At 55.3% G+C, this 136,922-nt stretch overlaps 10 protein-coding genes across 22 annotated transcripts in view; 5 read left to right on the top strand and 5 right to left on the bottom strand.

Annotated features, from left to right (window-relative positions):
* Positions 1-1,589, top strand: part of PANX3 (pannexin 3) — a 5,909-nt gene extending 4,320 nt beyond the window's left edge. The window contains exon 6 of the mRNA XM_082070257.1: positions 1,479-1,589. The gene's annotated coding sequence lies outside the window, so the exon portion shown is untranslated. The remainder of the gene's footprint in view (positions 1-1,478) is intronic.
* Positions 1,590-8,409: 6,820 nt separating this feature from the next.
* Positions 8,410-14,578, top strand: NRGN (neurogranin). Its single transcript, XM_082070383.1, has 3 exons — positions 8,410-8,526; positions 11,182-11,388; positions 14,438-14,578. The coding sequence occupies exons 1-2, from the start codon at positions 8,512-8,514 to the stop codon at positions 11,386-11,388; spliced, it is 222 nt and encodes a 73-aa protein (XP_081926509.1). The 5' UTR covers positions 8,410-8,511; the 3' UTR covers positions 14,438-14,578.
* A 476-nt stretch (positions 14,579-15,054) lies between these two features.
* LOC309448779 (endothelial cell-selective adhesion molecule-like) lies at positions 15,055-25,369 on the bottom strand. Of its 2 annotated transcripts, none has more exons than XM_082070526.1 (7): positions 22,500-22,557; positions 18,408-18,565; positions 17,305-17,518; positions 17,081-17,236; positions 16,725-16,847; positions 16,493-16,631; positions 15,055-15,663 (listed from the first exon to the last, which is right to left on the bottom strand). In XM_082070526.1, the coding sequence occupies exons 1-7, from the start codon at positions 22,540-22,542 to the stop codon at positions 15,336-15,338; spliced, it is 1,161 nt and encodes a 386-aa protein (XP_081926652.1). In that variant the 5' UTR covers positions 22,543-22,557; the 3' UTR covers positions 15,055-15,335. The 2 variants fall into 2 exon arrangements, with proteins under 2 accessions (XP_081926652.1, XP_081926653.1); XM_082070527.1 differs by lacking the exon at positions 22,500-22,557 and adding an exon at positions 25,257-25,369 and having other exon boundaries at positions 15,057-15,663.
* A 1,462-nt stretch (positions 25,370-26,831) lies between these two features.
* MSANTD2 (Myb/SANT DNA binding domain containing 2) lies at positions 26,832-40,175 on the bottom strand. 8 transcript variants are annotated; one of them, XM_082070309.1, is made up of 6 exons: positions 39,678-40,107; positions 35,319-35,365; positions 33,830-33,871; positions 33,025-33,283; positions 29,510-29,570; positions 26,832-28,274 (listed from the first exon to the last, which is right to left on the bottom strand). In XM_082070309.1, the coding sequence occupies exons 4-6, from the start codon at positions 33,101-33,103 to the stop codon at positions 27,449-27,451; spliced, it is 966 nt and encodes a 321-aa protein (XP_081926435.1). In that variant the 5' UTR covers positions 33,104-33,283; positions 33,830-33,871; positions 35,319-35,365; positions 39,678-40,107; the 3' UTR covers positions 26,832-27,448. The 8 variants fall into 8 exon arrangements, 6 of the variants coding, with proteins under 6 accessions (XP_081926435.1, XP_081926434.1, XP_081926438.1 ...); XM_082070308.1 differs by having other exon boundaries at positions 33,830-33,874; XM_082070312.1 differs by lacking the exon at positions 35,319-35,365 and having other exon boundaries at positions 33,830-33,874; positions 39,678-40,175.
* A 9,674-nt stretch (positions 40,176-49,849) lies between these two features.
* Positions 49,850-64,320, top strand: ROBO3 (roundabout guidance receptor 3; the record flags this gene model as incomplete). Its single annotated transcript, XM_082070414.1, has 25 exons — positions 49,850-49,979; positions 52,811-53,137; positions 53,790-53,947; positions 54,028-54,148; positions 54,230-54,368; positions 56,331-56,458; positions 56,541-56,665; positions 57,417-57,588; positions 57,676-57,884; positions 58,967-59,048; positions 59,150-59,318; positions 59,405-59,581; positions 59,975-60,089; positions 60,174-60,387; positions 60,460-60,572; positions 60,645-60,816; positions 61,214-61,399; positions 61,482-61,593; positions 61,671-61,765; positions 61,848-62,057; positions 62,127-62,277; positions 62,355-62,507; positions 63,636-63,742; positions 63,958-64,044; positions 64,115-64,320. 25 exons carry the CDS (start codon positions 49,850-49,852, stop codon positions 64,318-64,320), a joined length of 3,858 nt encoding a protein of 1,285 aa, XP_081926540.1.
* Positions 64,321-64,380: 60 nt separating this feature from the next.
* ROBO4 (roundabout guidance receptor 4) lies at positions 64,381-72,737 on the bottom strand. Of its 3 annotated transcripts, XM_082070349.1 has the most exons (20): positions 72,669-72,737; positions 72,514-72,549; positions 72,157-72,435; positions 71,943-72,081; positions 71,741-71,868; positions 70,624-70,736; positions 70,306-70,525; positions 70,105-70,226; positions 69,423-69,594; positions 69,195-69,345; positions 69,003-69,118; positions 67,962-68,114; positions 67,577-67,865; positions 66,602-67,486; positions 66,401-66,514; positions 66,150-66,269; positions 65,910-66,059; positions 65,497-65,822; positions 65,298-65,402; positions 64,381-65,216 (listed from the first exon to the last, which is right to left on the bottom strand). In XM_082070349.1, exons 1-20 carry the CDS (start codon positions 72,730-72,732, stop codon positions 65,077-65,079), a joined length of 3,822 nt encoding a protein of 1,273 aa, XP_081926475.1. In that variant the 5' UTR covers positions 72,733-72,737; the 3' UTR covers positions 64,381-65,076. The 3 variants fall into 3 exon arrangements, with proteins under 3 accessions (XP_081926475.1, XP_081926474.1, XP_081926476.1); XM_082070348.1 differs by having other exon boundaries at positions 72,157-72,549; XM_082070350.1 differs by lacking the exons at positions 69,423-69,594; positions 70,105-70,226 and having other exon boundaries at positions 72,157-72,549.
* A 2,919-nt stretch (positions 72,738-75,656) lies between these two features.
* Positions 75,657-80,708, bottom strand: HEPACAM (hepatic and glial cell adhesion molecule; the record flags this gene model as incomplete). The annotated part of the gene is made up of 7 exons (XM_082070387.1): positions 80,609-80,708; positions 77,765-78,106; positions 77,283-77,564; positions 77,096-77,189; positions 76,163-76,236; positions 76,022-76,092; positions 75,657-75,944 (listed from the first exon to the last, which is right to left on the bottom strand). Exons 1-7 carry the CDS (start codon positions 80,691-80,693, stop codon positions 75,657-75,659), a joined length of 1,236 nt encoding a protein of 411 aa, XP_081926513.1. The 5' UTR covers positions 80,694-80,708.
* A 916-nt stretch (positions 80,709-81,624) lies between these two features.
* On the top strand, positions 81,625-95,822 carry CCDC15 (coiled-coil domain containing 15). The gene is made up of 11 exons (XM_082070256.1): positions 81,625-81,704; positions 82,306-82,446; positions 83,853-83,981; positions 84,633-84,704; positions 87,035-87,127; positions 90,347-90,487; positions 91,216-91,314; positions 92,689-92,780; positions 93,924-94,103; positions 94,766-94,914; positions 95,500-95,822. Exons 2-11 carry the CDS (start codon positions 82,321-82,323, stop codon positions 95,613-95,615), a joined length of 1,197 nt encoding a protein of 398 aa, XP_081926382.1. The 5' UTR covers positions 81,625-81,704; positions 82,306-82,320; the 3' UTR covers positions 95,616-95,822.
* Positions 95,823-96,749: 927 nt separating this feature from the next.
* Positions 96,750-106,452, top strand: SLC37A2 (solute carrier family 37 member 2). 2 transcript variants are annotated; one of them, XM_082070556.1, is made up of 20 exons: positions 96,750-96,899; positions 99,274-99,355; positions 99,449-99,536; positions 99,840-99,918; positions 100,052-100,187; positions 100,565-100,641; positions 100,733-100,899; positions 101,193-101,230; positions 101,410-101,592; positions 101,723-101,813; positions 101,892-101,954; positions 102,419-102,504; positions 103,301-103,349; positions 103,607-103,680; positions 104,116-104,194; positions 104,279-104,376; positions 104,581-104,645; positions 105,369-105,417; positions 105,870-105,902; positions 106,206-106,452. In XM_082070556.1, exons 1-18 carry the CDS (start codon positions 96,841-96,843, stop codon positions 105,409-105,411), a joined length of 1,557 nt encoding a protein of 518 aa, XP_081926682.1. In that variant the 5' UTR covers positions 96,750-96,840; the 3' UTR covers positions 105,412-105,417; positions 105,870-105,902; positions 106,206-106,452. The 2 variants fall into 2 exon arrangements, with proteins under 2 accessions (XP_081926682.1, XP_081926683.1); XM_082070557.1 differs by lacking the exons at positions 105,369-105,417; positions 105,870-105,902.
* A 4,662-nt stretch (positions 106,453-111,114) lies between these two features.
* On the bottom strand, positions 111,115-114,569 carry TMEM218 (transmembrane protein 218). Of its 2 annotated transcripts, XR_014185819.1 has the most exons (4): positions 114,431-114,569; positions 114,253-114,355; positions 111,348-111,605; positions 111,115-111,246 (listed from the first exon to the last, which is right to left on the bottom strand). XR_014185819.1 is itself a non-coding variant. In XM_082070240.1 (3 exons), the coding sequence occupies exons 1-3, from the start codon at positions 114,538-114,540 to the stop codon at positions 111,471-111,473; spliced, it is 348 nt and encodes a 115-aa protein (XP_081926366.1). In that variant the 5' UTR covers positions 114,541-114,569; the 3' UTR covers positions 111,115-111,470. The 2 variants fall into 2 exon arrangements, 1 of the variants encoding a protein (XP_081926366.1); XM_082070240.1 differs by having other exon boundaries at positions 111,115-111,605.
* Positions 114,570-136,922: the final 22,353 nt, after the last annotated feature.

Below are 136,922 nucleotides of genomic sequence, written 5' to 3' on the forward strand. Positions count from 1 at the left end.
AGCTCCCCAAATCTCCCCAGGCCTCCCCTCATCCACCCAGGGCTCCCCAATTCTTCCCCAACCTTGTCTCAGCTCCCCAGTTCTCCCCAAGTCTCTCCTTGGCTCCACAAGTCTCCCCAGTTCTCCCCAGGGCTCCCCTTTTGTTCCCAATTCTCCCAGTGCTCCCCAGTTCTCCCCAGCCTCACTTCACCCCCTTGGGCTCCCCAGGACTCCCTAAATCTTCCCAGTGCTCCCCAAGTCTCTCTTGGCTCCCAAAGTCTTCCCAGGGCTCCCCAGTTCTCCCCAGTCCCTCCCCAGCCTCACCTCATCCCCCTTGGGCATCCCAGGGCTCCCCAAGTCTCTCCTGGGCTCCCCAAATCTCCCCAGTTTGGGAGGGCTCCCTAGGGTTCCCTTCAGCTTTCTGGGGCTCCCCTTGGGCATCCCAGGGATCCCCAAATCTCCCCAGGCCTCCCCTCATCCACCCAGGGCTCCCCAGTTCTTCCCCAACCTTGTCTCAGCTCCCCAGTTCTCCCCAAGTCTCTCCTTGGCTCCACAAGTCTCCCCAGTTCTCCCCAGGGCTCCCCAGTTCTCCCCAGCCTCACTTCACCCCCTTGGGCTCCTCAAGTCTCCCCAGTGCTCCCCAGGACTCCCTAAATCTCCCCGGTTCTTCCCAGGGCTCCCCAAGTCTCTCCTTGGCTCCCAAAGTCTCCCCAGTGCCCCCCAGTTCTCCCCAGTCCCTCCCCAGCCTCACTTCACCCCCTTGGGTTCCCCAGGGCCCCCCAAGTCTCTCCTTGGCTCCCCAAATCTCCTCAATTTGGGAGGGCTCCCCAGGGTTCCCCTTAGCTTTCTGGGGGTCCCTAGGACTTGCCTTGGCTCCCCAGGGATCCCCAAATCTCCCCAGGGCTCCCCAATTCTTCCCCAACCTTGTCTCAGCTCCCCAGTTCTCCCCAAGTCTCTCCTTGGCTCCACAAGTCTCCCCAGTTCTCCCCAGGGCTCCCCTTTCGTTCCCAATGCTCCCCAGTTCTCCCAGGACTCCCTAAATCTCCCCGGTTCTCCCCAGGGCTCCCTAAGTCTCTCCTTGGCTCCCCAAACCTCCCCAGTTCTCCCTAGCGCAGATTTTAACATCTGCACCGTCTGAGGGTCCTCGGGCAGGAATTTTGGGGATGAAACAGGAAAAACCCTGCAGAAAAACGTGTGTCGGAGCAGCCGCCACTGGTTGGAACTGGGAGGAACTGGGTGCGCGTGACGCCGCGGCGGCTCCGGCTAATTTTAGAGGCGTGAAAAAGCTTTTCCACCGCGGATTTGCTGGATCCTGCAGCTCTTCCCGCGTCCCCGCTCGCTCACACGTCGCCTCCGGGCTCCCCGGCTCGTGGAGGAGCCAAAAAGCAGCAGTTTTACCCCAAAATATAAGCGCCGAGCAGCCCCCAAAGCCCCCAGGCAGGGAGTGAAGCAACTCCCTTGTAAATCCACATTATTCAAGATTCTGCTTTAATTTACAGCGTCCTCCGGTTCTGCTCGAGCAAACGGAGCACGGAGCTGAGGGAGCGGCGAGATTTAAGGGAAATCACGGAATTTCGGTACAAATTTTGATTAAAATCAGTCTAATAACATCATGGGGGTTTTGGGGAAGGTTTGTGGGTGCGGAGAGAGAATTGGTGGTGTCGCGGTTAAACTGGTTTGCGGACTCCCAGCGTCTCATGTGATGAGGTGCCGGGAACCATGAGTTATATAAAAAAATGTATAAAAAATCAAATAAACCCCAAGACGGTGGAGCTGAGGCTAAAAAAAGAGCTGGGGAGGAGGGAGCCCAGGGGAGGCGCCTCCTGGTTTATGTAAAACATAATTTGGGGCTGCAAAGCGCCCCAAATGGGTCTGGGGGGGTTGCCAAGGATATTAAAGTGACACTGGGGCTGGTCAGAGGGCCCTGAAATGGGGCTCTGGGGGTCCTAATGGTCCCGAAGTGACACTGGGGGGGTCAAAGGACGCCAAAGTGGGATTTGGGAGGGGAAAAAGGGTGTCAAAAAAGGGTTTGGAGGGTCCTAAGGGCTCCAAAATGGGGCTCTGGGTGTCATAAGGGCCCCAAAGCAAGACCAGGGGGTTTCAAGTGTTCCTGAAATGGGGTTTGGCGGGCTCCTGATGGCTGCAAAGTGACACTGGGGGGCTGCTAATGGCCCCAAAATGAGGCTCAGGGGGGTCCCAATGGCCCCAAAGTGACACTGGGGGGAGTCAAAGGATCCCAAAGTGGGGTTCAAGGGGGAAAATGGGCATCACAATGAGGGTTTGGGGGGTCCTAAGGGCTCCAAAATGGGGCTCTGGGGGTCCCAAGGGACCCAAAGCAACACCAGGGGGGTTCAAATGGCCCCAAAATGGGTCTCAGGGGGGTCCTAGTGGCCGCAAAGTGACTCTGGGGGGCTGCCAGTGACCCCAAAACCAGGTGGGGTCCCAATGGCCCCAAGGTGACACTGAGGGACCCCAAAGTGGGGTTCCGGGGGAGAAAAGGGTGTCAAAAAAGGATTTGGGGGGCCTAAGGGCTCCCAAATGGGGCTCTGGGGGTATCAAGGGTCCCAAAGCAAGACTGGGGGGTGGGTTCAAATGGCCTCACAGTGGGTCTTAGGGGGGTCCCAATGGCCCCAAAGTGACACTGGGGAGGCGGTCAAAGGGCCCCACATGCCAGGCCCCGCCCCCGCACCGAGACCCCGCCCATGGGGCGTGCCCAGCGTCTGGGGGTGTGGCCAGCACGCATGGATGTGCCCGGCACGGGGGCGTGGTCAGCACCGGGGGCGTGGCCTGGGCACGCCCTTAGCTGTTGCCAAGCAACAGCTTCCTCAGCACAGTCAGAGACGCCGGCGCGGCCTGCTTGGGTCGGAGCGGGGAAAAGGCCGGGGATGGGGCTGGGGACGCGGGGCCCAGGGAAGGGCGTGCGGGCCGGGGTGTGGGGAGCCCGGGGAGACCAGGGAGACCCGGGGGGGACGAGGGAGAACCGGGGGGCGGGCTGGGCCGCTGCTGCACATGCGCAGCTCGAGGTGGCCACGCGGGCGGGGGGGGGGCGCCCCCTAGCGGCAGCGCTGCCTCCCACCGTTCAACCCCCGTATCCCTGAACCACCGTGTTCGAGTCCCGGCGCCGCCCGGTTTGGGGTGCGCGTCGCGGCTGACCCCAACCGTGCTGCTGCAGGGAGCCGGGGAGAGGCGGCCATGTCCGTCCCCTTCTCCAGCATCAACGTGCAGCTGCCTGACGGCTTCGAGAACCTGTTGGAGGGGCTGGTACTGGAGGTGCTGCGGGCGCAGCCCAAGGACGTGGTGGGTTTTGCTGCTCAGCACTTCCAGAGGCTGCTGGAGCAGAGAGAGGGTGAGTGGGGGGCGTGCCACATCTACCCCTCATGCACAGCCCCAGGGTATTAAGCCTCCCTGTGTGTGCCCATCGTCAGGGTGTTAGACCTACCCCATGTGTTCATCAGTGGGGCATCAGGTCTGCCCGTGCACCCATTATTCAGGGTGTCAAACCTACCCCATCACCAGGGTGCCAGGTCTACCCCATGTACCCATCCCAAAGGAGCCAGGTCTGCCCACATGCCCATACCTGGGGTGCCAGGTCTATCACACATGCCCAGCCCCAGGGTTTCAAGCTTGCCTGTATGTGCCCATCCCCTTGGCGTCAGGCCTGCCCATGTGCCTGTTATTCAGGGTGTCAGTTCTACCCTGTGTGCCCATCCCAGGAGCATCAGACCTGCTGTCTGTGCCCATCCCCAGAGCGTTAGACCTACCCCATGTGCCCATCACCAGGGTGTCAGGGCTGCCCCAGGTGTCCATCACTGGGGTGTCAGACCTTTTGTGTGTGACCATCCCTGGGGCATCAGGTCTACCCCATGTGCCCATCAGCAGGGTGTCAGACCTGCCTGTGCACCTGTTATTCAGGGTGTCAAACTTACCCCATGTGCCCATCCTCGGGGTGCCAGGTCTATCCCACATGGGGTGCCAGGTCTATCTCACATACACATTCCTGGGGTGCCAGGTCTACCCCATGTGCCCATCCCCCGGGGTGCCAGGTCTACCACATACACTTATTCCTGAGGTGCCAGGTCTACCCCCCCCCACCCCGCCTCCTGGGGTGCCAAGTCTATCCCTTATGCCCATTCCTGGAGTGCCAGGTCTACCTTGTGTGCCCATCCCCAGGGTATCCGACCTACCCCATATGCCCATCCCTGGGTTGACAGGTCTACAACACATGCCCTAAACTGCACCCCCAGATCCTTTACCCCAAATCCTTCACCGTAAACTTTGCACCCCCAAACCCTTCTCCTCGAAATTCTGTCCCCCAAATGTGTCACTGCCCCACACTCCACACCCCTAAATCCCACACCCCCAGATCCTGCACCCCAAACCCTACACCCCAGAGCCCTGCACCCCCAAACCCTGCCCTACCAAACACTGCACCCCAAATCCTGCACGCCAGGATCCTGTACCCCAATAACCCCACACCCCAAAATCCTGCACCCTCAGATCTTGAACCCACAGATCCTTCCCCCAACACCCTCCACCCCTAAAACCCCTACCCCTCAAATCCTCCACCCTGAAACCCTTTACCCCAAAACCCTTTACCCCAAATATGTGCCCATCCCCATGGCCTCAAGTCTCCTCCATTCCCAGCCAGCTTGGCCGACCCGGCGCAGGAGGACGAAGGTCTCATCCAGCCCCCTCTCCAGGTACGATGTCCCTCCTTGTCCCCCCTTGTCCCCTCTGTCCCCCCGGAGAAATCGGGGTCCCTGGGGCCCAGGAGGGAAGCGGCCTCGCCCCCGTTGTCACGGTAAGGGCTGCCCGCACCCAAAACGAGGCTTTTTGAGCCCAAAACAAAGCTTTTTGAGCCCAAACCAGCACCAACACACCATGATTCCTCCCCAAAACATCCTCCTTGTGATGCAGCAGAGATGAGTGCATCCCTAAAAACCCCCCTATTGGGGACACCCCCCTGGGGAGCCGACCCCAGTGCTCGCCCCAAATCCCGATTTGGCCCAATTTTGCAACATCTCGACCCAAAACGAGGTGCCATGGTTCAAAAAAAAGACCCCAAAAAACCTTCATTTCCCCTCCGGGCTCTTGTCCTTCTCTTGGGGGGTGGATGAGCTTTTTTTAATGAGAATATTTCTTAACGAGGTCCCTGCCGTTATTAGCGACTCCCACCTGAGATTCCTCCCTGAAACCAAAGCCGGGTTTAGGAGCTGGGCCGAGCTCAAGATGGTAATTTTAAGCTCTATATTTAGGCCTCCGCATTCCCGCAGGTCGGCAAAACATTTAATAGCAGCGAGGTGACATTGTCCCCCCGCCATGAGATTTGGGGACCGCGGGTGGGTCCCCAAATCCCATTCCAACCCATTACATTTGTATTTTAAGGGGGGGGGAAGCCCAAGCTCAGCCTAATTTCCGCCCCCCCCCCAATTCCTGTTTGTACCATATGCGCTCGCCCACGGCACAGGGGGAAAAACAGGAAGGAAAAACGGGGGGAAAAGATGAAAATAATACTAATAAGAAATCTGGCGTGACCCCCCCGGCGCCGGCTGCTTTGCCAGCCGCCCCGGGCCCCTTTCCAGCGCCACATTTGGGTGGTTTTCCAAGGATTTTCGTCAGGTTTTAAAGCATCTTTTACCACCTCGGCGCCACCGTCTCCAACGCTTGGCGGGACAGTTCGCGCCACCCGCGGCGGCCCCAAAACCATCCAAATGATCCGAATTTAGGGGCTGCTGGAAAAGCGTCGCCCCAATATTTCCTCCCCAGGGGGGATATTTTTTCAGATGAAGGAATGGTTTAAAAAAATCAGGATCTGGAACGGGCTCAAAAGCGCCGTTAATGATTAGAAATGTTCTGGCATTTCGTGTCCCTCCTCCGCAGCCGCAGCCGCCGGCTCTGCCAGGGCCGGGGCCGCTTTTGGGGACAAAAACAGGGTGGCGACCGCTTTGCCTTTGAAACTGCTCCAAAACGCCCCGATTTTGTGTATTTTTAGGGGTTTACTGGTATTTTGCGTGTTATTTTTGGGGTGAATTTTGCCGGATCTTTGCACAAATCACCCCAAAACATCCCGTTGTCCTTCAATAGGGAGTGATGGAGCTGGAGGGTCTAAATTAGGGAAAAGGGTTGTTTTTCCATCTACACATCCCGGGGGAACAGGGGACGGGTCTGGGGACAGGGATGGGGACTGGTGGGACAGGGACAAGGGTGATGACGGGGACAGTGACAGGATGGGGACAGAGATGATGGGGCTGAAGTTGTGGATGGGGACAGGGATGGGGACAAGGATGGGACAGAGGTCAGGGTTGGGGACAGGGATGGGGACAAGGCTGGGGACAGAAATGATGGCACTGAGGTCAGGGATGGGGACAGGGACAAGGCTGGGGACAGAAGTGATGGGGTTGTGGGTGGAGATGGGGACAAGGGTGGGGACCAGGATGATGGGGTTGAGGTCAGGGGTGGGGACAGAGATGGGGACAAGGATGGGGTTGAGGTCAGAATGGGGACAGGGACAAGGATGGGGACAGAGATGATGGGGCTGAGGTCAGGGTTGGGGACAGGGATGGGGACAAGGCTGGGGACAGAGGTGATGGGGTTGTGGGTGGAGATGGGGACAAGGGTGGGGACCAGGATGATGGGGCTGAAGTTGGGGATGGGGACAGGGATGGGGACAGGGATGGGGACAGAGATGGGGACAGGAATGGAGACAGAGATGATGGCGCTGAGGTCAGGGATGGGGACAGGGTCGGGGTCAGAGGTGATGATGGGGCTGAAGTTTGGGATTGGGTGAGGGGACTGGGGACAGGGACGATGGTGGTGACAGGGCTGGTGACAGGACCGGTGGCACCAGTGGGGACAGTGCCAGTGCCAGGAGTGGGGACAGTGACATCCACGGGACAGTGACATTAATGGTGACATTGCCAGTGATGGCAGAGAGGACGGCCGGTGCCACCAGCCCCTGCGCGGGTCACAACGCGGTGACAATCCCGCGGGGAGGAGACATGGTGGCATTTCTGGAGCCCATGGGCGACTCTGCGGTTGCTTAGCAACCCCCAAACGGGAGGCGAGTGAGGGGGACGGGGGGAGTCCCCCCGCTCCAATGTGTCCCCTGTGTCCCCGCTGTCACCTCGGGGGCCTGGGAAACACCCCGAGTTTGGGAGGGGTGGGATGCTCCTGAGAGCGGGGAGGGGACCCCAAAAGTGGAGCCCCCCCTCTGTTTTTGGGGACGTGCTGCTGTGGTCACCCATCCTCATCTTCCTCATCCTCACCTTCTTCCTCATCCTCATCCTCCTCATGTTCATCCCCATCCTCATCCTCTTCATCCCCATCTTTAGCCACATCTTCATCCTCACCCACCTCATCTTCCTCCTCACCCTCATCCCCATCCTCATCCTCATCCTCATCCTCTTCATCCCCATCTTTATCCTCATCTTCATCCTCCTCATCATCTTCATCCCTGTCCCCATCCTCTTCATCCTCACCTCATCCTCATCTTAATCGTCCTCATCTTCATCCTCCTCATCATCTTCATCCTCATCCTCACCATCCTCATCATACCCCTCCTCATCCTCATCTTCATGCCCTTCTTCAGCCCCCACCCCCATCCTCATCCTCACCATCCTCATCATCATCATCCTCACCTTCCTCATCATCACCAGCCTCATCTTTATCTTCCTCATCCCACCCTCATCCTCATCCTCATCCTCATCCTCATCTTCATCTATCTTATGATCCTCATCCTCATCCTCATCTTCATCTACCTTATCATCTTCATCCTCATCATCTTCATCCCTGTCTCCATCCTCTTCATCCCCATCCTCACCCTCACCTCATCCTCATCATCCTCATCCTCCTCATCATCATCCTTATCATCTTCATCCCTGTCCTCATCCTCTTCATCCTCACCTCATCCTCATCTTAATCGTCCTCATCTTCATCCTCCTCATCCTCACCATCTTCATCCCTGTCTCCATCCTCTTCATCCCCATCCTCACCCTCACCTGATCCTCATCCTCCTCATTCCTCATCCTCCTCATCATCCTCATCCTCATAATCTTCATCCTCATCCTCATTCTCCTCATCTTCATCCTCACCATCCTCTTCACCATCTTCATCCTCCTCACCATCTTCATCCTCATCCTTTACCACGCTCATCACCTTCATCCTCCTCCTCACCCTCATCCTCCTCCAGGACCAACCCCCTAAACCAGATCAAAACCAGATCACACATTTCCCCCCCAAAAACACCCATCACCCCTTAAAAACAACAACCAACCAACAATCCGCAAATTCAACCACTTCAAGCCTCGCAGGAAAACTGACGGAGGCACCAAATAAAAGCCCTAAAAAAGGACCAAAAAATAAAAAAGAGGCGGGGGGGGGGGGGGGGGGGAAGAGCCCCGTGAGCTGATAGGCTGGCCGGGCGCAGCGCCTTACGTAGGCGAGCGCTGGGACCGGCTCAACTTGCCACCCGCGCCGGGAGAGCAGCCGGTGCCACCGGAGCCGCCGAGGCCACCGCCGCCCGCCGCCTGCGCCATGGACTGCTGCAACGTGCGTGAGCCGCGGGCTGCCCGCGGGGCGACCCGCTGGGGGCCGGGTGATGGGGGGGCGGGGGGGTGGTGATGCGGCGCCCAACTCTGCGTCTCCCCCGAATTCACACCCCCCGTCCCGCTCGGGAAAGTGCCCCCGGCCCCAAAGACGGGGCTCCGCTTTGATTCGCCTTCTATCCCGCTTCTATTCCCCTTCTATCCCGCTTCTATTCCCCTTCTATCCCGCTTCTATTCCCCTTCTATCCCGCTTTTATCCTGCTTTTATTCACCTTTTATCGCGCTTTTATTCACCTTTTCTCGCGCTTTTATTCGCCTTTTATCGCGCTTTTATTCGCCTCTTATCCCCCTTTCATTCCGCTTTTATTCATCTTTTATTCCGCGTTTATTCCTCTTTTATTCCCCTTTCATTCCCCTTTTTCCCCCCCTCCACCCCCCTGGCGACTCTCACATGTTGCTCCTGGATAAAAGGCCAAATCGAGGTGAAACCCCCCAAAATCCTCCCCACAACCACTCTGGGGAGCTGGTCCCACACACTTTCCCCCCATTTTTCCCTTTTCCTCCTCTTTTTTCCCCCCATTTATTCCCCTTTTTCCCCCCTTTTACTCCCCTTTCCCCCCTTTTACTCCCCTTTCCCCCCATTTATTCCCCTTTCCCCCCTTTTATTCCCCTTTCCCCCCCTCCCCAGCTGGCAGCACAGAGCAAATATATAGGATTTCCCCCCTAAACATAAAGATTCCCCCCCCCTAATTAAAATCTCTCCCCCTGATTTTAGGGTATATACCTAAATATACCATTTCCCCCCCCAATATAGCATTTCTCCCTTTGCATGCAGGATTTCTCCTTTGAATATAGAATTTTGCCCCCCCGTATATAACATTTCCCCCTCTGAATAGAGTATTTCCCTCCTATAGGATTTCACCTATATATACACATTTCCCCCCATGGATATAGGATTTCCCACCATGGATATAGAATTTTTCCCCTTGGCTACAGGATTTCTCCCCCAAATTTAATTCCCCCCCATATATAAGATTTCACCCCCTGGATATACCATTTGTCCCCTGGATATAGAATCAATCCCTCCCATATATTTTCTCCCTTGAATATAGGATTTATCCCTTGGATATAGTTTTCCCCCCATCCACACATAGGATTTTTCCCCTGCATATAGGATTTTTCCCTTGGATATAGTTTTCCCCCATCCACATATAGGATTTTTCCACTGCATATAGAATTTTCACCCTCTATATATAGGATTTCCTCCCTTCTGGGTATAGGATTTCTCCTCTGTATATAGCATTTCTCAACTGGATATAAGATTCCTGCCCTGGATATAAGATTCCTGCCCTGGATATAGGATTTCTGCCCTGGATATAGGATTTCCTCCCTCCATATATAGGATTTCCACCCTCCATATAGGATTTCCAGCCCCGCCGATAACATTTCCACCGCGACCGCATCATTTTCCACCCTGGACCCGTCACTTAAGCTGCCGCCGTTCACCTTCTATTAAACACCTGAGGAACTTCACAGAGCCCCCAAATGGGACGATTCCAAATCACCCTCCCCCCCCAAAACCCCAAACCCCCCATAAATCTAATGTAAATCACTCGGGGGGGGGGGCGGGGGGGAAGGGGGGTGATGCAAACGATGGACTTAACCCCATTTTATTTGATTTGATCCCCATTTTTGCCCCCTTGATCTCAGCGTCCGCTCCGATGGGTGCGGGAGGAGTGAGCTGCAGTGATTTCTATTTGGCGCTTGGAACCCCCCCCCCCAAAAACAACATTCGCCCCATGATTTAAGTCATTAGATACGCTCCTCAACCTGCCCCACTGCTAAAAATGTGGGTTATGCGCTAAAAAATGTGGGTTGTGCACTAAAAATGTGGGTTCTTTGCTAAAAATACGGGGGATTTTGCTAATAAGGGGGTTTTGCTAATAAGGGGGTTTTGCTAATAAGGAGGCAGTTGATAAAATGCTGGGGGGTTGTGCTAGAAATGAAGGTTTTCTGCTTAAAATTAGGGTTCTTTACTACAAGTTTGGGGTCTTTTCCTAAAAGTTAGGGGGGGTTGCTTAAAATTAGGGGGGTTTTGGCTAAAAATTTGGGCTCTTGGCTAAAAATTAGGGTGTTTTTCCAGTCTCTTGGTGGATTTGCAACCAAAGGTGATGCGGGGGGAAGATGCTCAGCCCTAAATTGTGGCCGTGCCTCAGTTTCCCCTGTTACATCCCGGGAAATTCAGGATGGGAAAATGGGTGAAAACATCCCCCAAGGAGCATAAAAACCCTAAAAACTTTTAGGAAAGAAGCCAAATTTTTAGCAGAAAAACCTTCATTTCTAGCACAATTTTATCAACTGCCCCCTTATTAGCAAAACCCCCCTATTAGCAAAAACCCCTTATTAGCAAACCCCCCTTATTAGCAAAACCCCTATATTTTTAGCAAAGAACCCACATTTTTAGTGCATAACCCACATTTTTAGTGCCGAGGGTAATAGAGGAGCTTATTTGATGACTTAAATTGTGGGGGGAATGTTGTTTATTGGGGGGGTTCTAACCCGCAAGGACAAATCACTGCAGCTCACTCCCCACTTCCCGCACCCACCGCAGCTTGAGAAACGTGCTATTTGGGTTAAAACCCCCCCATATTTTGGGCAGGAGGGAGCGTGCACGAAGCTGGACGAGGACATCCTGGACATCCCCCTGGACGACCCCGACGCCAACGCGGCCGCCGCCAAAATCCAAGCGAGTTTTCGGGGCCACATGACCCGTAAGAAGATCAAAGGGGGGGAGATCGACCGAAAACCCAAGGACGCCGAATGCGCCAACAGCACCCGCGGCGGCGACCTCCGCAACGGCGATTAGGTACCCCCCCCCCCAATTTCCCATCGTCCTGCCCCAAAATTAGGCTGTTTTTCAACACCAAACGTCCTTCCCCGGGCGGAAAATTGGGTTTTTTATTCCCAAGAGGCCCCCGCTTGGCCTAATTTTTTGGGAGTAGCGATGCTGGGAAGGCTCAGCCCTAGATTTGAAATCGAATTTCTCCCTTAGCAACACCACCCCGAACGCCTCGCCTCAGCACATGCTATTTTTAAAAGCCTGTGTCACAGTCTCCTGGCAGGAAAAGGTAACATTTTTAAGGAAGAAAAAGGGGGAAAAAGGGAAATAAAGAGCCCATGGAGACGAGGCTGCAGGGGGGTGTGTGTCCTGTGTCCCCTGAGCTGGGCTGGGGATGAGGTGGCTGGTGTGATTGGGATGGACTGGGGAGACAGTGGGAGTGTAGTGGGGAAACTGGGGATATGGTGGGGATGAATGGGGGATGAACTGGGGATATAGTGGGGATAAACTGGGGATACAGTGGGGATGTAGTGGGGATAAATGGGGATGAATGAGGGATAAACTGGAGATGAATGGGGGATAAACTGGGGATACAGTGGGGATGAACTGGGGGATAAACTGGGGATGAACTGGGGATACAGTGGGGATGAACTGGGGGATAAACGGGATGAACTGGGGACACAGTAGGAGTGTAGTGGGGATGAACTGGGGGATAAACTGGGGATGAATGGGGGATGAACTGGGGATAAACTGGGGATACACTAGGGATGAACTGGGGGATAAACTGGGGATGAATGGGGGATGAACTGGGGATACAGTGGGGATGAACTGGGGATACAGTGGGGATGAACTGGGGGATAAATGGGATGAACTGGGGAGACAGTAGGAGTGTAGTGGGGATGAACTGGGGGATAAACTGGGGATAAACTGGGGATGAATTTGGGATAAACTGGGGATACACTAGGGATGAACTGGGGGATAAACTGGGGATGAATGGTGGATAAACTGGGGATGAATGGGGAATTAAACTGGGGATGTAGTGGGGATAAACTGGGGAGACAGTGGGGATGAATGGGGATAAACTGGGGATGAACTGGGGAGACAGTGGGAGTGTAGTGGGAATGAACTGGGTTTTAGTGAGGATGAACTGGGGATGAACTGGGAACACAATGGGGATGAACTGGGGATGCAGTGGGGGACTAACTGGGGATGAACTGGGGATGTACTGGGGATGAATGGGGGATAAACTGGGGATGAACTAGGGAGACAGTGGGGGTGTAGTGGGGATAAACCGGGGCTGCAGTGGGGCTGAACTGGGGAGGCAGTGTGGGTGAACTGGGGATATAGTGGGGAGGAACTGGGGCTGAACTGGGGCTGTACTGGGGCTGCTGTGGGGCTGAACTGGGGCTGCAGTGGGGAAGCAGCTGCCAAGCGCAGGGGCTGTGCAGCTCCTCGGGGCCACGTGCCTTCTTAGGGCCACTTCATTAGGGTCACCTCGTTAGGGTCACCTTGTTAGGGCCACTTCATTAGGGTCACCTCGTTAGGGTCACCTCGTTAGGGTCACCTCGTTAGGGTCACCTCGTTAGGGACACGTTGTTAGGTGGGCTGAGCGGGCACACATGGGGTGCAGGGTGCTCTTCTGGGATGGGTGCAGCAGGCTGCAGGGTGCAGCAGGGTGCAGCAGGGTGCAGGCAGCAGCGGGGTGCAGAGTGCAGCGGGGTGCAGCAGGGTGCAGGGTGCAGCAGGGTGCAGCAGGGTGCAGGGTGCAGCAGGGTGCAGGGTGCAGCGGGGTGCAGCAGGGTGCAGCAGGGTGCAGGGTGCAGCAGGGTGCAGCGGGGTGCAGCAGGGTGTGGGCGGGCTGCAAGTAGGTCACGGGCAGGGTGCAGAGAGGGTGCAGCTGCAGGAGCGGGGCGTGGGCAGGGTGTAAAGAGGGCAGGGGGGGCAGGGTGCAGGCGGGGGGGGGATGGGGTGCATACAGGGTGCAGGACACAGGAGCAGGGCGCAGGGTGCAGGAGCAGGGTGCAGATGGGGCATAGAGAGGTTGTGGGACGCAGCAGCAGGCACAGGAGCAGCGTGCAGGCAGCGTGCAGGCAGCGTGCAGGGCACAGGCTGCAAGCAGACACGGGCAGGGTGCAGGAACAGGGCTCAGGGTGCAGGTAGGGCACAGTGCAGGCAGGTGCAGGAACAGGACACAGTATGCAGACAGGGCACAGGGTGCAGACGGTGCAGGAACAGGGCTCAGGGTGCAGGAACAGGGCTCAGGGTGCAGGGCATAGGCAGGCTGCAAGTGCGGGTGTGCACAAGCAGGGTGCAGGCAGGACACAGGGCACAGGTAGGGTGCAGGCAGGGCACTGAGTGCAGGTGCAGACAGGAGCAGGCAGGGCACTGGGTGCAGGTAAAAGGGCTCAGGGTGCAGGTACAGAATGCAGGTGCAGGCTCAGGATGCAGGTGCAGGTACGGGGTTCAGGTACAGGGCACTGGGTGCAGGTGCAGACTCGGGGTGCAGGCTCAGGACACTGGGTGCAGGTACAGGGCACTGAGTGCAGGTACCGGCTGCAGGTACAGGGCACAGGGTGCAGGTACAGGCTGCAGGTACGGGGTGCAGGTACAGGGCACTGGGTGCAGATTCAGGGTGCAGGTGCAGGGCACTGGGTGCAGATTCAGGGTGCAGGTGCAGGCTCAGGGTGCAGGTGCAGGGCACTGGGTGCAGGTACAGGGCTCAGGGCACTGGGTGCAGATTCAGGGTGCAGGTACAGGGCGCTGGGTGCAGGTGCAGGCTCAGGATGCAGGTGCAGGTACAGGGTGCAGGTGCAGGCTTAGGATGCGGGTGCAGGCTCAGGGCAATGGGTGCAGGTACAGGGTGCAGGTGCAGGTGCAGGCTCAGGGTGCAGGTGCAGATTCAGGGCACTGGGTGCAGATTCAGGGTGCAGGTGCAGGCTCAGGGTGCAGGTGCAGGGCGCTGGGTGCAGGTACAGGGTGCAGGTGCAGGCTCAGGGCACCGGGTGCAGGTACAGGGTGCAGGCTCAGGGCACTGGGTGCAGACTCCGGCAGCACTGACGCTTCTCTCCCCCCGCAGGTCCCTCCCGCCGCCGCCCAGTCCCCCCCGCCGCCCGCAGAGGCCCCGGAGCCGCCGCTTCGCCCCCCCAGCCCCGCATGTGCCCCCCGGGGCCACCCCCGCCTGCCCCCCCCCACCCCGGACCCCCCGAATAAACAGAGCTGTTGTGACATCACCCGGCCACTGTGACATCACACAGCCGCTGTGACGTCACATGGCCACTATGGCATCACACGGCCGCTGTGACATCACACAGAGGGACTTGGGGCCCCCCCAAACCCCCCAACTCTGAAAACGAGCAATGACTGGCCAATATGGCAACCTCCTCCTTGCCCCGTTAACTCTGAAACCTACTGATGACTGGCCAATATGGCAACCTCCTCCTCGCCCCGTTAACTCTGAAACCTACTGATGACTGGCCAGAGGTGGAAACCTCCTCCCGCTCTGTTAACTCGGAAAACTGGCGATCACTGACCAGAAGCAGAAAGCCCCTCCCCGCCCTGTTAACTCTGAAACCTAATGATGACCGGCCGCAGACGGAAACCTCCCCACAAATTCACTCAAAACCAGAGGGCCGGGCAGCGCCGTTTTTAATCAGAAAAAAACCCCTAAAAAAAGCGTTGTGTCCCGTCCCCCCTGCCCCTTCCCCCCCGCTTTTAATTCTTTTTTATTAAAAATCCCCCATTTCGACCGATATATATATAAAAAAGAAAACAAAAAGAAGCGCCCCCCAGGCGGGGCCATTTTTGGGGTGTTCTATTTACAAGACTTGCCCCCCCCAAACCGCACCCCCATTAAACGCCTCCCACCGAGTCCAGTTTTTTAACACAAAGTAACCCGAAAAGGGAAGAAAACACCCCAGAAAATGGGGGAGGATGGGGGTGGTGGGTATGGGCACCCCCCTTTTTTTTGGGGGGGGTCACACCAAGGAGCCGGCTCGGCTTTGCGCCGGCACCATGACGGGGACGGCACCCGCCCGGGTCAAACCGGAGTGGGGCACCGAACCTGGGGGGGCGACGGGGTCCTGGTGACGTCGGGGGGTCCCATTGAGGGCGGGTGGGGAGCGGGCGGGGGGGCGTCCCCCTGGGCGGGGTCCCCCCCGGTAGCTGCCGGTGTCGGAGGGGGGGGTGACAGCGTAGTGTCCCCCCCGGGGGCCGGCGATGGACGACAAGGTGCTGGTTTTGGAGATGGTGTCGGCCGCCGGGCGTCGCGCCCAGGTCGGGGTTTTGGGGGCCACAGCATCTTCCCTGCGGAGAGGGGGGGTCAGAGACAAACCCCATGTCCCCCCCACCATGTCCCCAAACTCCAGGGCTGTGCAGAGCCCCAGATGGGGAGGCAAGAGGAAAAGGAGGGGAAATAGAGGTGGAAAATGCTCTTGTTAACTCTGAAACCTAATGATGGCTGGCTAGAGATGTGTCTCCTCCCTGTCTGTTAACTCTGAAAAGTGGCAATAATGGGCCAGAGGTGGAAACCTCCTCCTCCTCATTAACTCTGAAACCTAATGATGACTACATATAGACAGAAACGTTCTCCTCCCTCCTGTTAACTCTAAAACCTACTGATGACCAACCAGAGATGGAAACCTCTCCCTCTGTTAACTGGGAAAACTGGCGATCACTGGCCAGAAGCAGAACCCTCCTCCCTGCCCTGTTAACTCTGAAACCTAATGACAACTACATACAGACAGAAACCTCCTTCCCCCGTCCTGTTAACTCTGAAACCTACTGATGACAGGCCAGAGATGGTCCCTCCTCCCACTCTGTTAACTCGGAAAACTAGCAATCACTGGCCAGAAGCAGAAACCTCCTCCCTGCCCTGTTAACTCTGAAAGCTAATGATGACTACATACAGACAGAAACGTCCTTCCCCCCATCCTGTTAACTCTGAAACCTACTGATGACCACACAGCGATAGAAACCTCTCCCTCTGTTAACCTGGAAAACTAGCGATCACTGGCCAGAAGCAGAACCCTCCTCCCCATCCTGTTAACTCTGAAACCTAATGACAACTACATACAGTCAGAAACGTCCTCCCTGCCTCCCGTTAACTCTGAACCCAACGATGACAATTCCTCACTTGATCTCATTGGCCACGTCCTCCTGCCCGTCCCGTTTCTTCCTCCGGTAGCCAACGACCCGCCGGGCGAAGAAGACGACGGTGGCCAGAGCGCCCAGGGAGCCCAACACGGCGCCGGCGATGACGGCTTTGGCGCTGGCTGCCGGACAGAGACACCGGCAGGTTTTGCGTCCGCGGGGACACCGTGGGGACACGGCAGGGACTGTCCCCAACCCCGCAGACACGTACTCACTTGTGTGCACCTCCAGCGCGACGCTGCACTCGGCCGAGCCCGCCCGGTTCTCAGCCACACAGACATAAAGTCCCGACATCTCCAGGGACAGGTTGGTCAGCTTGAGGGTGCCCTTGGCCCGGTCTGTGACGGGGGGGACACAAATTGGGGTGTTGTGTCCCCTGCAGTGTCCCCACAATGTCCCCACGCAGGGCTAAGGTGACATTATTCCCTGATATTCCATGCCTGCTCGTGCAGGACGGAGCCCAAAGCGTCCCCTGGGATTTTTTGTCCCTCCTGAGATATTTTGTCCCCGCCTCGGGATTTTTATGTCCCCTCCCGGATTGCTTTGTCCCCCCCGTGTGGTGACACCTTACCCTGGGCGGGGGGGAAGAAAACCTGCGGGATGGGGGCCGTGCGCTGCCACTGGTACCCGGGCGATGGTTTCCCCTTCTCCGAGGAGCAGCTCAAGGTGACGTTGGCTCCCACAGCTGGGCTGCCGTGCAGGTGACAGGTGGGGACAGCCGGTGGCACTGTGGGAACCAGCCTTAGTCCCCACACGGGGGTGACAACGAAGCGGGGGGGACCGGCGGGGCCTTACCCAGGACGGTGAGGTTGATGACGGCGACGTTCTTGCCGGTGCTGGTGGCCTCGTCCACCACGTTGACGGTGCACATGTATTGTCCCGAGTCCCCTTCGCGGGTGACGTTGATGACCAGGGAGATGTTGTGGCTGAGGACGGGGTGCAGGAAGCCCACACGGGGCTTCAGCTCCGTCTCCTCCACCTTCACTGTCCCGTCCAGGTAGGTCAGGACCTGCTCAGGGTGGGGACAACGCGCGTGGGGTCACCTCTGGGAGGGGGAACCCCAAGAGTCCCACCAAGAATCTCCCCCTTGTGGGCATCATGAACATCTCCCCATCGTGGGCACCACAAACATCTCATCATGGGCACCACAAACATCTTTCCATTGTGGGCACCGTGACCATGTCCCCATCACGGGCACTGTGAGCATCCTCCTACCAAGGGCACATCCCCATCTTGGGTATCTTCCCATGGTGGGCACCACAAGCACCTCCCCATTGCAGGCACCGCAGGCAGGACCTCATGGTGGGCATCTCCACATCACCATCACCATAAGCATCTCTCCCATCATGTGCATATCCCCATCATGGGTATCACCTCATGGTAGGCACCACAAGTTTCACCCCATCATAGGTGCCACCTTATGGTGGGCACCATGAGCTTCACCCCATCATAGGTGCCACCTCACGGTGGGCACCACGGGCTTCACCCCATCATAGGTGCCACCCCATGGTGGGCATCATGAGCTTCACGCCATCATAGGTGCCACCTCATGGTGGGCACCATGAGCTTCACCCCATTATAGGTGCCACCCCATGGTGGGCACCACGAGCTTCACCCCATCATAGGTGCCACCTCGTGGTGGGCACCATGAGCTTCACCCCATCATAGGTGCCACCTCACGGTGGGCACCACGAGCTTCACCCCATCATAGGTGCCACCTCGTGGTGGGCACCATGAGCTTCACCCCATCATAGGTGCCACCTCACGGTGGGCACCACGAGCTTCACCCCATCATAGGTGCCACCTCGTGGTGGGCACCACGAGCTTCACCCCATCATAGGTGCCACCTCGTGGTGGGCACCACGAGCGTCCCGCCACCACGGCCACCTGTCCCCCACCTGGAAGGGGTCGGCATCGTCCTTGTCCAGCAGCCAGGTGACATATGGCTTCTTCTGCGAGCGGCTGGTGTACCAGGCGGGCAGCACCGCCCGCTGCCCCTCCACCGAGAACACCGAGCCCGTCCCCACGTGCACCTCCAGCACGGCCGACGTGACACCTGACAACAGGACAGGACACAACCCCGGGTGACATTTTTCCAGAAAAAGACACCAAAATTTGGAAAAGCCCCAGTGAAATCCCACCGGTCATCGCCAGGAGGACGTTTCTGCTCCATCCCCACCATGAGGACGCGGGACCACGTTGTCCCCTCCTGTCCCCGTTTCCCAGGATGAGAAAATCTCCAGCCAAAAAAATCCACCCCCTGGTTACCCATGTGCACCCATGAGTGCTCCCAGTTATCCCAGGATCCCCATTTTGTGATAAACTGCAAATATCCCACCCCAAATATCCCACCCTAAATATCCCATCCCGAATATGCTGCCACAAAACCCCACCTTGAATATTCCACCCTGAATATCCTGCTCCAAATATCTCATCCCAAATATCCCACCCTGAATATCCCATCCCGAACATCTCACCCCGAATATCTCATCTCAAATATCACACCCCAAATATACCACCCCAAATATACCACCCCAAATATCCCATCCTGAATATCCCACCCCAAATATCCCACCCTGAATATTCCACCCCAAATATCCCATCCCGAATATACCACCCTAAATATCCCATCCTGATCATCCCACCCCAAATATCTCATCCTGAATATCCTGCGCCAAATATCCTGCCCCAAATACTCCACCTTGAATATCTCATCCTGAATATCCCACCCCGAGTACTGCAACTCGAATATCCCATCCTAAATATCCTGCCCCAAATGCCATGCCAAATATCCCACCCCAAACACCCCACTCTAAATATCCCATCCCGTACACCCCACCCCAAATATCTCATCCCGAATATCACACCCCAAATACACCACCCTAAATATCCCATCCTGAATATCCCACCCCCAATATTCCACCCCAAATATCCATTCCCGAATATTCCACCCCAAATATATCACCCTAAATATCCCACCTCGAATATCCCATCCTAAACATCTCACCCCAAATATCTCATCCCGAATATCACACCCCAAATATACCACCCTAAATATCCCATCCTGAATATCCCACTCCAAATATTCCACCCTAAATACCCCACCCCAAATATCCCATCCTGAATATCCCACCCCGAATATTCCACCCCATATATCGCATCCCAAATTTTCCACCCTGAATACTCCACCCCAAATATCTCATCCCAAATATCCCACCCCAAATGTCCCACCCTGAATATTCCACCCCAAATATCCCATCCCGAATAACCACCCTAAATATCCCATCCCGAATATGCTGCCACAAATATCACACCCCAAATATCCCATCCTGAATATCACACCCTGAATATTCCACCCTAAATACCCCACCCCAAATATCCATTCCCAAATATTTCACCCCAAATGTCCCACCCCAAATACCTCATCCCAAATATCCCACCCCGAATAGCCCATCCCGAATATACCACCCTAAATATCCCATCCTGAATACGCTGCCATGAATATCCCGCCTTGAATATTCCACCCTGAATATCCCACCCCAAATATCTCATCCTGAATATCCTGCCCCAAATCTCATCCCAAATATCCCACCCCAAACATCCCACTCTAAATATCCCATCCCGAACATCCCACCCCGAATATCTCATCCCGAATATCACACCCCAAATATACCACCCCAAATATCCCATCCTGAATATCCCACCCCAAATATCTCGTCCCAAACATCCCACCCCAAATATACCACCCTAAATATCCCATCCTGAACATTTCCACCCCAAATATCGCATCCCGAATATTCCACCCCAAATATCCTACCCCAAATGTCCCACCCCAAATATCTCATCCCAAATATCCTATCCCGAATATACCACCCTAAATAGCCCATCCCGAACATGTCGCCATGAATATCCTGCCTTGTATATTCCACCCCAAATATTCCACCCTGAATATCCCTCCCCAAATAACATCCCACTCTAAACATTCCATCCCGATCATCCCACTCCGAATATCTCATCCCGAATATCACACCCCAAATATCCCACCCCAAATATCCCATCCTGAATATCCCACCCTAAATACCCCACCCCAAATACCCCATCCTGTATACTCCACCCCAAATATCTCATCCCAAATATCCCACCCCAAATATCCCACCCCAAATATCTCATCCCAAATATCCCATCCCGAACATCCCACCCCGAATCCCGCATCCCTTCATCCCCCCCCCCACCCCCCCTCGGGTACCACCACCCGGACAAGGATGCTCGGCAGATTATTCCCCGGCTTTGCTCGTTAAAGCTCAGCCGGAAAATTAATCGGCTCAGGGTTTAGGCCGGGTTTATTTCTCCCCGGGGGGGACGCAGCTCCCGCATCCCGCCCGCTCGGTCCCCGCATCCCATCGATCGCGTCCCCGGCTGCCCCCGCCACGCTCGGGATGGGGCGGGGGGACCACGCCGCTGCCCCCCCCCCCCCCCAAAACAGAGGATTTGGGGAGAAACCAAAGGATTTTGCCTCTTCCTTATGAACTCAGAGCTTTCATTTGCTTCCTTCAGGGCAAACAAAGCACTGCGGGGGGGGTATTTTTAGCCTCTTTCTTGCGCATCCGTTCGTCAACCCCCCCGCCCCAGTTTTCCGGACGGAGCCTTGGAGCTCCGGGCAGGAAACTCTGCTGGGGCTGATAAACCTTCCCAGGAATTAACAACAAAAAGGAAACACATCAAACTTCCCTTCCCTGGGGTAAAAAACGAGGAGGAATCAGCCCCGGCCTGGCGAGGATGCTCAAAAATAACTCAAGCGGCCTAAGAACATAAACCCTTAAGTCCTTGGGGGGGGGGGGGGGGGAATAAAACGCTACGGGGTGATGGAGACGGCGGCGAGGAGCGAATTGATTTATATTATTAGTCTTATTAATGAGGTGGAGCTGAATAAAAGATGGAGCGGGGATTAGCGGGGATTATAGCGGAATTATAGGGCGTTGTGAAGAGAATTATGCGGCGTTGTCAAGAGAATTATGCGTTGGATTGTGGCAAATTTGGATCGGGTGCGAGAGAATAAATGGCGTTTGTGATTTCTAGAATATATATATGTAATAAAATATAATATATGTAATAATAGGTTGTATATATTCTATAATAACTATACCAATATTCATAAAGAGTATGTGCTGGTATCATGGCCCTACTGGTTTGATAAGGGTAGTTGTAATAGCGAGGATGTGATAGTGATAATGATGTTAATAATTCTAATAATAATGTTAATAATTCTAATGATAATGGGAATAACAATGTTAATGATGATGTTAATAATGTTAATGATTATGTTAATAATAATAATCATCGTTATTAATTAATTAATGATGCAGATGGCATCAGATGGTGCTGCAGCTGAACTTCCGGGCATCCCCACCAGCCACATGAATTCATTGTTTCTCAGCCCAGCATCATTTTGGGGCAAAATACATAAAGAAGTGACAGGAAAAGGGCGCTGGAGGGGAAATGGAGGCTCCGGAGGGGAAAAATGCTCCGGAACCGGCCGGGGATTTCCCAAGGGAGCCCAAAACCAGCGCCATGACACCTTGTTAACTCTGAAACCTAATGACGACCTAATGGCGCCCTGACTCTGTGATCCCTAAACCAGATCGCGGCTCCATCACCCCCGTGGCGACGGATCCGGAGGATGCTCATTTCCTAAAAAACCTCCTTTTTCTGGCAGAATTCACCCCAAGATCAAAATGTCGACCAATTCCGAGCCTAAAAAGAGGCGGCAAAACCCGGCGCTGGAGCGGCGGGACCGAACCCTTTGGCATCGGCTCCGGCTTTGGCCACCTCGGCGCTTCAAATCCTCTAATGCTTTAACCAGATCGAAAAAATTAAGCCGCTCCCAGTGCTCATACGTGGATGGGGAGGGGGGGACAGGACACACGGGGCCTCCCAGCTGCTATTTGGGCTGAAAAACCTGGATTTTAGTCCAGCTGCCTCAAGCAAAGCACCTGCCCGGGTGTTTTCCATGCGCTTCAGCCCATCTGTCCACATTGAGGGGAAGAAACACCTTTCCATCTACCTAGAAAACACCTTTATTTTTACCTATAAAACACATTTATTTTAACCTTTCGAAACACCTTTAAACCTTTTCCCCGCTATAAAAATTAAATTCACCTTTTAATTATTTTCCCCTATGGAAATAACTTTAAATCCAACATCGATATGAATCCCCGTGTTAATGCATCGTCCTTATCTAAAATCACAGCGTTTCACCCCAATAAAGCTGTTTGCTGGCTCAATGCTCAGCCCGAACCCCCCAAAACCAGGGGGAAAAGAAGAAGAGCCTATAGGGTATTAACCCTATAGGGAATTAACAGCTGGAGGGTTCGATGACCCCGCGCGTTGGGATTAAGGCGCCGGATTCATGTGAAACCAAGACCCGAATTAAATCCCAAGAGCCCACGCTGAGGGTTTAAGCTCCGCAGGGGGAATTTGACCACAAAAATTATTAAGAAATAGATAAAATGACCATTAAAAAGCTCGGAAAAAGGTCGAGGAGCAGCTTGGCCATGAGACGCAACCACCCGGGTACGGTTTTGTTAATTGTTTTAATTGTTTTGGGGGTATTTTTTTCCCTTATTTCTATTTATAACGGGGCGGATCGGAGGCGCCCGTTGGGAAAATCCAGGGCGGCTTTTCCCACGACCCCAGGCTGGGGGGTCAGAAAGCGCCGGAGCCTCCAGAGAGACCAAATTTGGGAAGGAAACATGGAAAAGAAATCAAATCATGATAACGCGGGGACGTGACTTCGGCCCCGATGGAAACGGCGGCGCCGGGGACGCCGGGCGCTGGGTTCCGCTCCCGTATGGAGCCCATAGGGTGGGGATGGGACTTCTGGAGGCAAAATGAAGGAAAACCAGCTATTTGGGGCGCAAAATTCTCTCTTTGCTGCATTTTGGGGCTTTAAAGTCTCTTCTTGCTGCATTTTTGGGCTTAAAAGTCTCATTTTGCTGCATTTTTGGGGCTCAAAAATCTCTTCCAGCTGCTTCTTTGGGGCTCAAAAGTCTCTTTTTGCTGCATTTTGGAGCTTAAAAATACCTTTTTACTGCATTTTTTAGGCTCAAAAGTCTCTATTTGCTGCATTTTTGGGCTCAAAAATCTCTTCTAGCTGCTTTTTTGGGGCTCAAAAGTCTTTTCGCAGCATTTTTAGGCTCCAAAATCTCTTCAAGCTGCTTTTTGGGGGCTCAAAATTCTCCTTTTCCTGCATTTTTAGGCTCAAAAATCTCTTCTTGCTGCATTTTTGGGGCTCAAAATTCTCCTTTTCCTGCATTTTTAGGCTCAAAAATCTCTTCTTGCTGCATTTTTGGGCTTGAAATTCTCTTCTAGCTGCTTTTTGGGGGCTCAAAAGTCTCTTTTTCCGGCATTTTTAGGCTCAAAAATCTCTTCTTGCTGCATTTTGGGGCTCTCGGTCCCTCCAGCACCCCATCCCGGGTGTGATGGTTTTGGGGACCCATCGCACATGAACGACGTTGGGATGCGGGGAAGGGAGAACCCGCCGTGTTAAGGATGAACCGACCCCCACGGTTTGTTTAAAAATGATTAGCAATTAATTATTATCACGGGAGGATAAAAAGAATCCCTTCAAGGAGCAGAGCGGAGCGGGACCCACACCCATGCGGAGGAAACGCGGCCGCTATTGCTATTGTGGTTTTGGGGCCGTTTCCTTTCCCCAAAGGGACGTTTGTCCTTCGCAGCCACGGTGCCATTTCCCCCCCCACCCCCAAAATTTAATCAGAATTAATTTGGAAATTAAGGGGGAAAAAGCCAATTGATAGAGGGGGTTGAGGCGCATCACCCTCGTTAAGTTTTTATCATGGGAAACATAAAAAGAAAAGGTTATTGGATGGTTTTTGCCTGTGCAGGGAGGTGGGTACCAGGGTTGTGTCCCCCCCCAACACGGGGGGTTTCAGTTTGGGGGCAGCTCCAAGTGGCTTTTCCCCACATTTCCCTCTCTCCGAGCGCCCCAAAGAGGGGACGGGGGTGGGACTGGGGCCCCCCCGGGCTCCCCTTTAAAGGTCCCCAGGGTCCTGCCCGGTGTCCCTCCCGTAGTCCCGGGTCCAACCCGGTGTCCCCCGGTACCGCTGGGTCCCTCCGGGTGTCCCCCCCTCACCCCCGTGTCCTACCCGGTGGTCCCCCCTGTACTCCCGAGTCCCTCCGGGTGTCCCCCCATATCCTGCCCGCTCTCCCCAGTATCCCCGTATCCTGCCCGGTGCCCCCCCGGTACCGCTGGCTCCCTCCGGGTGTCCCCCCTGGCACCCCCGGGTCCTGCCCGGTGCTCCCGTGTCTCGCCCGGTGACCCCCCTGTACTCCCGAGTCCCCCCGGGTGTGTCACCCGTGTCTCCCCCGGTGCCCCCCCCTACCCCCGTGTCCTACCCGGTGACACCCCGGTATCCCCGTGTCCTGCCCGGTGCCCCCCCGGTACCGCTGGCTCCCTCCGGGTGTCCCCCCGGTACCCCCGTGTCCTGCCCCGTGCTCCCGTGTCCCGCTCGGTGACCCCCTCGGTACTCCCGAGTCCCCCCGGGTGTGTCCCCCGTGTCCTGCCCGCTACTCCCATGTCCCTCCGGATGCCACCCCCGCACCCCCGTGTCCTACCCGGTGACCCCCCGGTACTCCCGAGTCCCTCCGGGTGTCCCCCCCGTGTCCCGCCCGCTGTCCCCGGTACCGCTGGGTCCCCCGGGTGTCCCCCGCCCGCGGTCCCCGCTCACCCAGCAGCGCCGCCGCCGCCAGCGCTGCCCCCAGCGCGCCCATGGCCGGAGCCGCCGCAGCAGGTGCCGGGGGGGGAACGGGGACCGGGGGGGGCCGCCCGCAGGTGGGGGCGTGGCCTAGGAGGGGCGTGGCCAAAGACGGGGCGGGGTTTCCGAGGGGGCGTGGCATCGCCGAGGGGTGCGGCCTGTCCCCATTTCGGGGGTCCCAGCCCCGGGCACTGGCCCCCCCGGCCACACAGCAACGGAGCTCCGATGATTAATTAACGATTTGGGGTTATTAGCAAAAAAAATAGTTGGGGTTATGAGTTATTATGAGGTTATTAATTATTTGAGATTATTATGAATTATTTGAGGTTATTAAATATTTGGGGTTATTATGAATTAATTACTCGGCGTTATTATTATTTGGGGTTATTATCAAGTATTTGGGGTTCTTATTAATGACTCAGGCTTATTATTAATTATTTGGGGTTATTATGAATTAATTACTTGGGGTTATTATTATTTGGAGTTATTAACTATTTGGGGTTATTATTATTTGGGGTTATTATTATTTGGCGCTATTACTAATTATTTGGGGTTACGATTAATTATTTGGGGTTGTTATTAATTGTTTGGGGTTGTTATTAATTACTTGGGGCTATTATTATTTGGGTCTTTATTAATTATTTGGTATAATTATTATTTGGTTTATTATGAATTATTTTTGCCTATTATTAACTATTTGGCATTACTATTAATTACTTGGGGTTACTATTAATTACTATAGTTACTATTTAACTACTTGGGGTTACTATTTAATTACTTGGGCTTATTATTACTTGGGGTTATTAATTATTTGGGGTTGTTATTGTTTGGGGTTGTTATTAATTACTTAGGGCTATTATTATTTGGGTCATTATTAATGAATTATTTGGTATAATTATTAATTATTAGGGTTATTATGAATTATCTTTTGCTATGATTAATTATTTGGGGTTATGATTAATAATGTGGGGTTGTTACGAATTATTTGGGGTTATTATTATTTGGGGCTACTATTAATTAATGATGATAATGCAGGCAAGGGGGCACAATGGGACACCCCAATGTCACCCCCCAAACCCTCCCCTGCAACCCACATTAAACCTTCCAATAAAAACACCCCAAAAAGGCCAATTTTGCCCGGGGGGTCGCGGATTTTCGGGCGTCCCGGGTGAACCGGCCCCGTCCTCGGCCCAACCCCGGCGGGGATTAAACGCGGAGGAGGAGGAAGAATTAATCCCTGCCCTCAGTTTCCCCTGTAAATCCCGCCCGGATGCGGCTCCGGGGGCATCGACCCCCCCCGGCGTCCCCAATTTTGGGGCAACTTACCCAATTTTAGGGCAACTTACCCAACTTCAGGGCGACATTTCAAGCGCTGGAGCTTCGCTTCAATCTCTTTCCAACCATTTCAGGCGCCTCTGAGCGGTGATAAAGTTAAAATTTTAAATTCAAATAAAAATCGTAAAAAATGTGGAAATCCCCCCCCCCCTAAAATTCAGCCTTTTTAAGGGGGGGAAAGACATTTTCTGCAGCCCCTCCGCGTTCGTTTGATTTTATTAGGACCGACACATTCATCGTATGTCACAACTTCACCGATCGATGAGCTTGGGAATCATCAAAATAGAACCAATGGGAAGCGCCGGCGCGCGAGATAATGGGGTTTTATATAATAACGCGGCTGAAAAAGGCATTAAATGTGTGTGTGTGTGTCCCCCGTGTCCCCTCCCGACCCCCCCGTTGTCACAGCTTGGATTGTTGGACAAAAAATCATAAGAAAAAACACTCGACGGGTGGCAAAACCAAGTTCGAAATTATATACAAGGGTATCGAAGGGCGGCTTTAAAAACAGTCTCCGTGATTTGGGGTCGAACTCGCCCTTTTCTATTGCTTATTAATTCAGATCCGTGAGAACACTGAACGAGATGCGGTAAAAACGAGACGCCGTGGAGTTAAAAACCAACAAAATAAACGGGGTTTTCTGTGTTTCGTATGAAAACGCCACGTGGAATGTACCAACAGTTGCTCCCCGGGGGGGGAATCAGGTGGAAAAACACCCCACGCGCCTCTTTTCCACGCGGAAACGAGGGGTTTTTTGGGGGTGAAAAGTCCGATTTGAATCCGCAAGATGGATAATAACGCAAAATAAAAGGGCGCAAAGCCCCGAATCCTTAGGAATTGTTAAATTTCAAGGGGTACCCGATGGCTTTTTCCAGGCACTCGACCAACGAGCCGGCGGAAAGAAAATCCCTCTCGACCTCCACGAATTTGATGTAGATGGATTTGGGCGAGACGCCGGGCTCCACCAGGCAGTTTTGGGATAAAAAGGCGTTGATCCCCACCCAGTCCTTGCTGAAGGTTTTAGCGCTGGCCTGGAAATGCAAAAACAGGCACTGCTGGAGGGTCCGGCCCTCGGCGATGCCGAGGTAACAATAGACGATCCGCGCCGTTTGCAGCGGCGACGGCATCTCGGCCTCGCCGGGGGTCTCGGCGTCGATTTGGGGCTCGGCGAGCGGCGCGGGGGGTTTATCGGGACACTCCTCGTAGCCGATGGCGTATAACCCGGGGCTTTTGGGGATGCCGCCCGGTAATAAATACTGCACCACGTTCCCCCCGCTGGGTTTGGAGTGGGCGATGGGGATCCAGTCGATCTCCATGTGCAGCTCGAGGCAGCGCGCCTCGCTGATGGTGATCTCCAGGAACTTGTAATAAACGTTCTTCCAGTTCATCTTCTGCACCCGCGTCATGATGACGCGGCCCTCGGGTTTCTCCGAGTTGAAATACTCGCGCAGGCGCTTGCCCAGAGGGACCTGGGAGCTGATCTCGGCGTAGTGGTAGCGGATGTCGTCCTTCCAGCGCGTGTTGTAGCCGATGCCGAAAATGGCCAGTTTGTTGGAGAGGTGGAGGCGGGAGAAATCCGTCCAGCTCTGGAACTGCTCCCACTTGAGCTGCACCGACTCCAGGATCCGCACGATGTTCTGCATCGCGTCGCGTCGCCTGCGGGTGTGAAACGACACAGATGTTTAGGGGAGAAAAGGAGAAAAGCGCCGGTCAAGATCCACATGATGTTCTGCGTCACGTTGCGTTTCCTGTGAATTACGAAACCCCAAACTTTTAAAATAGGAGAAAAGCATAAGTCAGCAAGATTTGCATGAAGTTCTGCATCACGTTGTGATTCCAGCGAATTACAAAACCCCAAAATTTTAAAATAGGAGAAAAGCATCAGTCAACAAATTCTGCGTCGCATCGTTGTGACCCCCAGGAACATCATTTGGTCCTGACTGTTGGGGACATGGTGTCCCAGTCCTTTGTGACACTGAGCACGATCATTTGGTCCTGGGTGGGGGGACACAGTGTCTCAGTCCTTTGTGACCCACAGCACCAGCTTTTGGTCCTGAGTTGGGGACAATGTCCCAGCCCTTTGTGACACCCAGAAACATCCTCCGGTCCCGAGCTGGGGACACGATGTCCCAGCCCTTCAAGACCCCCAGGTGCATTGTTTGCTTTTGAGTGGGGGGGACACAGTGTCCCAGCCTTTTGTGACACCCAGGATTATCCTTTAGTCCTGAATATTGGCGACACGGTGTCCCAGCCCTTTGTGGCCCCCAGGAGCATCATTTGGTTCTGGGTGGGGGGGACACAGTGTCCCAGCCCTTGATAACCCCAAGAAATGTCCTGAGAAGTGGGGACAGGGTGTCCCTGCCCTTCATGACTCCCAGAGCATCATTTGGTCCTGAGTAGGGGGCGGACATGGTCTCCCAGCCCATTGTGACCCCCAGAATCATCCTTTGGTCCTGAGTGGGGGGGGACACTGTGTCCCAGCCCTTCGTGACCCCCAGAAACATCGTCTGGTCCTGAGTTGGGGACACAACGTCCCACCCCATTGTGACCCCTGGGATCATCCTTTGGTCCTGAGTGGGGGCTACACAGTGTCCCAGCCCTTCATGACCCCGAGGAATGTCCTGAGAGGTGGGGACAGGGTGTCCCAGCCCCTCATGACTCCCAGAGCATCATTTGGTCCTGAGTGGGGGGAAGGGGAGACAAAGTGGGGGTGGGCAAAGGTGATGAAGCCAAGAAGAGATGAGAACTGGGAAGATTTTCCGATGCTTTTGAGCTAACCGGAAATCATCGAGCGGATTCAGCTGCACAATAATTTATTATTATAATCAGAATTTGCAAATATCACCCCCAGGGAAACACATTCCAGCAGAAAATACTCAGAAGTGACTTACTGTGTGTCTTCAGACGACTCCTGTTTGATCTTTAATGTTCTTTTTGTGGGGGGCATTTCATCTGAAAGGTAAAATTAATTATTGAAATAACGGCTGAAAAAATAGGAATATATTAATATATTTCTCCCTTCTTCCCCAAACTGCTCAGATCAACGTGTTTTTTATCACAAACGTGGTACCTTGGTCCACTGGACAAAGTTCAATAAAGCCACAGGCAACGAGCAAACCTCCACATTAATTTATTGACTCTTATGACCCCACTGGTTTGGGTTGGAATCCTGCAACATGAGCTGCTTTGGGTTTTATTTAATTTAGCATGTAATTAATTTATTAGGTTGGTGCAAACGTAATTGTGGTTTTTGCATTGTTGGAATGTGGTGTTTGATTTTGGATACATTGTGAAATAAGTGTGATTACATTAGACATCATTTTAATCATTTTAATTAGACATCAACGAGGCGTTTGGTGCAGGAACTGCTAACGAAGGTGGTTCGTTAACTTGCAGCAGTGGGTCAAGACGTTTCATAAAGCAGACGGGAGCCATGAAGATGAGGAGCGGCCGTTGGAAGGTGACAACGACCAGTTGGGAGCAGCATCGACGCTGATCCTCTTCCAACCACACGAGGAGTTGCCCAAGAACTCAACGTTGACCGGAACCCAACGCTGACCACAACTCGATATTGACACGAACTCAACGTTGACCAGAATCCACTGTCGACCCCAACCCAACGCTGACCAGAACCCAACATCAACCCCAACCCAATGCTGACCCCAACCCAATGTCGACCAGAACCCAGCATCGACCAGAACTCAACGTTGACCAGAACCCAGCGTTAACCAGATCTCAATGTCGACCCCAACTCAACGTTGACCATATCTCAATGTCAACCCCAACCCAACGCTGACCCCAACCGAATGCTGACCAGAACCCAATGTGGACCCCAACTCAACGTAGACCAGAACCCAGCATCAACTCCAACCCAATGTTGACCGGGTCTCAATGTCGACCCCAACACAACGTTGATCAGAACCCAAGGTGGACCCCAACCCAATGCAGACCCAAATCCATCATTGACCCCAACTCAACGTTGACTGGAATCCAACATCGACCCCAACCCAATGCTGACCAGAACCCAATGCTGACCAGAGCTCAGCATCAACCCCAACCCAACGCTGACCCCAACCCAATGTAGACCAGAACCCAGCGTCGACCCCAACCCAACGTTGACCCCAACCCCAGCCCCACCAACTGCCAGGCCAACGTGGACACCAACTCAATGTAGACCAGAACCCAGCGTCGACCCCAACCCAACGTTGACCATAACTCAATGTCAACCCCAACCCAGTGGTGACCAGAACTCAATGTCAACCCCAACCCAACGCTGATCCCAACCGAACGCTGACCAGAACCCAACGTGGACCCCAGCCCAACGTAGACCAGAACCCAGCATCGACGCCAACCCAACGTTGACCAGAACCCAATGTTGACCCCAACCCAACGTTGACCAGAACCCAACGTGGACCCCAACCCAACGTTGACCAGAACCCAACGTGGACCCCAACTCAATGTAGACCAGAACCCAGTGTCGGCCCTAACTCAACATTGACCAGAACCCAGCATCGGCCCCAACCTAATGTTGACCAGAACTCAATGTTGACCCCAACCCAACATTAACCAGAACCCAACGTGGACACCAACTCAATGTAGACCAGAACCCAACATCAATCCCAACCCAACGTTGACCAGAACCCAGCGCTGACCAGAACTCAACATTGACCCCAACACAATGGTGACTGTTCTGTGTTCTACGGTTCTTCAGCATTTAAAGTAAACTAGAAAGGTGAAAAAGCTCGAGAAGTGGGGACCAAAAATCAAAAAACCCCATAATTTTGAAGCGTTGTCTTCTCTTCCACACAACAACAGGAACCATTTCTCCATTGGATTGTGACATGCGATGAAAAATGGATTTTATATGACAACCAGCTCCGCGGTTGTACCAAGAAGAACCTCCAAAGTGCTTCCCAAACCAAACAGGCACCAAAGAAAGGTCATGGTCACAACTGACGCTTCCAAAGTTGAACAAATTGCGGAATATTCAGCAGATTCACCTGAGCTCTCACCAACCTAATGATTCTAATGACTTAAAATTCACGGTCTGAAACCGCAATGACTTTTGCGCCAACCTAATAAAAAAGTGGAAGGAGAGACAGGGAATGTGTCGCCTCCTCCTCCTCCGCCACTTCCAGGCCTTCTTTCCTCCTGCTCGGCTCCTAAACACAAATCCTGCTCCTAAAACACTTTGGGAACCACAGTCGTTGACGTCATCACTCTCTAGAACTACCTGAAGGGAAGTTCTAACCAGGTGGGGATTGGTCTCTTCTCCCAGGCAGTCAGCAATAGGACAAGGGGGCATGGGCTTCAACTCTGCCAGGGGAAATTTAGGCTGGATATTAATTTAGGCTGGATATTAGAAAGAAATTCCAGGTTCCAGTATAAGTTGGGAAATGACCTATTAGAGAGCAGCGTAGGGGAAAGGGACCTGGGGGTCCTGGGGACAGCAGGGTGACCATGAGCCAGCACTGGGCCCTGGTGGCCAGGAAGCCAATGGGACCTGGGGTGGGTTAGAAGGGGGTGGTCAGTAGGTCAGAGAGGTTCTCCTGCCCCTCTGCTCTGCCCTGGGGAGACCACACCTGGAATCTTGTGTCCAGCTGTGGCCCCTCAGTTCCAGCAGGACAGGGAACTGCTGCAGAGAGTCCAGCGCAGCCACCAAGATGCTGGAGGGAGTGGAGCATCTCCCGTGTGAGGAAAGGCTGAGGGAGCTGGGGCTCTGGAGCTGGACAAGAGGACACTGAGGGGGGACTCATTCCTGGGGATCAAGATGGAAAGGGGGAGTGTCAGGAGGATGGAGCCAGGCTCTTCTGGTGACAACCAGGGACAGGACAAGGGGCAATGGGTGCAAACTGGAACACAGGAGGTTCCACTGAAAGAGGAGAAGAAACTTGTTGGGGTGAGGGTGGCAGAGCCTGGCCCAGGCTGCCCAGGGGGGTTGTGGAGTCTCCTTCTGTGCAGACATTCCAACCCGCCTGGACACCTTCCTGTGTAACCTCATCTGGGTGTTCCTGCTCCATGGGGGGATTGACCTGGATGAGCTTTCCAGGGCCCTTCCAACCCCTGACATTCTGTGATTCTGTGAAATTCTGTGCAGAGAGTGGTCAGGATTGGAATGGCTGCCCAGGGAGGTGCTGGACTCGCCGGCCCTGGAGGTTTGTAAACTGAGATTGGCCATGGCACTTAGTGCCGTGATCTAGTCAATGGACTGGAGCTGGACCAAGGGTTGGACTGGATTATCTCTGAGGTCTTTTCCAACCCAGTCCAGTCTGCGATTCTGTGATGTGACGAAGCGGGGAATTTATTTCCCTTTTCTCCCCCTTCTTGAGTGTGTTCTGTCCGAAACGTGAAACTTGGCGCTGGGGGAGAGGTTAAAACGAGACGCGCGGAAATGGGAATATCTTACCCAATTCCTGCTCGCCTGTCTGGTAGCAGTGAAGGTCCTGGCTGTGGTTGCCCCAATCCTCCTGCGAATATTCCTCCATGGTGCTGCCGTCCGACTCCAGCTCCTGGTACAAGCCGCTGCTGTTGATGAGGACGGGCTGGCAGGGCTGGGAGTCCCACCCCCCCTGCCCAAAAACCTGCTCCAGCTGCTCGAACGTGTAGCTGCTTTTCCGCTTCCCCACGCCGTGCTCTTTCACCCGGCTGTAGCACCTGCGGAGGGTCTGCGATAATTAGAAAGACGAGCAAATTAATCAAGCGGCGACGTGCCGGAAGAGCATAAATTCACTTGCAGACAGTTACGCGGAGTTGTGGTTTAATTTGCTTTTACTGGGGGGTGTTTGCCCCACGTGATGCTCCCGAATTAAGAAGCATCGTCTGTATCGCTCATTCCCGATTTAGCGTTAACGTCTACGCGCAGCGACAGGTTCACGTTGAACCGGGGCGATCGATTCTCTTAAAAAATAGAAAAGAATAACGATAAAAAAATAAATCCCCGGATTTGCAATGTAACGGAGGGAAAAATATAATCAAAATGAAGATCAAAATCAAAATATAATGCCGAGAGATCAGAGATACCAACCAGCCAAGAAAACGCACACCTGCTCCGAGGAGGGGAAAGCAGAGCCGGTGAAGCGGGGAGGAGAAAGAAAGGGAAAAATAAAAGAGAAAAGGAATTCCCCAAAGCAAAGAGGGTCCAACCTTCCTCACTCCGCTAAGAGGTATAAAATGGACACGCCTAAGCTAGGAAATATATATATATTACTTACATATTTTGCTTTCCTTACTAACTCACTCTGTCTCTTGTGAAGCTGCTGAAATTTAAAAGAGGGCAAATCAATAATGCTCCAAATTCCCCCGATTTCCACATCAAGCATTAAGTATGAAACAATAGGAAGTGGGGCTGGCTAATAAGGGGTTCAAAAAGGCCAAAAAATCCTGCAAAAAGGGGAAGAAATGGGTTTAATTTGGGGGTTTTTTACGGCGTCCCGAGCCGTATCAGCCAACGACTTCAATCCGTGTTTTCCACCCTGATCCCGAGCGACAACTTTATGTGCATCACTCCATAGGGTTTTAATTCCATCGTCACTCTACTTGGGCAAATAACCACGTGCCCCAGTTTTGCTGGATTTTGGGGTTGGGAAAAATGCCAGAAAACATATTTTTTAATATTAAATTGATTAAATTGCTCAGGTTGTGGCTTGAATAGCAAAACTGCTTCAAAGTGGAATTGATTTGGGAATAACCGGTCCTGTCATTGACTTTTAGAGAAGGACCGGAATGGGTTTTCAAGGACATGTAATTGCAAAAAACGCTGGGTTTTCCCCCAAAAAAGAACCTTGACACCTCCAGAAAGCTCAGACCTCCCGAATTTCTCCTCCTAAAGCGCTTTAACAGTGGCAGCGGGAAAGGGATCAATTTCTATCAGTACCCTCACGATATTCAGAGCCCTGGGGGTAAAACCACTGAGCAGCGAGTCGGTTTTATCCCGATGTCACATGAACATTAATTTTGGTTTTTAAAATGACACATAAACACACAATTAAATTCACCTTTTCGCTCTAATTTCTCTTCTTTCAGCTCAAATCTCACCAACCAAATTCCCATTTCACCCCCAGACTCTCCCTAAACATCCACCCAAGTCCAACTTTTGACAAACCTAAATCCCCAAAGCTCAGTTCTTACACCCGCCCCGGTTTCAAAATCAGACCTAACCACACATTTTGAGCCTTTAACTGATTTTAGTCGCTAAATAAACCATTTCCAGCACATTTAACCATAAAAAATAAGTATCAATACTCTTGGGAACACTCGACATCCACAGCCACTCAAGTTATTTTGAGCAAACGGCTCTTCCTACCGATGGGTTTATTAAATATCCCACACTGGGTTGTAGCATAGAAGTAATTAATTACTTCATTCCGGCTGCAAATTGGTTTATTTTACCTCGAAAAGGATTTAGCGTCGAGTCAACGGAGGCTGGTAGAGGAATTAAGGGGAGCAACACGGAAAGGAGGCAAAAAGGAGCAATATTCTGATTTCTCATTATTCTTGTGAGTCAAGAGTCATTGCTTAGATGCTTCCAGAGCTGGTCGCATCTTCTAGCAATAAATAACTGGAAATTTGGGGGGGGGATAATTGAAAATGTGGTGCTTTCAAAGTAGCCGGGGGCTACTTGGTCTTGTTTTTGCTGGAAAAATGAAGATTTCCCACCAAGATTGAAGATTGAGGGTGTTTTGTTGGTTAATCTTTACGCACCTCCTCTATTCCTCCCGGGGTCCAGCTCAACTCCTGCTCCGCGGTTCCTAAAGTGCACATACACAGATTGGTACAGATAGACACAAAACACGGGGAGATTTAGGGCAAGATATTCAAGAGCGAGACGAGATGGGGCAAAAATCAACCAAAATCAACCAAAACCAACCAAAACCAAAGGTTTTCGGAGGCCGGAGCGGTTGTAGATGGGAACCAAAGGTCTCTTGATACAACCACTTGAAGAAACCAAGTCGGAAGACGCAGGTAAAGGCCGTCAAGGCAGATAAGCAAATATTCTTAAGTTAATTACTGATAGAACCTAACAACAAAAAATACAGCGGATTTTCCACCGCTGCCCATTTCTAAATCGCAATTAAACGTATTTTATAAAAAATAAGCCCATCCTGGGGCCCGAGGTCTCAAAGCATCAAGAAAAAATGACTACGAGTGAAACACCAAAGTTGGTTCCAACTCCAATTTCCATTAGGTCAAGGGTTGGAAACCGATCAAATTGTGGGTGAAATCCAATCCCTGGTGTAGTTTTTAATCCCTTCCGTGTGGGTTTTTGTGCCCATGTTCCCTCCGAGTGTTTAATTTGTCTTTAAAGTGTTTCTGTTGTAAAGGCTCCAGTAGAGAGGGGATGAGTTTGGGACCCGCCATCCTGGTTAAATCCTTCCTTGCGAACACATTTAGGAAACAAGAGGATGAAAAGCACGCACGCTTTAGTAAGTGAATATTTAAGGCGCCGTAGGGATGGTTGGAATATACGACTAAAGGCGTGAGGATTGAGGATGCGACGGGATGAGCATCGGGAGCACGAAACCGCTTTTCCGGGAACTAAAAAGGGAAAAAATCGCGACATTTCAACCCCAAATCAAACTCCAGCAACCACGGAGCCTCTTTCCCAGGGAAGAAACAGGGAAAAGCTGCTGGAATAATTAAGGGTGAATCCCGAAATTTGAAATAGATGCTTCCAGAGCCGCTCGTGTGCGGAAAAGCGCCCGCGGATGGGAAGAGACGATGAAAACCTGTTCCAATTAGGAGGGGACGTTTCTACGCGATACGACCTGCAAACATTCCGCCTTCGGAGCCGGTTTTTGCCTTTCTGGCTCGTTTCTAACTCGCTCGTCAAGATTTGGCGGAGTCCCGGGAAGGCGGAAACCCCGTATCGAGTCCTTATCTCAAAACGTGGTTATAAAGTCGAACCCGACCCGTTTTAAGTGCGATTTACATCAGCAAATCCACCCTCGACGGGCATTAAATCTAAGTATCCTATAAAAGCAGGGAAATCAGGATGTTCGATGGGTACGTGATGTGTGGTTTCTTTCCAACGTGACCGGTTTGGGGGCAAAGTTGCACTCAAGTCGTCCTCAAAACCCTCGGTCTGGCCCCAAACCAGCCACGACTCCATCTAAAAGCATCATCTGAACCCCAAAAAGCCATTTCTGGGCTGCTTTAACACATGAATTTCTCCTCACAACCTGCAGAGCGCCCCCGAAACATTAATAGTTGTAGAACCCGCGGCCAAACTCGCACCGTGACCTGAAACCACCGGATGAAGATGAACCTCAAGTAATTTCTCCATCATGCATCAAACTTCCACAGAAGAAGAGATTTAAGTGAGGAAAAGACATCGTAAGAAACTAAAACAGGCGGAGGAAGAGGAGTTGATTTGCTTTTGACCATCTGCTTTCAGGGATGAAGGCTGTTCTCATTAACAGCGTGAGTCTCTCGCTTAATCCCGAGCATCTTCAATACCACAGAATCCCTTATTTCACCTATTTTTGGAATATACACCTGGAAAATCCCAGCCCGGTTGGGATTTATCGGCATTTTAAGTGGCTGCACAAGCAACCCGGTCATGAAAAGGGAAAATGAAAACCACAGAACGCTTGGAATCATTCATTTGCCGTCCAAGCTTCGTTCAGGTTTATAAACTGAAACCCCGCGGCGATTCCCGCCCCATCCAAATAAAAAGGAAAAGCAGACGCGCCGGGCGGTTGTTCCCAACCCGGACACCGGACCCAGCTCTGTCCTCTTCCCCCAAAATGATTCAACTGGGAAAAAAATCCCTATTTAAAAAGAGGAGATGAAGGGCTGGGACACCGTGTCCCCAACTCAGGACCAGAGGATGTTTCTGGGTGTCATGAAGGGCTGGGACACCAAGTCCCCAACGCTCAGGACCAAATGATGCTCTGGGAGTCATGAGGGGCTGGGACACCCTGTCCCCACCTCTCAGGACATTTCTTGGGCTCATCAAGGGCTGGGACACCGTGCCGCCAACACTAAGGACCAAAGGATAATCCTGGGTGTCACAAAAGGCTGGGACACTGTGTCCCCACCACTCAAAACCAAATGATGCTCCTGGGGGTTTTGAAGGGCTGGGACACCGTGTCCCCAACTCAGGACCAGAGGATGTTTCTGGGGTCACAAATTGCTGGGACACCATGTCCCCCCATCTCAGGACCAAAATATGATTCTGGGTGTCACAAAAGGCTGGGACACTGTGTTCCCCCCCCAACTCAGGACCAAATGATGCTCCTGGGGGTCACAAAGGGCTGGGACACTGTGTTCCCCCCCCAACTCAGGACCAAAGGATGATCCTGGGGGTCACAATGGGCTGGGATGTTGTATCCCCAACTCAGGACCAGACGATGTTTCTGGGGGTCACGAAGGGCTGGGACACCGTGTCCCCGACTCTCAGGACCAAATGATGCTCTGGGAGTCATGAGGGGCTGGGACACTCTGTCCCGACCTCTCAGGACATTTCTTGGGGTCATCAAGGGCTGGGACACCATGTCCCCCCCACCCAGAACCATATGATGCTCCTGGGTGTCACAAAGGGCTGGGACACCATGTCCCCAACACTCAGGACCAAATAATGTCCCTGGGGATCACAACGGGCTGGGACACTGTGTCCCCAGCTCTCAGGACCAAATGATGCTGCTAGGGGTCACGAGGGGCTGGGACATTGGGTGGCCCCCAACTCAGGACCAAATGATGCTCCTGGGGCTCACAAAGGGCTGGGACACCATGTCACCAACTCAGGATCAAAAGCTGGTGCTGTGGGTCACAAAGGGCTGAGACACTGTGTCCCCCTCACCCATGACCAAATGATCATGTTCAGTGTCACAAAGGGCTGGGACACCATGTCCCCAACTCTCAGGACCAAATGATGCTCCTGGGGCTCACAAAGGTCTGGGACACAGTGTCCTGCCCAACTCATGACCAAATAACATTCCTCGGGGTCATGAAGGGCTGGGACACCGTGTCCCCCCTCTCAGGACCAAAGGATTGATTCTGGGGGTCACAACGGGCTGGGAGACCGTGTCCCCCCACTCAGGACCAAAGGATGCTCTGGGAGTCATGAAGGGCAGGGACACCCTGTCCCCACTTCTCAGGACATTTCTTGGGGTTATCAACGGCTGGGACACCGTGCCGCCCCCACCCAGAACCAAATGATGCTCCTGGGGACCACAAAGGGCTGGGACACCATGTCACCAACATTCAGGACCAAAGGATAATCCTGGGTGTCACAAAAGGCTGGGACACTGTGTCCCCCCAACTCAAAACCAAACGATGCACCTGGGGGTCTTGAAGGGCTGGGACATCGTGTCCCCAACTCAAGACCAAATGATGCTCTGGGGGTCACGAGGGGCTGGGTCATTGTGTCGCCCCCACCCAGGACCAAATGATGCTCCTGGGGGTCACAACAGGCTGGGATGCTGTGTCCCCAAATCAGGACCAAATAATGCTCTGGGGGTCACAAAGAGCTGGGACACCATGCCCTCCTGACTCAGAACCAGAGGATAAGGGTCACAAAGAGCTGGGACACTCTGTCCCCACCACTCGGGACCAAACGATGCTCTAGGGGTCATGAGGGGCTGAGACACCGTGTCCCCTGCACACAGGACCAAATGATGCTCCTGGGGGTCATGAAATGCTGGAACATTGTCCCCAGCACTCAGGACCAAATCATGTTTCTGGGTGTCACAAAAGGCTGGAACACTCTGTCTCCCCCACTCAAAACCAAATGATGCTCCTGGGGGTGACAAAGGGCTGGGACACCATGTCCCCCCCACCCAGGACCAAATGATGCTCCTGGGGGTCACAAAGGGCTGGGACACCATGTCCCCAAACTCAGGATCAGAAGATGCCGCCCCAGCCCCCCCCAGGCCAGGAGAACCGAGCAGCCGAACCCAAAAGTCTCAGCACCCAAAACGCTGAATCCCCAGCACCCAAGAGCTGCCCGGTGGGTGCTGCGGGGACCCGGGACCCCCGGGGCGCCCCGAACCCGGGGGCTGAGCCCAGCGGACACCCCCCCTCCCCGGGGACCCGCCGCCGCCCCCCTCCCCGCGGTACCTTGATGCGCTCCCGGCACTGCGAGGGGGTTCGCTCGTAGCCCAGCTCGGCCAGGGCCCGGGACACCCGCTCGTACATGGCGGGCCCGGGGGCTTTGCTGCCGAACACGGTCCCGGCTCCTTCCAGCTGCTGGTACCGCGCCTCCACCAGCCGCTCGTTGCCCCACACCGCGATCAGCGCGTTGGTCTCCGCCGGAGTCCACGACATGCCCCGGCAAGCGGCGGCGGCGGCGGCCGCGGCGGCACCGCCCGGGGAGAACGACACGGAGGGGGAGGCCCCGCCGCGGCCCCCGGCCCCCAGCCCGGCCCCTCCGGCCGCCGGCCCCGGGCCCAGCGGGGACGCGCCGCTGGGGGTGGAGGGGTCGGACAGGCTGGGGTTGCCGTCGCTCAGCGCTCCCGGCGAGCCCGGCGACAGCACCTCCATCTTGGGGATCTTGAGCGGCGGCTCAGGCGCCGGGAGCTGCGAGGAGCCGCAGGACGCCGCCATATTGGAGCTGCCGGAGCGAGCGGGCGGAAGTGACGAGACGCCCCCCCTCCTCAGGGCGGGAGGGATTTCCGGCAGCCCCCGGGCGGGGGGAGATGCGGTGGGACCGAGGGGGCGCGGTCAAGGAGGGGGCGTGGTTTGCTTTTGAAGGGGGCGTGGTCATGGGTGCAGGGGGGGCGTGGCACGCCGCAGAGGGCGTGGTCATGTGAGGGGTGGGAGAGCCAAGGGGGCGTGGTCGCGTGGAAAGGGGGTGTGGTCAATATATGGGCGGTGCTTGGGGAAGGGGCGTGGCCAAAGCGACGGGGGGCGGGATTTGGCGCTTAGGGTGAGGCAGTGGGCGTGGCTAATGGAGTGGGCGTGGCTCACGGACCCCCAAAACCCAGGGCCGAGCACCCCCAAATATCGGGGCTGAGCCCCCCAAACCCTGGGGCTGAGCATCCCAGACATCGGGGCTGAGCCCCCCAAACGTCGGGGCTGAGCCTGCCAAATATCGGGGCTGAACCCCCCAAACTCCGGGGCTGAGCACCCCAAAGACCGGGGAGGAGCCCCCCCAAATATCGGGGCGAAGTCCCCCCAAATATCGTGGCTGAGTGCCCCAAACATCAGGGAGGTGTTCCCCCAAATACGGGGCCTGAGCCCCCTCAAACTCCGGGCCTGTTTCCCCCCCAAATATCAGGGTTGAGCCCCCCTATCTCGGGCCTGAGCACCCCAAATATCGGGGCTGAGACCACCCAAACCCTGGGACTGAGCCCCCTAAACCTCAGGCCTGATTGCCCCAGGTATCAGGTCTGAGCCCCCTCAAACATCGGGGCTGTGCCCCCAAAACATCGGGGCTGAGCCCCCACAAACCCTGGGGCTTAGCCCCCCCAAACCTCAGGGCTGATCACCCCAAACATCGGGGCTGAGCCCCCACAAACCCTGGGGCTTAGCCCCCCCAAACCTCAGGGCTGATCACCCCAAACATCGGGGCTGAGCCCGCCAAATACCAGGTCTGAGCCCCCCCATACACTAAGCCCGACCCCCCCTTTTCGGGGTGCCCCTTTCCCGCTGCCCCCTCCGGTGTCACCGGTGTCACCCGTGTCCCCACGTGTGCACCGAACCCGCCACCCCCGAGCTCCTAATTAACGGGACTGGGACCAGAGGTGGCCCTTGATTGATGAGCTCGGGGCGGGGGGGGCAACTAATTAAGGGGAGGGGGCGGCGGGGGGGCCCAGCCCCCCCCCAGCTGCGCCCCAGCTCTTCGTTAGGCCGAGCCTAACAAGCGGCGGGACTTAATCCGGCTGGACCCCCCCCAAAAATACCCCCCCCCCACCCAAGCGGGACGGTTTTGGGGTCCCCCCCTGATTGGAATCACCCACCTGGGCTTGTTAATTAAACGCTTTAATTAGGGCTGTGTTGGTTAAACAAGTTGGGGGGGGAGCAATCAGGGGGTGTAATTATCCCTGGCTAATTACGGGATTAGGGGCTGGCGGTGGCGCGAGGCGGCGGGGACGACATTGACGGGGGGCGCGGGGACATCGGGCTCTTTGTCACCGGCTGCCTGTCCGCAGGGGGGTGTCCCCAATGCCACCTCTGCAGTGTGTCCCCAAAGGGCTGTCCCCAAGGGAGTGTCCCCAAGGGATTGTCCCCAGTGCCACCCCTGTGACATGTCCCCAAAGGGGTGTCCCCGCTGCTGGAGTATTCCCAAGGGGGTGTCCCCAATGCCACCCCTGTGACATGTCCCCAAAGGGGGACCTGCTGCCATCATGTTCCCATAGGGATGTCCCCAATGCCTGCTCTGTGACATGTCCCCAAAAGGGTGTACCTCCTGCCACCGTGTCCCCAAAGGGGTGTCCCCAATGCCAGATATGCAGTGTGTCCCCAAAGGATGTCCCCACTGTCACCCCTGTGACATGTCCCCGAAGGGATGTCCCTGCTGCCACCATGTCCCCAGTGCCACCTCTGTAGTGTGTCCCAAATGGGGTGTCCCTGCTGCCAGCCCTGTGACATGTCCCCAAATGGATATACCCGCTGCCACCATGTTCCGATAGGGATATCTCCAATGCCAGCTCTGTGACATGTCCCCAAAGGGGTATACACGCTGCCACCATGTCCCCAAAGGGATGTCCCCAATGCCAGATCTGCAGTGTGTCCCCAATGGAGTGTCCCTGCTGCCACCCCTGTAGCGTGTCCCCAAAGGGATATACCCGCTGTCACTATGTCCCCATAGGATGCCCCCAATGCCAGCTCTGCAGTGTGTCCCCTGTGACATGTCCCCAAAGGGATATAGCCGCTGCCACCGTGTCCCCAAAGGGATGTCCCCGCCACTACTGTGTCCCCAAAGGGATGTCCCCGCCGCTACGGTGTCCCCAAAGGGATGTCCCCGCCGCTGGAGTGTACCCAAAGCGGTGTCCTCACTGCCATTGTCCCCAAAGCCAGCCACGTGTCCCCACGGCTCGTCACCCATGTCCCCAAGCCCTGGGGGGGCCACCAGCCCCTTCCCCCTTCTCCCCGCTCCCCCCGGACGGCAACGCCCCCACCCAGGACCTAATCAAGCCCCAATTAAGGGGGCTCGCGGAAGGCGGGGAGGGATGCAAATGAGGTGAGCGGTTAATTAGGGATTGAAAAATTCATTATTCCTGCAGAGCAGCTGATTGCGATGCAGCCCCGCGTCCCCATTAGGGCCATTTGCTCGTGACACGGTGACGGGGGGGCCGTGGGTGCTCCCGCAAAGTGACAAAGGCTTCCGAGAGGCATTGGCGTGGCGAGTTGTGTCCGTTCTCAGCCTCCCAATGAGCTCTGGCCTTGCTGGGGGGACCATCTGCGCAACGAGTTGTGTCTGTTCTCAGTCCGGACTCATCTGCGCAACGAGTTGTGTCTGTTCTCAGTCTAGATTCATCTGTGCAACGAGTTGTGTCTGTTCTCAGTCCGGACTCATCTCTGCAACGAGTTGTGTCTATTTTCAGTCTAGATTCATCTGCGCAACGAGTTGTGTCTGTTCTCAGTCCAGACTCATCTGTGCAACGAGTTGTGGCCGTTCTCAGCCTCCCCATCGCTTCATCACTGAGCTGCGGCTTTTCTGGGGGGTTTTATCTGTGTGATGAGTTGTGTCTGTTCTCAGCTGTGATCATGCCGGTCATTGAATGGTGTCTGTTCTCAGCCGGGCTCATCCATGTGACAAACTGTGGCCGTTCTCAGCCAGGATCACCCGTGTAACGAGTTGTGCCCGTTCTCAGCTGGTATCACCCTGGGCATTGAATTGTTTCCATTCTCAGCCACACATGCAATGAGCTGTGTCTGTTCTCAGCCAGGATCACCCATGCAACGAGTTATGGCCGTTCTCAACCTCCCCATCACTTCATCACTGAGATGTGGCCTTTCTGGGCTGTTTATCTGTGTAATGAGTTGTGTCTGTTCTCAGCTGCAACCACGCTGGACACTGAATTGTTTCCATTCTCAGCCACCCATGCAATGAGTTGTGCCCGTTCTCAGCCGTGGATCACCTATACAATGAGTTCTGTCTGTTCTCAGCCGGGCTCATCCATGTGATGAGTTGTGTCTGTTCTCAGCCGCGATCACCCCGGTCATTGAATGGTGTCTGTTCTCAGCCAGGACTCATCCACGTAACAAACTGTGGGTGTTCTCAGCTGGGATCACCCATGCAATGAGTTCTGTCTGTTCTCAGCCGGGATCACCCATGCAAAGAGTTGTGACCGTTCTCAGCCTCCCCATTGCTTCATCACTGAGATGTGGCCTTTCTGGGCGGTTTATCTGTGTAACAAGTTGTGCCCATTCTCAGCTGGTATCACCCTGGGCATTGAATTGTTCCATTCTCAGCCACCCATGCAACGAGTTGTATTTGTTCTCAGCCATGGAAAACCCGTGCAATGAGTTGTGTCTGTTCTCAGCCTTCCCATCACTTCATCGCTGAGATGTGGCCTTTCTGGACGGTTTATCTGTGTAATGAGTTGTGCCCATTCTCAGCTGGGATCACCCTGGGCATTGAATTGTTTCCATTCTCAGCCACCCATGCAATGAGTTCTGTCTGTTCTCAGCCGGGCTTTTCCATGCAACGAGTTGTGGCCGTTCTCAGCCTCCCCATCGCTTCATCACTGAGCTGTGGCCTTTCTGGGCGGTTTATCTGTGCGATGAGTTGTGTCTGTTCTCTGCTGCGAACACCCTGGGCATTGAATGGTGTCTGTTCTCAGCCGGGCTCATCCACGTAACAAACTGTGGCCGTTCTCAGCCGGGATCACCCGTGTAACGAGTTGTGCGCGTTCTCAGCCGGGATCACTCTGGGCATTGACTTGTGGCTGTTCTCAGCCACCCATGCAATGAGTTGTGTCTGTCCTCAGCTCCCCAAGGACGCACGGACGGCAGGACAAACAGCTCGGTGCAGTTTTGGGGAAACACTCCCCAACGCTCCCCCCCTCCCACCTTGCTTGGGCCAACCTCCCGATCCAATCAAGATAATTAATAATTACCCCAAAAGCTAGGCGGCTGAATCAGTCAGTATAGCCGAGTGTTTACCGCAATTTACCGAGCTGTTCATAATTAACCTCCCGTCTCCAAAACCCGCTGCCAAGAAGAAGTATCAAGTTATTAACAGCCACGGCGGCTAATTAAAACCAAATATCTAATTATCCCAAGATGTGACCATGAGCGGGAAACAGCGGTGATGGATGAAAAGATGCTCCGAGTGCTCCGAGGATGCAGGATGCCCCCGGTACCCAGCAGCATCCTCCCAGTCCCAGCTGCATAGAAAGGGGGGGACACAGGCGGGTGAATTCGGCGGGGGGACATCGTCCCGCCCCTGCCTTTGTCTCCCTTTCAAAGCCAATATCCCGGCCCCAGATGGGTTAATACATAATGCAGACAAGCAAGTAATTGCTTTGCCTTTGTCAGGCGTCAGCGCCGGGTCCCCGGCCCTCTGATCCCCCATTAGCTGCCATGCAAACAAGCCTTCCACCCAATTAAGCCCAGCTTTGATAGACCCTTTCCCAATGATGCGCTGGGCCCAAACTAGAGATTCGCACATGAGCCACTACCTGTTAAACCCGGATTCGGGTTCCTCCGGGGCCGAGCATCCCTGGCCTCTCGGCGGGACGCAGCTGCCGAGCTCTGCCCGGCTTCCCCCGGCCCCGGGCTGATAAATGAGCTGCACAAACTCGCGATTAAAGAGCTAAAAATGGGATGTTAATATACCCCGAGTCGCCTGGCTTGAGAACACATGGGTTTCCCGAAGCCGGCGGTAATGAGGCGGGTTGGGACACCCTGCGATGGAACCTCGGGCCCCCCCGGGGCTCCTGCAGCTGCCAGGCGGGGGGACGGACAGACTGACACCCGGCCCGCCCGGCACCCCCGGGTCACCCCCTAAAGAGTCGCAATCTGCTCAGCTCGAGCGTCTCATGTTGTCCCCTAAAGCATCTGAGTGTCATCACTAAAGTGTCCCGGTGAAATCCCCTAAAGCATCCCAGTTTGTGTCCCTGCAGCATCCCAGTATCATCCCCTAAAGCACCCCAGTATCACCCCATGAAGCATCCCAGTATCATCCCTAAAGCATCCCAGTATCACCCCATGAAGCACCTCAGAATAATCCCCTAAAGCATCCCAGTGTCATTCCCTAAACAACCCAGTATGCTCCCTTAAAGCATCCCAGTATCATCCCCCACAACATCCCAGTATCACCCCTTAAAGCATCCTCGTATTATCCCCTAAAGCATCCCAGTTTGTGTGCCTGTAGCATCCCAGTATCATCCTTTGAAGCAACCTAGTATCATCCCATAAAACATCCCAGAATAATCCCCTAAAGCATCCCAGTATCATACCCTAAAGATTCCAGTATGCTCCACAAAAACATCCCAGTATAATCCCCTAAAGCATCTTGGCCTTTCTTAAATCTTCCCTATATCACCCCTAAATAATTCCAGTATCACCAGCAAAGCTTTGCAGTATCATCCCCTAAAGCTTCCCAGTATCATCCCATGAGGAATCCCAGTATCACCCTCTAAATCTTCCCAGTATCATTCCTTAAAGCATCCCAGTTTGTGTTCCTTCAGCATCTCACTATAATCCCTTGAAGCATCCCAGAATAATCCCCTAAAGCATCCCAGTGTCATACCCTGAAGATCCCAGTATGCACAAAAACATCCCAGTATCACCCCCTAAAGCTTCTCAGTATCATCCCCTAAAGCATTCCAATGTCACCCCATAAAGCTTCCAGGTGTCACCCCCTAAAGCTTCCCAGTGTCATACCCTGAAGATCCCAGTATACTCCACAAAAACCTGCCAGTATAACACCCTAAAGCTTCCCAGTATCACTCAATAAAGCTTCCCAGTATCATCCCCACAACATCCCAGGACCACCCTCTAAAGCATCTCAGCCTTTCCTTAAATCTTCCCAGTATCACCCCCTAAAGCATCCCAGTGTCATACCCTAAAGATCCCAGTATGCTCCACAAAAACAGCCCAGTATCACATCCTAAAACTTCCCATAGAGCATCGCAGTATCATCCCCTAAAGCGTCCCAGTATCACGCCATGAAACATTCCACTATCACCCCCTAAAGCTTCCCAGTATCATCCCCCACAACATCCCAGTATCATCCCATAAAACATCTCAGCCTTTCCTTAAATCTTCCCGCTATCACCTCATAAGCATTCCAGTATCACCCCGTATAGCTTCCCAGTATCATCCCCTAAAGCTTCCCATTATCATCCCATGAAGAATCCCAGTATCACCCTCTAAAGCTTCCCAGTATCATTCCCTAAAGCATCCCAGTTTGTGTTCCTGCAGCATCTCACTATCATCCCTTGAAGCATCCCAGAATAATCCCCTAAAGAATCCCATTGTCATACCCTGAAGATCCCAGTATGCACAAAAACATCCCAGTATCACCCCCTAAAGCTTCCCAGTATCATTCCCTAAAGCATCCCAGTGTCATACCCTAAAGCATCTCAGCCTTTCCTTAAATCTTTCCAGTATCACCCCCTAAAGCATCCCAGTGTCATACCCTGAAGATCCCAGTATGCTCCACAAAAACATCCCAGTATCACTCCCTAAAGCTTCTCAGTATCATCCCCTAAAGCTTCCCGGTATCACTCCATAAAGCTTCCCAGTATCATCCCCACAACATCCCAGTACCACCCTCTAAAGCATCTCAGCCTTTCCTTAAATCTTCCCAGTATCACCCCCTAAAGCATTCCAGTGTCATACCCTAAAGATCCCAGTATGCTCCACAAAAACATACCAGTAACACCCCCTAAAGCTTCCCAGTATCACCCCCTAAAGATTCCAGTATGCTCCACAAAAACATCCCAGTATAACCCCATAAAGCATCTCAGCCTTTCCTTAAATCTTCCCACTATCACCTCATAAGCATTCCAGTATCACCCCGTGTAGCTTCCCAGTATCATCCCCTAAAGCTTCCCAGTATCACCCCATAAAACATCCCAGTGTCACACCCTAAAGCTTCCCAGTATCACCGCATGAAACGTCCCAGTATCACCCCATAAAGCATCCCATTATCACCCCATGAAACGTCCCAGTATCTCCCCATGAAACATCCCAGTATCATCTCCTAAAGTTTCCCAGTGTCACACCCTAAAGATCCCAGTATGCTCCACATAAACATCCCAGTATCACCCCATGATGCATCCCAGTATCACCCCCCTTTTCCCCTCCTCCCCCCTCCACAACCTCTATAAATATTCAAAAAGCCGCATTTTCTGGCAAACCGGGGGCTCCCGGGGGGTATGTTAATAGTAACGGGGCTGGAGGGATTTAACCCCCCCGGCACCAGCACTGGGGGGGGGTCCCGGCCGCTCATTTGCCCAAACAAATATCTCGTCGCTCGTCATTACCGCCAGCTCCTTTGTGCCTCAGTTTCCCCACCCAGCGATGCCGCAGAATAAGGAGGTGATGAGAATAAGGAGGAATAATTGGAATAATTAGAATAATGAAGTAGAGTGGAAGCCCCCCCCTCCCCACCCCAAAATTTCGGGGGGTGTTTTTTGGGCAAAGCCTGCGCAAACAGTCGTTAATCGCTGAATAAAAGGGCAATTAAATGCCCCGGCAGCGGTAATAAATCTGCGGACAAGGAGGCGATGCCCCCGCGCGCGTTGTTTGCGCAGCTGATTAACGGGGATGAATTTCGGGGCGGGGGGGGCATTATCCGTCGGGATGAGGCGGCTCCTTTGTCTCCTTTCCCCATCCCAAAGCATCTCAGAGGAGATATTGGTGCCGGATATTCCGGCATCACCTCCACTTCCCTCCCTTGAGGATTCTTCAGATAATAGTTGGATAAACCTGTTATTCGATGGATAATTTATTTCTCTCTTTATTTCTTTTCTTTTTTAATCCTGCTGGGGAATCCTCCTGCCCCAGCAGGAGAAACGGAAAAGCTTTGTGGTCTTATTAAATTAATATTTATTTACTTTTGCCATGCCCGGCAATGAGAGGGAGGGATGGATGAATAATGCATCGTACCCAAGACCCCCGGAGTGGAGATTCGGCGTAGCCGGCAGTGCTGGGATCCGGCACATTGGGTGGGATCCGGCGCATTGGGTGGGATCCGGTGCATTGGGTGGGATCCGGACAGCCCCAGGGATGCAGGTGAAGCTGAGCGTTCCAAATGTGCGCCGAGGGCCAGATGTGCGGCCAACGCAGCCCCGGATTGGGGGGAACACGCTGGTGTGAGATCTCCAGGTGTGTGCCCAGATGTGCGATCACCCATATCATATTAGCACGTCCAGATGTGCGCTGGTGTGAACCAGATGTGCACGTAAGCATCCCTGTGCATTCAGGGGTGACCCCCGGGATGCTTCCAGCTGTTGCCCCCAATGCACATGCATCTCCAGCCTGCCCAGATGTGCTTTTCCGTTGCACTAGATGTGCACATAAAGTACGTCTCCTTCTCCAGCTGTTCCCCAATACCTCCCAGATGTTCGCACTCCCACACCAGAGGTGCATGTTCACACCCCTCCAGATGTGAAAAGCCACACATACCAGTCCCACTATCCAGATGAGCACCCTTCACCCCATTCTGCCCCTCGCACCCCGATGTGCACACAGATGTTAAACCCCTCTCCCAAGGTGACGGGGCGCATTGCTTCACATATCAACCCCTCCTCATTAATTAAGCGGCTAATTGCTAATTAGGAATTCAGGAGACATCTCGCAGAGGTTCCCACTTTTCCCCCCGCTTCCCGTGTTGGCCGCGCCCCCCCCCGCCTTTCCCCTCCTCCGGACCCGGAGGCGGCGCCGCGGGCTGAGCCGAGCTCAGCTGAGCCGTGCTGGGCTGAGCCGAGCTCAGCCGCGCTGTGTCCGGATCGTGCTGAGCCGAGCCGAGCCAAGCCGAGCTCAGCCGTGCTGAGTCGTGCTGGGTCGGGTCGTGCAGAGCCGAGCCGAGCCGGGCTCAGTCGTGCCGAGCCTTTCCGTGCTGAGCAGAGCCGAGCCGAGTCTAGCCGTGTCTTTCTGGGTCGCACTCTGCTGAGCCGAGCCGTTCTGGGTCGGACCTTGCTGAGCCGAGCCGTGCCACTCTGGCTCAGACCGTACTGAGCCGAGCCCAGCTGAGCTCAGCCGAGCCGAACCAAGTCGAGCCGAGCTGGGTCGGATCGTGGTGAGCTGAGCCTAACCAAACCCAGCCGTGCCGAGCCGCTCTGGGTCAGGCCGTGCTGAGCCGAGCTGAGCCGAGCTTAACCAAGCCCAGGATGCTGCGGTACCTGCTGAAGACGCTGCTGCAGATGAACCTGTTCGCCGACTCGCTGGGGACCGAGGGCTCCAACTCCTCCCAGCTCCTGCTCAGCACCAACCAAACCATCGGGCTCCCCCTCGGCAACGGTACGTGGCCCCTTGTCCCTCTGTCCCATTGTCCCGCAGTCCCCCTGTCCCGCTGTCCTGCTGTCCCCCGGTCCCGGTGTCCTGCTATCTCGGGATCCCGGTGTCCCAGTGTCCCGCCGTCCCCCCGTCCCACTCTCCCTGTGTCCCGGTGTCCGCCTGTCACGCTGTCCTGGTGTCCCTGGGTCCCACTGTCGCCCTGTTCCCTGGTCCCGCTGTCCCCGAGTCCTCTAGTCCTGGGACCCACCTGTCCCAGGGTCCCCCTGTCCCAGTGTCCCCGATCCTGGTCCTGCAGCCCCGATCTGGGGACCGACCCCCCGCGGACGGGTTCCAGGTCCCCAAATCGTCCCCATATCCCCACAGTAGGAGCTGCCCCGTGTCCCCAGTCTGGGACCAAGCCGGTGTCCCCCAATCAACACTGTGTCCCTCACTCTGGGACCAGCTCTGTGTCCCCAAACCCACCCTCAGAGCAGTGATCTCGTGTTCCGAAATAGTCTCCAGGACTAGCCCTGTGTCCTCAAATTGGGAGCGACCCTCTGTCCTCAAACCAGCCCCTAGACCCCAAACCCGGACTGACCCAATGTCCTCAAACCAACACTGTGTCCCCAAACCAACTCTGTGTCCCCAAGTCCATCCCCAGACCCTCAACCGGAACCAATCCTGTGTCCCTAAACCAACTTCACGTCCCCAAACCAGATCCCAGACGCCGAGCCGCGACAAACTTGGTGCTCCCAAATCAGCCCTAGTGTCCCTAAACTGACCCCATGTCCCCAAAAAATCCTTGTGTCCCCAAACCAACCCCCTGACCCTGAGCTGGGAGAGAACCTGTGTCCCCAAACCAGCTGTGTGTCCCCAAACCAACCCTGTGTCCCTAAACCAACTCCGTGCCCCCAAGCCAGGAAGGAGCAGGGGGACAGAGAGGGACAGCCGGGGCCAACTAGGGTGGTGGTGGATGTCATCTCAATTTTAAGCCCTTTTTGAGCTTTTCCCCCTCTCTTTGGCTCTGAGTGACTGATCGGGGCGGGAGGGTCCCCAAACCCCCGTGGGCACAGGATGGGGCTTGGCCTGACCCCCCGCTTGTCCCAATTAGCCACCGGGCTCAGCTGTGGCCCCCTTGCCCCCCCCGCTTTTGTCACCCCCCCCGCTGCTGCCCCATGGGGTACCCGGTACCCCGCAGCATCCCTCCCCGTCCCCATGGCAGCCGCATCCCGTCGCCATGGCAACGCATCCCGCCCACCCAGGGCGTCCCAAATCTCACCTCACCCCCCGCTTAATGCTCGAGTGTGCAAAGGGGGACACACACATGCGTGGGGTCACTCTCCCAGTGACAGCAGTGACACTCGGTGACCACAGCCTGAACTGCACTGGGGACACTGGGCTGTGACAGCCGGACCCGGCCAGTTAGATCGCAGCGTTAATGAGTATTAATTATTAATGAGTATTAATTATACCCATGCCCTAGCAGCAGGGATTTTCCTGGAACAGCCCCACAGACCCAATATGGGTTTTTTGTGTGATTTTTTCTTTTTTATTATTATTTTTTTTAAACTTAAAATGAAGGAGTTACCAGCTCTGCTACAGAAAATCATCACTTGCAGGTGATGGAAAAAAATCCCATTTTTTGGGGGAATTCAGCCCCAAGTCCATTTCCCCTGTGATGCCCAGTTAGAAACTGGGTGGAAAAGGGGCGTTACTGGGAGTTGAGTTCCGTTGTTCCCCTGGCCTGTGTCCGAGGTGTGACACCCACTCAGTCCTGCTGCCACCCCCTCAGCACATGCCCTGTGGGGGGGGAAACGCTGGGCTGAGACCTGGTCATACTTCATCTCACCTCCTGGGGGGACGGTGTGGAGATACATCAAAATGAGATATGGCCACACTTCATCTCACCTCCTGGTGGGGGTTGATATATCAGGCTGAAACCTGGTCACACTTCATCTCATCTCCTGGTCATCTCACCTCTGGAGGGGAAAAACATTGAGCTGAGACCTGGCCACACTTCATCTCACCTCCTGGTGAGGGTTGATATATCAGGCTGAGACGTGGTCACACTTCATCTCACCTCCTGGGGGGAAAAAACCACTGGACTGAGACCTGGCCACACTTCATCTCACCTTCTGAGGGGTTGTGTCACACCAAGCTGAGACCTGGCAACACTTCATCTCACCTTCTGGTCATCTCACCTCCTGGGGGGGAAGAACACTGGGCTGAGACCTGACCACACTTCATCTCACCTCCTGCTGGGGGATACACCACACTGAGACCTGGCCACGCTTTGTCTCCCCTCCTGGTCATCTCACCTCCTGGGTGTGGGGAATTACACTGGGCTGAGACCTGGTCACACTTCATCTCACCTCCTGGTGGGGGTTGATATATCAGGCTAAGACCTGGCGACACTTCATCTCACCTCCTGGTCATCTCACCTCCTGGGGGGGGAAAACATTGGGCTGAGACCTGGCCACACGTCATCTCACCTCCTGGGGGGTTGTGTCACACCAAGCTGAGACCTGGCCACGCTTTGTCTCTCCTCCTGGTCATCTCATCTCCTGGGTGTGGGGAATTACATTGGGCTGAGACCGCCTGATGGTGGTCACACTTCATATCACCTTCTTGGGGGTTTGTGTGGAGATACTTCAGGCTGAGACCTGGCCACACTTCATCACACCTCCTGGTTATCTCACTTCCTGGGGGGAAAATCATCAGGCTGAGACCTGGCCACACTTCAGCTCATCTCCTGGTCACCCAAGAAACCCGACAGACGATGCTCACACCCCCAAAACCCCTCATCCCCACCTCCCTGGGTGACAGTGGGGACGTCCCCCGATTTTTCCCCCCAGGCTCCCACCCCCAGCTGGAGGACACCCCCCCCCGCATCGTCCAGCACCCCACGGACCTCCTGGTCTCCAAGGGGGACCCGGCCACCCTGATCTGCCGAGCCGAAGGGCGCCCGGCGCCGGCCGTCGAGTGGTACCGGGACGGGGAGCGGGTGGAGACGGACCGTGAGGACCCCCGTTCGCACCGCACGCTCCTCCCGGGGGGGTCCCTGTTCTTCCTGCGCACCCTCCCCGCCCGCCGCGGGAAGCCCGACGAGGGGGTCTACGTCTGCGTGGCCAGGAACTACCTGGGGGAGGCCACCAGCAGGAACGCGTCCCTGGAAGTGGCCAGTGAGTGTCCCCTGGGAGGAACATTGCGGGTGACAGGGGTTTGGGGAGGGGGGTGGATTTTTAGGGCGTTACGGCGTTAGAGCCAAGGGTGGTGGGGGGGGTGAGGGGTGCGGGGCTGGTGCTGGGGAGTGGAAAGAAGTGAAAATGGGTGAAAATAGATGAAAAGGGTTGAAAAGAGGTGAAAACGATCGAAAAGAAATGGAAATAACCGGGAATAACTGAACATGAAAATACGTGAATGTGAGTGAAAATACTTGGAGGTAAACGAAAAGAAGGGGGAAATAAGGGAAAAGAAGTGAAAATAGGTTAAAAAGTGAAAACAGTTGAAAATAATGGAAAAGAAGTGAAAAGAAACGAGAATATCTGAAAATTAAGGGAGGAATATAAGTGAAAATAGTTGAAGGTAAATGAAAAGAAGTCAAAAGAAGGGAAAATAGATGAAAATAAATAAAAAGAAATGAAAAGAATTGAAAAGAAATGAAAATGAGAGTAAAGAAATGAAAATAACGAAACATATCACAGCCCAAGGGGCAGGGAAACTGAGGCAGGGCCGGGGAAACTGAGGCAAGGCCAGGGAAACTGAGGCAGGGCTGGGGAAACTGAGGCAGGGCTGGGGAAACTGAGGCAGGGCTGAGTCCCGTGTCCCCCCCAGTGCTGCGGGACGATTTCCGGCAGCCCCCCGGGGACGTGGTGGTGGCCGCGGGCGAACCCGCCGTCCTGGAGTGCGTCCCCCCCCGCGGCCACCCCGAGCCCAGCGTCTCCTGGAAGAAGGACGGCACCCGGCTCAGCGACAAGGACAAGCGCCTGACGGTGAGAAAAGGGGGTTTTCCCCCCAAATAGGTGTTTTTTGGGGAGGTCAGAGTCCCCCCGTTGAGCCGTGCTCCCGGCAGATCCGCGGTGGGAAGCTGATGGTGACCAGCGCCCGCAAGAGTGACGCCGGTGTCTACGTCTGCGTGGCCACCAATGTGGTGGGCGAGCGGGACAGCGAGCCGGCCGAGCTGGTGGTGTTTGGTGCGTTGGGATGGGGGTGTCACTTTGGGGGTGGTTTTGGGGGAACACGGCGTCCCGGCAGGACTGACGAGCTCCCCGCAGAGCGGCCGGTGTTCGGCAAGAGGCCGCAGAACCAGGCGGTGCTGGTGGAGGGGACGGCGGAGTTTCCCTGCGAGGCGCTGGGGGACCCGCGGCCGGTGGCGCGGTGGCGCAAGGAGGAGGGGGAGATGCCACCGGGAAGGTAAGGCGGGGTGAGGGGCTGGGGGGGCTGCGGTGCAGCCAGGGGCATTGCCACATGCTGGCCTTGCATGCTCAGAGCATCATGCATCCCTGTTGCATCCTGTGCCACCGTGGCAGCGAGTATCCCCATCGCATCCTGTATCCTGCGTCCCCATTGCATCCCGCATCCCTGTTGCATCACATCCCACATCCCTGTTGCGTCCGGCATCCCTATGGCAGTGAGTATCCCCAATCGCATCCCACATCCTCACTGCATCCTGCATCCCCATCACATCTTTAATCCCCGTCACATCCTGCATCTTCATCCCATCCTGTGTCCTCAGCCTCATCCTGCATCCCCATTGCATCCTGTATCCTTATCACATCCTGCATCCACGCCACATCCCGCATCCCCATCACAACCTGCATCTTCACCGCATCCTGGATTGTTGTAGCATCCTGCGTCCACTGCATGTTGCATCCCCCTCAAATCCTGCATCCCCCTCACATCACATCCCGCATCCCCATCACAACACATCCTGCATCCCTATTGCAATCCAACATCCCTATGGCAGTGAGAATCCCCATTGCATCCCGCCTCCTCACTGGATCCTGCATCCTCATCACACCCCACGTCCCCATCACATCCTGCACCCCCGTCACATCGCATCCCTGTTGAATCCTGCATCCCTATGGCAGCAAGTATCCCAAATCACATCCTGCATCCCCATTGCATCCTGCATTGCCATCACATCCTGCATCTTCACCGCATCCTGTATCTCTGTAGCATCCTGCATCCCCATGACATCCCGCATCCCCATAACATTACATCACGCATCGCTGTTGCATCCAACATCCCTATGGCAGCAAGAATCCCCATCGCATCCTGCATCCTCACTACATCCCACATCCCCGTTGCATACTGTATCCCCATCACATCCTGCATCTTCATTGGATCCTGTATCCCCATCACATCCCACATTCCCTTCAAATCCTGCATCCCCATCACATCCTGCATCTTCATCGCATCCTGGATCCTCAGCCACATCCCGCATCCCCATGGCAGCAAGTATCCCCTCGCATCTCACATTGCTATCACATCCCGCATCTTCACCACATCCCTGTAGCATCCTGTATCCTCATGGCATTGAATATCTCCACTGCAGTCCCATCACGTCCCACATCCATTTGCATCCTGCATTCTAATGGCAGTGAGTATCCCCATCACATCCTGCATCCCCATCACATCACGTCCTGCATCATTACGGCATCTCACATCCCCTCACATCCCACATCACTGTCATATCCCGCATCACCACCGTATCCTGCATCACCATCACATTCTGCGTCCCTATCACATCCCACATCCCCATCATATCCCATGTTCCTGTCACATTCCGCATCTCCATCACATTGCATCCCACATCCCTGTTGCATCCTGCATCCCCCTGACATTGGGTATCCTCATCACATCCCCCATCCCCGTCACATCCTGTTTCCTCACCGTATCCTTCATCCCCATCACATCCTGCACCCTCACTGCATCCTCATTGTATCCCACATCCCCATCACATCGCATCTCTCATCCCTGTCGCATTGCAAATCCCCATCGCATCCCACATCCCCATCACGTTCTGCATCCTCACTTCATCCCACATCCTCATCGCATCCCGCATCCCTATAGCATTCCACAATCTCACCGCATCCTGCATCCCTGTCACATCCCAAATCCTCATCACATCACATCCTGCATCCTCACTGCATCCCGCATCCCTGTTGCAGCACATCCCACACGGCCATCACATCCCGCAACCTCGCTGCATCCCGCATCCCCATCACATCCCGCATCTCCATCGCATCACATCCTGCACTCCTGTCACATCCTGCACCCTCGCCACATCCCACATCCCACGGCACCCTGCGCCCTCCCGGTGCCCCGGCACCCTGCCGGCACCGTGGCCTGGTGGGGTCCCCATGTCCCCAGGTGGGAGGTGCTGCCTGACAACACGCTGCGGATCCGGCGGCTGCAGGTGGAGGACGAGGGCACCTACACCTGCATGGCCGACAACAGCGTGGGCAGGGCGGAGGCGTCCGGCACCCTCACGGTGCATGGTAAGGGGGATCCCCGAGGGAGCACCCATGGGTGCTGGCAGAGCAGCTGGATGAGCCTTTTTCTCTCCCCGTGCCATGGCAGTGCCGCCACAGCTTGTCACCAGCCCCCGCGACCAGACTGTCAACCCCGGGCAGAGTGTGACCTTCCAGTGCCAGAGCAAGGGCAACCCGCCGCCCGCTGTCTTCTGGCAGAAGGAGGGCAGCCAGGTGTGTCCCCAGCCCTGTGTCCCTCCCTGTTACTGTCCTTGTCCACATCCTCATCCTCATTCCTGTCCTCATCCTCATCATCTTCATCCTCATCCCATCCCCATCCCATCCCCCATCTTCATCCTTATCCCCATCCTCATCCTCATCCTCATCCTCATCCTCATCCTCATAATCCTCATCCTCATCCTTATCTTCATCCTCATCCCCTTCCAATCCTCTTCCTCATCCCAGTCCAGCTCCATCTTCATCCTCATCCTCATTCCCGTCCTCATCCTCATCCTTATTGTCCTCATCCTCATGCCCATTGTCACCATCCTCATCCTCATCCTTATTTTCATCCTCATCCCATGCCCATCCTCATCCCCATCCTCATACTCATCCACATCCCCATCCCCATCCTCATCCTCATCCTCATCCTCATAATCCTCATCCTCATCCTTATCTTCATCCTCATCCCATTCCAATCCTCTTCCTCATCCCAGCCCAGCCCCATCTTCATCTTCATCCTCATCCTCATTCCCGTCCTCATCCTCATCCTCATCCTTATTGTCCTCATCCTCATCCCCATTGTCCCCATCCTCATCCTCATCCTTATTTTCATCCTCATCCTTATTTTCATCCTCATCCCCTTCCCATCCACATCCCCATCCTCATACTCATCCCCATCCCCATCCTCATCCTCATCCTCATCCTCATCCTCATCCTCATCCTCATCCTCATCCTCACCCTCATCCTCACCCTATCCCCCCAGACGCTGCTGTTCCCGGCCCAGCCCCCTCACGCCACGGCCCGTGTTTCGGTGAGCCCGGCTGGCGCCATCACCATCACCGCCGTGCAGCCCAGTGACGCTGGCCACTACCTGTGCCAGGCCATCAGCGTGGCCGGCAGCGTCCTGGCCAGGGCGCGCCTGCAGGTGACAGGGGGTAAGTCCCACGCCGGCAGAACACGGGTGCGCTCGGTGCACGAGTGACACCCAGAAATCCTGTCCTTCCCCCCACTTTTCACCGTAGCGCTGGTTGAGCACCCACCGCTGGCATCCCCGGGTCCCGCTAACCGCACGGTGCTGCTGGTGGGTGCCACGGTGTGGTTGCCGTGCCGGGTCGGGGGTGGTGACCCCCCAGCCAGCGTGGGGTGGCTGAAGGACGGGAGTGCCCTGGTGGGTGCCCAGCCCCGTGCCAGCCTGCTGGAGAACGGCACCCTGCAGATCACCGGGCTCCGGGTGAGCCGGCACCCACCCCTGGGGCACCCGTGGGTGGCACTGCAGGATGGGGGGCCTGGGGGTCGGGATGCTCAGGGTGCAAAGGGAGATGGGTGCTCAGGAAAGTGGGTGCAATGGGTGGTGGGAGCTCAGGTGGGTGGATGCTCAGGTGGGTGGGCGCAAGTGGTGGTGGGTGCAAAGGGTGGTGGGTGCTCAGAGTGATGGTTGCAAGGGGTGGTGGGTGCAAAGGGTGGTGGGTGCTCAGAGTGATGGGTGCAAGGGTTGGTGGGTGTGATGGGTGGTGGGTGCTCAGAGTGATGGGTGCAAGGGTTGGTGGGTGTGATGGGTGGTGGGTGCTCAGAGTGATGGTTGCAAGGGGTGGTGGGTGCAAAGGGTGGTGGGTGCTCAGAGTGATGGTTGCAAGGGGTGGTGGGTGCAAAGGGTGGTGGGTGCTCAGAGTGATGGGTGCAAGGGTTGGTGGGTGTGATGGGTGGTGGGTGCTAAAGGAGGTGGGTGCTCAGGGTGGTGAGTACTCAGGGTGATGGTTACAAGGGGTGGTGGGTGCTCACAGTTGTGGGTATCATGGGAGGCGGGTGTGATGGGTGGTGGGTGTGATGGGTGGTAGGTGCTCAGGGTGATGGTTGCAAGGGGTTGTGGGTGCTCACAGTTGTGGGTATAATGGGAGGTGGGCGTCAGGGGTGATGGGTGCTAAAGTGGTGGGAGCTCAGGGTGATGGGTGCTCAGATTGGTGGATGCAACGGGTGAGTATTTGGGGTGGTGGGTGCAAAGTGTGCTGGGTGCCCAGGGTAGTGGGTGCTCAGAATGGTGGGTGCTCAGGTGGTGGGTGCAAGGGTTGGTGGGTACAGAGGTTGGTGGGTGCTAAAGGAGATGGGTGCTCAGGTGGTGGGTGCAAAAGGAGGTGGGTGTGATGGGTGGTGGGTACTTGGGGTGTTGGGCACAAAGGGTGCTGGGTGCCCAGGAAAGTGGGTGCAAGGGCTGGTGGGTGCTCAGGTGGTGGGTGCTGAAGGTGATGGGTGCTTAGGGTGGTGGGTGTTGAGGTGACAGGTGCTCAGGGTGATGGGGCAGGAGCTCTCCCCCCGCAGGTGACCGACTCTGGGCACTACGAGTGTGTGGCCACCAGCTCGGTGGGCGAGACGCGCTGGGGCGGCTCCCTGGAGGTGCAAGGTGGGTGACAGGGACATCACCGTGCTGGGGACGTCACTGCGCCAGGGACACCGTGGCACTGGGGACGAAGCCACCCTACATCTCCCTGCATCTCCCCACAGAGGAAGGATCCAACCTCTCCCCGCCACCCCCCCAGTCCAGTGTCCTCCCCAGGCCGCCCTCCACCCCTGTGGTCACAAATGTCACCCAGACCAGTGTCACCTTGAGCTGGCAAGGGAACGAGGACAGCAATGGCACCCATGTCACCTCCTACATCGTGGAGGCTTTTAGGTATCTCACAAGTGTCTTCTCTGGCTGCAAGGGTGACGTGGTGTCTCAGTGCCACCCCCTCATTGGTCACTCCTGTCCCCCAACAGCCAGGCGGCGGGTGGCCCGTGGCAGACAGTGGCAACTGACGTGGAGGGTGACAGCCACACGGTGAGCGGCCTTGTCCCCGACACCATCTACCTCTTCTTGGTGCGGGCGGTCAACGCTCACGGGCTCAGCGACCCCAGCGGCACCTCGGAGCCCGTGCGCACCCAAGGTGAGACCTGGTGGGGACACTGGTGGAGGTGGCCATGGACCTACCACCCATGGGTCTATCTCTGCTTGGGGACAATGATGAAGGTGCCAGGGCACCCAGCACCCTTGGGTGCATCCCCACTTAGTGATGCTGATGGAGGTGCCCTGGCACCCATCACCCTTGGGTGCATCTCTGTTTGGTGATGTTGATGGAGGTGCCCATGGACCCAGCACCTTTGGGTACATCCCCACTTGGTGACACCAGTGGAGGTTCTCAAGGACCCACCACCCTTGGGTGCTTCCCTGCTTTGTGACATTGATGGAGGTTCCCAAGGACCCACCACCCTTGGGTGCATCCCCACCCAACGATGCCAACAGAGGTGCCCATGTCCCCACCCCTCTCTCCTGTCTCCAGCAGCCCCCAGCCCCACGTCACTGGGGCCGGACCCCCAGGAGGTGCAGCGAGACCTGGCACGAGTGGCCGTGCACCTCCAGGAGCCCGTGGTGTTGCCAACGGGTGCTGTCCGCCTCTCCTGGACCGTGAGTGCTGCCCCACACTGCACCACCGCCACCGGGCACCCAGCGCCGAGCGTCCCTCCACCCCACGTCCCCTCGTGTCTCCAGGTGGAGCGGCCACCGCCCTTCCTCCAGGGCTACCGGGTGCTGTTCCGGCGGCGCGGCGGGCGCTGGGAGGAGGCGCGGGCGGTGCCGGGGGAGCGGGGGCTCCTGCTCACCCACCTGCGCCGCGGCCAGGACTACGAGGTCAAGGTCAGGCCCTTCTTCCAGCAGCTCTACGGCCCCGACAGCGCCGTGTGCGCCCTGCGCACCCCCGAGGCGGGTGAGTGCAGGGACGGAGGGGACGGTGGGAGTGTCACCTGGAGATGACACGGCATGCATGTCCCCCCGGTAGTCCCCAGTGCCCCACCACGAGCTGTCAGCGTGGCCAGGAACGGCACCAGCGTCCGCATCTCGTGGCAGCCGCCGCCGCCAGCGGAGCAGAACGGCGTCATCCGCGACTACCAGGTAAGGGCGGGTGGCACGGCAGGTCCCCTCTGTCTCCCATGTCACTGTGTCCCCATCATGTCCTCACTCCAGATCTGGTGCCTGGGCAATGAGAGCCGCTTCCACATCAACCAGAGTGTGGAAGGGACGGTCCTGGCGACGGTGCTGCGGGGTCTGGTCCCCGGTGTCCCTTACCGCGCCGAGGTCGCTGCCGCCACCAGTGCTGGCGTGGGCGCCCGCAGTGTCCCCATCCCCATCCACATCGGTGAGTGTCCCCATGAGGGTCACCATAGTTGGGGGTGGCAGGGGTGAAACCACAGTGTCCTCATCTGCATCGGTGAGTCCCATGTCACTGTGTTGGGGGTGCAAGGGTGACCCCACAGTGTCCCAATTCCCATCCACATCAGTGAGTCCATCATCACTGTGGTTGAGGGGTGGCCTTGCAGTGTCCCCATCCCTTGTCACCATGGTTGGGGGTGGCACAGTTGAGTACACAGTGTCCCCATCTGCATCCACATCGGTGAGTCCCTTGTCACCACAGGTGGGGGTGTCAGGGGTGACCCCGCAGTGTCCCCATCCACATCGCTGATCCCCTGGTCACCATGGTTGGGGGGTGGCAGGAGCGACAGGGACGGCTCCTCATCACCCCACGTCGCTTGCAGCCCCCCCGGTCGAGCGTGACATGGGGACAGCAGGTGGCACCAGCGTGGCCGAGCGCGTGGCAGCAGTGGCGCGGCAGCCGGCCTTCATCGCCGGCGTGGGCGGCGCGTGCTGGGTCATCCTCGCCGCCTTGGCCGCCTGGCTCTACGGCCGCCGCCGCAGGAAGAAGGAGCTGAGCCACTTTGCCGGTACGGGGGGGTGGGTGTCACCCCGGGGACACCCCCACCCTGGCACCCAGCACCCCCCTGCACCCCCCACCTCTCCCCACAGCCTCCTTCGCCTACACGCCCGCTGGAAAGCAGATGGGCACCGCGGGGTGCCGGCGCGGCCCCTCGCCCTCGCCTCTTTCTGCAGTCGCCTTCCCAGCACGTGGCAGCCCCAGGTAACCCCCTCTGGACCCCCAAACCCCCTGGAACCCCAACGCCTTCCCCCATCACCCCGTCACCTCTCTCCTCGCAGGGCGGCCGCCGGCGGGGGTCACCCGTGGCTGGCGGACACGTGGCGCGGTGGCGGCACGGCCGGTGCCTTGGGGACCACCGAGCGATACTACAATGGTGAGGGGGTCACCACGGGGGTTGGGGGGGGGATTAGGGGGGGATCACAGCAGGCACTGATGGCACGAGTTGTGTTCCGCAGCTGCCGGCATCACCCGGTACATCGCCCAGATGGAGCAGTTTGGCGCGGGGGCTGGCGAGGGGCCGGTGTACAGCACCGTGGAGGGGGTTGGTGAGGAGCTCCGCACCTTCCACCGGCCCTTCTCCCAGCATGGGACTCCTTACATCGGGGGAGGACCCCAGCCCATTGATACCCCGGCCCCCCAGACTCCCTGCGGCCGAGCCGAGCATGGTAGGGATGGGTTGGGGGAACATGGGTGCCAGTGGCGCTGTCCCCTCCCTGCATCACTCCTTGCTGCAGGGGCCAACGGGAAGACGCGGGGACACCCAGTGAACCCCCCCGTGGTGACCTGGACGGAGCTGCTGCCCCCGCCGCCCTCGGCCAGTGAGCTCAGCCACTGCGCCCAGGAGGAGGAGGAGGAGGAGGATGAAGAGGAAGATGCAGCCGGAGGGTGAGTAGGGAGGGTTGGGGGAGGGGGACACAGGGTGTGCTGGTCCCAGCGTCCACCCCGTGGCCCCCACCCTGCAGGTTGGGGACAGAGGAGTGGTACCCCAGTGAGAACGTCCCCTGTGTCACCATCGCATCTTCACCCACCTCCTCCACCGCCACGCTGACGCCGTCACCCCACACCGCCGAGGATGTCCCCAACCTGCGTGACCTCCAGAGCCCCCGCCTGCCCCGGTAGGAGAGGGACCTCGCTTGGTCCTTGTGTCATCAGGGTCTGGATGTCCCATCAGGGTCTGGGTGTCCCATAAGGGTCCAGATGTCCCATCAGGGCCCAGATGTCCCATCAGAGTCTGGATAATCCACCACAGTCCAGGTGTCCCATCACGAATGAGCCACGTTGTCACAGTGTCACCTTGCCATGCCATTGTGGTCCAGCTGTGTCATTGGGCTCCAGATGTCTCATAGGGGTCTGGATGCCCCATTGGGCTCCAGATGTCCCACTATGGTCCAGATGTCCCATCACAAGCCACCTTGTCACTATCTGGCCCTGCAGTGCCACCATGTTCCAGCCACGTCATTGGGGTCTGGATGTCCCACCACAATCCAGTCACGTTGTTACTATCCTGCACTGCTGTGCCATCGTGGTCCGGCTGTGTCATTGGGGTCCAGATGTCCCATCAGGGTCTGGATGTCCCTTCATGACCCATCCATGAAGATGTGCACTGGCCATGTTGTGACATCCAGCTGTGGCCTCATGAACATGCTGGGACATTGCCATCCAGCTGTGCAGTCATGGCCCAGCACCCCACCACCTGATGGTGCTGTTGCAATCCAGCTGTGTCAGTGTGACCCTGGCACATCACTGCAACACAGCTGTGGTAACAGATGACAGCTGTACCACTGCAATCCAGCTGTGCAGTGGCAATCCAGCTGTAAGGTGATGCAGCTGTTTATCCACGAGGCAACTGTGCATCCACAAACCAGCTGTGCTACGACCCAGCGGAGTGTCAATGACCCAGCTGTGCACCCATAATACAGCTGTGATTTGATCCAGCTGTGTTGCAATCCAGCTGAGCACCCACGACCCATGTCTGCAGATAATAACCAGCTGTGCCATGATCCAGCAGTGCCACAAGTCATCTGACCATTCACATTCCAGATGTGTTACCACAATCCAGCTGTGCAATACTGCAGCAGTGCAGTTGTGCCACGACCACACACCAGTCTGTCAATATCCAGCTGTGCCTCGGTCATCCAGCTGTGTTCATCCTCCCCAGCAGTGGTTTTACATACATCCAGATGTGTGTGTGCATAGCTGTGCTGCTGTTATCCAGCTGTGCTTCTCCCGTTGTTCTTTACCAGGCCCTCCCGCCACGGCACCAGCACCCCACCACGGGCACCCAGCACCCCACCGAGTCCTGATGCTACCGAGGGCCACCAGCCCCGACCCCGCTGCCCCGCCGGCACAGGTGAGCCATGAGGGGACATTTTGGGGGGTGTCACCGATCGGTGGGGCTGACGCTGCTGTCACTACCAGGGAAAACCCGCAGGGAGACCCCGAAAAGTCACCCGAAAGCCAAATGCAGGAACTACCGCCGGGAAAAGCAGCAGGGAGGTGAGTGGGGGACACGGGGGGATTTGGGGGATCTGGGGGGGTTCAATCCTGTCCCCTCTCTCTCCACAGACCTGCCGCCACCACCACTGCCACCGCCAGGTGACACCCCCGGCCCCTCGCCAGAGCACAAGGTCGCCCATCGCCCTCCCCGTGGCGGTAAGCCGGGCTCACCGGGGTCTGAGGGGGGTGTCACTGGTGAACCCCAACCTTGTCCCCTCCCCTGCAGACGAGGTTGTCCCCTACAAAGCCCCCTGCATGCCCCGGGGACACGCGTCTGGCAGCTGCTCCACCACGGGCAGCGTCTCGTCCCGCGGCTCCACCAGCTCCCGCGGCCACGGCTCGGGGCGCAGCCGGACACGGGGGGACCGCGGTAAAGGGACCGGCCACTGTCACCGTCCCCCGTGTCCCTGCCCAGCGCAGGAGAAGCGATGAAGCAGAGGACGAGTCAGTGGCGTGGTTGGGGACATAGGGATGGGGACACGGTGGGGACGGGGGGGATGCTCTTTAATTTCTGAGTGACACCATGGAAATAGGGTGACATGGAGCCAACGCCTCGTGGGTGACAGCACGAGGCGGGGACACGGGTGCTTGCGGGGGGGACAAGGACAGTCAGGATAGACAAGGATGCTTACAGAGTGATGAAGAACCTGGGCACAAGGACAGCTGGGAGGGATGAGGACGCTGGGGAGGGACAAGGATGCTCAGGAGGGATGAGGACCCTGGGGACAAGGACAACTGGGGGGAGGAGGATGCTCAAGAGGGATGAGGACCCTGGGGACAAGGATGCTCAGGAGGGACGAAGACGCTCAAAGGGGAAACAATGACATTAGGGAAGGACAAGGTGGCTTGGGAGGGATGAGGACACTTGAGGGGGCCAAGGGTGGTCGAGGTGGGACAAGGACACTGAGGAAGGACGTGGATGGTTGGGAAGGATGGGGACAAAAGAAATGAGAATGGTCAGTGGGGATGAGGACAGTGATGGGGACAATGGACAAGGACACTTTGGGTGGATAACGGATGGTTGGGGGATGTTGAGGAAGGACGGGGACACCTGACGAGGGTGAGGACACTTGGGAGGAGGTGGACTCTGGGGAGGGCTGAGGACACTTGGGGACAACATCCATCCTGGTGCCACCCACCCTCCATGGGTGGCCTTTTCGAGCAGAAAGCCCCTTTTTGGGCAACCACTTAATAAAACTGCATTTTAGCTGAGCTGAGGCAACTGTGGCCTTGTCGCGTCCTCCCCCTTGGGGACATCCATGCTCCTGTCCCTTCTGTCCCCTGCTCTCCACCTGCCCTGGCCCAGGGGCTGCCACTCCCGTGTCCACCTGGGAAGGAAAGGGGACATTTTCCAGTGCCCCGCAATGGGTGACACCCCCAGCGCCCGTCACCTCTGCGTCAGGGCTCACCGTGCCGCGGGACCCCCAGCGCTGTCCCCCACTCCCAGGTGGGGATGGGGACGCTAGGTGAGAAGACTCTTTCCAAGGGTGACGGTGATGGTGGTGGTGAGGGACCTGCCGGGAGTTGGTGGCATCACCACGGTGTCACGATGGGGCCACATCCCAGTGGGAGGTGACGATGTTTGGGGTCTGGGGACACGTGGCTCACCCCTGTAACCACCATCGATGTCCCCGAGGCCAAAGCCGAGGCCATCGACGGCCACGGCCAGGGCGCGGGCGAAGCTGGCGTCCAGGAGGAAGGAGCCGTCGCAGGAGCTCACCAGGCTGCAGCGGGCGCTGGCAAAGTTGTCCTCGGACACCGACCCCCACCCGTTCAGCAGGGACCCCCCTGGCGAACCCCGCGTCACTGGCCGCTCTTCCTCTTCCTCCTCGTCCTCCTCATCCTCCTCACCCAGCTCGGAGGCTGGTGGCCCGTAGATGTAGCCATAGGTGTGCAGCGGTGAGAAGGACCGCGGCGTGGTGGGCACCAGGGGGCTGCAGGGGACACAGTGTGGACAGAGCTGGCACCGGGGGACACTACCAGTGTGGGAGTGTCCCAGGGGCAGGTGGTGTCCTGGTCACCTGGGGCAGGTGGTGTCCTGGTCCATCTCCAGGTCCTCGGCCACCTGCTGCGGTGTGAGGACACCATCGCTGAGCGCTGGTGAGAGGCGCCCGGTGACAGGGGACATGTCCCTTGGGTGCTCGGTGGGTGGGGACATGTCTTTGGAATACCTGGTGGCCAGGAACATGTCCTTTCGGTCCCTGGTCACCAGTGATACGTCTCTGCGGTACCTGGTGACCAGGGACCTGTCTTTGGGGTACCTGTTGGCCAAGAACATGTCCCTCCGGTGACCAGTGACTGGTGACATCTCCTGAGGGTGCCCGGTGGCTGGAGATGTGTCCTTGGGAGGCCTGGTGGCTGGTGACATGTCCCTTGCGTACCTGGTGATGAGGAACACGTCTCTTGGGGCTTTTGGTCACCAGTGATGCGGTCCAAGGGGCAGCTGTTGTCCAGGGACACAGCTCTGGTGTCCTTGGGGTACCTGGTGACCATGGACACGCGCTTGGGGTACCTGTTGGCCAAGAATGTTTCCCTCCGGTGACCAGTGACTGGGGACATGTCCCTGGGGTGCCTGGTGTCTGGGGACGTGTCCTTCACAGTGGACGGTGGCTTGTCCTTTGGGTACCTGGTGGCCAGAAATGTGTACCGTGAGTGCCTGGTAACTGGTGATGGGTCCCTGGGGCAGTCGGTGGCCAAGGACATGTTTGAGTACCTGGTGGCCAGGAATGTGTCACTGCGGTGTCTGGTGGCTGGGGACTTCTCCTTGGGGAGCCTGGTGACTGGGGACATGTCCCTTGGGTTCCCACTGGCTGGGGACATGTTCCTCTGGTGCTTGGCCACTGGTGATGGGTCCCTGTGGTTCCTGGTGGCTGGGGACATGTCCCTCTGGTGCTTGGTCACTGGTGATGGGTCCCTGTGGTTCCTGGTGGCTGGGGACATGTCCCTGGGGTACCTGCTCCCCAGGAAATTGTCCCTGCAGTGGCCAGGGACCTGGGACATCTCCTCGGGGTGCCTGGTGGCCGAGGTCGTGTCCCTCTGGTGCCTGGTGGCTGATGGTGGCTCCTTGGGGTGCCTGGTGGCCAGGAACGTGTCCTTGGGATGCTCAGTGACCAGGGACTTGTCCCTTGGGTGCCTGGTGACAGGTGACACATTCCTGGTGCTCTCAGTGACTGGGGACATGTCCCTGGGGCGCTGAGTGGCTGGAGACGTGTCCCTGGGGATCCTGGTGACTGAGGACACGTCCTTGGGTCTCTTGGTAGTTGGGGACATGTCCCTGGGGATGCCAGTGACCAAGGACACATCTTTGGGGCACCTGGTGACCGGGGACATGTCCCTGGGGATCCCAGTGACTGGGGACATGTCCTTGGGGTTCCTGGTGACCGGGGACATGTCCCTGGGGATCCCAGTGACTGGGGACATGTCCTTGGGGTTCCTGGTGACCGGGGATGTCTCTCTGGAGATCCCAGTGACCGAGGACACATCCTTGGGATACCTGGTGACTGGGGACATGTCCCTGGGGCTCCTGGTGGCAGGGGACACATCCTTGGGGCACCTGGTCATGGGGGACATGTCCCTGTGGCACACGGTGGCCGCACACCTGTGGGTGGAGGGGACACGCTGGCTTTTCTAGTTCTATCAAGGTGGGGGAACCCATCCGTGTCCCCAGGGTGGGGACACCCAGACTCACCGTGTCACCGGTGGGTGCCAAGCTTGAGGTGGCGCTGGGGGTGTCACCAGTGACCCGGTGACACCAGAGGCCAGCGAGGCGCTGCCCCTCCGTGGTTTTGGGGAGCTGAAGACTGGCAGCTGCCGCGGGTCCCCTCCGGCCACCACGGCGGTGGCGGTGTCACCATTGTGTCCCCTTCTCTGAGGCCACCCAGTCACCAGCCCCAAATCTGTCCCCCACTCACCTCCGCTGCCGGTGACAGGGACATGGCCACTGGTGAGTAGCGGGGTGCTGTGCACTTGGTGCAGCTCTGCATGGTGGGGGACACAGAGCCATGAGCCACCTCCTGTGTTCCCTCCATGTCCCCTGTGACTCCTCCATGTCCCCTCATGTCCCCCAGACCCACCTGGCTTGCAGATGCATTCCCAGGGTGCGGGGCTGGGGGTGCTGGGGGTCGTGCGCACCCCGGGATGTCCCCCTGTGTCCCCAGGGGGTGGCAGGTTCCCCCCCCGGATTGGGGGTGTGGGGGGCCCGATGCTCGGCGGCTCCAGGGACAGGGCTGGAGGGGCGAGAGGGGGCACCCATGGGTGCTGACCTGAGTGTCCCTTGTCCCCTTCATTCCCCAGGGCCCTGACACCTGTAGAGAAGGTCTCACAACAATGGGGGCACCCGAGGGGGTCCCATGGCTTGGGGGGGAGGGGGGGCCATGGCGTTGGTAGGGGGTCACATGGATCTAGGGGGGGATCCCACAGCACTGGGGGGGTTCCCTGACTCTGAGAGGGGTCCTATGGCTCTGGGGAGGGTCCCATGGATTTGTGGGGGGGGGTCCCATGGCTGTGGAGGGGTTTCCATGACTCTGGGGGGCCTCCCATGGCACTGGGTGGGGGTCCCATGGTTCTGAGGGTGTCTCATAGCTCTGGGGGGGTTCCACAGCACTTGATGGGGGTCCCATGGCTCTGGGGGTGGGTCCCAACCCCCAAGGGGCTCACTGGAGGGGTGGGGGTCCCATGGAGCTGGTGGGGGTCCTGTGGCACTGGGTGGGGGGGTCCCATGGCTCTAGGGGAGTTCCACAGCACTTAATGGGGGTCTTATGGTTCTGGGGGGGTCCCAGCCCTCCAGGGGCTCATTGGAGGGGTGGGGGTCACTGGGGGTGGTCCCATGGCACTGGGGGGGTTCCTATGGCACTGGGTGGGGGTACCATGGATCTGGCCGGAGGTCCCATGATTCTGAGGGGGTTCCATAACTCTGGGGGGATCCCACAGCACTTGGTGGGGGGTCTTATGGCTTTGGGGGGGTCCCAGCTCCCCAGGGGCTCATTGGAGGGGTGGGGGTCACTGGGAGGGGGTCCCATGGCACTGGGGGGGATCCCATGTCTCTGAGAGGGTCCCATGGCATTGAGGGGGGAGTTCTATGACTTGGGGGAGTCCCAGCCCCTCAAGGGTCTCACTGGAGGGGTGGGGGTCCAGGAGGCGGCTGCTGAGGCTGCTGCTGCTGCTGAGGTTGGGGGGGGCACATCCAGGTTTCCAGGGGCCACTGAGCCACGGCGAGTCACCAGCCACCAGCCTGCGGGGCCAGAGGTGTCATCAGGGTGTCCCACCCCTGTGACACCCCCTGTGTCCCCCCCTGCCCCGGCGCTGACCTGCGGTGAGCTGCGGCGTCCCGGCTGGCCCGGCGCTGGCACAGGAGGAGGAGGATGGCGAGCAAGGCCACCCAGAGCAATGAGCCGGTGGCCGCGATGACAACAGGCTGCCGCAGCACCCGGACCACTCCGGTGCTCCCCGCCGTCACCCCTGCAAGGTGCCACCAGCGTCACCCCTGTGCCACCACCTCAGCCCCGCTGCACCCCACCTTGTCCCCTGTGCCCTACCGAGGACACTGCAGGTGGCATTGCTGGGGACACCCAGCCCCGCGCCGTTGAATGCTGCCACCCGGACGCAGAATTGGGCCCCAGGGGTTGTGGGAAGGGTCTCCAGGCGGTGGGTGCCTCCGTCCACAGTCCTGTTGGTGGGGCGCTGCCAGCCCTCCCCCACCGACCAGACCTGGGGGCACCGAGAAGATGGAAACCCCCAGGTGAGTCCTCTTGATGGACCCTCGTTGGTGGATCCCAACAGGATTGACCCCCTTGGATGGACCCCTTAGATGAGTCCCCTGACTGACCCTCATTGATGGATCCCTCTTGGATGGATGGACCCATTTGGATCAACACCCCTGGGATGGACCCTCATTGACGGCCCCCCTTAGATGGATCCCCTTGATAGACCCACATTGATGAATCCCAACATAATTGACCTCCCTTGGATGGGTCCTCTTAGATGAATCCTCTTGATGGACCCCCATTGATGGATCCCTCTTGGATGACCCCCTTGGATAGATCTCCTTGGGTTAGATCCATTTGGATGACCCGCTTCCTTAGACTGACCCCTTGGATGGATCCCCCTGGGTGGATTCCCCCCTTAGATGGATCTCCTGGGATGGATGTCCACTTTGGTTGGCCCCACCTTGGCTGGATCCCTCTTGGCCAGAGCATCCTCATCCCCACCATCCCAAACCTGGTAGCCCTGGATGATGCCGTTGTGGGTCTCACCAGGAGGTGGCTCCCAGCTCACGACCACGGTGCCGTTCCCCGTCTCTGCCTGGCCCACAGTGACGCGCTGGGGTGCCGCGCTCGGCACTGCCGGGACAACCACACTGAAACACCTGGGACCCCCAACCGACCCCACCTACCCATCCATCCCTCATTCCCAACACACCTTCTTCAGGTATCCAGAGGTGCCTGGTGTTGCTGTCCAAGCCCTGGGTCCCACCTGAGTAGGGTCTGACCTTGAACTCATACTTGTGTCCCCTACGGAGGGTGGGGATGGTGGCACTGAGCTCCCTCCCCACGTCCTGCTGGAACCAGGGGGTGATGGTTGGGTGTAGGCAGCGGTACAGCACCACATAACCCTCTGGAGCCGGTGCTGGCACCAGCATCTGGAGATGATGGGAAGGGTTACCAGATGGGATGGGACACGGGGGTGGAGCTCCAGCCTCATCCCCATGTCACATCCCACCCTTCCGGCGGGGACAACCTGCCAGCGGAGGCGGACGGCGGCGGCGGGCAGCGTGGTGCCGTTGTCCAGGTGGAGCCGCACAGCCAGGAGGTCTCGTGGGGCAGCGTCCCGTCGGCCGGGTGGTGGCCGCTCTGTGGGGCAAAGGGAGGGTGACAGCAGGAGGAAGGTCCCTGGGCACCTGCCCAGAACCCACCTCAGATACCCATCCCTGGAGACCCTGATATCTCCCTGGATGGACCCACTCAGATGGACCACTTGGATGTACCCCCCTTAGATGACCTCCTTGGATGGACCTCCCTTGGATGGCCCCCCATGGATGGACTTTCCTTGAATGACCCCTTTGGATGGACCCCTCTTGGATGGACCTGTCTTGGTTGGACCTTCCCTTGCACACCCCTTGGATGACCTCTTTGGTTGGACCTCTCTTGTTTGGACCTCCCTCGGACAGACCTCCCTTGGTTGCACATCCCTTGGACACCCCTTGGATGACCTCCTTGCCTGAACCTCTCTTAGATGGATCTCCCCTTGGGTGACATCTTTGGATGGACTTCTCTTCGATGGGCCCCCATGGCTAGACCTCACTTGCTGGGCCTCCCTTGGACCTCCCTTGGATGACCTCCCTGGATGGACCTCTTGGTTGGACCACCCCTTGGGCGACCCTCTTGGATGGACCTCCCTTGGATGAACCTCCTTTGGTTGGACATCCCTTGAACACCCCTTGGATACCCCTTGGATAACCTCCTTGGTTGGACCTCCCTTGGGTGACCTTCTTGGATGGACCTTTCTTGGATGGAACTTCCTTGGTTGGACCTCCCTTGGACCTCCACGGATGATCTCTTTGGATGACCTCCCTTGGCTGGACCTCTCTTGTTTGGACACCCCTTGGATGACCTCCTGGGCTGAACCTCCCTTGGATGGTTCTCCCTTTTCGTGACCTCCTTGGATGGACCCCTCTTGGTTGGATGTCCCTTGGTTTGACCTCCCTTGGACACCCCTTGGATAACCTCCTTGGTTGGAACCCCCTTGGATGAACTCCTTGGATGACCCCCACAAGATGGCCCCATTTAGATCCCCTCACATGGCCCCCTAGATGACCCCGGGTGACAGTGGTGGCCGCGGATGTCCCCTCACTGACCCTCCACGCGCAGGCGGGCGGTGGCGGCGGCGCTGCCCAGCTGGCTCTGTGCCGTGCACACGTAGGTGCCGCCGTCGGCCAGCGTCACCGCGAAGAGGCGCAACGTGTGCTTCTGGTCCACCTCGTGCCTGCGGGCATCACCAGCTCATGGTCCCCCGTCCCCACCCCGGGGAGGTGACACCCCCACCCTGCCACCACCCACCTGCCCCATGGGAGGTCCCCGCGCTCCTTGTGCCACTGCACCCGTGGCGCTGGGTCCCCTTGCGCGTCGCAGCCCAGCTCCACCGTGTCGCCGGCCGCTGCCACCACGTCACTCGGGCGCCGCACGATGGTCGGCTTCTCTGTGGGGTGACATGGAGGAGGTGCCACCGAGGCCACACAAGGTGTCCCCCACCCGTGGGTGACGCTTGGCTTACCCAGGACAGCGACGCGGGCGCCCCGGCTCTCCCTCTCGCCCGCCGCGTTGGCTGCCACGCAGACGTAGAGCCCGGAGTCGCTGCGCCGCGCCGGCGTCACCCGCAGCTTCCCCTCGGTCACCACGTACCGCCCGCCGCTCACGTCCAGGGTCACCCCGTCCTTCTTCCAGGTGACACGGGGCTCGGGGTGCCCGGAGGGGGGGACGCAATCCAGCTCCAGGGCTTGTCCCGCCGTGGCCACCAAGTCCCCCGGCTGCAGGCGGAAATTGTCCCGCAGCGCTGCGGCCGGAGGGGACGCCGTGGGTTGGGGGGGGACGGTGGATTTTTTGGGGCCCCCCACCCACATCCTGTCCTTACCCGCTGCAGGTTGGGGTGTCTCGGGGAAGTGGCAGCCTGTGGGTGACACAGAGGCCGATGGGTGCGCTGAGTGCGGGCTCAGCCCAGCTGGGGCAGATTTTGGGGGAATATCGGGGGAATTGGGGGAGTTCTGCGCCCCCCGGGGCCGCACTCACCTCCCCGGTGCAGCCCGGCCAGGCAGAGCCCCAGGGCCAGCGCCGCCGCCCAGCCGCCCGCCATGCCCATCCCTGTCCCCCCAAATCCCCGTCACCCCCGGCGGCACCGGGGCCGGATCCCACTCCGGATAGGGGGGGACAATAGCCGGACGCGGGGGCCGGGAAGTGACGGGGCGGCGGGAGGGGACGGACGGACGGACAAACAGCTCAGCTGGGCTGTGGCAGTGGGAGCGCCCAGTGGCACCAGCAGCACCCGCAGTCTGGGGACACCGGTGGTTAATGAATTTAATTAGTCAGAAGAAATTCCCCCCCTGTATTCAGAGGAAGAAAAGTCAAGAAACGAGCTTTTGAGCGGAACCGTCAGTAGGGACAAGAGTGAACGGTCCAGGTTCTCCCAAGCTCTGCAAGCTTAAATTTGTTACTTTGGGGACACCGGTGATTAATGAATTTAATTAATCAGAAGAAATTCCACCCCGTCCCACCCCCTCTACACTCAGAGGAAGAAATGAGCTCTTAGCTGGGGCCATCAGTAGGGACCAGAGTGAACACTCCAGGTTCTCGCAAGCTTAAATTCATGTGTCAGCAGGTGCGTCGAGCCCACCCGTCCTCAGCCACCACCCACCCCTTGTGTGTCCCCCCTGCACCCCGGGGTTGTCACCCTGTCCCACAAAGTCACCCCTGGGTGCCACCGCGGGCTGGGCAGTAGTTTAGTTTATTGGTTAGTAGCGCCCCAGCACCCCAGGGTGCCCCGGGACCAGGTTTGCACCCTAAACCTGTTTCCCGGGAAGACCTGGGAGGGGGGCGGTGGCGCGTGCCCCAAAACGGGGGATTTTCACAGAAAATCCAGGCGCGGGGAGGGGGAGCAGCGGCGGGGGGCCGTGCACACACGGGGCGCGGGGTCCTCGCTCGGCACGGCCCCCGCGCGCTTGTGCACGCTCCGTGTCGTGGTTGCACACTTGGTGCAAGCTCTTTTCACCTGTTCCATGCATGCAGCTTCCGCGTGCTCCACGCACACTTGCTGCAAGTGCTGCATGCACACTTCCTTTGCACGTGCTTTGCATGCTCACTGCATGCTCTCTTGGCATGCTCCATGCATGCCCCTGCATGCCTCTCCTCACACTCTTTGCACGCTCGCTGCACACTCCATGAACACTCACTGTGTGTGCTCCACGCCCACTTTCTGCAAGTGCTGCATGCACGCTCTCTCCTCACACTCTTTGCACGCTTGCTGCATGCTCTGTGCACGCTCTCTCTGCATATTGCATGCATGCACTCTCCTCACACTCTTTGCACGCTCGCTGCACACTCGGTGAACACTCACTCTGCGTGCTCCATGCCCACTCTCTGCAAACGCTGCATGCACGCTCTCTCCTCACTCTTTGCACACTCGCTGCATGCTCTGTGCACACTCTCTGCAAACACTGCGTGCACACTCTCTCCTCATGCTCTTTGCGCGCTTGCTGCACACTCCATGCACGCTCTCTCTGCATATTGCATGCATGCTCTCTTCTCACACCCTTTGCACGCTTGCTGCGTGCTCTGCGCACACCCTCGGCAAGCACTGCACACACAGTCTCTCTTGCACACCGTGCGTGCACCCTCTTTGCACACTGCATGCGTGCTCTCACTGCACACTCTGCACACACTCATTCACACCCTCTTGCACTATGTCTGCATGCCCTGTGCACGTGCCCTTGCACACCGGGTGCACGCTCTGCCTGCAAGCTCCATGCACACTCCCTCCACTCTCTCTGCACACGCTGTGTGACACATCTGCACACGCTGCGTCCACTCTCTCTGCACGTTGTGCACGCAATCGCTGACGTGATCTGTACGTACCCCGTGTGCTCCGTGCACGCTGCCCTTGCACCCGACGTGTGCACTGTCCGCATGCTCCGTGCACGCTGTCTCCACACACTGTGTGCATGCTCTCTGCACGCTCTGTACATGCCCTTTTGCACGCTCCGTGCATGCTGTCTCTGCATGCTGTGTGCGCACTCTCTCAGCGTGCTGCACGCATGCTTTCTCTGCATGCCCCATGCATCTTGCTCTGCACACTGCATGCACACTCTCTTTGCATGCTCTGTGCATGCCCTCTTGCAAACTCCATGCATGCCCTCTCTGCACGCTGCATGCACGCTCTGCATGCTCTGTGCATGCCCTCTAGCACACTCCATGCATGCTCTCTTGCACACTCTGCTCACTCTCTCTGCATGCTCCACGTGTGCCCTCTTGCACGCTCTGTGCATGCTCTGCACACCGTGTGCACGCTCTGCATGCTCCATACGTGACCCCGCTGCGCACCACATGCACGCTCTCCCTGCGCGCTCTGCACGTGCCTTCTTGCAAACTCAGCGCCTGCTCCCTCTGTACACTCTGCACGCTCCGTGTGTGCCCTCTTGCACGCTCTGTGCATGCTCTGCACGCTGTGCGTGCGCTCTTGCGTGCTCTCTCTGTGCACCGCATGCTTGTTTGCTCTGTGCATCCTTCTGGCACACTCCATGCACGCCCTCTCTGCACACTGCATGCAAGCTCTGCGTGCTCCGCGCATGCTCTCTTGCACACTCTCTCTGCACGCTCCATGCGTGCTCTCTCGCACGCTCTGTGCATGCTCTGCACACTGTGTGTGCGTTCTCACGTGCTCTCTCTGTGCACTGTGTTATTGCTTGCTCTGTGCGTGCCCTTTTGCACGCTCTCCCCTCACACCGCATGCACGCTCTGTCCCGCGTGCTCCCTGCACACGTGTGTGCTTTCCGCGTGCTCCCTGCACACGCGTGTGCTTTCCGCGTGCTCCCTGCACGCTTGTCCCGGCCAGCAAGCCACCAAAGCGACGCCCCGGGCAGGCGGGGGACGGAAGAGGGGAGCTCCGGGTGGGATCAATAGCAAATTAGTGACTTTACACCCAGCAAAACGCCGGCTGGAGGCAGCAGCGGGGCCGTGCGTGTCCCCACCCGCTCGCCACCGCCCGAGCGCGCACATGTCCCCGGCTCAGGCGCTGATCTCCACGGCGTTGGCCTCCTCCTGCTCGCGGATGACGTGCACGCCGGCAGTCCGCAGCAGCCGCGGGGCACCGCGGGAGCGCGCCGGCGACCCCGGCGGCGACCTGTGCGTCCGCGTGGAGGCGGGCGAGCGCGCCGGCGAGCGATGGTAGCGGCGAGTCGCGCGCCCCACGGGGCCCGGGGAGCGACCGGCCGCTGGCACCGGGGAGCTGGTGTAACCCGGTTCAACCGCGCCGCGGGGTTCAGCCGGCGAATCCTCCTCCGCCTCCGGCGAATCCTGCCAAAAGCCAAGGGTAGACGAGCGTGCGAGAGCCGGCACCGCGGCACGGAGCCGGCGCGCTCCCGGCCACTCACCTTGTCCTTGAGGATGTACAAGGCCACCGGGTTCTTCCGCTCGTGGTCGCCGCTGCGTGTGATGCCCTCGGCTGTGGGGAGACGAGGTGTTGCTCACCGCGCGCTCCCCAACGCGCCGCTGCGCCGGCGCTGGGCACTCACCGTCGTGCTTCAGGCGCTCCTCGTCCTGCTCGGCGTAGTCGGAAGCTGGTTGCAGCTCCGCTTGTCGCTTCTCCCTGGGGAGGGGACAGTGGATGGGGCAGAAGCGGCACCGCGGGATGGGGAACGGCCCATGGGGCAGCTGGGGAAGGGCTCGGTGGGGCGGGGATGGGATGGGATGGGATGGGATGGGGTGAAATAAGATGAAGAGGTAGGACAAGACTGGATAGGATGAGTTGGGATTGGGATTGGGATTGGACAAGGTGGGAAGGGATGGGATGGGATGGGATGGGATGGGATGGGATGGGATGGGATGGGATGGGATGGGAAAAGATGTGTTGAGATGATGAAACAGGATGGGACAAGATGGGACAGGATGGGATGAGATGGTTGGGTCAAGGCAGGATGAGATGGGAGGGGTTGGGATGAGATTATATGAGGCAACATGATGAGATGTGGCAAGATGTGACAAGATGTGACGGGATGGGATGGGATGGGATGGGATGGGACAAGATGAGGTGAGATGATGTGGGATGGGATGGGATGGGATGGGATGGGATGGGATGGGATGGGATGGGATGGGATGGGATGGGATGGGATGATAAGAGGAGGTGGGATGAGATGAGATGGGATGGGACAGATGGGTGAAGGCAGGATGGGGTGGGGTGGGGTGGGGATGGGATGGGATGAGATGAGACCGGATGGATGGGAATGGGACAAGATGGGGCAGGATGAGCTGAGATTGAGATGAGATTATGAGATGAGGCAAGAGAGGACAAGACAAGATAAGACGGGATGTGATGAAGTGTGGTGTGATTGGGTGTCCAGGACAAGATGAAATGATGGGAGAAGATAAGATGGGACAGGACGGGATGGGACAATATGGGACAGGAGAAGAGGAACCCCCTTTGGCTCCCATATCACCCCTGGCCGTACTTCTTGGAGGGTTTCCAGCAGGCACAAACTGTCACCAGGGTGACGAGGAGGAAGATGCCGCCCGTGGAGAGGATGATGTAGAGGGAGCTCCGGCCTGGGGGAGATGAATGAGGGGGGACAACCCCCCAAAAGATTTTAGGTGGGAGCATCTACAAGGGGTCGCAGGAGGGGGTGATGGGTGGCTCACGGTAGACGGTGAGCTTCACGGGGACGCTGCGGCCGTGGCTGATGGGGTTCTCCACCAGGCAGCTGTAGACGTCGTCGTCGGCCATGAGGACGCGGGTGATGGTGAGGATCTTCTGGTCGGGGGAGAGGAGCAGGCGGGAGTCGTTGCTCAGCGGTCGCCCGTCCTTCAGCCACGTGTAGGTGGGTTTGGTGCCGTTCTCATGCGAACAGTTGAGGGTGAAGAACTCGCTGAGCTCCAGCACCGTCGAGGAGGCCACCAGCACTTGCGGCTTCGAGATGGGGACTGTGGGCAAGCAACCAGGGTGACGCTGTGTCTTGGGGGACGGACGGACCCAAGGGACAGGAAGGGGGACATCAAAACCCCACCAGAGATGTAGCTTGGTTGCATGAACCCCCAAACCCACCTCCCGGTTGGAGAAAGGCCACCCAAAAAGATGTCCCATGGAGAACCCAACCTCCACTGGATGCCCTTCTTGCGCTTACTGTCCACGGTGAGGTTGATGGTCTTCTCGCCGGTGAAGGTGTCGTCAGTGATGGACACCTCCACCTCGTACGCGCCTTCGTCGCTCAGCTGCAGGGGGCTGATGAGCAGTGAGCCGTTCTCCAGCACCCGGATGCGGTCGCGGTAATCGGGCCGCAAGTTGCCGATGATCTCGGTGCCGATGGACTGGACGACGGTGACGGGTTTGTCCCGCTTCAGCTGCCACTTGACCACCGGCTTGTCGGTGCTGGCGCTGGCGTAGCGCACCGAGAGCAGCGCCGCCTTCCCCGCCGTGCCGCGCACCAGCGGCGTGGGGCTGGTGATGTTCACCCCCGCCAGGAGACCTTGGGGTGGGGGGACAGACGGTGGGGACACCGAGAAACATGGGGAAGCCCCTCCCGGAGCTGGGGTGAGCGCCCCCAAAATGCTTTGGTGGGCCTGGGGTGGATAACCCTTGTTTGTGTGAACATTCGCAAAGATGCGTCACCCTGAAAAGTGCGGGGGGTGGAAGCGCTTGTGCACGTGGGTCAGTGGGATGGTGTGCAAAGAATGCACCCCAAAAAATGCATGTGTCACCCCGAAAATTGCATAGGAGTGGGAGAGCTGCAACCATCAAGCAGGTTGATGCAACCCTTTGCAAAACGCATGCATTGCCCTCAAAATTGCATTGGGGGATGGAGCGCTCTTGCAGCCAGGTTGATGCAACCCTTTGCAAAATGCACATATCACCCCAAAAATGTAGGGGGTTGAGTTTCTGCACCTGGTTCAATGCAATGCGTTGCAAAAAATGCATGTGTCACCCCCAAATTGCACTGAGGGAACGCACTTGCAGCTGGTTCAGTGCAATGCTTTGCAACAAATGCACGTGTCACCCCAAAAATTGCATGGGGGGTGAGAGTGCTCCTGCAGCCAGGTTGATGCAATGCTTTGCAAAATGCACATGTCACCCCCAAAAGTGTGGGGGGTTGAGTTTCTGCACCTGGGTCAATGCAATGTGTTGCAAAAAGTGCACGTGTCACCCCCAAATTGCATCGGGGGAGGGAGTGTCCTTGCAGCCACGTTAGGCAATGGTTTGCAGAAATGCATGCGTGATCCTGCAACTTGCATTGGAATCGGGGAGAGCTTGTGCAGCCAGGGTGATGCAACCCTTTGCAAAGATGCATTGCCCTGGAAAGTGCATGGGGCAATGCGATGGTTTGCAAGAATGCATGTATCACCCCCAAAAATTGCATCAGGGAGGGAGTGTCCTTGCAGTCAGGTTATTGCAACCTTGTGCAAAATGCACGCAACGCCCCCAAATTGCACCGGGGGGGAGAGAGCTCTTGCAGCCAGGTTGATGCGATGGTTTGCAAGAATGTTTGCAATGCCCCCAAAACTGCATTAGGGGAGGGAACGCTCTTGCAGCTGGTTCAATGCAAGGGTTTGCAATAAATGCATGTGTCACCCCAAAAATTGCACTGAGGGAACACGCAGCTGGTTCAATGCAATGCTTTGCACAAATGTATGTGTCGCCCCAAAAATTGCATTGCGGTTTGGGAGTGCTCTTGCAGCCAGGTTGATGCAACCCTTTGCAAAGATGCATTGCCCTGAAAAGTGCATGGGGCAATGCGGTGGTTTGCAAGAATGCATGTGTCACCCCAAAAATTACATAAGGGAGGGAACGTTCTTGCAGCAGGTTCAGTGCAATGCTTTGCAACAAATGCATGTGTCACCCCCAAAAATCCATTGGGGTTTGGGTGCCCTCCCGTTGCTGGGTGGGTGCAAACACGCTGCAAAAACACCCACGTTCCCCCCAAAATGTGCGTGGAGGGGGGAAACAGGAGCTTTGCTGCAGCCGTGTTGACGCGACCTGTTGCAAAATGGACGTATCCCCCCCCAAAATGGATTTTGCACCCCCTTGGATGCTCCAGCCCCCCCCAATTATATCATGGGGGCGGGTGCACACACCGAACAAACCTCATATTGAAAAGAAAAGAGAGGGGGGGGAAGTGGGAAATGGAAGAAAAAGGCTTTAAACAGCCCGAAAAGTCATGGGACCTATTGGTATTCAGCGTCCGTCCGTCCGTCCTCCCGGCGCCGCTCGGTCCTGACAGCACCCCCCCCCGAAATTTTAAGGGACCCCCAAGGGGAAAACCCACCCACGGGGTGGAAAAGCGGCTTTAACGCATCCGTGCACCCCCAAATTGCTGCTTTTTAACCATTTTCTTCCCATTTTTAACCCAATTGTAATATTTTTCTCCGCTTCGGGTGATAAATTTGGGGCGTAAATCGCTGTTTCTTTGGGGGAAAAAGCACAGTGGCATTTTTGGGGTGCCCAGGGGGTATTTTGGGGTGCGAATCAAAGGCGGTGATGTGCGAACGCATTCGCTTGGCACCCCCAGGGAAACGGGGCAGGTTTTGGGGTCAAACTTGGGGAAAACGGTGCAAAATTGTCGTGGGTGTTTTAGCCAGAATGGGGCAGTTTGGGGTTCGTCGAGCACCAAAAATTGCGGATTTAGGGCAAAAATATGACGGACATAACTGGGGGTGCAGCAGGACGGGAGTAAATGGGGGGGGAAACGGGGTCATTGGGGAAGCTGAATGATGGGGAAGAGAGTAGTTTGAGGATAAAATATAAGTAAAAATGGGGGGGGAAAAGCGTGGGGGGGTCAGGGCCGGATCCCCCCTGTCGGAAAGTGTTTTTTTCCTAGTTTTAAATCCCAATTTCCCCCCAATTTTCCCGCTTCCGCCGAGTGGGAAGCAGCATCCCCCAAGCCCTCCCCTCCCAGAGCATCCTCTGCTTCGCTACCCCCCGAAAAGGGTGGGAAAATGGGGGAAAAGAGAGGCAAATTGGGCAAATGACCCACCTGCGTGCAGCGCCAGGAGCCAGGCCAGCGGCAGCGGGCGGGGGCGAGCGCGGGGCCCCCCCGGGGCGGCCTCTGCTCCCCACATCTCGGGCGCCTTCGCCCCCCGATTCCTGCGCCTCCCGCTCCGGGCACGTCCCGTCGCGCTCCCGACCTGGCCCGGCGCCCGCCTCATTTATTTTCTGCTTTTTCTCCGGTTTTTGTTTTGTTCTTTCCCTTTCAATAGGGCCCTGTGTGCTCTGGCCTCCCCGCCGGCCTCGCGCTGACATGTATTTGGGGCAAAAAAACCCCGATTTGTGATTTTTCCCCCTTCTCCGAGCCCCCGTTTCCAGGTTTTCCCCGTTGCAGGAAGACGCTCGAGCGTGGGGGTCACTCTCCCCACTCTCTCCGTGGACAATCCCGCAGGGTTTAGGGCCCCGTTAAATCATTATTTTCAGTTTTCAGGGGGCATTTTGCAAAGCTGACCCCCCCCAAATAAGCTTGTTTTGTTTTCCAGGCCGTGTCCGGGCGTCGTTCCAGCTCCGCTGCCAATTAGCGCCGGTTCCCGGGGACACGGGGCAGGACGCCCGGAGCCGCGTCCCCCCCGGCACTCAGACCAGTGAGTCCCCCCCAACGCCCCCCAGGAGGCGCTGAAACGGGGTCATGGCCAATGAGCATCCTGCCTTTGGGAAGAGTTTTTGGGGGTGCTTTGGGGGGTGTTTTTGAGGAGGATTCACAGAATTGCGTTCTTATAACAAGCAGATATTTTGGGGGGGTTAGGGGGGATACTCCAGGGATATTTTGGGGGTGTTAGTCTGTTTCAGGAGGTGCTCTGGAGGCGGTTCAGGGGGCTGTTTCGGGGGTGTTTTGGGGGGGACACAGCGCAGTCATCGCCCCCCCCAACTCTCTTGGCCACCCGAGCGGGACTCGAACCCTCAACCCTAGGAGCGTGAGTGGGCGGGGCCGGGAGGGGCGGGAACGAGCTGGGGGCGGGGCCAGTGGGGCGGGGAGATGGGTGGGGAGATGGGCGGAGCCTGGCGGGGCGGCCACGTGGGCGGGGCCAGAGAGGCGGAAGTGGCGCCGGGATTCAAAGCGGCGGTTGAGGCGGAGGCGGCGGTTGGTGGGTGTGGGGGGGACACGAGGGATGGGGGGACCAGGGGCTATGGCGGGGGGAGCGGGGTCCAGGTATTGGGGTGGCCCATGGGTGGGGAGGGTGCAGGGTTTGGGGGTCCAGGGATTTGGGGGGGAATGGGACAGGGTTGGGGGGGCCCAGGGTGTCAATGGGGGGGCGGGGGAGGTAGGGATTGGGGGGGTCAGGGGGTGAATGGGGGGAGCAGGGTTTGGGGTGGACATGGGCAGGGATTGGGGGGGTCAGGGGGTGAGTGTTTTGGGGGGCCCATGGTGGGAAGGGGGAGCAGGGGGTGAATGGGGGGGCATGGATTGGGGGGGCCCATGGGGAAGGGGTGGGGTCTCAGGGTTTGGGGGTTGGATGGGGGTATCCATGGGTTGGGGGGGGGGGGCAGGGGGTGAATGGGGGTTGCAGGCTTTGGGGGCGCCCAGGGGTGAGGATAGTGGGGGGCACCCAGAGAGATGGGGGGTCTGGTGGGGATCTGGGGGTGCACAGGGGTCCCCAATCAGTTTGGGGGGGTTGCAGAGCTTTGGGGTAACTGGCCTGTGGGGGGTGCCTGCGGGAGTCCCACTCACCCTCTGTCCCTCCCCAGGACTGACCCCCCGCGATGCCGCCCCGGGGACCCCCGACCCGGCCGAGTTTTGGGGCGCTGGCCCAGAGAACCCCCCAAGTGGCCCCCGTGGGCGTCTGGGTGGAGAGCGGCCCGGGGGGGGCGCAGGAGATCAGACCCTTCGTGAGTGTCCCCCCGTGTCCCCCCGTGTCCCCCCGTGTCCCCCCGTGTCCCCCCGTGTCCCCCAGTGTCCCCCACCCTGCGGGAGCCACCGAGAGCTTCATCTCCCTTGGGGAGCAGCTGGAATCACTTATTTGAGGAATAATAATGGATTTGAATGATTTTGGGGGAGGGGGGGGGGTGGTGTGTGAAAGACACTGTGGTGTCCTATTTAAACCAAACCCATGTCGATTGGTCAAATAATCCCCCCCAAATAAATAATCCCCCCCAAATAAATAATCCCCCAAATAAATAATTTGTCATATAATTCCTGAAATAATTTGTCAATCCGTCAAATAATCCCCCACATAAATAAATAATCCCCCAAAGAAATAATCTGTCAAATAATTCCTGAAATAATCCGTCAAATAAATTAAATAATCCGACAAATAATTCACCGAATAGATAATTTATCAAATAATTCACTGAATAGATCATCCGTCAAATCAATAATTCCTCAAATAATTCGCCAGATAATTTGCCAGGTAGATAATTCGTCAAATAAGCTGTCAGTAGATAATTTGTCAAGTAAATAATTCCTCAAATAATCCCAAATCTCTCAAGCAACCTGCATTATTTTAGGTAAACCACCTCAGTTTAAACATCAGAGACCCCAACCAGCGCCGTTACTTAATAATTCCCACTCTCAGCTTTTATCTTAAGCTGGACCTATGGATTTTCAACACTTCCAAATGCTCTTTATCGATGCCCATCTCGGGGGTTTCCGCTCCGGGGGTTATTCTAAGAGGACTAAAAGTTCATTAAATATCGGCTGATGAGTTCAGGCCCCTGCAATTAACACGTTACCCTTTGGAGATGATTCATTTCCGTGTCGGAATTTAAGCCTGGAAAGGTTGAGATGATTTCTGGGAATGAATCGTTTCCAAATTTTAGGGTGGGGGGGACTGAAGATTCCCCGGGTGCTCCAACTTTGGGGCTATCGGAGCTTCTTTATGCACATTAAATAATATTAACGATATTAAAATATATACGTTAGCGCTACATCGCAATTGCTAACGAGGCGGCCGCAGGGAGCCGAGCATCTTGTGCAGCTCCGACTACGTTTTGGGGTTAAACAGGCGGATTTCTCCCCATTTTTGTGACACCCCCGGTGGTTCCGCGCTCGATTTTCAGATTTACCCCTCTCCCCGTCCCTTCAAACGCTGGTTTTTCATCCTTCCGGATGCGGGTTTGGGATATTTGAGCATCTCATGAGAGCCGGTGCTGAGATTTGCCCTTTTCTTTCTGTTCGCATTGCGAGAAGCTTCGAATCATTTGATACACGTTGTGTTCGCTCGGGGTGGGAAGGGGAGACGCTGTGATGCCGCCGTATAATGAAATTGATGTAAAATGGGTCTTTTCCATGGCAGGAATCGGCGCTGGAGGTGCAGGAGGAGCTGGACGAGCATTTTCGGGCGCGAGCGGCCGAGCTGAGTCGATTCCAGCACAACGTGAGGCGGCGGCTGCGGAGGAAACAGCAGCAGAAATCCCGCCGGGCGGTGAGAAAATCCCTGGGAAACGGCATAAAACGGGGCAAAAAAAAGGTTAATAAATAAAAACAGAGGGGAGATTCGCCAGAAACTTGTGGAGCGAGACGGGAATGCTGCAAAATGTCACCAGCTTCAAAATGTCACCGGCTCCAAAATGTCACCGGCTCCGGCCACCCTGGGGTGTCCATCACTTTCCGGGGCTCAGAATGGGTATGTTGTCGCTGTCGCTCCAACCCTGAGGCATTTTTGGGGTGCACAAGTGTTTTTTGTGGGGTGCAAATCAAAGCCGGTGATGTTCAAACCCCCCCGGCTTTGCTCGACGCCCTCGGCTGGGGTTGGTTTTGCAGCCAAACGTGGGTAAAATGGTGCGGAATTGGGATTTTCCAGAGTGGCCAGAGCAGTTTGGGGTTTGTTGAATGCCAACATTTGTGGATTTAGGACAAAAAGTGCTGGAGGCAACTGGGGTTGCAGCGGGATGGACCTAAAACAGGATGAGAAATTGGTTTATTTGGGGAAGCTGGCGAAGAGAATAGTTTGGGGATGTAAAAATGGGGAAGATAAAGGAGAAAAGCTGGGGGCCCAGGGCTGGATCTGCAGACCCGCCTGGCTGCGGAAAAGCATTTCTGCTGGTTTTTAGACCCAAATTTCGCCCCTGTGAAGGAACCGGGACCGTCCCAGAGCTGCGCAGCACCGACGGGTCACGCCGAGCGCAACGAGCAGCAAAGCGCCCAGGTGAGCTGCAATTCTTACTTCTGTTTTTTTACAGCACATCCACAGAATCACAGACTGGACTGGGTTGGAAAAGCCCTCAGAGATCATCCAGTCCAACCCTTGGTCCAGCTCCAGTCCATTGACTAGATCATGGCACTAAGTGCCATGGCCAATCTCAGTTTACAAACCTCCAGGGCCGGTGAGTCCAGCACCTCCCTGGGCAGCCATTCCAATCCTGACCACTCTCTCTGCACAGAATTGCTTTCTCATCTCCAGCCTCAATTTCCCCTGGCAGAGTTGAAGCCCATGGCCCCTTGTCCTATTGCTGATGCCTGGGAGAAGAGCCCAATCCCCCCCTGGCTAGAACTGCCCTTCAGGTAGTTCTAGAGAGTGCTGAGCTCAGCTCTGAGCCTCCTCTTCTCCAGACTAAACAAGCCCAGCTCCCTCAGCCTCTCCCCATAGGGCTTGTGTTCCAGTCCCTTCCCCAGTCTTGTTGCTCTTCTCTGGACCCGCTCCAGCACTTCAATCTCTTTCCTGCCCGGAGGGGCCCAGAACTGAACACAACACTCCAGGTGTGGCCTCCCCAATGCAGAGCACAGGGGAAGGGTCACTGCCCTTGTCCTGCTGACCACGCTCTCTTGGATACAGGACAGGACACCATTGCCCTTCTTGGCCACCTGGGCACACTGGTGGCTCATGTTGAGCTTCCTGTCCCTAGTATTTTAAATTCATTCCAATACTTAGCAAAGCATCACCTTACATTGTTAACCTGAGTATTGTCGCTCTTTTTAGAGCTTTAAAACAAATAGTCGGTGTCTTCTCCGAGGGTTTGAACTCACAGGGACTTTTCGGTGTGTCATGCAGCAGCACTGGCACTAGATGGTGCCACCTCCCTGCAGCTTGTCCCCTGCACACCTGCGATGGCAACAATCTTGGAAAAACCCGCCTTAGGCTCGGTTTTAAATGTATTTTATTAATAGTGTTTACAGGGGAGTGGGAATTTTGCCCTTGGGGCTCAGAATCGCACTGGGTGGGACCATCGGGGATTTGTGGCGTCTCAATGATTTAGGAGGGGATGAGCTGGAAGCAAATAGCTTTCTTGGGTTGGGATTTGGGTTTAGTTTCGATTTTAATGGGGATTTGTGGCATCACAATGATTTAGGGGGGGGATGAGCTGGAAGCAAATAGCTTTTTTGGGTTGGGATTTGGGTTTAGTCTGGGTTTTAAAGGGGATTTGTGGCATCTCAATGAATTAGGAGGGGATGAGTTAGAAGCAAATCGCTTTCTCGGGTGGGGATTTGGGTTTAGTCTGGGTTTTAATGGGGATTTGTGGCGTCTCGATTTAGGAGGGGATGAGTTGGAAGCAAATCGCTTTCTTGGGTCAGGATTTGGGTTTAGTCTGGGTTTTAACGGGGATTTGTGGCGTCTCAATGATTTAGGAGGGGATGAGCTGGAAGCAAATTGCCTCCTCGGGTCGGGATTTGGGTTTAGTCTGGGTTTTAATGGGGATTTGTGGCATCTCAATGATTTAGGAGGGGATGAGCTGGAAGCAAATCGCTTCCTTGGGTCGGGATTTGGGTTTAGTCTGGGTTTTAACGGGGATTTGTGGCATCTCAATGATTTAGGAGGGGATGAGCTGGAAGCAAATCGCTTTCTTGGGTTGGGATTTGGGTTTAGTCTGGGTTTTAATGGGGATTTGTGACATCTCAATGATTTAGGAGGGGATGAGCTAGAAGCAAATAGCTTTCTCGGGTCAGGATTTGGGTTTAGTCTCAGTTTTAACGGGGATTTGTGGCATCTCAATGATTTAGGAGGGGATGAGTTGGAAGCAAATCGCTTTCTTGGGTTGGGATTTGGGTTTAGTCTGGGTTTTAATGGGGATTTGTGGCATCTCAATGATTTAGGAGGGGATGAGCTAGAAGCAAATAGCTTTCTCGGGTCGGGATTTGGGTTTAGTCTCAGTTTTAACAGGGATTTGTGGCATCTCAATGATTTAGGAGGGGATGAGCTGGAAGCAAATCACTTTCTCGGGTGGGGATTTGGGTTTAGTCTGGGTTTTAATGGGGATTTGTGGCATCTCAATGATTTAGGAGGGGATGAGCTGGAAGCAAATCACTTTCTCGGGTGGGGATTTGGGTTTAGTCTGGGTTTTAATGGGGATTTGTGGCATCTCAATGATTGAGGAGGGGATAAGCTAGAAGCAAATAGCTTTCTCGGGTCAGGATTTGGGTTTAGTCTGGGTTTTAACGGGGATTTGTGGCGTCTCAATGATTTAGGAGGGGATGAGCTGGAAGTAAATGACTTTCTCAGGTCTGGATTTGGGTTTAGTTTCGGTTCTAACCTTTTCCCAGCCCAGCGAATCCGTGTGGCAGGTTCGGCACAAACTGGCGTCCCGTAAAACCACGTCTACCCCTGAGCTCCCCGGCGGCGTCTGGAGGCGAGAGGTGAGTCTGAAGCGGCTTAAAACAAATTACGTGGCAAATTGGTGACGGTTTGGCTGGAATTAGCAAATCCCAAGCCTAATTCAGTGGGTTTGTCCAGCAGGAGTGAAGCAAACCGGGCTCTCGGTGGTGGAACTGGGTGGCCCGAGGGTTCTGTTCTTAGAAGGGCGAAGTGGGTGGAAAACATCTCCGTATGAGAGATGAACAAGGAAACAAGAACTCAAACAATCCTTTTTACAGGCTGAGATCATGATCTGGGTGTCTGGGCGGAATGTGATGATCAACCCTCACCTTACGTGCTTCTCTTTCTTAAAAACACCTCTTCCCTTTGCATCAATCCCGTGTTTGTGCGGGCGACAGACCTGGCGGGTTTTCCTCACCCTGCTCGAGACGTTTTGGCACAAGAACTATTCACACCGCAATGATTGGCGCTGGAATCGCCGGCGTGGGGATTTTTGGCGTGGGAATCGTTGGCGTGCAGCCGCTTTCCTCCCAGTGCAGGAGCCGCCTGAGGGTCACAGAATCACAGAATCCCAGAGTGTGAGGGGTTGAAGGGCCCTGGAAAGCTCATCCAGGTCAATCCCCCCATGGAGCAGGAACACCCAGATGAGGTTACACAGGAAGGTGTCCAGGCGGGTTGGAATGTCTGCACAGAAGGAGACTCCACAACCCCCCTGGGCAGCCTGGGCCAGGCTCTGCCACCCTCACCCCAACAAGTTTCTTCTCCTCTTTCAGTGGAACCTCCTGTGTTCCAGTTTGTTTGGGGGAAGAGAACAAGGGAGTGACCCCCGAGCTGCCTCAAAATGGCGGCACCAGAATCACCTCAGGGCTCAAAATGGCGGCACCAGAATCACCTCAGGGCTCAAAATGGTGGCACCAGGGGAACCAGTTTTGGGGTTTTTTTTGCTTCAATGCAAGACTCTACACTTGCCCTTGTTATACTTCAGAGTAGAGGGACAGGAGAACCTCTCTGACCTACTGACCACCCCCTTCTAACCCACCCCAGGTCCCATTGGCTTCCTGGCCACAAGGGCCCAGTGCTGGCTCATGGTCAATCCCAAGTGTTTCACCTTTTGTCCCCGAGCATTTCAACGACTTGGGCCGCTCCTGTTGTCCAGAGCAGCTTTTTGTCACCGCTCTTTCTGCGCCAAGATTTTCCTTACACCGACATCGTCCCTCCCTGAGGACACCGACCTGCTATTTTACTTTATTCCTCCTGCCCGTCTCGCAATTCTGCATTCCCATCTCGGGTTCACCAAAGGTGAAGCAGATCTTGCCTGCCTGTTATCTAGAAAATATAACATATTTTTCATTTAAGAGCTGGTCTGGCTCTTCCTCCTCTGTTTGGTTTCGGTTCGAGGAACAAGAGTTACAAAACCAGTGTAATTACGGGCTGGAAAAACCTTGTTACCCGTTTCGGACACTAAACACACCTTTTGTTTAAGTGTCCGGAGTGCTCGGGAGGACGGAGTGATTCATGACTTGGCTATGATTATCATTATTATTAATTATTATTGATTAAAGCCCGGCGTGGATAATCCAGCGGGCCGCGTGGGAGTCCTGTTCGTCATCCCAAGAAACGAAGGGAGGATCTTTAACAGGCACTTTATTCTGGGGGGGGTATATTGATTTATGGTTTTACTCTGCTTCCATGCTCCAGGATAAAGGGGGGAAAAAGAAGCCCTGATATTAATCTGAATTTATGTCTCTGGGTGAAGGTTTCCATGTTTTTTCCCATCGTCCAGGCTGGTAATTAAATCATCTGGCAGAGTTCTTACCGATTTTTGTGCAGCGAACCCCTGAGCTTGAATCCGTGTGGAGTTTTTAATCAGGATCACACTTCCCATGTAATAGTTCCATCTAACAGGTGTTTTTTTCCACAAATGCTGAGTTAGGCCGCATCGAAAGCTCAGTTAAACTCGACCTGGCTGTTCTGCTCTTCCTCGAGGCCTCTTCTATGGTAGGAAACATTCAAACCAGCGGGACACAAGTTGCTCGTGACTCATCGCTGCTGCTCCTTATCTCCATTTCTAGCACTTCCCAGATGCTTTGCAAGGTGATTTCTTCTTGTTTTGCCCAAAATTGAGGCTTAAACTTTATTCTTCTCCCCTCCTTATCTAGAGCCAGACCCCTTTTCTCAGCGCTGGATTTTGGGGATGGAGGTCGCTGCTCAATCCATCGTTTTACTTACGGCTTTGGCTTCTCTGACCTTGGTTGAAAGTCTGTGTTCCCCGCTGGACAATCCCTTGACCAAAATCATCGCCCCCTCTCTCCCACGTTTCTTTTCAGGTCCAAACCGTTCCCAGAGTTCCTCCCCTGCTTTCCCAAGCAGATACCCAGCTGCTAATTGCGTTCCTCCCGTAACTGGGTCGACAGTAATTCCGGTGCCTACCAAATCATTTAACATTCACCAACCCCGGCCTTATCCTGCGTCCTTCACCAGAACCAGAACCCGCGGTTAAACCTCCTTGGAACCCGCACAACTATTGATTTTCAGCACCAAAGCAGCCGTGTTTCAGTTCCGGATTGGCGCCAGTTTCAGTTCCGGATGGGCGCCCGTTTTGATTCCGGATGGGCGCCCGTTTTGATTCCGGACGGGCGCCCGTTTCAGTTCTGGATGGGCGCCTGTTTCAGTTCCGGACGGGCGCCCGTTTTGATTCCAGATTTGCCCCTGTTTGAATTCCAGATTTGCTCCTGTTTCAGTTCCGGATGGGCGCCCGTTTCAGTTCCGGATTGACACCCATGTCAGTTCCGGATGGGCTCCCGTTTTGGTTCCGGATTTGCTCCCGTTTTGGTTCCGGATTTGCTCCCGTTTTGGTTCCGGATTTGCTCCCGTTTGAATTCCGGATTTGCTCCCGTTTCAGTTCCGGATTGACATCCATGTCAGTTCCAGATGGGCGCCCATTTCAGTTCCGAATTGGCGCCCATTTCGATTCCGAATTGGCGCCCGTTTCGATTCTGAATTGGCGCCTGTTTCGATTCTGAATTGGCGCCCGTTTCGATTCCGGATTTGCTCCCGTTTCAATTCCGGATGGGCGCCCGTTTGAATTCCGGATGGGCGCCCGTTTGAATTCCGGATGGGCGCCCGTTTGAATTCCAGATTTGCTCCTGTTTCAATTCCGTATTGGTGCCTCTTTCAATTCCAGATTTACACCCATTTCAATTCCCACTTTACACCCATTTCAATTCCCACTTTACACCCGTCTCCTCGTTTCTCCACAGGACCCCGGCTCTCGCCAAGCGGCCGCGGCACCGGTGGAAGAGCCGAGCGAGGCTCCGCCCATCGTGGGACATCACGATCTGCCGGCCGAGCCGCCGGCCCCGCAAGACGACGACTTCTACATCAAAATAGAATTTAAAAAAGTGAGATTAATACGGGTTGGTTGGTCTTAAGAGGTTCGAATTGTTTGATTCGGATTTATTTCTGCAGAGACACTGAGGCTGCTGGGGGAGAAGAGTTTTTCCCTCGGGCCTCGTTCACTCTGAAGCCTACTGTTGGCAAAACTTGAGAGCGGTGGATTTGCATCAGAGGAACAAGTGGGTGTCACGATTCCTGTGTCACCAGCAGCGACCTGATGTATTTATCGGTTCCTCTTTTGTTTTCAGACTTTCCTTAAGCACCTGAGGTGTTGAAATGTTTCGTCCTCATTACCCGAATTACTTAACAAATACTTTAGGCCCGACCTCACCCGGTGATTAGTCCAGCTCGGAGCAGAAATACTGGCTTGGCAAAACCTGAGCGGAGGGTAAAGGGCTGAGGTTTTGTGGGACGTCAGCTGTCGAATTCTGGTTTTAGTCAGATTATTGTATCTTTATACAGATTGTTGTATTTTTATCCATATTATCATTGTCTTTCTTGCACGTTGCGAAGTTCCGAATGGGTGTTTGGAGACGGGGAGGTGCGAATCTGAATTTAATCCCTGGAGGAGGGTTCTGGTTTAGTTTATCTGTAGACAAAGCTTTATCACTCAGGCTCATCTATGGAGATGTCACACGTGTCTCCAGGCAACTTACACCCCAAAAAATGATTATTTTGCTGAGAAATTTGACCGTGAGGATGCTGATGCGGCTCTTTTTTGATGATTTCCCAGGATTTGCGCTCTCCCGAGTCTCCCCGGAGGCTGCGCCCCCGTTCCCGAGCTCCCCCCGTCCTCTGGGCCGGCGCAGACCAAGAGGAAACCAAGAAGCAGGTTCGTCCACAGAGCCACATCTGCATGTTTTTCTCCTCCTTTTCAGGCGTCGATTGCGGGGGATGAGAAAAGAAACCTCAAGAGCAGCTTTTATGTGTGAAAACCCGAGAGGTTTGTATGTTGGGCAGCGTTTGGTCACTCAGCTCTTGGGTGAACCTATTGGTTTGATGTTATTTTTTCAGCAAAATCAGAATAATGTTGGAGGTTGGAGGAGAAACCGGCTTCGTTCTTTTTGCGCGGCCAAACAAAGGAGTCGGTTGCTGGAGAGAATCTGCCAAAAAATGCTTAAAAGGCAAAAAAGAACAGACCCCCAGTTTGTCTTGTTTGGGTACCAGGCTGGGGATGTAAAGGTTTCTGTGGTATCAGATCACAGAACCCCAGAGTGTGAGGGGTTGGAAGGGCCCTGGAAAGCTCATCCAGGTCAATCCCCCATGGAGCAGGAACACCCAGATGAGGTTACACAGGAAGGTGTCCAGGCGGGTTGGAATGTCTGCACAGAAGGAGACTCCACAACCCCCCTGGGCAGCCTGGGCCAGGCTCTGCCACCCTCACCCCAACAAGTTGCTTCTCCTCTTTCAGTGGAACCTCCTGTGTTCCAGTTTGCACCCATTGCCCCTTGTCCTGTCACTGGTTGTCACCAGAAGAGCCTGGCTCCATCCTCCTGACACTCCCCCTTTCCATCTTGATCCCCAGCAATGAGTCCCCCCTCAGTGTCCTCTTGTCCAGCTCCAGAGCCCCAGCTCCCTCAGCCTTTCCTCACACGGGAGATGCTCCACTCCCTTCAGCATCTTGGTGGCTGCGCTGGACTCTCTGCAGCAGTTCCCTGTCCTGCTGGAACTGAGGGGCCACAGCTGGACACAATATTCCAGGTGTGGTCTCCCCAGGGCAGAGCAGAGGGGCAGGAGAACCTCTCTGACCTACTGACCACCCCCTTCTAACCCACCCCAGGTCCCATTGGCTTCCTGGCCACAAGGGCCCAGTGCTGGCTCATGGTCACCCTGCTGTCCCCAGGACCCCCAGGTCCCTTTCCCCTACGCTGCTCTCTAATAGGTCATTCCCCAACTTACACTGGAACCTGGGGTTGTTCCTGCCCAGATTCAAGACTCTACACTTGCCCTTGTTCTATTTCATTAAATGTTTCCCCGCCCAGCTCTCCAGCCTGTCCAGGTCTCTGATGGCAGCACAGCTTCCAGTGTCACCCACTCCTCCCAGCTTGGTGTCACCAGCAAACATTCTGTGATTCTGTGAGATGTCCGGGTCCCATCTCTCCAGCTTCTCGGTCCTGGCCACACGCACAAGGAGACGTTGGAGGGTCCCAGAAATGAATTATTGATCCCAAACGTCCTTCGCAAAGGTTTCTTGTCTTTCCCGCAGCGTCAGAACAAGTTCCTGAGGTCCCGGCGCCTCTTCATGGAGCTGGAGCGCCAGCAAGTGAAGGAGCAGCAGCGGCAGCAGAGAATCGCCCGGTGGGTACCACGGGGCACGGCCACTCCGTGGTGTCACCTCTGCTGTCACCGGGAAGCTCTTGTGCATTCGTTTGGTGTTAATTGGGCCACAGTAATTTGCAAAGCAAAAGCCCAAATGCTTTGGGAAAAGTGTCCACCTTGATACAGGGAAAAAACCAACATGATGGGGGCTCTGTCCCCTTGGGGCAGGTTAAAAAACCCACTTGATCAAATTGCCAAAATTTGTTGGAAGAAGCTCCGCGATACGAATGTGGCTTGTAAAGCCTGACCTAGCTCCTGGGTTTATTTTAGTACCCGATCTGGGCTGGGATTCGAGTGGTCGTCGAGTCCTCGGCACTTCTCATCTCAGTTCCGAGCCCCCCGGCTTTAGAAACTTTGGGGTGAGATCGCATAATTTTCCTTAAACTGATCTTATCTCCGGGGTTCTTAATATCAGACTCTCACAGCTATAAATGTCGATAGCGTCATAAAATACTTCTAAGCAAGACTTGGCTTAATCAGCTTTGCCCTTTTAGGGCTTTGTTAAGGAGGAGCTCTGCTTGGTCTAAAATAACAAGACGTCGCTCTGACCGTCTCGGCTCTGCAGCCGGCGGGCCTGGTTTTGTAATTATTGAGTGTAAAGCCTTAAGTTGGCCTTGGCTTTAGTTTCTATAGCAGAAGATTTATGGTGGGGGAGTTAAGGCTCCATTACCACTTCATTTAAGAAACATTTCTGGAGTTTAGGACTTGCAAGTTTTTGCTTCAGCGCTTTCCTTCTGGACATAAAGATCTGACCCCCCAAACAGAGAAACGTCTGAAATGTCTCATTCAATTCCACGTTCTCCCCTTGGCTCCTGCCCAGCCTTGATTTTTATCTTCTTTATGCCTTTTTTTGGCAGCAATCGACCTGTAAAATGGTCTCGCATTTGGTGCTCATCAGCGGGGATCAAACGGCAGATGTGTCGCTTTAAAAAAGCCTCCTCGTTGTTGCTTGTTGAGGGGAACGTGATTTGGCTTTTCTGTGATTTATCCAGCTCAGATTCCACCCTAAGGGCTGGAGGTGGAGGAAATAAAGGGAAAGCTGGTTAAAAACACCTTATTTTGGAGTAGTCGTGGGATCCGTGGAGCTCTGCGCTCCTTCTCGCAGCGTCTGTGTGTCCGCAGGATCAAGGGCACCAAGGAGACGCAGCGTTGGGCGGCCGAGCGGAGGATGCGGGAGGCGGCGGAGCAGCGAGAGCCCTCCCCGGGGGAGCAGGGACCCTGCGAAACCCTCGCGCAGCTGAACCTGGAGGAGAGGAGAGCGAGGAAGGCGAAGGAAAAGCAGCGAAACAAGGAGCGCAAAAGGTACGGCCGGGCCTCCCCACTGCCGAGGTTTTGATTGCGGGGTGACGATAAACCATGGCACATGTATTGTTAACCCCCTCTCCCCCCTTCCCACTGCGGACAGGCGATCGGGAGGGAAAGGAGGACAGAGAGAAGAGAGTTGGAGAAATTAAATGTGTTTTACTAATAAAAATAGGGAAACTAATACAAAATATACAAAACCAACCTTGAAAAGCCCAGCAACTGCAGAGCCGGCACCCGAAGTCCTGGACTGGACTCTGCAGCCAACCGGAGCTGGATTCAGTCTGTCACTGGCCTCAGGTCGCAGGGATGACTCGCAAGGTCCTCTCCTAATGTTGCCATAAGGAAAAGGGACGAGATCCTCGTGATCTCCCACTTTTATATGAGTTATCATGTGAATGGGATGTTACACTCAGTTGGTCAGTTTTTGGTCACCTGTTTCTCGTTGCCCCTCTCGTGGGATGTGCATCCGCTCTTATCAATAACCTCGCACTCCATTGCTATGGCTACCAAAACATGTATTTGGCTTTCAGGAAAATGCAGCTAATAAGAATGTTTTAGCTGACGTGCAAATTCACTACTAGAGAAACTCTTTAATAAAACCAGGACGCCCGCTCGGAGCCGGGTTTTACAAGCCCAGGTGAATGTTTTATCCCCCGCAGGTACGTCGAGGCTCTGAGAGCCCAAACGAGGGAGAAGATCCAGCTCCACAACATCCACCTGCCCCCGCTGTGCTCCTGCGGGGCCGATTTCTGGGATTCCCACCCGGATACGTGCGCCAACAACTGCGTTTTCTACAAAAACCACCAAGGTAGGAGGTTTTATCTTAAAACCTGGTTCTGTGATCATCCAGGGAGAAACCAGACCTGGCTAAACCTTGCCTTGGTCCTAGGCTGCTGCGTAAGGATGTTCCTACAAATATACCCCGAGTCGGGTGCTCTGGTGCTTATTTCTAACCCATCCTCTGGCCCTTTGGGGACGTTGGTTGCATCCTCAGCAAAGCACCAGCCTCTAGAATGTGCTCAAAATGTCATAAATCATAAGGAAAACACTGCAAAACAGGCACAGAAAAACCTTAAACGCTCAACCTTCTGGCGGGAGGATGCGGGAAGGTGATGGAAATGGTCTTCGTTAGGGGACGGAGCGCTCTGGTCTTGGGTACAGCTGGAGAAATATCTGGTTGGCAACAGGGAATTGTCCTCTAGGGATAAAAGAAATAGAGAAATTAGGGTTTTATAAAAATTTGGGGCTTTTCTGCCGTGGCTCACGTGCTGCTTCGTAATCAGGAGTGTACAGAAAGCCACTTTTTTATGGTAAAGGGCTAAAACTGAGCCCGATTTCAGGCTTTAAGTGACGTTTTAGTCTCAACGCCTCTTTCCTGTCGTTCCGTGCTCAGCTTACGGCCGCGCTCTCCGCTCCGTCGCCTCATCCTGCGCCGCCGACACCACCGGCCCCTCGGCCCGGCTGCCGGCGCTGGCCGCGCTCTGCGCCCGCCCCGGGCCGCGGCCGTGACACCCGTGACACCCGTGACACCCGCGACACCCGTGTCCCCTCCGCTGCATTTCGGCATCAAGAGCGGAGCTGCGGGGCCGCACCTTTGCTTTCCCACTCCTCCTCGTGCTCAGGTCCAAGCTGCGTCTCTCCTGTTTTGCTCCGCGGGGCGAAGGGTGATTTACTTGAATTTTGGCTGCGGAATAAACTGTTTTTTTTTAAGGACGAGTTACCCCAGCTGGAGTGTGAAATTGGGAGAAACAAGGTGAATATTTCCAGGGAAAAAGGCCACGGGTGGCGTAACGTGTTCCCGCACGGAGGTTGCGCCACAACCCGCTGTTAATATTTCCAGCTCTCCAATATTAACCGCGGCAGGAAGGACGCGCAGCCGAGCGGCACCGTCCCGCGTCCCACCCTGCGCGTCCTTTGGTGAACAAACCCCCGACCCCGGTCCAGAGGTGGCGGGGACACTCCGACCCGGGGATGCTCCTCCGGTCCCCCTGGACAATCATTCACCGCTGCATCCGCATTGATTAACCGCCGTTTGCGTCAGGGGAAGACGCCGCGGATCTAATCAAGGGCGGTGAGGTGGATTTATGGGCACGATCCAGCCAGGGAGGTTTTGGACTGAGCTGGGGCAGCAAAATGCTGAAGCTGTAAATGCATTTTTTAAATGTTTTTTCAACTGATTTTAGGGTGTGGTGGCTGAGGACGCGTGTGGCATCGGGGAGTCCCCAAGTCCTTGTTCATGGGGTCCCCAAGTCCTTGTTCATGACACAGGGACCCCCCAGTTTCCACCTTTCGGAAGGGGCTGGTCTGGGGAATGATGGTTCAATAAAGTCGTTGCTGCGCCTCAATATCATCTGTAAATTGGATCCTTTGGATAGTGGGGGGGATGAAACCCGTGCGAAGAGAGCGGGACCCCCCAAATCCCTGCGAATAAACCCCAAAACAGGGCTTGGGTGGTTTGGCCAAAATCAAGGTGCCTGGAGCGGGAGGCAGGGGTGATGAGCAATGAAGCGGAAAAGTAAAATCAGCGTTTTCCGCTGGAATAAAACGGCGTCTGGGGAAAAAAAAACTGGAGTCCCCGGGGCTTCTGCGTCCTCCCCAACTTCGCTTTTCCCTCCTCGGGGCCGGAGTTCGGGTGGATTTCGAGGCCGGGCCGGGGCGGGCTCGGGGGCGGGAGCGGCGGCCCCGGGGGCGGTGAAAAGCGGCGGAGGGACCGGGAGCGGCTCCGTGCGCGGCCATGAGGGCAGCGCTGGCCCCCGGGGTCCGGCTGCTCCGAGCGCTGCCCCGGGACAGCCGGTGAGCGGGGAACCGGGACCGGGACCGGGATGGGGAGCGGCCCTGGAGCAGGAAGCGGCACCGGGGGAGGGACCGGGACCGGGAGGAGGATCGGCCCCGGGATGGGGGGAGTCGGCATGGGGACCAACACTGGAACGGGGACAGGGACTGGGATAGGGACCAACACTGGAACGGGGACTGGGACCGGGATAGGGACTGGGACCTGGGTAGGGATAGACACTGGAATGGGGACTGGGACCGGGATAGGGACTGGTACTGGGATAGGGACTGGGACAGGGACAGACACTGGAACGGGGACCAACACTGGGATGGGGACTGAGACTGGCACTGGGAAAGAGACTGGGATAAGCACCAACACTGGAACGGGGACCAACAGTGGAACAGGGAATGGTACTGGGCTAGAGACTGGGATGGGGACAGGGATAGGGACAGATGCTGGAAGGGGGACTGGGATAGGGACTGGGACCAGGATGGGGGCTGGGATAGGGACAGACACTGGAACCGGGACCAACACTGGGATGACAACTGGAACCGGCACTGGGAAGGGGACCAGGACAGGGACCAGCACCGGGATGGGGACTGGGATAGGGACCAACACTGGGATGGGGACTGGGATAGGGACCAGCACCGGGATGGGGACTGGGATAGGGACCAACACTGGGATGGGGACTGGGACTGGAATAGGGACCAACACTGGAACTGGGGACCAACACTGGGATGGGGACTGGGACTGGGATAGGGACCAACATTGGAATAAGGACTGGTGCTGGGATGGGGACTGGCACCAGGATGGGGACCCAGATAGGGACAGTCACTGGAACAGGGACTGGTGCTGGGATAGGGACCAGGACCGGCACCGGAATGGGGACCGGAATAGGGACAGTCACTGGAATGGGGACTGGGACTGGGATGGGGACAGACACTGGGACCAGGACCAGTATGGGGACTGGGACCAGCACCGGGGACCAGCCCTGGAGCAGGAACTGGCACCGGGATAGGGACTGGGACCAGCACAGGGCTGGGGACAGGCCCTGGACCAGGGACCGGCACTGGACTGGGGGGTCACTCGGCGACCAGCGCCAGCATGGGGACCGGAGGAGTGGGACCGGCACTGGACTGAGGGTCACTTTTCCGGGGACCTGCACTGACATTGGGATGGGGACCAGCATCGGGATGGGAGCTGGCACTGGGATGGGGACAGATGCTGGAACTGGTACTGGGATGGGAACAGGCACTGGGACCAGCACCAGGATGGGGAGCGGCCCTGGACCAGGGGGGTCACTCTGTTGGGGTCCGGCACCGAACTGGGGACCGGAGGACTGGGACTGGCACTGGACGTGGGGTCACTCGTTTGGGGACCCACACTGGGCCCAGGACCAGCATGGGGATGGGAACTGGCACTGGGACAGGGACCGGTCCTGGACCAGACGTCACTCACCCGGGGACCATCATCGCCCCTCGATCGGTCCCTCCGCCTGTTCCGGGCCCTCCAAACTCGGTGGGACGCGTCCAGCACAGACATCCTGCCGGGTCCTTCCGTTTTGGCGCCGTGACGAGCCCGCTGGCGGTTTAATTGAATTTGATATGTTTATTTTTTGGAAGCCTGTTACCAAACACACCCCCACCCTTTGCCATCAGCTGCGATTTTCCCTCCCAGAACACACGGGGTAAAAAAACCCCACAAGCCCCAAGTTTCTCTTCCCCTTCCTCTCCTCTCGGCTCAGCCCTGCAGTGATTTTTTGGGGGTGTTGGTTTATTTTCTGGGGGCCGAGCAGCAATTTAGCAGCTACGGAGCCGCCCGGATTTGCAGCGCGTGTGTGATTTCTGCAGTTTCATGCAGAAGTGAAACCGCCGAGAGGAGCGGGACGGGCTAAAACTGCAGAAATAAAGCTTTTGTTATGTTTTTCCTCAACTCATGACCGCTTGCGGTGCCACAGCCGCTCCCGGCTGCTGTAAAACCCTCCGCAAAACCACCCGAAACGCAGGACAGGCCCCTCGGAGACGCTCATCCCGCTCCAGGGGTGTTGGGTCCGATTTGGGATTTATCCATCCCCATTTTTCCCTGATTTTCCCCCATTTTCCTTCACTGAAGGCAAAGGATGAAGTCACTCACGTCATCCCCATCTTCCGCTTGTATTTTTTTAATCCCGTCTCATCTTTAATTAGCGCCGGGAGCGACGCTGACTCACCCGCAGCCTCACGCTGTTTCCACCCCGTGGTTTGAGGAGGGGGAACCCTCGGGATTAAGCTCGGCTCATCTCTTTTAACCACATCCTCAGCTGTTTTAGGGGGCGACCGGTCCCTGGGGGTCACCCCATGGGGTCCCTGTCCCCATCCCTGTCCCTGTATCAACTCCTCTCGCTTTATCCCGCAGGTATCGGGGGCTGACGCTGGTGCTGACATTCCTCTGCTACACCAGCTACCACCTCTCCCGAAAACCCATCAGCATCGTCAAGGTTCGTCCCCACCCCGCCCAACCCTGGCGGGAGGTGACATGGGGATGGGGGGGACCCTGAAAAGCCCGTTTCACCCCTTTTCTCCCCGCACAGAGCCAGCTGCACCCCAACTGCTCGGCGTTGGGCCCCAACCCTCGCAACAACTCCAACAGCAGCGCGTGGTGCAGCTGGGCACCCTTCGGTAAGGCTGAGCCCCCCGTGTCACCCCAAAAATCACCCTCACGCCGGCCGACATGGGCTCCCCCCCCACCCTCAGGCGGCCGGTGGTTTTGGCAGCTCGTTAGGCACCCAGAGGTAATTAAGCATCTGGGCCAAAGGGCAGCAGCGGGTGGTGAAATCAGGGCCGGGGCTCAACGCCGGTGACACCCGAGAGCCCCCTACACTGCGGGGAGAAGAGTTTTGGGGACAAGGACGAGCCGGTGGCCACGGGAGGTGACACAAGACATGGGCCAAGCCAACGTGTCCCTAATTACTTCTTTTCCAGATGGGGACAACTACAAGGAGCTTTTCGGGGCGCTGGATAACGCCTTCCTGGTGGCTTATGCCATCGGGATGTTCATCAGGTACTTACGGCCCTTCCCTCCGCGCACCAGTTTGCACCAGTGTGCCAGGAAACTGGTTTTAATTGGGCTGGGGTCACCGGGATCGTTGGTGGCATCACCTGTGACAGCTCCTGTCCTGCTGTTCCCTCCGCAGCGGCATTTTTGGGGAGCGGCTCCCCCTGCGCTACTACCTGTCGGGGGGGATGGTGCTGAGCGGGCTCTTCACCGCGCTCTTCGGCCTCGGCTACTTCTGGAACATCCACGTCCTCTGGTACTTCATCGTCATGCAGGTGCGGCCACGCTGGAGGACGGCCCGGATTTTACCTCATCCTCATGGCTTTTTGGTGTTTTTTGGGGATGGGGGTGGCCCAGTTTCCAAGTGGGAGGACATCGGGCATTCCCACTCCCCGCAAAACCCGGCCGCGCGTGCCGTGGGCGCCGAAACCACCGGCACGCCCGGCTCGCCGACCAGGGCGGCTGGTTTGGCAACACCAGCCGCTCCCAGTTCAGCCACCGCAATGGCGCAAATGGCTCTGGGATTGCCCCAGTGGGGAAAAAAACCCCAAAACGAGCGCTTTCTCAACACCTTTGGGATTTTTGAGCAGGGGCCGTGCTCTGGGGATGATGTCGGTGCTCACCGGCTGGTGCTGCCGTTGTCTCTCACCAGGTGTGCAACGGGCTGGCGCAGACGACGGGCTGGCCCGCGGTCGTGGCGTGCGTCGGGAACTGGTTCGGGAAGGGAAAGTGAGTGTTTCTCCGGCGTGTCCCCCCTCATCCTTGTCCCTCTTGGTGATGCCGACCCCGGTGATGCCGACCCCGGCTCTGTCCCCGCCAGGAGAGGTTTGATCATGGGCGTCTGGAACTCGCACACCTCCGTCGGCAACATCTTAGGGTCGCTCATTGCCGGCGTCTGGGTTTCCTCCGCCTGGGGCTTGTCCTTCATTGTGCCCGGCATCATCATTGCCGCCGTGGGCGTCCTCTGCTTCTTCTTCCTCGTGGAGTGTGAGTGGCGCAATGCGCATGACGCGGAGATCGGCAGGATTTTTCACCTTGCCAAGCATTTTGGGCAACCCCAAGGACTTATTTCCCTAAGCGGGGATGCTCAGCATCCTTTGGGGGCCGCTCGCTCCTCCTGGGCTATTTTTCTCTAAAACATTTGGGATTTTCACAGGGTTTTCGCTCCTGGGTACCCAGAGCCACAGCCCAGCCCCGGGGGGTTCCCAGCCCCACGTTTCTGCTGGAGGGAGAGCGGGCGGCGCGGGGCTGGTCTCACGGGGTGTCCTTTGTCCCCGTAGATCCCGAGGACGTCGGCTGCAGTCCCCCCCTGCATCACGTGAGTTCCAATCGATTCCAGCTCGTCCCGCTCAGTTTATGGCCAAACAACTGGGGCGTGAAGTCGTAACGTCAGAAATCAGAGCGACGTTGTGTTATCGTGGAGGGTGCTCGTCGCGACTCTGGCTCACGTCCTGGCAGCCACAAGAGCAACATCTCCTGCGTTCACTTTGTTTTTAGGCGGCATCCGAGGAGGAAGACGCTGGAGGAGCCACCACCACCGCCAAGGACCCTGAAGGCGTCACGTCCAACGAGGGGCCGCTGAGCAGCTCGGGCCGGAGCAGCACCGACCGCTCCGACAGCCCCAAGGAGCCGGGCGAGGAGCCCGAAGCCATCAGCTTCCTCGGGGCGCTCCGGATACCCGTGAGTTGCGGGACGCGTGGTGACGGGGATGGAGGAACGAGCAAAGTCAGGGCAGCTCGTCTCATCAACCGGGCGGAAAATGGGGGTAAAACCCCACCATCCAGGCTGCTCTGATGTGTTCTCCTGGCAGGGTGTGGTGGAGTTCTCCCTCTGCCTGCTCTTCGCCAAGCTGGTGAGCTACACCTTCCTCTACTGGCTGCCCCTCTACATCGTCAACGTTGGTGAGGATTTTGGGGACAATATGACGGGAGCGAGCCCGGCAAGGGGAGCGTCTCCTCACCTCGCTCCTCTCCCTGCAGCTCATTTTGGTGCCAAGAAAGCCGGGGACCTGTCGACCCTCTTTGACGTCGGTGGCATTTTAGGTTTGTCACATACCAGGGTGGAGGGGCTGGATCGGGGATGATTTGGGGACAATTGTCGCTTTGATAGAAAGTCCCCTTCACATGTAACACCGTCTCTTTCCCCAGAGCACCCCAGTGGGGTTTAGTAGTTGTTCATAGTCCTCAGCAGGCAGCAAACACCCCTTGCTTTTATTTTGCCATCCAGGTGAGCATTGCGACACCTTTCCTTGGGTCTCGCTTGCTCGGGTTCTCCTTTTTATTTAGAGAAATAATATATTTTGCAAGTGTGGAGGAGACCAGAGCTGCACACAGGTGCGGGGAACCATCTGCAGGGAGAAATCAAACCTCTTCCCACTGATGTTTTTGTGTTTAACCTTGGGGGCATCTTGTGCAGAAGTTGGGGGACGAATGAGCCTCGCAGTGCAGCATCCTGTTGGGTTTTGGGCAAAGTCGGCGTGACTGACACCCGCGACTCCTTCTTGCAGGGGGGATCTTCGCCGGCCTCATCTCCGACTACACCGGCGGCAGAGCCACCACGTGCTGTGTGATGCTGGTCATCGCCGCTCCCATGGTGCGTTGTCACATGGGGGGAAAAAGAAAACAACCCAGTCACGAGGGTTCCGCTCGTCCGGCTCCTTTGAGTCACGGCCGCCTTCCTCTGCCCCGCGCCGGTCACGAGACGGGAGCCGGGATCGATCCACGTGCCCGTGTTTCCAGGGCTCACGTCCTGATCTTGGGGCTGGGAGGGCATCGTATAGTCCTTGATAGCTGAAAAAATATTTTAAAGGTGTATTTTTCCTCCCTCCTGCCATAACCCCGCTCGGTCTTAAAGCCTTGGGGGTCCCACTGGGCTGGTCCAGCTTTCGTCTCTTTGCTTTGCATCCCAAAATCCTCATGCTTGGCCAGGACGTCCTTCCCGAACACCTGCATGGAGCTCGTTTGGCTTTGCTGCCGCAAAAGCCGTGGCTAATTAGCTGTAATCCAAGCCTGGCTGGCTCTGCGTCGTGAGCCGCCCCCCTCCAAAGAAGCTGAGAGGCCGCGTCATGTCCCCCGATAGCGCCGTTAGGGCGAATTACCGTCTGGCTCCAGCCGGTGGGGCGGTGCAGGAGCCCCGTGGGGCTGTGCATTGCGGCAGCACCTCTGTTTGCCGGCTGCCGGGGGCTGGATCTGGCACCAGATGGGACACGGAGTTAAGGGCGCGCTCGGCTCCCCGTCCCCTCTCCTCTTCAAATGCCGCGCAGAGGTGTCGGCAGAGCTCGGCGCTGGTTATAATATGGGTCTCCGCCTTCGCTGTCCTACCGCGAGGAAAACGCTTGGGAAAACAGCTGGAATAGCCACAGCTGGCTGATCGTGTGTCTCTTTTCCAGCTGTTCCTGTATAACCACGTTGGCCAGAACGGCATCGGCACGTCGATAGGTAAGGAGCTCTGCGGCGCCGCCGGCTGCCGTCACCCCCGGGGCGATGGGAGATGCTGGGGACTCACCCGCCTTTATTTCTCCGCTTGAGTCGGGTCCCCAGTCCCAGATTTGGGAGAGGGATGAGCCTTTGCTGGGTGGGATCCGAGGGAAAACGAAGACAGATGCGCAGGACAGCGACATCCACGTGTGTGCCAAGGGCGATGGACCCAGTGTCCTGCACTTAAAGACTTAAATCTCTGCCCTGGTTCCTCACAGCGATGCTGATTGTCTGTGGCGCGCTGGTTAATGGGCCCTACGCTCTCATCACCACGGCGGTTTCGGCAGATTTGGTAAGAACCGCACCCCGCAACCCTTGTCCCAGCCGCCTCGCGCACCCACGGGCTGCTCCCTCTATCCCAGGGGGATGTTTTTCTGGGATTTTGGCATTTTAGTTCTGTTTTCCAACACCTCTGAAGCCAAGCGGAGAAGGGCAGGGCTGTCACACAGTCCGCACCTTAACCACGGCTTTGTTTCATACCGCTTTATCACCCTGGCCGCGTGAGTCTGCTTCGGCCCTGCTGCATCACACAATCAGAGCGGAAAAATTTGCTGGGAATACCCTGGGATTGCTTGGTGATCCCAGATTTACCATAATTTGCCTGCAGGCCGTGTCTGGGTTTGTTTTTCCTCTCCACGGCTGGATCAAACACATGGAAATTGCCCGGGGTGCGAGCAGCCTCACAGATCCCAACGCCACTTTTCCTCCTCACATTTGGCTTTTACAGGGAACGCACGAGTCTCTCAAAGGAAACGCCAAAGCCCTTTCTACCGTCACGGCCATCATCGACGGCACGGGATCCATAGGTACGGACAGGGGGGGATGCCAAGCGCTGATTTCCCCCGGTGCTCGGCCACGGCATCCCTGAACGTCCCCGTGTCCCCTCGCAGGCGCGGCGCTGGGGCCGCTGCTGGCGGGAATCATCTCCCCCACGGGCTGGAATAACGTTTTCTACATGCTGATCGCGGCCGATGTCTCGGCTTGTCTGGTAGGTCCCTCCCTGGCAGGAGGCGATTTGCTCCCCGGGTTATTTGTTTGAGCCGCCCGCTCGGCTTTTCCTTCACGTGCGTTTTAGCTCAACCGATTTTCCCTACAAAATGCCTTAAAATACCTCTCCCGGCGATGGAAATGCCCACGCTGGCGGCGGCAGAGCCGTCGGTCCCGCGGCGATCCCCCACCTTTCCTCTTGCAGCTCCTGGCTCGCGTGGTGGTCAAAGAGGTGCGGGGCTGGTGCGGCTCCATGGCGAGGAAGAGAGGGTACGTATGGCCCGCCCAGAGCGGCCTCCGGTCCCGCCGTGCCGAAACACAGAATCACACAGAATCACAGACTGGACTGGGTTGGAAAAGCCCTCAGAGCTCATCCAGTCCAACCCTCGGTCCAGCTCCAGTCCATTGACAGATCATGGCACTAAGTGCCATGGCCAATCTCAGTTTACAAACCTCCAGGACCGGCGAGTCCAGCACCTCCCTGGGCAGCCATTCCAATCCTGACCACTCTCTCTGCACAGAATTGCTTTCTCATCTCCAGCCTCAATTTCCCCTGGCAGAGTTGAAGCCCATGGCCCCTTGTCCTATTGCTGATGCCTGGGAGAAGAGCCCAATCCCCCCCTGGCTAGAACTGCCCTTCAGGTGGTTCTAGAGAGTGCTGAGCTCAGCTCTAAGCCTCCTCTTCTCCAGACTGAACAAGCCCAGCTCCCTCAGCCTCTCCCCATAGGGCTTGTGTTCCAGTCCCTTCCCCAGTCTTGTTGCTCTTCTCTGGACCCGCTCCAGCACTTCAATCTCTTTCCTGAGCTGAGGAGGGGGCACACGGTCACTGTCGCTGCGGCGTGCCGGCGCGGGCACCACGTTGGGTTTCGCGAGGTGCCTGCGCGATGTCTCGCTCCCGCGGGCATTTTCAGCTCCATCGCGGGGGTTTTTAGCCATGCCAACCTCACAAAGCGCTCTCTGTGTTCTAAACGCGCCGTCCTTGTGTCTTTGTAGCTCTAGCGTGCAGCTCACAGAGTCAGTGCTGGATGGGAAGTAGCTCGGTGTGAGTATCGCTGCTCGAGCCTCGAGGATTAGATGCAGACACAAGGCCTGATCCAGCCCGATTTTGAGTTGCGCTTGGCAGGCTCAGCCTAGAAACTGCCGCTCTGCTGATAATTTAAGGGCTGAGATCAATATTGGGAATCAGAGGATCAAATTGTGATGGCCAGGGAAGAGTGTGGATGGGCGGCCCAGACGCCCGATTAGCAAAACATTGATTAATGCACTTGAAATTTATAGGCCGAATTGCCCACCCGTGCTAATGAGTGTGATTACAGAGTGCAGCCTCGCTAATCAAATCCTTGGCCAAATCACTGCAGCGAGGGTGTCAGTAATCTCCGAATCGGCACCAGCCTGGCCCTGATTGCCACCAAAGCGCTGTGGCGAGCACCAAGGGGAAGGGGACACCACCGTGAACCCCGCGAACGTTTAGTCCTTTATGTCTTGTGTTTGCAGGTGAAAAACCAATAGTCTGGGCCTCGCGCTGCGGTAAGTGCGGCCCAAACCGGTGAAGGGCTGCCGGGCTCCGCTCTCCCGCGCCGGGGCTGGTTGGGGAGCACGTTGTCTCCTGCGCAGCTTGCGGAGAGGAGGCGCAAACACTGCTGGGTGTTTTTGGGGCTGTTTCGGCTTTGGCCGGTGACAAAATGGTGGCTGGATCAACTCCTCGCGCCTGCTTCTCCTCCGGGCTCGCGGTGCGGATTGCGTGGCAGAGCTGGGTTTATTTTCCATCTTTCTGGCAGCACCGTCACCGATCCCATCAGCCGCCGCGCTCACCCGCTTCTCTCCCCGCAGGTACAAGGAGTTTTGATGTTCCCCCGCGAGCCCGGGGGGCCCGGAGGGAGGAGAGAGGCCGGGACACGCCGGGAGCGCGTCCGGGAGCGCGATGGTCTCGGCAGCGCTGCGACACGGCCCCGCTGGCTCATTCCGCCGCCGTGGGCTCGTTTGGAGGCGAGGAGCAGCCCGAGGCCCCCGGCTGGCCGGTTTTCTGGGACCATTCTTCACTGTTGGCTGCTTTATTAATAAAAATGTGCAAAATCTGTGTTGCCGCTCCGTGCGCGTTCCTGGTGGCGCTCGGCCGGGTCTGTGTGAGCTCAGGGGTGGTGATCGCGCCCGTCTTCACGCTTTTCTCCACGTGGAGCCTGTATTTCGCCTGTATACCGCTCGGTATTTCAGGAGAATGGTGCCAAATCACTTCAAGCGTTGCCTTGACAAAGCTCCGCTACAGGGAGAACATCCCTGGGCTTTGAACCGAGCTCAAATCAAGCTGGGTTTGCACCTCAGCTCATCCCGCTGCGAAAAAAAACAACCAAAGAAAACAAACCGGCGCTTTTTCTGATTATTCTGCCTCCTGATTTGTACCATTGAGCCCCAAAAGAGGCACCCGTGGCCACACATCAGCCCCCGTTCTAAGACAAACAGCTGCTCGCACGCCACGGCTGTTCTCAGAGAGCAGCTGACGGTCCTCGTTAGACACCGCTTAATTAGGAGGAGCCCAGGAGCCCCTGGGAGGTTAAACCGGTGCCCCCTGGGCAGAGGTGGGTCACTGGGCCAGCTGTGCAGCCAGCTGTGCACCCATGGGGGAACCTCCTGAATTTGGGGGTGCACAGGTTGCTCAGGGCGCAGGATGGAGCCCAGGGCTGCGTTCGCGCCCGGTATAAATCTGAATTTTAATTGACTTAACCTCAGATCTGAACCTGAGGAGAAAACATCTGGGCCTGATGTGATTTTATTAAGTGCTGATCTCATCAGCGAAGGGCAAAAAAATTCAACCCCAAAAAATCCCACAAGCGCTGACACACGCAGACGTTTATTGCACAAGCAAGTTGACTTTGTGGGTTATTTTTTGCCCCTTTCTTCCTCTTTTTTTCCACCAAGCTCCTGTTCTTTCAGCTGCTCGCGGTTTTTTCCAGGACAAATTTAGGCCTGGGTTGTGTCCTGCTTGTGTTTGGAAAGTCTGAGTAGCTTTGGCCGTGCTGCTGGGAGCGAGGAGAAAGGGTCTGACTGCGACTTAGAGACTGAGGGGTGGGCAGGAGCGATCCCCTGGCTTTGCCCCCGAAAGGATTTGAAACGGAGCGAGGATTTAAAATGGAATATTCCCAGTGCTCAACCCTCCCAGGGGCATTTCCCGGCTCCCACAGAGTCCCCGGTTGGTTTCCTATAGGCGACCGCACCGCGGTGACGCCGCTGCGGGTATCTCCGTGAACGCCGCGGCTTTGCCGCAACGACGAAGAGGCGGCCGGTGCACGGTCCGTAATTACCAATGCGAGGAGGTGAAGGCTGAAGGGCTTTTTAATTAGCAGCCAAAGGCAAAGGCAGGATGTGACAGCGGGGAAGCTGAAGTCAGCAAAGTCAAGGTGGAAATAAGAGGCCGGTTTTTACCGGGGTGGGTAATTAAGCGCCGGCACGAGGCGTGAGGAATTGCCGTCTTTCGAGGGCCTTAAATCACGGAGAGGAGACACTTTGTGCTCTCTCGGTCCCGCTCCGGCTGCATGGGCTGGAATCCCAGTGCAGGAACGTTCCTCATGAGCCCGGTGGGGATTTTTGGGGGGAAAAAAGGGCTTTTTTCCCACCTGACCTAAAATCGGCTGGGCCGCCCTCCTCCTGGCGTGCGCTGTGTCTTGTGCAAGCATCCCGTTGCATTTCTTTCACCGGGACTTATCAAGATCTTCCACCCGCACGGGGATGGCTCCTCGGGAGACAAACACCCGGCGCTCCCACCCTGCGAGAGAAAAAGATGATTATTTGCAAAATTTGGGGAAAAAAGCCGGGCCCGAGCGGCGCCCCTTGGCCGTAGCAGCTCCCGACACTTCCACCGGCGACTGAGAAATCGGGATTTAAGCCAAACTCGCCCTCCTGCTCCACATTGATTGCAAACAAAATAATCAGGGTGGCAGACGGGGGCGGATGCGCCAGCCAGAGGTTGTCGCCAGGAGCCGGGGGTTTGGGTGGGGGACGGCAGCAAAAAGTAATCCCCATTTGGGGCCGGTTGGAAAGCAGCTCGTGCTCATACCGATTGCTTGACACGGTCTTTCCTTTCCCCAAAATAAACAGGAACCGTCTGGAAAGCCCCTGAGCGGGGAGGAGAATCGCCCAGAATAAATAAATAGCCGGCGAGAGCCCGGGTTGAGTTCAGCCAGCCGGTCGTTTCCCGCTGCCGAGGATGGAGCTTGAAATGTCTTGGGCGGCGGGGGCGGGGAGAGAGCCAAAAATCCCAATTAATGGGAAAAACAATCCCAATTAATGCGATGAAATGGTCTCCTTGTGCGAGAGCCACAAAACACCCCCCGCACGATGAGCGATTTGAGTTGCAAACCTATTGAGGAGACGCAGAAATCTTGGGTTCGTTTACGGCGCAGAACCGGAAGAAGCTTCAACATTCCTGCTTTTCGGGTTGTTTTTTAGCGCCCCAGCTGCTTTTGCCGTGGTTTCCCCATTCACTGGGCTCCTGTTTGAGCGTGGGGAATAAAGACACGGCAAGAGCAGCTCCGTGTTCATCAGCATTATTAAGGCGATGAATTAAATATGAATTTTGTTTCAGGCTCGACTTCAAAACCACCGGGAGACCCGAGGCGCTCGTGTCGCATAAACGCTCGGCGTGTTCCTTAACGCGCCGCCTCGGCTCCCTTGGACATTGGTGTCGGGATAGGGAGGGATCGGGCGTTTATGGCGCTCGAAAAGCAGATTACGCCTCACCCCGGCCTTTTTTTGAGATGTACTTACATGTTTTTAGCCGACCGAGTCAGGGCTCCTGGGCACCGGGGCATTTTCTGCAGGCGAAGCATCGTCTCTGAGGCCTTATTAATATTTCATGTCCTGACAGCGATATTTTGTGACTGACAGGCTGGAAGAAGCCGGACGGTTCTTTTATTTACTAGGAGAAAATGAAGAAAAACAGCTCTAAAATGTGGAAAATAGAAGAAAGGAACATCACTCACCTCCCGCGGCACCGGTGGGACCTCTCGGGCTCCTTCCTGGCTCCCAAACCATCACACAACGCTCCGGGTCACCGAGATGCTTTTCTCCTGCGAAGAATTTAAAAGCCTCGTGAGGTTGGACGCATGAAAATAACCGAGGGGCGGCCGAGGCAGCACAAAGCCGTCATTATTGCTGGTTTAGCGCGGACGCTCATCCACGGCGGCCGACAGGCAGGATGCTGAGCTGTGGGCCCCCAAGTTTCCATGAAAAAATAGGGAGAAAAATGGGATTTGACCCCATCACTGCTGCTAAATAACATTAAAAAGTGGGTTTTTTTCCCCTCAAGAAGTCAACTACCGGCTTCAGCCAGTGATCCAAGGGGAAGTCGTGCTTGACCAACCTCATTGGCTTTGCTGAGGACATAACAAGATGGATGGATGATGGCAGAGCGGTGGACGTGATCCACCTTGACTTGAGTGAGGCATTTGACACAGTCTGCACAGCATCCTCACAGCTGAACTGAGGGAGTGCGGGCTGGATGAGCGGGGAGTGAGGTGACTGCGAACTGGCTGAAGGGAAGAAGCCAGAGAGTCGTGGGCAATGGGCAGAGTCAGTTGATCCTGTATCCAGTGCAGAGCCTCAGGGGGCAGTGCTGGGCCGCTGTTATTCAATATATTCATCAGTGATTTGGACGAGGGAACAGAGTGACCGTCAGCAAGTTTGCTGGTGACACCAAGCTGGGAGGAGTGGGTGACACTGGAAGCTGTGCTGCCATCAGAGACCTGGACAGGCTGGAGAGCTGGGCGGGGAAACATTTAATGAAATAGAACAAGGGCAAGTGTAGAGTCTTGAATCTGGGCAGGAACAACCCCAGGTTCCAGTGTAAGTTGGGGAATGACCTATTAGAGAGCAGCGTAGGGGAAAGGGACCTGGGGGTCCTGGGGACAGCAGGGTGACCATGAGCCAGCACTGGGCCCTTGTGGCCAGGAAGCCAATGGTACCTGGGGTGGGTTAGAAGGGGGTGGTCAGTAGGTCAGAGAGGTTCTCCTGCCCCTCTGCTCTGCCCTGGGGAGACCACACCTGGAATCTTGTGTCCAGCTGTGGCCCCTCAGTTCCAGCAGGACAGGGAACTGCTGCAGAGAGTCCAGCGCAGCCACCAAGATGCTGCAGGGAGTGGAGCATCTCCCGTGTGAGGAAAGGCTGAGGGAGCTGGGGCTCTGGAGCTGGACAAGAGGAGACTGAGGGGGGACTCATTCCTGGGGATCAAGATGGAAAGGGGGAGTGTCAGGAGGATGGAGCCAGGCTCTTCTGGTGACAACCAGGGACAGGACAAGGGGCAATGGGTGCAAACTGGAACACAGGAGGTTCCACTGAAAGAGGAGAAGAAACTTGTTGGGGTGAGGGTGGCAGAGCCTGGCCCAGGCTGCCCAGGGGGTTGTGGAGTCTCCTTCTGTGCAGACATTCCAACCCGCCTGGACACCTTCCTGTGTAACCTCATCTGGGTGTTCCTGCTCCATGGGGGGATTGACCTGGATGAGCTTTCCAGGGCCCTTCAACCCCTCACACTCTTGAGATTCTGTGATATTTTGATATTTTGGGGTAGGAGAAACCATGAGCCTTGGGTCACCCCAGGGTGACAACTCGAGGTCCTGCTGCACATGGGAGACACTCAGGGTGTCCTGGAAAAGCGAGAAGGTTTTTCTGTTCAGAAAACTGACTTTCCTCCATGTCTTTATGAGGGAAAGATTTTAATTTGTGCATTTTGGAGAATAAATAAAGACGGAGCTGGGGGTTTCTCAGAGAGTTTTATTAAAGTGAAAAAGGAACGATAAGAAAACTTGTGGATTATGATAAACAAACCATCTCAGCTCAGTCCGATTCACTGAATCGAGTACAAAGCGCACGGGTTTTATCTCTCCTGCAAAAGAGGAAAGAAGAGGGAGGTTAAAGCACCTTTACAGGCGAGGAAGCCGCTTGCGCTCCGTCCAAACTTCGCTTTTAAAGGCAAAAACGCGGCACCGGGTGAAGCGACACACTCCAGGTTGGAACAAATCGCCGCCTTTGCCTCCAGAGCAGGCTCCTGGTTTCCATTCCTGCCTTCTGGCCATGAAATGAAGATGCAATCAGGTGGGGACGGCTGCGCTATCTGCCGCGGAGCGGCTTGGCGAACACCGGCTCCATGAGGTGGTAAATCAGCAGCAGGAACAGGCAGCCGAGGAGAACCAGGCTCATCACGGCCAGGAGGACGAAGCGGCCGATGAAGAAGGTGTCCACGATCTGCAAGAGAAAAGAAACACATGCTTTGCAGGCTGGAGGGAGCACACGACGCCCTGGAAATGAGGATTGTCCCAGATCGGCCCAGCAGGAAAAGCTTTGGGGTTCTCCTGGATTTGGTCCCCTCGCTTCCCATGACATGGGTGTGCGGCTAATGCTTGCAAGAAGAATCGCTTTGCCCTGCAAAATGCCGCTAATGTGGAGGAGAAGAGCAGCACTGGGACAAAAGCCCCACAGCGGCTGCAAGGACTGCGCACATTCCTCCCTTTTAGAAGCAAAACGGGGTGGGGGGAATTAAAAAAATATATATGGCAGCAATGCAAGACACAAGGAGGAGAAGGTCGGTTACAAAATGATCCTCTTGGCTCCCGAGACGACCCCGGCGCTCGGTTTTATAAACCACATTAGCACACGCTCGGCCCCGGCGCTGCCGCAGGAAGAGTCTCTGGTGAGCGCCGCGCCGGCTCCTTCCGCACGCTTCCCTTTTTAATTAGCCAATTAGCAGAGTTTCGGCGCGGAAAGCCCAGGTCATGTATTATTGATAGGCAGGGCAGGGCCAGTCCGATTGACGATCCGAAAAAAAGAAGAATAAAATAAAATAAGCTTTAAATTTCTGTTGGCCTCCCAGGCGCCTACGCGCTGCTCCTCACCTCGCTCCCAACCTTGAGGTGCCACGTAAGGCAGGGAAAATAAGAAGTACAAGGATGTTTAGGAGGGATTTACACAGATCAAGGTCTAGCAGAGCGATAATTAATGTGCATTAATAATAGAACAGAGGAAAAGGCACCTAAACTGCCACAAAACTTCGTGGGTTCAAAGCTCAAAGAGCTCTGGTTTCCCAGAGGTGGTGGCGATGGCGTGTGACCCGAAATTGGGGAGACCCCGCACCTGGTAGCACAGAGCTGCCTGAAAATAGAGATGTTAGACAACCGAGAAAAGAGCTGAAGAGCGGTTACTGAGCTTTAAAATAGAAAACAGAGCTGGGGGAAAGCGAAACGCTGCAGAGTTGAGGAAGATGGCGGGAGTGGAGCCAGGACTGGCTGAGCGAGGGAGACGCTGCTGCTCAGAGGGATAAAGGCCCCACAGCGATTAATGGATGGAGCTCCGGGGGGTGGGAGAACGGGAGCTGAACCCCCTGGGTCGTGGATAATGGTGGGGAAATACAGGAAAGGTCCATCCCCAGGGACTCAGCGCAGCCATTGCGGGACATTCCTGAGGTAAAAGTCCAACCTCGGGACCTCGAGGTGGCATTTGGGGCTCATCCCTGAGGTAAAGTCCCACATCTGGGTCACATCCCTGAGGGAAACGTCCATCCCCAGGGGCTTGGGGAGGCATTTGGGGCTCAATCCTGAGGGAAAAAGCCCATCCCTGGGTCACATCCTGAGGTAAATGCCCATCCCTGGGGCCTCGGGGCAGCATTTGGGACCCTTCCCTGAGGTAAAGGGCACAACCCCATGAACCTGGGGTGGCATTTGGGGCCAAATCCTGAGGTAAAGACCCATCCCTGGGGCCTCGGGGCAGCATTTGGGACCCATCCCTGAGGCAAAGGCACATCCTTGGGGACTCGGGGTAGCACCTGGGGCCATTCCTGAGGTAAAAGTCCATCCCCAGTGCCTCGGGGCACCCATGGGGTCACCAAATGTGGCGGCTGCACAACTGCTGAGCTCTGGAGCTGCCAATGCGGCAGTGACGGCTCTTCAGCACCTTCTGTATCCCCTGTCCCTGTGTCCCCTGTCTGGGGGATCCAGAGCAGCTCACGGCCATGGCTGGAGCCGACCGGGCACCCATGGGGTCCCAACAAACCCCCTGGACCCCTTCCTGTGTAACCTCATCTGGGTGTTCCTGCTCCGGGGGGATTGCACTGGATGAGCTTTCCAGGGCCCTTCCAACCCCTCACATATATTCTGGGATTGTGTGACTGTGTTGGCTTCTGGCGTTTGCTTTTGGCATCTTGTTTGGTTGCAGTTCTGAATTAACGTTGGTTTAAGCTTATTATTTGCTTGGAGAAATTTCAGGGTGGCTCCACGACAAGGACCTTCCCCCCAAAGCCTCTGAGCATCCAGGGGCCGATCCCTGATGTAAATGCCCATCCCTGGGGTCTCGGGGCGGCATTTTGGGGCCAAATCCTGAGATAAAGGGCCCAACCCTGGGGCATCCGGGCACACACGAGGCCCAAACTTGAGTTAATTGCCCATCCCTGGGACCTCAGGGTGACATTTGGGGCCCAATCCTGAGTTAAATGCCCATCCCTGGGACCTCAGGGTGACATTTGGGGCCCAATCCTGAGTTAAATGTCCATCCCTGGGACCTCAGGGTGACATCTGGGGCCCAATCCTGAGTTAATATCCATCCCTGGGACCTCAGGGTGACATCTGGGGCCCAATCCTGATGTAAAGGGCCCAAACCTGAGTTAAATGCCCATCCCTGGGACCTCAAGGTGACATTTGGGGCCCAAACCTGAGCTAAATGCCCATCCCTGGGGGCTCAGGGTGACATTTGGGGCCCAATCCTGAGTTAAATGCCCATCCCCAGGACTTTGGGGCGGCATTTGGGGCTCATCCCCGAGTTAACGGGCCCATCCCCGGGCCCTTCCCCGCGGTCCCGTCCCGCCGCGCCCGGGCCTGCCTGGCCAAGCCGCCCCCGGCCTCACCTCCTCGGCGGCAGCCGCGGCCGGTCGCTCGTCCTCCCGGGGGAAGAGCAGCAGCGCGGCGCTGAGCGCGGCGGCTCCCAGCGCCACCGGCACCACGGCCAACCTGCGGGAGGGGAGCGGGGCGGGCTCAGCACCAGACCCGGCCTCAACCCTCCTTCCTCCCACCCCCGGTGCTCACCGGGCCCGGCCGGCAGCGCGGAGCAGCCCCAGGCAGAGCAGCAGCGCCAGGCCCCAGAGCAGCTGCAGCACCAGCACCCCCGGCCCGACTCCCAGCGCCGTGCCCGCCATGCTGCCCCCCTGCCCTGCCGCTTCCCCCTAGCAACCGCAACGCGCCGCGGCGGCACAGCCAATCAGCGCCGCGCGTCGCGCAACCGAAGCTTTCTATTGGGTGGAGGGGTGGGTGGCGGGGGCGTGGCCGCGGGGTTTTCCCGCGCCGCGGGAAGCTGGGGCGCGCCACTGGGGTCACAGAGTCACAGAGTGGTTGGGGTGGGAATCGGAGAATCATTGTAGTTGGAAGGGACCCCTTGAGATCATCCATTCCGACCCACCTGCTGCAGCAGCTACACCGAGAGTAGATCACACAGGAAGGTGTCCAGGCGGGTTTGAATGTCTGTAGAGAATGAGACTCCGCAACCTCTGTAGGAAACTCTTACTTTGCCAATAGAATAGACCTAGGCAGGACTTCTCAGCAAAGCAGATTTTAATAATGATTTTGCAAGACCGGCTGTTCTACCTAAAAGTCGGCACACATAATAGGGCAAAAAGTCCCTGCTTATGTCCCCCCAAAATCCCGGCCCCAGATTCCCTTCCCTGTTCCCCACTGGTTGGTGCTGCAGGGTTTACAGACCACCCGACACCTGCCTCAGTTTACCTGTCTCATTCATCTAATTCTAACAACCCCCTCTCCTCACTGATTCATTTAAAATATGGATTCCTGGCTCTCTGACTACCCTTCCCCCTAGCTTAACTGTTTAAACTTTTAAATACAGTAATCAGTTTGCATTCCAGGATTAGTTCAAAGACACTTTGTTTGGCTCCTTACAAGCCTGTTCCAGGGCTCTGGCACCCTCAAAGTAAAGAAGTTTCTTGTTATTTTCAAATGGAACCTCCTGTGCTTCAGTCTGTGCCCATTGCCCATCATCCTATTGTTGGGCATCACTGAAAGGAGTCTGGTCCATCCTCCTGACACCCACCCTGGAGATATTTATAAAGACTGATCAGATCCCTCTCAGCTTCTCCAGGATGAACAGCCCCAGCTCTCCCAGTCTCTCCTCATAAGATGCTCCAGGCCCCTCATCATCTTCGTAGCCCCTGCTGGACTCTCTCCAGTAACTCCTTGTCCTTCTTAAACTGGGGAGCCCAGATCTGGATGCAGAATCCAGATGCGGCCTTGCCAGGGCACGGTGGTCCTGATCCTGATCCTGGTCCTGATTCTGATCCTGATCGTGGTCCTCAGGGAGCTCACAGGACCCTCCTCCAGTCACTGTCCCTCCCTCAAAATATTTGGGGCCAAAATCAGGTGGATTTGGCTAACATAAGCAGGGCTGTACTCTGCAGGGTTTCGCATTGCTGTGGAGCAGCCACGCTGGGGCTCGAGGGCCTCCGAGCCAAGCCCAGGAGTTTTGTCAATGCATTGGGCATCTTTTAATACCAGGACAAGAGGAATTTCCATTTTAAAGGCACTTTTCTGCCTGTGTTTAAGTCGTATTTCTTGCCCATCAGCCTCTGACGGGTGGGGTCCGATGGGTGATTTTATACTGGTCCTAACGACTTGTCTACCACTTAACCTGAAAAACAAATACGTTCCTATACTCAGTTTTCCCTCTCTGCTACCTGCAGCCTGATGATGCTTCTCACGAAACGTCACACAACGCCTGTTTCCTTTCTGTCGCCGCTTTTAATGGGAGGAATAAACCGGCGATTAATTAAGCCGTGCGCCGCATCCACCTGCCTTCTCCTGCGCCGCAGTCGAAGCTGCCGCCGTGACACCAACTGGTTGGGCCAGCAGAGCACGAACCGTCCCCGACACCGTCCCTGGCACCGCGAAGGAGCCGCCTGCCAACGTATTCACAGCGTATGTTTGATTACAAACTCCTTCCTGCGCCGTCTCGTGCCGTTAATCCCACCGCAGAGTGTTTTTCCCCTCTGCAGGCTCTCTGCGATGTCCGTCTTCACCATCATTTTCCTGACACAAAGGGTTTATTTGGACACAAATAATTCGGATGGTCACAATTTGAAGGGTGTTTCGTGGCCACAGGTTTTCCCAAAAAGAAGACAAAGAAGTCGCGATGTTTCTGGGATAAAACGGGCTCGGTAGAGAGATGCAATTAGCGCCGAGGCTAATTAAACACTTGGCCCAGGGGGATGGAGAGGTCACCTCATTTCAAAGGCTGCAAGGATCAGATGGATCAAAGCGCTTTTGTAAGACACCACAGGAGGATCAGCCCCCAAAATGGGGCAGGTTTGGGTCAAAACAACCTTTTCTTGCATTAAAAACCACAGATCCACTATTCTGAGCTCATCCCAGTGGCCAAAATGACCACCGTGGTCTAATATCAAATATTAAATGATCAAATTCTTGATGGTGGAGTTGGAAGTGCCGGGGGAGCCGATTTAAAACTCTTTGCACAGTTGTAAACTCAGTTTTACGGCTGGAGCTCCCGGCCGCTCCCATATTAGAATTAAAAAGAAACAGGCGGCGTCGCAGGCGCGAAAATATTCCGCTCCCCATTTAAAAAGCGGCGAATTGCTAAATATTTTTATTAGCGGCAAATTTGCAGCTTGCTGGAACTAATTTCACGCCCGGTAGATATGGAGCTTAAGCTGGGGATGGCGTTAAATTACTCCATTGTAACGAGGTTCCAGCCTCGCGTTGGGGACGGCGCTGGGGGGGGGACCTAGCCGGGGACCCCTCTTTTGGGGTGACTTTTTGTGGTTTTGGGGATGGCCAGAACTCGTGGTGTTGGTGCGAATCCCTCGTTTCCCCTCTGAGGTGCAATAGGAACCGCCAAGCGCCTTCGTTTGCATCAATTTGCTTACGAAACCAGCGCACGAGTGGGATGGTCGCTGGGATATTTCAGTGATTATATGCGATATTCAAGGTTTAGTTGATTTTAAAATTGATTTTAATGGATGTAATTGATTTTTTTATCTAGGATATCCCAGTTTTAACTGATTGAAGAGGTGGGTGAGGCAGGCAGGGCTGGTTCCCCGAGCGCTGCTCGTGCTCCGTGCCCGTTATTCCCATTTCTTCTCCGTCGGATGAAGTTTTGATGCCTCGGAGATGGTTTTCCAGCCCAAATCCCTCCCGCCGAACTGGGAACCGCCCTGTTTAACCCACTGGGAAAAACCATCCCATTGGGGTTTGCCCGGATACAAACCAGGACAGGTGCAGGGACGGGATCGGAGGACGTGGAGCCCGAGAAAGCCAAGCCAAGGCGTCGAGAGGATCCGATTACCCTCTATAAATACCTCCGTGCGAGTAAACAAGAGCTATTTAAATCCCCCCGTCGCTTTCTGTGCTGGAAATGTGGTTAAATAGTTCCTCCCGACTTCTCGGAGGATGCGAAGGTTTGGGAAGCACTACGTTGCCCTTTTCTGAAGAGAAATCCATAAGAAAAGAAAGTTAGATGCAGAAAGGATTCATCTCCTATTTTGTTTTTCCATCTATCCACAAATAAATAATGAGGTTGAAGTTGAGGAGGAACACCTGAGCAGGGAGGTCATGAAGTCCCCATGGTGACGTCCCCATGGTGAAGTCCCCGAGCGGTGGGTTGATCTCCATCCTTGGGTAGTCCACATGTGGTAGGACGTGGCCATGAGCTGACCAAGCACCTTGGTGGCTGGATACACAAGATCATCCCTTTTCCCAGCGACCAGTCGTGGTTGCTCTCACAGGAGCACAAATCCGATTATCAGATGGGAAACGAGGGTGTGAGACCTCAAACAACATTCAAAAAGATCATAAAACAGGACATGAAGGCACTTTGAAAATGATAAAAGAAAATATCTCAGCCCAGCGAGAGGAAACGTCTCTAAAAATTTAATCCAGTCCAGCAAAATTGTAGATCGCTACAAATAATAAAACCTTTGGATACTTGGCTCTCCGAAGGGATTTCCCTAAAAAACCTAAAAAAAAAGGTCCTATTGTCATCTTCTGGGGACGTTCAGATGTCACCACACCCACACACGGTGACGTTTCCCTGGGGTCAAAACTCCCGGGTGATATCGCGACAAAATCTGGTCCGGCCAAGGAGAGAAACCACCGGAGAGGCTGAAATTGGGTCGGTGCAACTGGTGCAAGTGACGGGGTGGAGGCGAAGCTCAAGGACGGAGCGAAAGGACTGGTGGAAAATGGGAATGAAAAGGGTGAGAAGAGGTAAGAACAGGGCCTGGGGGATGCGGAAAATTATCATTTGCTTTAATAGCGGGATTCCCAAAGGTGCTGAAGTCCGCGGTGGGATGTTTCTCCAAGAAACTTTGATGTTTCTGCAAGAAATGTGATTTCTCATCAGTCTTATCCTGAGAAGACCATCAATTTGGGACCTTCTGGTGTGAACGCGTCTGGAAACCTCTCGTGTCAACCTCTTCCCCCTTCCAACCCCAGAGTTTTTCGGCAGGTCGTCGCTAATGAAACCCCCAGCGCTTCACGTTAAGTGGCTCCTCATCATTAGTTCTTTTGTTATCTGTAACAGCATTAATCACCGGCCGCTCATTAGACTTTAATGTGCCCGTAATATGTTCGGCTGCGGTGATTCCATCGCAACCACGCGGTCGATCATGGCTCTTTATGGGAAGGATCGGTTGACAGGCACTGATCATCCACCATGGGACATTGCGTGGCCGTGAGTACCCAATATCTCCCAAAATGACCCAAATTTGTGTGGCGTGAGCGCGGCCACCACAACTTTATGTTTTTTTGGCAACTGAGCCTGTTTGCAGTTTTAATTCTGGTTTTATTCTCCGCTTCTCACAACACCTTTGCTCTCACCCTTTTCCATTTGCCATCTATTGGTATTTTCCCCTGGCTCCCCATGCGGCAGGTTGGAAATGATGCAGCTTCTGTTGTTCTTCCTCCAAAAACCATGGTGCTGCCTTTAAGATGTTGTGGAGCACGTGGAATGTGGCTTTTTTAGCCCCAAATTCAACTTTTGTTTTTTGCACGACAGAGAAAATTTCTTGGAGGAACATCGAAGTTTTCTCTTCTCACCCTTTTCATTCCCATTTTCCACCAGTCCTTTCGCTCCGTCCTTGAGCTTCGCCTCCACCCCGTCACTTGCACCAGTTGCACCGACCCAATTTCAGCCTCTCCGGTGGTTCCTCTCCTTGGCCGGACCAGATTTTGTCACGATATCACCCGGGAGTTTTGACCCCAGGGAAATGTCACCATGTGTGGGTGTGGTGACATCTGAACATCCCCAGAAGATGACAATAGGACCTTTTTTTGTAGGTTTTTAGGGAAATCCGTTCGGAGAGCCAAGTATACAAAGATTTTATTATTTGTAGCGATCTACAAATTTGCTGGACTGGATTAAAATTTTTAGAGACGTTTCCTCTCGCTGGGCTGAGATATTTTCTTTTATCATTTTGAATGTTGTTTGAGGTCTCACACCCTTGTTTCCCATCTGATAATCCGAATTGTGCTCCTGCGAGAGTGACCAATCGCTGGGAAAAAGGATGATCTTGTGTATCCATCCACCAAGGTGCTTGGTCAACTCATGGCCACGTCCTACCACATGTGGGCAAGCCAAGGATGGAGATCAACCCACCGCTCGGGGACTTCACCATGGGGTCTTCACCATGGGGACTTCATGACCTCCCTGCTCCAGTGTTTCTCCTGTGTGGACAACCCAAGGAAGGAGATCAACCCACCGCTTGGGGACTTCACCATGGGGACTTCACCATGGGGACTTCATGACCTCCCCGCTCAGGTGTTTCTCCTCAGCTCCAACCTCATTATTTATTTGTGGATGAATGGAAGAACAAAATAGGAGATGAATCTTTTCTGCTGCGTTGTGGCTTGGTGGTCCTTCCAAAACCACCTTCTCCAAGGGCGTTGTTTTATTTCAGGTTTTGCCTTCGGACCTGGGAAACTTTGCGTCCCAAAGGATGTGAAAATTGATTCCCAAAGGATGAATTAGACTTATTTTGCTCTTTTTATTGCCTGTGGGTTTGTTTTGTGGCTCTTTGGCTTCCTCAGGCCCCTGAGATAACTCCAGGAGCCAATTGTATGAGCGGCATTTGAGATCCTTTTGGGTCACCTGTGGAAAAAGAAGCAACATGAAAAGGCGGCGAATCAAACGCTTTGAGAGCTGTAAAAAGCACAATTCAACCCCGCAAACTTTTCGAGATGTAATTTCAGGCGAGATCAAAGATGCCATCGACCTACAGAAGGAAAACCACTCAAAATTCAACGTTTCTAGTCCAGCCGTCTCCGCGCTTCGGGGACCCGGGATTGAATTTATTGCTAAATAAAACAAATAAGTCGGTGTTGAAATCTGCATACTCGTCAGCGAATTAGCAGAGCTCCCTCGTTATGATGGCTGCTTCTCAATTTGCATCGTTAAGGAGTTGTGACCATCTCTCCACCGACATCTCCTTCTTTTTACAAGGTGTTTTAGGATTATTTCCATTTCTTTTATTCCCCCATCTCAACCGGCCGCCAAAAACAGACCCCGAAGCTCTTTAAGTCACTTTAAACAGCCAAATCCTCTTTTTAAATACAACTTTTAGCCCTGGAAACACCTGCGAAAGGCTCAGTTGATGCGGCGCCCGCGGAAACTTCACGTAGAACCATTATTACATCTTGACATGAAACATTTTAAAGGAGGAAGGTGGCCAAAACTCACCAAAATTCATCTAATCTGCCATTTATTCTGCGTTTTTGCTCTGGAAGGACCCAAAAATATCACCATTAACAGGGGAGAAATCCCATTTTCTCGGGTGTTTTCCCAGTCGATCCCGGCTCGACAACAGGGAAAAACCCTTTTATTGTTGGCTTTACCTTCTTTATTATCAATCCTGCACAAGAAATCAACTTTAATCACCTCCGGGGTTATCGACCCATCCCGGCATCGATTGTTTATTCTTAATACATCCCGGATTAGCAAAAAAGCCTTGAATTATATCATTCCATCGATTTATCTATCAATAGTTGTCAAATCTGTGTGGCGTTCCTTGCGTTAATTTGTGTGCCTGAGACGATTTTAATCGCCCAACAACCGCGCTGTGGCCTCGGTGCCGTAAATCGCTTTGGGTCCACTCTTATTCCCAGGAAAATCACGTGCGGAGGTAAAACTAAATCTATTTAAGCAGAGGAGTTGACCTGGGGAGATTTGAAGTCCCATAAATGGGGAGAAATGAGATTTAGTAGAGATATAAATAGTTCCAATTTGCCTGAGCTGGGACGGTTTGGAGCAGCATCCGCTTAAGTCCTAAATTCTATTTAAAAATCCCTTTTTAGCATCTTTCAACTCCCAAGCGTGTCGGACGGAGCGAACCTACAATTTTATGTGTGCTTAAGCCGGGCTCAGCCGCAAAGCTCAGCCTTAAGAGCCCAGCCTAAAACCCCGTCTTGTTTCTAACATCTCTTCTTTAATAATTTACTTGCCTTGGCCTTTATGTGTTTTCAGCGCATCCCGGCGCAGTTTTCTCCGAGCGATCCGACACGAGCGACAACGCGATGTTAGAAGGAGGGTTGAATTATTTATGGAGGAGCAGCCGAACGCCGCAGACTAAACCGCTCGATTTGCTGTCGTTTGTTTTCTCCCGTTATGTAAAATATGTAAATATTCCTGGTTATCCACGGCGCCGCGCTCGCCAAACGGTGAATATTTGAGCGAACTCGCTCCGAGCGCTCGGCGCTTTAGTGAAGGATCCGGCTTCAGGATCTGGTGATCCTGGATGTGGAAGGGGAGCCAGTTCAGCCGGGAAATTAGGTGTCTGGTTTTTAACAAGAGATGATAATTAACCCCTGGAAAAGCCGCTGCGGGAAGAAGCAGCTTTGACGTTTGTGGAGGAAAAATCCACGTCCGAGCGCTTTTCCTGGAGGAAAAAATGTTCCGAAAACAGCAGAGGAGTCGGTTTGACCGCCCGGAGGGGAATGAGGTGACTTGAGGTGCTCAAGGATGAATTTAGGGTGCTCGAGGGGTGAACTTGGGATGCTTGAGGATTGAAAACGGGGTGTCCGAGGAAGGAACTTGGGATGTTCAAGGGGTGAACTTGGGGATGCTCGAGGAATAAGGGATGCTCGAGCGAACTTGGGGTGCTCAGGGATGAACTTGGGATGCTTGAGGGATGAACTTGAGATACTCAAAGAACTTGGGGTACTCAAGGAGTGAACTTGGGATGCTCAAAAATGGGGTATCTGAGGAATGGATTTTGGATATCTGAGGGATGAACTTGGGATGTTCAAAGAGCAACCTCGGGGTGCTTAAGGAATGAACTTGGGATGCTCGAGGGATGAACTTGGGATGCTCGAGGAGCAAACATGGGACGCTCAAGGAAAGATCTGAGGATACTCAAGGGATGAACTTGCGATGCTCAAGGATGAACTTGGGATTTTCAAGGTGCAAACATGGGATGCTTGAGGAATTAACTTGGGATGCTCAAGGATTGAACTCGGGATACTTGAGGAGTGAACTTGGGATGCCTGAGGAGCAGACGTGGGATGCTCGAGAGCTGAAAATGGGATGCTCAGGAAATGAACGTGGGATGTTTGAGGAGTGAACTTGAGATACTCAAGGAATGAACTTGGGATGCTCAAGGAGAGAACATGAGATGCTTGAGGAATTAACTTGGGATGCTCAAGGACTGCAATTGGGATGCCTGAGGAGCAGATGTGGGATGCTCGAGAGTTGAACTTGGACTGCTCAAGGAATGAACTCGAGATATTCAAGGAATGAACTCAGGGTGCTCAAGGAATGAACTTGGGATGCTCGAGGAGAGAATGTGGGATGCTCAAGGAATGAGGGATGGTTGAGTGAGCTCGGGATGCTCAAGGTGCAAACATGGGATGCTTGCGGAATTGAGATGCTCGAGGGATGAACTTGGGATGCTTGAGGAGCGAACATGGGATGCTCAGGGAGTAAATTTGGGATGCTTGAGGAACGAAGGATGCTTGAGCGAACTGGGGATGCTCAAGGAATGAACTTGGGTATTCGAGGGGTGAATTTGGGATGCTCAGGGAATGCCCTTGGGGTGCTCGAGGGGTCAACTTGGGGTTCTTGCTGCAGAAGACCCAGAATCAGGAGAACCCTCAGACATGGAGCACTCGGGTGGTTTTGGCCACGACCCGAAATATTTTTTATGGGGTGGATTTTTGGAGCTGAGCGGGAAGGAGGGTTTTAAATTAAAAAGGCGGCTTTGCAAACGGCCACTGGCCCAGTGCTCCCGTGTTCCCAGTGCTCCCAGTGCTCCCAGTGCTCCCAGTGCTCCCAGTGCACCCAGTGCTCCCAGTGCTCCCAGTGCTCCCAGAGCTCCCAGTGCCCCCAGTTCCCCCAGTGCTCCCAGTGCTCCCAGTGCTCCCAGTGTTCCCAGTGCCCCCAGAGCTCCCAGTGCCCCCAGTGCTCCCAGTGTTCCCAGTGCCCCCAGTGCCCCCAGAGCTCCCAGTGCCCCCAGTGCTCCCGTGTTCCCAGTGCCCCCAGTGCTCCCAGTGTCCCCAGTGCTCCCAGTGTCCCCAGTGCTCCCAGTGTTCCCAGTGCACCCAGTGCCCGCACTTCCCCCAGAGCTCCCAGTGCTCCCAGTGCCCCCAGTGCCCTCATTGCCCCCACTGCTCCCAGTGCACCCAGTTCCCCCAGTGTCCCCAGTGCTCCCAGTGCCCCCAGTGCTCCCAGTGTCCCCAGTGCTCCCAGTGCCCCCAGTGCTCCCAGTGCCCCCAGTTCCCCCAGTGCTCCCAGTTCCCCCAGTGCTCCCAGTTCCCCCAGTGCTCCCAGTTCTCCCAGTGTCGCCAGTGCTCCCAGTGTTCCCAGTGCACCCAGTGCCCGCACTTCCCCCAGAGCTCCCACTGCTCCCAGTTCCCCCATTGCTCCCAGTATTCTCAGTGCCTGCAGTGTTCCCAGTGCTCCCAGTTCCCCCAGTGTTCCCAGTGTCCCCAGTGCTCCCAGTGTTCCCAGTGCTCCCAGTGTCGCCAGTGCTCCCAGTGTCCCCAGTGCCCCCAGTGTTCCCAGTGCTCCCAGTTCCCCCAGTGCTCCCAGTGTCCCCAGTGCTCCCAGTGTCCCCACTGCTCCCAGTTCCCCCAGTGTTCCCAGTGCCCCCAGTGCTCCCAGTGTCACCAGTGCTCCCAGTGTTCCCAGTGCTCCCAGTTCCCCCAGTGTTCCCAGTGCACCCAGTGCTCCCAGTGTTCCCAGTGCCCCCAGTGCTCCCAGTGTCACCAGTGTTCCCAGTGCCCCCAGTGCTCCCAGTTCCCCCAGTGCTCCCAGTGCTCCCAGTTCCCCCAGTGCTCCCAGTGCTCCCAGTGTCCCCAGTGCTCCCAGTGTTCCCAGTGCTCCCAGTTCCCCCAGTTCCCCCAGTGTTCCCAGTGCCCCCAGTGCTCCCAGTTTTTTGGGGTGCCCTAAATTTAAGGGGGGGGAGGGTCTGTGGGTGTAGTGTGGAGGGTCGAAGGTCACTGGGTTGGCTCTGAATGTGGCTTGCGGGGGGGAACATGTGTTGGGGGGGCAAATTTTGGGGGGGTCTGAGTGGTGCCCTGGGGGGGGACCCAGGTGCTGGGGGGACTCGTTTGGGGGTGTTTGTGGGGGGGTAAATATGGATGGAGGTAAATGTTTGGGGGCAAATGCTGCTCTGGGGGGGCAAATGTGTTTGAGGGGCAAATATGGATGAGGGGTGAATGTCTGGGTGGCAAATGCTGCTGTGGGGGGGCAAATATGGATGGGATAAGTGTTGGGGGGCAAATGGTGCTTTGGGGGGCAAATGTGTTTGAGGGGACAAATTTTGGGGGCAGGGGGGGTAAATGTTTGGGGGGCCCTGAATGGGGCCTCAGGGGGGACCCAGGTGCTTGGGGGTGTAGATGCTGATCTGGGGGGCAAATGTGTTTGGGGGGGCAAATGTTTGGGGGTGGCAAATATTAGGGGGGGTCTGAGTGATGTCCCAGGAGGGACCCAGGTGCTGGGGGGGCCCATTTTGGGGTGTCTGGGGGGGTGCAAATAGGGATGGAGGTGAATGTTTGGGGGAAAATGCTGTTCTGGGGGGGGGGCAAATGTGATTGGGGGGCAAATTTTGGAGGGGGGAAATATCAGGGGGGGCTGTGGAGGACACCCAAGTGCTGGGGGGTCCCATTGGGAATGTCTGGGGGGGGCAAATATGAATCGGGGGTGAATGCTGCTTGGGGGGCACCTGCTGCTCTGGGGGGCAAATGTGTTTGGGGGGGGCAAATGTTTGGGGGTGGCAAATATTAGGGGGGGTCTGAGTGATGCCTCAGGACGGACCCAGGTGCTGGGGGGGGGCATTTTGGGGTGTCTGGGGGGGGGTAAATAGGAATGGAGGTAGATGTTTGGGGGCAAATGGTGCTTTGGGGGGCAAATGTGATTGGGGGGCAAATTTTGGAGGGGGCAAATAATAAGGGGGGTCTGAGTGGTGACCCGGGGGACAGCCAAGTGCTGCTGGGGCCCATTTGGGGGTACCCGGGTGGGGTCTCAGCACCCTTTGGGGGATTCAGGACCGCACGGGGGGTGCGCGCGAAGCGCCGGCCAGCAGGGGGCGCTGCGCTGAGGCGGCGAGGGGGCGTGTCCAGGGGGCGTGTCCGTGGCGGGAGGGGGCGTGTACTAGCGGCCGGAGGGGCGTGTCCTGGCGGCGGGGGCGTGTCCCGGCGGCGGGAGGGGCGTGTCCTAGCGGCGGGGGCGTGTCCCGGCGGCGGGGCGGGGCGGGGCGGGGCGTGTCGGCGGCGGCGCGGCGGGGCCGGGCGGGCGGGCGGCGAAGCGGCGGCCGCGCTGTCAGGCCGGTGTCGGTGTGATGAAGATTGGCGGGCAGGTAGGGCTGTCACTCACCGGCGGGGCCGCCGCGCGGGGGCGGGCGGAGCCGCGCCGAGCGCCGCGGACAAAGCGGCCGGGCCGGCGGGGCACGTGTGGCGGTGGCGGGGACACCCCCCCATCCCTCCCCTCTCCCGTCTCCATCCCCTTCGGTGCGGGAAGTAACTTGCGGTTCCCCGCCCGGTGCGGGAGCGCGGGCCGCGGCTGCAGCGTGTGTGTGTGTCCGGTGTCCGGTTTCCCCCCGCTCCGTTCTCCGCCCCCCCGCTCCGGGCTGCCCTCCAAGCGGCTGCGGTTCCCGCGGTGACCCCCCCCGGCCGGAGCGGCGATCCCGGGGGGTTGCGGCGATCCCGGGGTTCGCACCCCCCCCTCCCGGTTACAACGTCCCCGGACCGACTGCGCGCCCCCCCCCCCCCCCCGGTTGCACCCCCCGCTTTGCCGCTTGCAATGAACCCCCGGGGGGTTCTACCCCCCCGGCCGGGTCCAACACCCCCGGACTCGCTGCAGTTCCCCCCGGGGGGGGGTCAACCCCCCCGCCCGTTCCAACACCCCCGAACTCTCTGCAGCCCCCCCGGACAGTTGCAACCCCCCCAATCCTTTTCAATGCCCCCCCCCAAAAGGGTTGCAACCCCCAAGCCAGTTGCAACACCCTCTGCAGCCCCCGAGCAGTTGTAACCCCCCCGGGGGTTTGCAGCCCCCCCCGGAGTTGCAAAGCCCCCAACCGGTTGCAATTCTAACCCCCCCAACCCCTTGCAAACCCCCCAGGAGTTGCAGCCCCCCCCAACCAGTTACAGTTCTGCCCCCCACAGGACTTTGCAGCCCCCCCCCCATCCAATTATAGTTCCCTCCGCTGGGGGGTTTGCAGCCCCCCCAACCGCTTGCAAAGCCCCCCAGGAGTTACACCCCCCCCCCCCACCGCATGGATTTGCAGCTCCCCCCATTGCACCCCCCCCCCCCAAACCTCTTGCAATTCGCCCCCCCCCCGGGCTGATTTGGATCAGCTCATTTGGCAGCCCCAAATTTGCCTTCCCCATGCAAAATGGGGGCACCTTCCGCACCCCCCACACCCCCTTCACCTCGGGGTGCCCCCCCAGCACCCACTTTTGGGGGACACACACACACACAGAGCTCAACAAGAACCCCCCTTCCCCCCATTCCCTCGTGCCCCCACTTTCTTTGGTGCACCCCATTTCCTCGGGACCCCCCCCCACCCCCCCCCAGCCCATCCGAACCCTAAATAAACCCCTTTTTGCAGCTTCGCAGCACGGGGGGGGCTTGTAAAGTAATGTTGAATAGCAAGAATTGATTTGGAATTGATTTGGAATTAATTTAGAATTTATTTAGAATTTATTTAGAATTTATTTAGAATTTATTTAGAATTTATTTAGAATTTATTTAGAATTTATTTAGAATTATTTTAGAATTATTTTAGAATTTATACAGAATTTATACAGAATTTATACAGAATTTATACAGAATTTATACTGAATTTATACTGAATTTATACTGAATTTATATTGAATTTATACTGAATTTCTGGGGGATTTCGTGCGGCGTCGCGCGGCTCGGGGAAGTTTTGGTTGGCTCCGCGTCCCCCCCCGTCCCCCGTCCCATCTCCGCTCGGCCTCTTTTGTTCCCCGTTTTCCTCCCTTCCCAGGATTTGTTGTTTTTCTCCCTCTCCGGGAAACTCAAAACCCACCAGGAAATTTTCCAGCTCCCAGATGAGCCGAAGGGGCCGGGGGGGGACACACACACAACCCCCCCCGATTATTTCTGGCCGGGCGGCGGGGGCAGCTGTTTGTTGGGAGCGACTCAAAGAGGCGAAACCCTTTAATTTGGCTTTTAATTTCGTTTATTTCACCTTGATTTCAATCGGTGGGAAATTTGGGGAGGGGGGGAAGTGGGGTGGGGAATGGCACCTCCCAAAAGTGCTGACTCGGCGTCATTAAATCCTGGAAAAAGTGTTTATTTTCAGCGCGACGCAGGATTTGGGTGAATTAATGGAGATTTGGGTGAATTAATAGCGATTGGGATGATTTGCGTTAACAAGGAATAGAATTTGGGGGGATTGGAGCCGTACGATGCGATTGGGACTCCCCCAGATTTATTGGGTTTCCCCCCTCCTTGCTATTTCATTTAATTCCCCTTCATTCCTTCATTAGGGGCACGAGTTAATTGCCGGAGGTTAATTACGCCAGAGGTTAATTGGCGACATTGGGCTGTGCTCGCCGTCAACCCCAAATTGAGTTTCTTAAGGTAATTTGCAGCCTTTTCCCGCCAAAAAAGGGCCTTGAGGTGGTCACGTGACCCCCAGAATTTTAAATTCAATCTATAGAATTTGAGAAATGTCCCGTTTTAGAGAAACGGGACATTAAACGTCCCCGATGTTGTGGGACGGGGGGGAAATAGGGGAGAAAAGTAACGCTGAGTGTCCCCACGGGGATCGTGGGGATGGAGAGGAAGAGGAAATTTCCTCTCTTTTTTTGAGGAAATTTCCTCTCTTTTTTTGAGGAAATTTCCTCTCTTTTTTTGAGGAAATCTCCCTTTTTTGGAGAAAATTTCATTTTTTTTTGAGGAAATCTCCCTTTTTTGGAGAAAATTTCTTTTTTTTTTGAGGAAATTTCCCTTTTTTGGAGAAAATTTCCTATTTTTTGAGGAAATTTCCTATTTTTTGAGGAAATTTCCCCTTTTTTAAGGAAGTTTCCTTTTTTTGAGGAAGTTTCCCTTTTTTGGAGAAAATTTCCTTTTTTGGAGGAAATTTCCCTTTTTTGGAGAAAATTTCCATTTTTTGAGGAAATGTCCTATTTTTTGAGGAAATTTCCCTTTTTTGAGGAAATTTCCCCCTTTTTGAGGAAGTTTCCTTTTTTTGAAGAAGTTTCCCTTTTTTGGAGAAAATTTCATTTTTTTTGAGGAAATCTCCCTTTTTTGGAGAAAATTTCATTTTTTTTTGAGGAAATTTCCCTTTTTTGGAGAAAATTTCCTATTTTTTGAGGAAATTTCCTATTTTTGAGGAAATTTCCCCTTTTTTAAGGAAGTTTCCTTTTTTTGAGGAAGTTTCCCTGTTTTGGAGAAAATTTCCTTTTTTGGAGGAAATTTCCCTTTTTTGGAGAAAATTTCCATTTTTTGAGGAAATGTCCTATTTTTTGAGGAAATTTCCCTTTTTTGAGGAAATTTCCCCCTTTTTGAGGAAGTTTCCTTTTTTTGAAGAAGTTTCCCTTTTTTGGAGAAAATTTCCTTTTTTGAGGAAATTTCCCTTTTTTGGAGAAAATTTCCTTTTTTTGAGGAAATTTCCTATTTTTTGAGGAAATTTCCCTTTTTCGAGGAAGTTTCCTTTTTTTGAGGAAATTTCCCTTTTTATTAAAGAAAACAACCCTTTTTTAAAGGAAATAACTTTTTTGGTAAGGAAACAAGATTTTTATCAAGGAAAACACCTTTTTCCTTTAAGGAAATCTCATTTTTTTTTTAAAAAAAGGAAATCTCCTTTTTTAAGGAAATTCCTTTTTTAAACTCAAATCTCTTTTTTAAGGAAATATCCCTTTTTATTAAGGAAATTTCCCCATTTTGAAAGGAAATCACCTTTTTCTTTAAGGAAACCACTTTTTAATTAGGAAATCACATTTTTTTTAAGGACATCACCTTGTTTAAAGGAAATTCCTTTTGTAAAGGGAATTCCTGTTTTTAGGGAAATTTCCTTTTTTTAGGGAAATTTCCTTTTTTAAGGAATTTCCCTTATTTTTAAAGGAAATTGCCAATTTTTAAGGAAATTGCCAATTCTTAAGGAAATCGCCTATTATTTAAAGGAAAAATCCCAAAGTTGGGCCGAGCGGGTTTGCCCCACGACTGAAACTCCAAGATCTCCATTCCCAATGAATTTTGCTGCCACCACCGGGGGCTTTAACAAATTACCAAAGAAATTAAATGATTTCCCGGCGTCGTTAATCAGCTCGTTAAGGTGCCGCCTCAAAATAAAAGCCCACGGGCTGGGGTTCGAGCCGGGTTTTCTTTGCCCTTGGTGTGTCCAGAAGGGAACGTTAAACCCCCTTTAGGCCCCAAATGGGTGGAAGTCGGTGTTTGGTGAATATTTGGGGGCTCCTGGTGTGATGCTCGGTATTTAATTTGATTATTTAATTAAAGACAAAAAGGGCTCGTTGTGATTGACGAGATGCAGCTGATCCGGGGGACCATGAGGAGGAGGAGATTTCATTTTCAATTTCATTTTCAACTGAATTTGAAAATTTAATTTGAAAATTTAATTTGAAAATTTAATTTGAAAATTTAATTTGAAAATTTAATTTGAAAATTTATTTTAAATTAATTTTGATTTGTGTTTTTATTTTACTTTTAATTAGTATCATTTCTTTAATCTTATTTGATTTTTAAGTTCTCATCAAATTGTGGCATCATGGATTTGTTTCGGTTGGTAAAGACCTTTAGGCTCATCGAATCCACCAGGCACATCTGCTCTAACCCGTGTCCCCAGGCACCACGGCATGGCCCTTTTCATTTGCCTCTTTTCCCCCCTTTTTCTCATTTTCCACTTTTTTAGTTCCTTTTCCTCCTCCTCTTTTCCTCTTTTCCTCTTTTCCTCTTTTCCTCTTTTCCTCTTTTCCTCTTTCTTTTCCTCTTTCTTTTCCTCTTTCTTTTCCTCTTTCTTTTCCTCTTTCTTTTCCTCTTTTCCCCCTTTCCCCCCTTCCCCCTTTCCCCCCTTCCCCCTTTCCCCCCTTCCCCCTTTCCCCCCTTCCCCCTTTCTCCCCTTCCCCCCTTCCCCCCTTCCCCCCTTCCCCCCTTTCCCCCCTTCCCCCTTTCCCCCTTCCCCCCTTTCCCCCTTTCTCCCCTTCCCCCTTTCCCCCTTTCCCCCTTTCCCCCTTTCCCCCTTTCCCCCTTCCCCCCTTCCCCCTTTCCCCCCTTCCCCCTTCCCCCTTTCCCCCCTTCCCCCCTTCCCCCCTTCCCCCCTTCCCCCCTTCCCCCCTTCCCCCCTTCCCCCCTTCCCCCTTTCCCCCCTTCCCCCTTTCCCCCTTTCCCCCTTTCCCCCCTTCCCCCTTCCCCCCTTCCCCCTTCCCCCCTTCCCCCTTTCCCCCCTTCCCCCTTTCCCCCTTTCCCCCTTTCCCCCTTTCCCCCTTTCCCCCTTTCCCCCTTTCCCCCTTTCCCCCCTTCCCCCCTTCCCCCATTCCCCCTTTCCTCCTTTTCCTCTTTTCCCTTTTTCCCTTTTCCCTTTCCCCTTCCTTTTCCCCCTTCCCCCCTTTGATTGATTTCCCCCTCCCTCCCTCCCTCCCCATTTCCTCTTCCCCCCGGGTTTCCAGCCCTTTTCCGCCGCACTGACCGAGGTCCATGAGCCCAACCCTCTGCCTCTTTCATCTCATTGGCCGCTTAATCCCCTCGTACCAACCAATGATCAATGATCAATGATCAATGATCAATGATCAATAACCAGCGCGGAGGTGCCGAGTGGGACCCGTTAGGAAACGATGTTCAAACCCCAAACATCTGGATCCTGAGCGTGTTCACTGTGCCCGAGGACTTAAACAATGATCGAGTGTTAGAGTCGTTTATTATAATTATAATGATAATGATAATTATTATATTTTATTTATGGATTTATTATATTTTTTAATTTTTATCATTATTATCTCAGTCCAACTTTTAATGCTATTTGTGCCATTTTGGGAATACTGGTGCAATTTGAGGGATTCTGGTCCAATTTTGAGGGATACTGGTGCAAATTTTAGGGATACTGGTGCAATTTTAGGGATATTTGTGCAAATTTTAGGGATATTTGTGCAAATTTTAGGGATTCTGGTGCAATTTTAGGGATATTTGTGCAATTTTAGGAATGCTGGTGCAGTTTTTAGGGATGCTGGTGGCATTTACTGATGCAGTTTTAGGGATACTGGTCCAATTTTTAGCGATACTGGTGCAGTTTTAATGATATTTGTGCCATTTTAGGGATTCTGGTGCAATTTTTAGGGATATTTGTGCAATCTTAGGGATGCTGGTGCAATTTTTCGGGATCCTGGTGCCATATTAAGGGAAACTGGTGCAATTTTAGGGATTCGGGTCCAATTTTTGGGGATACTGGTGCAGTTTTTAGGGATGCTGGTGCCATTTACTGATGCAATTTTAGGGGTGCTGGTCCAATTTTTAGGGATACTGGTGCAGTTTTAATGACATTTGTGCAATTTTAGGTACACTGGTGCAAATTTTAGGGGTTCTGGTGCAATTTTTAGGGATATTTGTGCAATTTTAGGGATTCTGGTGCCATTTACTGATGCAATTTTAGGGATACTGGTCGTATTTTTAGGGATATTGGTGCAGTTTTAATGACATTTGTGCAATTTTTGGGATTCTGGTGCAATTTTTAGGGGTATTTGTGCAAATTTTAGGGATTCTGGTGCAATTTTAGGAATGCTGGTGCAGTTTTTAGGGATGCTGGTGCCATTTACTGGTCCAGTTTTAGGGATACTGGTCCAATTTTTAGCGATACTGGTGCAGTTTTAATGATATTTGTGCCATTTTAGGGATTCTGGTGCAATTTTTAGGGATATTTGTGCCATTTTAGGGATTCTGGTGCAATTTTTATGGATATTTGTGCAATCTTAGGGATGCTGGTGCAATTTTTTAGGATCCTGGTGCCATATTAAGGGAATCTGGTGCAATTTTAGGGATTCGGGTCCAATTTTTGGGGATACTGGTGCAGTTTTTAGGGATGCTGGTGCCATTTACTGATGCAATTTTAGGGATACTGGTCCAATTTTTAGCAACACTGGTGCAGTTTTAATGATATTTGTGCAATTTTAGGGATTCTGGTGCAAATTTTAGGGATGCTGGTGCAATTTTTAGGGATGCTGGTGCAGTTTTTAGGGATATTGGTGCAGTTTTAATGATATCTGTGCAACTTTTAGGGATACTGATGCAATTTTTAGGGATACTGGTGCAGTTTTAATGACATTTGTGCAATTTTAGGGATTCTGGTGCAATTTTTAGGGATATTTGTGCAATTTTAGGGATGCCTGTGCAATTTTTAAGGATGGTGGTGTCGTGTATATTAACAATATTTGTGCAATTTTGGGGATGCTGGTGCCATTTTTATGGATATTGGTCCAATTTTAGGGATGTTGGTGCAAGTTTTTGGGATCCTGGTGCCATATTAAGGGAATCTGGTGCAATTTTAGGGATGCTGGTACCATTTACTGGTCCAGTTTCTCGGGATACTGGTGCAGTTTTAATGATATTTGTGCCATTTTAATGGATATTGGTGCAATTTTTAGGGATATTTGTGCAATTTTAGGGATGCTGGTGCAATTTTTCGGGATCCTGGTGCCATATTAAGGGAATCTGGTGCAATTTTAGGGATGCTGGTACCATTTACTGGTCCAATTTTAGCGACACTGGTGAAATTTTAATGATATTTGTGCAATTTTAGGTACACTGGTGCAATTTTTAGGGATACTGGTGCCATTTACTGATGCAATTTTAGGTACAACGGTCCAATTTTTAGGGATACTGGTGCAGTTTTAATGATATCTGTGCAATTTTGGGGATGCTGGTGCCATTTTTATGGATACTGGTGCAATTTTTCGGGATCCTGGTGCTATATTAAGGGAATCTGGTGCAATTTTAGGGATGCTGGTACCATTTGCTGGTCCAATTTTTCGGGATGCTGGTGCAGTTCTGTTGCTGTTTGTGCCATTTTGGGGATGCGGGTGGAATTTTGCGGGATGCTCGGCCGATTTTCGGGCTGCTGCTGCGATTGGATGGATCCCGCTCCACTTTTTTGGGACACTAAATCATTCCCCTCCCCCGAACTGCCTCAAAAACCACAATTTGGGTTTTTTTTCCCCATTTTTACCCTTTTCATGTTCCCAAAACCCCAAACATCCAATGGACCCGCTGAGAATATTTACACTAAAGCTCCCTAATAAACCCCGCTTTGCAAAACCCCCTAATAAACCCCACTTTGCAAAGCCCCCTTAATAAACCCCACTTTGCAAAACCCACTAATAAACCCCGCTTTGCAAAACCCCCAGTAAACCCCGCTTTGCACAACCCCCTTAATCAGCCCTGCTTTGCACAACTCCCTTAATAAACCCCGCTTTGCAAAGCCCCCTTAATAAACCCCACTTTGCAAAGCCCCCTTAATAAACCCCACTTTGCAAAGCCCCCTAATAATCCCCGCTTTGCAAACCCCCCCTAATAAACCCCGCTTTGCAAAGCCCCCTTAATAAACCCCACTTTGCAACCCCCCCTAATAAACCCCGCTTTGCAAAGCCCCCTTAATAAACCCCGCTTTGCAACCCCCCCTTAATAAACCCCGCTTTGCAAACCCCCCCAATAAACCCCGCTTTGCAAAGCCCCCTTAATAAACCCCGCTTTGCAAAGCCCCCTAATAAACCCCACTTTGCAAACCCCCCCAATAAACCCCGCTTTGCAAAGCCCCCCTAATAAACCCCGCTTTGCAAAACCCCCAGTAAACCCCGCTTTGCACAACCCCCTTAATCAGCCCTGCTTTGCACAACTCCCTTAATAAACCCTGCTTTGCAAAACCCACTAATAAACCCCGCTTTGCAAAGCCCCCTTAATAAACCCCACTTTGCAAACCCCCCCAATAAACCCCGCTTTGCAAAGCTCCCTTAATAAACCCCGCTTTGCAAAGCCCCCTAATAAACCCCACTTTGCAAAGCCCCCTTAATAAACCCCACTTTGCAAAGCCCCCTTAATTAACCCCGCTTAGCAAAACCCCCTTAGCAAGACCCCTTTCCAAGCCCCCGTTAGCCAAACCCTCTTAATAAGACCCCCTTAGCAAGACCCCGTTTAGCAAAACCGCCCTTAGCAAACCCCGCTTAACAACCCCCTTTAGCAACCCACCCCCAGCAAAACCCCCTTCACAAACCCCGCTTTGCAAAGCCCACTTAGCACACCCGTCTTAGCAAACCCTCTTGTCAAGACCCCGTTAGCAAAGCCCCACTTAGCAAAGCCCTCTTAATAAGACCCCCTAAGCAAGACTCCCTTAGCAAACCCTGCTTAGCCAGATCCCTTTAGCAAGACCCTGCTTAGCAAAACCACCCTTAGCAAACACCCCCTTAGCAACTGCCCCCAGCAAAACCCCCTTAATAAACCCCTTTAATAAACCCCGCCTTGCAGAGCCCCCTTAGCAAACCCTGCTTAGCAAACCTCCCTTGATAAGACCCTCTTAGCAAACCTCTCTTAGCAAATCCTGCTTAGCAAGACCCCCCCTTAGCAGCCCCCCAGCAAAACCCCCTTAATAAACCCTGCTTTGCAAAGCCCCGTTAGCAAGACCCCACTTAGCAAACCCCCCTTAATAAGACCCTCTTCCAAACCTTGCTTAGCAAGACCCCCTTAGCAAAACCCCTTTAATAAGACCCCCTTAACAAAGCCCGCTTAGGAAGACCCTGCTTTGCAAAACCCCCTGAGCAAACCCACCTCAGCGAACCTCGCTTAGCAAGACCCTGCTTAGAAACCCCCCCTTAGGAAGACCCCTATAGCAAAACCCCCTTAATAAGCCCCCTTAGCAACCCCCCTTAGCAAACACCCCCTTTGCAAACTCCTGCAGCAAAACGCCCTTAATAAACCCCGCTTTGCAAAGCCCCCTTAGCAAACCCCCTTAGCAAACCCTGCTTAGCAAACCCTGCTTAACAAAACCCCCTTAGCAGCCCCTCAGCAAAACCCCCCTTAATAAACCCCGCTTTGCAAAGCCCCCTTAGCAAACCCCCTTAGCAAAACCTCCTTAGCAAACCCTGCTTAGCAAAACCCCCCCTTAGCAGCCCCTCAGCAAAACCCCCTTAATAAACCCCGCTTTGCAAAGCCCCCTTAGCAAACCCTGCTTAGCAAAACCCCCTTAATAAGACCCCCTTAACAAAGCCCGCTTAGGAAGACCCCGCTTTGCAAAACCCCCTTAGCAAACCTCACTTAGCAAAGACCCTGCTTAGAAAGACCCCCTTAGGATGACCCACTTAGCAAACCCCTCTTAATAAGCCTCCTGTAGCAAGCCCCTTAGCAAACCCTGCTTAGCAAAACCCCCCTAAGCAGCCCTCAGCAAAACCCCCTTAATAAACCCCACTTTGCAAAGCCCCCTTAGCAAACCCCCTTAGCAAGACCCCGCTTAGCAAACCCCATTTTATAAGACCCCCTTTCAAACCCTGCTTAGCAAGACCCCACTTAGCAAAACCCCCTTAATAAGACTCCCTTAACAAAGCCCCCTTAGGGAGACCCCGCTTTGCAAAACCCCCTTAGCAAACCTCACTTAGCAAGACCCTGCTTAGAAAGCACCCCCTTAGCAAGACCCACTAAGCAAACTCCCCTTAATAAGCCCCTTTAGCAAGACCCTGCTTAGCAAATGACCCCTTTGCAAACTCCCCCAGCAAAACCCCCTTAATAAACCCTGCTTTGCAAAGCCCCCTTAGCAAACCCCCTTAGCAAGACCCCACTTAGCAAACCCCCCGTTAATAAGACCCCCTTCCAAACCCTGCTTAGCAAAACCCCCTTAATAAGACCCCCTTAATGAACCCCGCTTTGCAAAGCTCTCTTAGCAAATAGCAAGACCCCACTTAGCAAACCTTGCTTAGCAAACCCCCCTTAATAAGACCCCCTTCCAAACCATGCTTAGCAAGACCCCCTTAGCAAACCCCCCTTAATAAGACCCCCTTAACAAATCCCCCTTAGGAAGACCCCGCTTTGCAAAACCCCCTTAGCAAGACC

This window comes from Streptopelia decaocto, assembly GCF_964273445.1.
Source record: "Streptopelia decaocto genome assembly, chromosome: 21".
Lineage (NCBI taxonomy): Eukaryota > Metazoa > Chordata > Aves > Columbiformes > Columbidae > Streptopelia > Streptopelia decaocto.

What these genes read in the sequence shown, in the direction of transcription:
- SLC37A2 (XM_082070556.1), top strand. Translation starts at nt 96,841, where the DNA reads ATGAGGGCAGCGCTGGCCCCCGGGGTCCGGCTGCTCCGAGCGCTGCCC. An exon ending in AACCCATCAGCATCGTCAAG is followed by an intron (nt 99,356 to 99,448) that starts GTTCGTCCCCAC and finishes CTCCCCGCACAG; the next exon opens with AGCCAGCTGCACCCCAACTG. An exon ending in GGTACTTCATCGTCATGCAG is followed by an intron (nt 100,188 to 100,564) that starts GTGCGGCCACGC and finishes GTCTCTCACCAG; the next exon opens with GTGTGCAACGGGCTGGCGCA.
- ROBO4 (XM_082070348.1), bottom strand. Translation starts at nt 72,732, where the DNA reads ATGGCGGGCGGCTGGGCGGCGGCGCTGGCCCTGGGGCTCTGCCTGGCC. An exon ending in GGCCGGGCTGCACCGGGGAG is followed by an intron (nt 72,550 to 72,668) that starts GTGAGTGCGGCC and finishes TGTCACCCACAG; the next exon opens with GCTGCCACTTCCCCGAGACA. An exon ending in CCGTCCGCCTCCGCTGGCAG is followed by an intron (nt 70,526 to 70,623) that starts GTTGTCCCCGCC and finishes CATCATCTCCAG; the next exon opens with ATGCTGGTGCCAGCACCGGC.
- LOC309448779 (XM_082070526.1), bottom strand. Translation starts at nt 22,542, where the DNA reads ATGTGGACAGATGGGCTGAAGCGCATGGAAAACACCCGGGCAG. An exon ending in CATGGAAAACACCCGGGCAG is followed by an intron (nt 18,566 to 22,499) that starts GTGCTTTGCTTG and finishes TCCTGTTGTCAG; the next exon opens with GTGTCACGTCGGCCGTGCTG. An exon ending in CGCGCTGGAGGTGCACACAA is followed by an intron (nt 16,632 to 16,724) that starts GTGAGTACGTGT and finishes TCTGTCCGGCAG; the next exon opens with CCAGCGCCAAAGCCGTCATC.
- MSANTD2 (XM_082070312.1), bottom strand. Translation starts at nt 40,163, where the DNA reads ATGGCGGCGTCCTGCGGCTCCTCGCAGCTCCCGGCGCCTGAGCCGCCG. An exon ending in AGTGCCGGGAGCGCATCAAG is followed by an intron (nt 33,875 to 39,677) that starts GTACCGCGGGGA and finishes TTTAAATTTCAG; the next exon opens with CAGCTTCACAAGAGACAGAG. An exon ending in TAGTAAGGAAAGCAAAATAT is followed by an intron (nt 33,284 to 33,829) that starts GTAAGTAATATA and finishes TAATTATCGCAG; the next exon opens with ACCCTCCGCAGGTGCTACAG.
- TMEM218 (XM_082070240.1), bottom strand. Translation starts at nt 114,540, where the DNA reads ATGGCGGGCACGGCGCTGGGAGTCGGGCCGGGGGTGCTGGTGCTGCAG. An exon ending in CGCGCTGCCGGCCGGGCCCG is followed by an intron (nt 114,356 to 114,430) that starts GTGAGCACCGGG and finishes CCCCTCCCGCAG; the next exon opens with GTTGGCCGTGGTGCCGGTGG. An exon ending in CCGCGGCTGCCGCCGAGGAG is followed by an intron (nt 111,606 to 114,252) that starts GTGAGGCCGGGG and finishes TTTCTCTTGCAG; the next exon opens with ATCGTGGACACCTTCTTCAT.
- CCDC15 (XM_082070256.1), top strand. Translation starts at nt 82,321, where the DNA reads ATGCCGCCCCGGGGACCCCCGACCCGGCCGAGTTTTGGGGCGCTGGCC. An exon ending in AGCAGAAATCCCGCCGGGCG is followed by an intron (nt 83,982 to 84,632) that starts GTGAGAAAATCC and finishes GCCCCTGTGAAG; the next exon opens with GAACCGGGACCGTCCCAGAG. An exon ending in CGGCAGCAGAGAATCGCCCG is followed by an intron (nt 92,781 to 93,923) that starts GTGGGTACCACG and finishes GTGTGTCCGCAG; the next exon opens with GATCAAGGGCACCAAGGAGA.